Source organism: Apus apus, chromosome 2 (assembly GCF_020740795.1).
Source record: "Apus apus isolate bApuApu2 chromosome 2, bApuApu2.pri.cur, whole genome shotgun sequence".
NCBI lineage: Eukaryota > Metazoa > Chordata > Aves > Apodiformes > Apodidae > Apus > Apus apus.
Window position 1 is genome coordinate 59091843 of NC_067283.1, and position 144179 is coordinate 59236021.

Below are 144179 nucleotides of genomic sequence, written 5' to 3' on the forward strand. Positions count from 1 at the left end.
GAACAACTGGAGAAAACACAGCGTAGCTGCAAGTTGTTTAGTTATGTTTCTTGTAGCTGCTAATCCAGTACCTCTGCTTCCAGAATACCACTGTTCCTGGGTTATTGTCACAATATTCTTTATTATAATGTTCTAATTAAAAAACTTAACTCTTCTGTTTCTTGAAAAATCATGGTATTATTGATGCTGGGAAGCTGAAGAAGATTGCTATTTGTTAATAAAAGGTCCATACTTTATTTTGAATGCAATGTCCTCAAAACAATGTTCCATGTAGCAAATTACTTTCCTTGCAAGTAAAACATTTACACCACCACTCAAAGAATGTGAGAAAAGTAGCTCAGGTTTTTGAGACTGAGGACTAATTTATGTTAACTAGCTCGTTAAGAAGATACTGATTCATCAGTTGGTGAATAACTACCATGGCAATTCAAGGATCATAACTGAGTTCTCAAAATGTTAATGATCAGCTTTACTCATTATTAAGACTAGGAAAATAAATCATAGAATCATAGCATCATGCTGGTTGGAAGGGACCTTGAAGATCATCAAGTCCAACCATAACCTAAATCCCCCTACCATAACCTAATTTACCCATTCAGTGCTTAAATCATGTCACTTAGCACTATATCTGTATTTCTTTTAAATGCTTCCAGGGATAGTGACTCCACCACCTCCCTGGGCAGCCTGTTCCACTGTCCAACCACTCTTTTGGTAAAGAAATTCTTTCTAGTATCTAGTCTAAACCTCCCCTGGTGCAACTTCAGCCCATTTCCTCTCATCCTGTCATTACTCACTTGGGAGAAGAGGCCAGCTCCCACCTCCCTACAACCTCCTTTCAGGTAGTTGTAGAGAGAAATGAGGTCTCCCCTCAGCCTTCTCTTCTTCAAACTAAATAATCCCAGTTCCCTCAGCCTTTCCTAATAGGACTTATTCTCCAGACCTTTCACCAGCTTGGTAGCTCTCCTCTGGACATGCTCCAGCAACTCGACATCCTTCTTGTAGTGAGGGGCCCAGAACTGGACATAGCACTTGAGGTGTGGCCTCACCAATGCTGAGGGGCACAATCACCTCTCTACTCCTGCTGGCCACACTATTCCTGATGCAGGCCAGGATGCCTTTTGCCTTCTTGGCCACCTGGGCACACTGTTGGCCGTCAACCAGCACCCCTAGGTCCTTCTCCACTTTCCAACCACTCATCCCCAAGTCTATAGCTTTGCACGGGGTTGTTGTGACCAAAGTGCAAGACCTGGCACTTGGCCTTGTTAAACCTCATACAACTGCCCTCAGCCCATCAATCCAGTCTGTCCAGGTCTCTCTGCAGAGCCTTCCTACCCTCTAGGAAATTGACACTTCCTCCCAGCTTAGTGTCATCTGCAAACTTACTTAGGAAGCATGCAATCCCTTCATCTAGATAATTGATGAAGATATTGAACAAGACTGGAACCAAAACTGAGCCCTGGGGGACACCACTGGTGACTGGCCACCAGCTGGATCCAACCCCCATTCAATACGTCTCTCTGGGCTTGGCCAACCAGCCAGCCAGTTTTTTTACCCAGCAGAGAGTGTACATCTCTATGCCATGAGCCACAAACTTCTCTAGGAAAATGGCGAAGAAGAAATAGATTCTGCTCAGAGGTGGTCATTCAGTGAGTATTTTCATGTGATTTATACATTCTTTAGCAATTTGCTTAACAACTGAACTGTAAAATAACTGCTGGTAACAAAGTTTATCTGCAAATACCATTTATTGCTACAATCCAGGAATTGATGTAGTAACACATTTATTGATCACTTTATTAACTAAAGATACAATTTTATACAGTTAGTCAACAGCAGTAGCATACTTTATGAGAAGCTATACTTTAAAATTGGTTTTTACAATATGGATTTTACTACAACTTTTCAAGCCAAGCTTTTACAGTGCTAATCAAACAACTGCTGTACTTGAACATTTTTCTTAAAGCATCAATAATAATGTTGGAGACAAAGTAGCTTTTCTATTGTTAATGTGGGTTTAGATTTTAACAAGACAACTTTGAAAGGTTTAAAGCATCCATAACAATATAATTACTTTAACATTCACATTGATAAAGTGATACATTTAATACTTTCTAGCATTAATAAACAGTGTAAAAATATATTGCATATATATATATATATATAAATTTGTTTCCTTTTCCTGAAAAAACCTAGTACAAACTAGTAGTATATGATCCCCCTTCAAGTTTCTTTTACTTATTTTAAAGATTGAATAGTAGTAGTTTTAAATTAACAGAAATGAATACATGGAAATAGGGAATCACTGTTGTGCTTCCCCATAACTTCTTGTCATGGTCACTAAGCATATTAACCTCTTGGTAATGGTGGTTCCATTTTTGCTAATACCAGTTAGGATTTTGGCACTGACTGCAGAGGGGATAAGATTTTGACCAGTGTGCTTTGCACTGGATTGTGCCTGGCCCCATTAATCAAGTGGTTAAAAATCTTTACTTAGGATATATTTATTAATTATAGTTAAGAGTACAAAATGCTATACTCAAGTTGTTAATTTCCTCAATGAAAAAAAAAAAGGTTCAGTGTTAAATCAGTGGGGGAAAAGTAAACTTGTAAGGTTAAATAATCATGTACAATTTTTATTGTGTTGAAAATTTCACAGTGAACTCAGGCTAGTATAGCTGAATGTTAATGTTTGCAACGTCTACAATTATAAATATTGCAAGTAATTATTAGCAGACAGCAGCTTCATGGTTTTTTGGACCAAGATTAAAGACAAATTTTAAAAAAGAACAAGAAACAGTAAGATTTACTGAAGATTTTTAAAAATCTGTACTGTGCTATATCAAGACTGTATCAAGACCTATCTCGATATTACAACTACTTAATAATTAAATTTTTAGTAGTGCTCAAGGTAATCAAAGACAAAATAGTTTTTCCTCTTCACTTTATGATCTGATCCTGACAACATGTGCATCCAGATTTGTGCAAATAAGGATTCAAAAAATGAAAACCAAATTAGAAATAGATGTTGGTACAACATGGACAGAAAAACAAGCCAGCAAACAAGCCAGCATAATGTGTATAAATAAATGGTTCATGACTGAAGGAAACCAACCTCAAACATGTATTTCTCCTGTAATATTTAAATATGTGAAACACAAAACGTTGCTAAGAATGAACTTCAATATACTTACCCAACATTGACCATTTCTCTGTTTTACAGACCGTAAAGGCAAATTAGATTGTATTATAACTGTTATACAAAACATTTTCCTTGCTGCAATAATTTGCCACAACTGATTTATTCTGAACCCAGCACAAAGATAAACACAAAGCCACTTTTGTTGCATCCTGTAACTTGTTTTTGTCCTTGTTTTTGACCTTGCATTTCATAACACTACAGTGTTAAAAGAAGTAGTTTGCCAACAGGATTTCATATGAGACATAAGTTTGTAGGTTCACTGACTCCACACAAAGCCTTTGTAAAGAGTTATTTAACATTAATATTACAGACATACAGCATTTCAGCTACATTAATACAACCCTATTTAAAAGAGCTTAGGCTTTGTTACTTCATATTATTTAATTACTTCAATTACATTATTTAATTACTTTGCTTAAAAATCACATTTGAACAAATGCAAGTGTACAGAAACGCATCTGATGTAAACTGGAGCTCAGCATAATTCAACACTGTGAGGATACAGATTGCCATCTATTTTCTTATTTTGTTGATAATCCGTAATATAGCTCCTGATAAAAAATGTAAAGATGGATGAGTACCAGTGTATTTTTAGGGTTATATCTTTAATTATCTTGAATGTTACTTTATTCACATTTGTGATTGGTTATGAAAAATGTGCAAAGTAAAAGAAAAATCTTGAATAAAGAAAACTGAAGGTAAGGGTAAATTATGGTGAGTGTTATCTTTAAGATCTTTACAAATGTTTATAGGAAAACTCACTTCGTACAGTGCCATAAGCTTTACAGTAACTCACAAAAAAAGATGCTGTATAATTATATTTGAAAATTAATTCATTGGCTGTTTACCTACAAAATAATATGGTAGGTGCTTAACACTTTTCTGAATTGTGTCAGTCAGCTGGGCAATCAATGTCAACTTCCAAATGTAAGGGTTTTAAAAAAAAGCCCCTTCTGTAGTCTTGCCACTCATGTGGCATATATATATGTGTGTGTGTGTGTGTGTGTGTATATACATATATTCAAAAGTAGCGCATGTGTGAATGCATGTATGTATTATGAAAGCAATTTATTTTTTTTTAAAGTCATGTCAGACAACCAGTTTTGCAAATGTCTGTCAGCTAATATGCTGAGGTGTTTTTTTTTCCCTTTTGTCAGGCTTGGTCTTGCCAAAGTCTGCCTAGAGTGGATGATCAATTAGTTTGAATGAAATTAGCCAATTCAAACATTTTCTGACAACAAAGTAAAGAGTTATATCTTAAACTTGTTTTGAAATCCACCTTTTCCATATTGATTTTGAAGTACTATAGCTAAGGTAATATACTCAAAAACATGAACAAATATATTACAGTTATTTCACCCCGCAAAAACAAATTACTTGGACAATTAAAATGTGGAAGTTTTACATGCAATTTCTTTAGCTTCCTGAAGCACCAATCTTAGCTGGGATATCTTTCAAACCATTGTTTTTGAGTTTAATAAACAAGTATGAATGCAATTAAAGGTCTCTCACTAGTTTTAGCATTCTGAGGACTTAAAAAGAACATCCCAGTCCATCATTTCCAGCTTATATTAGGTAAGCCAAACAGATACTTGCATGCACAAAATGTGTAACTGTATGTCTAGATGTTATTTTATGGGCAAACGCTTCAAATGCAGGAGGCACATATGTATCACGTTGAGGCACTCCAGACTGTGAGAATTTCGCACAGGTTTGAGATCTGTCATTATGCTTCAGGTACTTAATTTTATAAAGGTCTACAGAAGACTTAAGTCCATAGGCATTGTACAATAGTCTTCTTCCCTGTTCCCACCTGAATATACCACAACTTTGTATTTACAAACTGATGATCAGCTGTGTGTATACACAGTGAGCGTAAGATTGCTTCACAAAGTTGGAGCAAAGGAAGACATAAGGTCCTTGCAGGGCATAATTTTAAATAGTCTCGTGAGAGCACTCAAGAGGAAATCTTGCTCTCACACTGACTCTCTCCTTACTGCCTCACTATGGAGAAACTCTTCTTGTCACATCAAGTCTACTTAGAATCATTTGAAAAGTGATTTTCCCCAGAAATTGGAACAGGGTGTAAAAACATCAAAGCCTCCTTACATGACTTACTTTCACAGTAAGGAGGGACAATGGCAGTGTCACCAGCTGGTCTGGACAGCACTGGCCGCAGAACTAGAGTTTTGGCCCTAATAAGAATTAAGGTTTGGATCAACATTTATGCGGTTTAATTACTTAGCTGGATCCAAAAAGTATGTGTATGCACACACAAATCTGTACAAGTATTGTGTATTACATTACACATTACCAAGAAATAGACAAGTCAAGAACATAATATTGTACAAACAATGTACAAAAAGCTCTAGTAATTTTGGCACACACTCAATGATAACTGTCAGTTAAGAGGATATGTACTAATGCAGCACATTAGCATTTGCTCTGTCTTGAAGGAAAAGGGTTTGATTCTTGGCCAGTGCAAACAGAGAATTCTCATTCATGCATGACAAACACAATCTCCCAGAATACATGCACCACTGAAAGGCAGGGCTGTGTTTTGAGTGTCATACATGCAAGCACAAATAATTAAAATGTATTTTAAAACTATGACAAGCCTTAGGGAAAAAACCTATCCATTACAAATTTAAAGTTTTGGGTTTGGAGAAAGATACACAAGGGTTTTCTCTGTCTGTGGTTATAGATGGCTGGGATACCTATCACTCGCAAGCTAAACCCATAGCAGTAATTTGCCTTTTAGGTCTGGCTAATTCCAGCTACCATAAAAATATCGAGCCAATAGATGCAAAATATGAGTGACTGAGATACTAATTCATGAACAAAGCTTTCTATAATGCCAAAAAGTTGTCAGGGGATATTTTAATTTAGGTACGGTCAATAAAGTACACATAAAATATCATACTCGGATCCAAAATATCCTTGAAAGACCATCTCTATGCTGATGAAAAAAGTTGTGATATGTGAGTAGTTTTGAAAACTCCCTTTCCCTTCCTTAAAGTGAAAAAGAGATAAGAAATATTGTAGGTTTAAAAAAAAAAAATAAATGTGGCCACTGTCCAAAGTTCAATATTTCTTTTGGGACAGATAAGTTTGTGTTCTGCTGTAATATTTAAGGGTTTAATTTTAAATGAACAGTGTGATTTGAGTTTGTTCTTTATGGCAGTTATTGCTAAAAAGCTACTTGAACTTTCTGATTGCATTTCTTTTGGTAGAATGTTCAGTGGTAACGAAAGCAGAGATAATTAGGACCAATGGGGTTTTACAGATGCCACATAGAAGCATGCTGCATAGTGCTGAAAATCAGACTGGAAAGTTAGATGAAATTAGTTCAGATGCCTCCAAAAAAGGAAACGAGTGTAAGCCTTATTAGGTACCCACATCCTTACTTCAGACATGACATTTACTTGAAGTCTGGAGTATGGTCCAGAGGAAGAGCATATGCTCTACAACACTTTAAGGGTTGAAAGAAAGCACCCCCTGCAAGTCCTGAGCTATCCCTTTCCCTCATCTTTGAGGCACCAGATGTACTTATGTCCTGAGAGTTGAGGGAATGGTGGATGAACAAGAAGAGGGACTTTGCTTCACTCCCAAGCAGTCCTGGAACTTCTAGCTTGCATTCAAGCTAGTACTTAGGCTTTTAATTTCCTCCAGATATTAGTGAAAAAGTAATAGCTTAAGTAGTTGGCTGAAACCCTAATACACAGCTGCATATGCTGCTTTTATTCATAGCTCTTATCTTCCTAATAAAGGGAAAAGTACTATGTTGCTAGCCACAACTTCCCTTTGTCACTGTCATATCAGATTGACTTATTTTCATGCATCAGTTTGATTGAGCTTTGACACCATCCAACTGTAGAAACAAAGAATAAAAACAAAGTGTCTTCCTCAAAATAAAATACTGCTATCTGAAGCATATACTCAGGTCCTGATCTATAGCTTACTACACCATTGAAAGTATGTCTAAAAACTTTGCATGAGTTCCATACAAAGTGCTCTGGTTCATGGCAGGGATTTTATACTGGACAAGTAATGCAAGATAAACTCTGGCAGAACCCCATCTAGTTCCATCAGCCTCTTCCAAGCAGAGTAGCTCAATTTTGAGTAGTGTCAGCTTCAATCTGTCCACATTCTCAATTCCTTTGCATGCTGGTCTCTCTCACACTGTGAGCTAGCAACATAAAATCTAATCATACCATAAAACATTTCTAACCAATCACTGCTCCTGTGTAGCAACAATCTGGAATTACTGACACTTAGTATTTGGGTACCTCAGAAAGCCTGTCACTTTTGCACCACAGGTTAATTATCACCTGATGTACCAGACAAGACAGCTAGCTAGCAGCAAAAAGCCAGATCACAATATGCTGAAAAGGCTCTGCAGTAAACTGGACTTCACCCTTCATTGGGCTGTGTCCAGTTCTTTTCAGTTATCAGTGAGTTATAAATCAATTCTTAAAGCAGGGATAATGGTTTTGCATGTAACTTAGCTGAAGGATTTACCAAGAGTTAGAGGCTTCTTCCCTCTTCAGGTGCACAGGCATCAGTGATGTAGAAGAAGGTTCTCTACATTTAGACAGTTCACTACCATGCTGGAATAATGAAGCCATTGTTTGTATAATAGTATGCTATTTTCTGCCTCTGGGTGTGACAGGTCACCAGTGCAAGGCAGGAATGGATAATCCTTCATTCTGTGCAGAGTTTTTTGTCAAGAAAAATGGGTAACTCTTGAAAAGACTTCACAAAGCTGCATGCTTCTCATTCTGAGAATCCTTACATAAATCAAAAATACTCCCAGGTAACCAAGAGCCAACCATAGAAAAAGCAATTTAAATCTTTACAAGAACAAGTGCTAAGTTTTGGCAAACTTCCTCCCTCCTCAAAACAAAACCACCAAAAAATTATAAACAAATAAAAAATCTCCAAGTCCACAAGGAAGTCCTTGCCCTTGTTTGCTACTGTTGCTTTGGTTTCAGGCCATGTATGGGCTCAGAGTCATTGGCTGCAAAGTTACAAGGCAGGTTAACATTCAATGTCAAAGAAAAAAAACATTAACAGTTTAAGGGCTGAAATCAAGTGCTCTGTTTCTGAACATTGGCCAAATACAGACTGTTGACCTGCATGGCACAGGACAGTACACACTGCCTACTATATTTTATGTTTTCTGAGTGGCATGCTGATATGGGTTAGGGGAATTAACCCTTATTCAGAGATGAAAATGAAAATCGGCGGATGAGGTCTTTTTGAAAGAAGCAGAACTGCTAACTGTGATTTTTGAATACTGAAAATTCTATCTTTCATAAATTTACAGAAGCAGAGTGATACATTAGGGTATTTGTTCAGCTCTTGCAGAAAATTGGACCAAGCCTTCTATGTCCTTCTTTAACCAATATAAAACATTAGTTATTTTTATTCCTATTAAGTTGTTTTGGCATTTTGGGCCCAAGGGAGGTCACATCAAGTTGCCTGTACCTTAAGCCTGTGGAATTGGTTCTTCTTTTATAGCAGTGGAAAGCCATTCCCATCAATACTATTACTCCCAAGTTAGGCAGCAACAGTGAACAAAGAATCAAATCCCTTAGCTTCAAACAAATCTTACATAAAAAGTAGCCCAGTTATAATAGTATATTTTTTGTGGGCAAATTGCACCAAATTACATTGATGTAAATGGTAAATGCCCTTATTCCAAGGGGCTATAAACTTTCCTTACATATGTTACAGCTTAAAGGGAATATGTGCCCATGTATGAGCATAATAACATTCACTTAATAGCAATCCAATTGGCAGTGTTTAGTCATATTCAATATTTTAAAGTATTATTAGCTTAATGCCCCCTTCACTTCAAATGTGAAGCAGTGTAAACTTGAAAATACACTGCAAAAAGCTCGAGTACACTTTCTCAGTAAGTTCTTGTGCCTCACCTCTCAGGTTAGTACAATAACTCCATCCAAATCCAGCCAGTCAGAACCATGCTACAGTACATAGTAACAAGCATGAAGTATAGACAGGAGGAAAGTAAGGGCTGGTATTTTCCACCTCGCTGTTGACATAAAATACTTTAGAACCTATATTGTCTTTTTTAAAAAAGAAAAATTAAATCTGTTTTTCATGAGTGGTGTATGACATTTACAGACTAGCACCTTGTATATTACAACCACTTACTCCCCAGTAGTATATTGTTGAGTGTTTTAAATAAAGTGTCAGATCCCATATAAGACATCTAAAAAAACTCCAACAAAACAGTAGTCAAATCAAACTGCATAAATAATGGTATATTCTTCAGAAAGATGGCTATGAAAGATCCTCTTTTCAAGAGGTTCTAGTTGACATCCTCAGGGCAACCTGATATTTAGGAATGTTTGAGATGTCTTCCTTGAATTAATGAAGTGTATATCTCTGCTCTTGACTTTCTGGGTTCTGGTTGTTTTTTTTTTATTTGTTTGTTGTTTTTTTAAAATCTAAAGCTCAGCAAAATTATGTATTTTTTTTGTACTGATATATTTATTGTTGCCAATATACACATGAGGAATGTAATGAAGTGGTGTTATGCTGCAAGTAGCTCAGCAGATGTTGAAATCAGTTCCAGTTCCAGTCTTAGCACTCACAATAACCAAAACATGTGGGATTCATCTACCTCATTCTTACAAATATGTTCTCTTTCCCCTCTCTTGCTCCCTCTGTGTTGTAAGCTCTCGGCCTTACTTGCTTCCTTGTACTTTATGATCATATGTGCCTGCATGCTTATAGCCGGATACATATCCTGAAGCATCCACCAGATCTTCTCGGCCAGCTTTGCCTTTTCCTTTCCCACTGGGATCAAATCTCTCTTTGTGAGAACCTGTGAATTTTGATGTATCTGTAAGACGTGATACTGTTGGAGATGAAATGGCTTTCTATTGGAAAAAAAGAAAAGAAAAAAAATCAGAAATAAATTATTCTTAATACAGGCATTTGGTACATGCTACCAATATTTAAATCTTTGCTAGAGACTACATAACTATCTACTCAGTTCCAGCAAAAGGATACAAAAAATGTTTGTTTCTTGGCATTACATACAATGACAGTAATCATATAGCCAAGAATAAAATGTCTGCAAGTTATGAAAAGAACTTTTGGAAGAGATTTTCAATATGTAGTACTTCTGATTAAAAATCAAGTTCTACACACTAAAAATATTAAGAAGTCATAGGGAACAGTTGTGGTCAAAATCCATTACATCAACATCCAAGCATAAAAGCCTGGCTACACCAATACAGAAAAAGTAAACCAATAAAACTAGAATTCATTGCTTCGAGACACAAGTATATTCTAAACTCTAGGATTCATAAGAGAAGCAACAAACTAGAATGACCGAAAGTTATTTTCAATGTTAGCAAATTAGCAGTCTATGAAATAGCACTGAGCAAAGACTCTCCTCTCCATTGCTTCCACTGAGTCATATCAGGCTACTTAAAAATTAAAATATTGTTATTGAGACACAGAAAATTTGACTAGACAAATGGAAAGAAAAATATTTCACAGACCAATACAGGAGCATGTTAACCTGCGTGCTTGGACTGGAAGCAGTTGCTTTTATCCTTAAGTTTACATTTTAAAATCAAGAGACAGGGCACTGAAGGAAAAGGGGAAACACAAAATGTGTTTGCATAGTAGTGGAAGTGGAGATAAGATAAACAAAGACTTGATTGATAACATTTGGGCATCTTTCTTATGTGTGTCACCCTGTTAGGGTGCATTTTAGAGACAAAAGTGACATGGCCTTCATTTTAGTGAAGAATCTTACCTTTCATCAGATACGTCATTCCTCCTCTACCCATCCTCAGCCCAAATAAAAGCTCATTAATGAGACTTAATAACAGGTTTTCAAAGTAACACACAGTTCTTCCATAGGATGACTTATGTCAAATACCTTTTAATGCTGAAATTGAAACATGAGGCTTGGAAAAGATGCTTCAATCTCTACCAAAAAGAACATGATACATGGTTTCAGTTAGACTGGGAATGAATGCTGTAGCTTATACGCCATGGAAGCCACATGTCCTCCACACCATTAAAATAAAAGCTGTTTTGAGGGAATTTCTCTGCATCCATAACTACCTCATGAGAATGTCAGGTTGTAAAATTCTGCTTTTATCCCTTCAACCACACTCAACATGTGACATGCACACAATACGGCACTGCTCTGCAGTGATACTTTCACCTACAGCCCTGAGGTGAAGGGTGTCGTGGAGGTGTGAGTTCTGTCACTGTCTAAAAGAAAACTACTGCTGGAGTATCCGTTTATCAAAAGAGCATTGCTGAATGACCTTTAGGGACTTTGGCCTTGCAGTCATAGAGTATTATTTGCAGAAGTGGTTATTTTTCTATATCAAAAATCAGACATTAAGACCATGCTTAAGAAGAAGTAATGTGTCTTAATTCACAGATTTCTTGTCCACATTTGGCTGCTAGCACCCTATAACCAGAAAACCTGTGTTCACAGTAGAGCTAGTTAAAAAATACACCCAGTGATCAGTAATAGTGTTAGCAGCTGAGCCAGATAAAATGAAAATGCAATAAAAATGTATAAGCTAAAATATCAAAAGCATGTTTGTAATGTAAAAACTCCTGGCCCAGATGAGAATTTATCCCTTCTGTTCCTCAGGGTATTAGTAAATCAAGAAGGTTATACACAGAGTCACACAACAGAACCAAAGGATTGTCTGGCCACTGGAAATGACTCTCACAGCTTGAGGAAAACCGACACACACTTCTGTAAGAGTGCACAACCTGTTAGCTTCATCCTGGGCACAGGAATTCTGTGTTATTTTAAGTCTTACTTGTGAATTGCTATTTTGCTTGGTAAGTGAAAGGAAACATGGGGGCTTGTGCCTTGAACAAAAATTCTGGCGCAAACCCATCAGAATAAGCATATATGATGTAGTATTCCCTATTATGCATATATGGTGTAGTGTTTCCTGTTATGCAGTATTCATGAGTAAGTACCTAGCCACCACTTGAAGACAAACTGTCACACTGCATGACTAATCAATCTTCACCAACCACCATTTTGAACCATGAAGCATTTATAGTAATGGGTAATAGAGGTGTCTTATCTAATTCTTATAAATATATGGGCTCCACATCTAGGTAGCATTTTAAAACCCCCATAGGTCATAACAGCTGCAGGAGCATACTAATAAAGGCTAACCATAGGTCAGAAGTTTCTTGTGCTTGCCTAAGTTATTACTAGATCATTCTTCTCTGAAAGAACATATCATGCCTCTTACTAAAGGCAATTTTTTAATTAGCACACTTCTTGTGTGTTTTTAACAGACTTATTAAGAAAATGAAGATCCTATCTGTGACTCTCCCCATTTAAGTCAGCAAGGAAAAAGCTACAGCACAATACTAGCCAAAATATCTTTCATTGTCCCTAACACCAGAAGCTGCAAGAATTATTATTGTATGATTATATGACTGAACTTTGCTCTACGTGTACTTACACAACACTTGCTAAAAGCCACAGGATGTTACTAGTGACAAAAGTTGTTTCTACTGTAAACATGGAAATACTACAAATGCAAGACAGGGGCAATATTAAGCATAAAGTTCATTAAACTTAACACATATTTACCTTCCTTGTATTTCAATACCACTACTTTATGGAAAATCAGTTTTCTCTAAAGATGCATACACTCTGCATTCTCATATGCAAAGAGAAGTTGCAGAAAACCTAGTTGACTACCTTTTCCTTTACCAAATTAATTCTCAGGACTGACTGCTATTCTGAGAATTTGTAATGGCAAGTTTAATCACTATTTGGAAAAAGGACTAGAGCTTCTGCTCCTCTGTTTCAAAGCTGTGCCATGATCAGTATGAGATTTGCCTCAATATCCAAATTACAATAAAAATATTTGTAATTGTAACTGAGATTTGTATGAGTGCAATATGAAAGGAAATGTATGTATATTATAATATGCAAAACAAAACAATAAAGCAAGGATTAAAATAATAGCCTGTGTTAATAATGAAGAATGTTCCCAGGAAATTACTCCCAGGACATAATTCCTAGTAGTAAACTTGAGGAATACGTTGTGTACATAGTACACAAAGTGTACTATGATAAAATCACAACATGGCTGACTTATCAGAAAAAAAAAAGCATCCTAAGAACAAGATGACAGTAATAAGATTTCTGCATACCACATGAACCTTTGTTTTTCCCATTAGTTACTGTGTAAACAGTGACACATTTCAAACCAACACAGAGAACAGAGGATGAGCAACAGCTTGGCCTACAATTTACAGAAGATGAACTAAGATCCTGAAGTAACAAGTTTATAGCAACTATTGACCCTTAAAGGTCATGAAACATTTATCCAAAAACTAGTTAGTTGTCATTCAAAAAGGACCTAGGAGACACAGTGATGTGAGCATCCTGTGTCACCCACACAGAAGGAATGCAATGCATATGCCAAAATATGGCCAATTTGGCACACATATCTTTGTGCTTGACTGTGAGATTGGGTGTGAATAAAATTTATTAGAAAATAGGTACATGTGAATAAGAACTAGCTTACTAGAAATGTTATAAATAGATTTTACCTTGTGTAGGATTTTGCACTGAGTGGGGTTTTTAGGATTTGTTTCTTTTCCTCCACAAATTTATCTTGGTACTTTCTCAATTTGGAATTTACCAGTCACTTGTCTACAGATTTCACATCCACTGCTTCCTCCTGGTGTCTCTTTCATAACACTGTTACCTCCTCTGGTGAAGATTTATGAAGGATTAACATGAAAACATTCTTTTATAACTCATTCTTCATTTGCTAGAGCCAAGTGTGTTCCCAGTGCAACAGCAATACTGCAAACGGTTGAAATTTAAAAAAAAAAAAATAGTTCTGTGGTTTAGCAGCCTTTTGACATAGCTCAGAAATTGAAAAATCACACTTATTTAACAGACAACTTGGGACAATGGTTCAGATTTTTGGCTTTCATATGTATTAATTGAAAGTTGGTATGTGTATGTGCAGGGAGAAAGTAGCATCAGCTTTCCGAGGAAAGTTAAATTAATATCACAGAATAAAAGCTGCAAGGCAAATATTCTTTTTCCAAATTGTTTTTAACTGAGTAAGAACAGCAGTCTTTTCCTATGTTGTATGTGAAGTCACTGGTGCAGCTCTTCCTCATGTGACAGAATATTACAACTGAAAGGTGGGAATGCCTGCTAGTTTCCTGTTGGCATAATTTCTGTGAAATGGGAGGTTCACTTTGTTTCCAACTGTACAAAATCCACGCAATTTTAATTCCTTGTGCAATATTCTGTCACTCCATTAACAGATCCATCCATACAAAAGATCAGACATCATGAGATGCCACACTATAAGGCTATGCAGAACACCCAGAATTTCTCTTTTTTCTTCTCCTTTTATGTTTCTTACAATGAGTGTGAAATAGTTAAGAAATAAAATACATTAAGGTCATGTGAACCTTACAGAGAAGGGCCAAGTGCAATCAAAGCATCCTGCTAAGGTGCTTTCTCTCAAAAAAGCCTTTGTAAATACAGAGTAGCCTACTCAAGGATTTCACATCTGTCTTGGATTTCTCAACCAGAAGCAGCTAGCTGTACTATGTATCATAGAATCAGAGTGGTTGAGGTTGGAAAAGTTCTCTAGAGGGCATCTGCTCCAATCCCTATCCTCTCACCTAAAGCCAGGATCATTTCTAGATGACTTTTGAATGTCTCCAAGGATGGAGACACAACCACCTCCCTGGGCAACCTATGACAGTGCTTGGTCACCCTCACAGTGAAAAAGTGTTTCCTGATACACAGAACCTCCCATATTTCAGTTTGTGTCTTTTTGTCCTAACACTGGGTGCTACTAAAAAGAGCCTGACTCCATCTTCTTTGTATCCCCCCTTCAGGTACTTATATACATGGATCAGATTGCCCTTAAGCCATCTGTTCTCGAGGCTAAACAGTCACAGAAACACAGAATCACTCTCAGCCTTTCCTCATAGGACAGATGCTCCAGTCCCTTCATCACCTTCAAGGCTCCTCAGTGGCGTCTCTCCAGTAGCTCCATACCAATCTTCTACTAGAACCATACCAATCTTCTGCTAGGGAGCCCAGAGGTGAATACAGCACTCCAGATGTGACCTTACCAGTGCTGAGCAGAAGTGAAGGAGCACTTCCCTTGGTCTGGCCAGCAGTAGTTCACTTAATGCAGCCCAGGATACCAGTAGCCTTCCATGTGGCAAGGGCACACTGTTGGCTCAAGTTGAACTTGGTTCCTACCAGGACCCCCAGGTCCTTTTCATGTTCCTTTACAGTTGTGTGGCCCCAGCATATCCTGGTGCATGGGATTGTTTCTCACCAGGTGCTGGACTTTCCACTTTTCCTTGCTGAACTTCCTATGGTTCCTGTCAGCCCATTTCTCCAGGCTGTTGACTGACATCCTTTTGATGGCAGCATCTGGATAACCTATCAGCCACTCCTCCCAACTTTGTGCCAGAAAACTTGCTGAGTGTACACTCCATTGCACCATACAGATCACTAATGAAGATGTTAAATAGGACGGAACCAAGTATGCCCCCTCCAAGGTACACTGCTAGTTACTGACCTACAACTAGATTCTGTGCAGCTCATCATCATCTGCAGGGCCCAGCCATTCAGCCAGTTTACAATCCACCTCACTGTCTGCTTATCCAGTCTCTACAGAAACAGCATGAGGGGCTATGAGACTCTTATGGGAGACCATGTCAAAGGCCTTGCTGAAGTCCAGGTAGACATAAGCCTCTTCCCTTATCTACTGGGCCAGTCATTTCTTTGTAGAAATATCCGGTTGGTCAACCATGACTTCCCCTTGATGAAGCCAGGATACAGAAGTCCTAAGGTGACAAGTTTATTCATGAAGATTCCTATATGAAGAGATTACATATTTTTAGTGAACTGCCTTTATGAACTGAATGTGCACCCAACCTCTTTTCATCAAAAGGCTCTTTTTATTTATGAATAACAAAACCAACTACAGAAACTAAACAGGCAATTGAACAAAGAGCAAAAACAACTAAAAGGCTAGTTGGGAGCTCATTCTTCTGTGCATCCCAGATGTTTATTAGATGAATCACACATGGGCTTCAGAGACAAGTTTAAAAGAGAGGGATTGGGGGAAGCTGACCATCCCTCATGAGTGAAGAAAAATGTAGGAAGAAATACAGTGAACAGCACAAAGGGCTGGATGTGGATAACTTTCATCTTAGCAAGTCAACACTCTCCCTACTTTTTCACACTGAATCACAGAGAAATTATCCTGTGTAGTCATATAGCACTTCCACTTGAAATCTTTACTTTCTAGAGTAAGTTATATAATCTGCCTAGTTAAATTTTTCTAAAGGCAATAAATTATTTGGAGCCAACATCCTTCGTTCCTTTCTGGGACCCCAAGGAAGCCTCCATTTTCCTTGTCTTATTTGCACTTACATTTAACCATAAAGTTTTCTGTATCACAAAATATGAAATAATGATAATAATGATAATGATGATGATGATAACAATAACAATAATAATAATAATAATAATAATAATAATAATAATAATAATAATAATAATAATAATAATATATTATTATTAATTTCATGGTTTGGGCCTAGCATGATAACACAGAATGAGCCACATGGCTGTTCACTCAACTTCCCCCACCCTCCCCATGCTGTGGGATGGGGAGGACAAAGGCCAAATAGAAGCTTGTGGGTCAAGACAAAGGACAAGGAGGGTTATTCACTGATTAAGGTCATGGGCAAAACAGATTGAATTTGGGGAAAAAATAATAATTTCATTTCACACTAATCAAACACACATAGGACACAGACAACACAAAGAGCAGCGCTTACCTATGTTACACCCACTGCTCCCTTCTTCCCAGGCCCAAATTTGTTCCCAATTTCTACACCTCCTTCCCCCCAGCGGCACAAGGGATGGGGTTTAGAGTCAGATCACAGTTTGGTCATTCCTGATGCTCCATCCTCCTCAGGAAGAAGGATTCCCTAAAGTCCTCCCCTGCTCCCCCATGGGGTCCCTCCCATGCAAAAGAGTCCTCCAGAAGCATCTCACAGAATCACAGAATCTTAGGGGTTGGAAGGGACCTCGAAAGATCATCTAATCCAACTCCCCTGACAGAGAAGGATCACCTAGAGTACATCACACAGGAACGTGTCCAGGTGGGTTTTGAATGTCTCCAGCAACGGAGACTCTACATCTCTGGGCAGCCTGTTCCAGTGCCCTGTCACTCTCACAGTAAAGAAGTTTTTTCTGATGTTTACATGGAACCTCCTATGTTCCAGTTTGCACCCATTGCCCCTTGTCCTATCACTAGATATCTCTCCTTCATGAGTCCTTCCCACCAGGTCCGGAGCAGGCTGCTCTAGTGTGGACTTCCTACAGAGTCACAGGCTGCTTCGGGAACAGTCACCCCTACTGGCACCAGAGTCTATCACAGCTGCATAATCCACTGGCAGCAAAATCCAAGTCCACCAGCCAAATTCACCCCTCCTGGTGCCCCCAGGGAATGCTCCACCATGTTCCTCCATGAGTGCAGGGGGACAGCCTGCCATCTCACCATAGGTTGCAGGGAAACTTCTGCTTGGGCACCTTCTTCCTCTTCTTCCTCACAAACCACCAGGATCTCTACCCCAGCACTGCCTTTCTCCTCTTCAGCACAGCTCTTCTTTCTCTCCAAGTGCTTGATCTGCTCAGGTCTTCTCTCACTTCTTTTGTATGTTAATCACAGAGGTGCATCTATTGTCTCTCTAATACCTCCTTGGTTGGTTTTGGAGCAGGGGAATCTTCTCAGCTTCTTACAGGAGCCAGCCCTGGGGCCCTTCCCCCACTACCAAAAAAATCCTGCCAAATCAAAGGCTGAACCACAAACCAGAAGGTGGAATTGCTCCCTATTATTCCCCCCTCCACGCTCCTCAGGGAAGACAGAAGGAAAATAAGGAAGGGAGACTTAAGGGTTGGAAATGGAAACAGGAACAAATTTACACACGGGGGAAAGAACAGATATTATACACTTACATACAAATATATACAAAACCGATCTCGCTGATCACAGGAGGAGGGGAGTGAGAGACCCTTGCAGCAAGGCCACTTCAGGAGAGGGGTCCATGGCTCCTTGCAGCACCAGATGGAGTTGGATTCTGGAGAGCATGTGCCAAACCGAAGAATCTCCAGGCAGCAATCACAAGGAAGGAGGTGGAGGAAGGAAAAAGGGCTGAGCTTCCGGTTCTCCTGGCTTTATAGAGTATGACAGGGAGTGGGGGGGAATATTGACCCCTCCCTGTTCTGACCCTCTTGAGTCTTTCAAAGTCTTAAGAACTCTCTCTTTAGTTGCTCTTATAGGTGTTCAACACCATGCCAGGGTCCCTCAAATCATAACATTTATTAAAAAACCTCTTTAAAATAAAAGTTTTACTTAGCACAATAGAATCAAACACAATCAATGTATAAATTCATTTCAGTACTGTGAGGAACCAACCCTCAGGACCCATACTTGCTGGAATTGGTGTTGAAACCCCATTGTAAACCCTAAACAAAGTCTTGTTTGCATCCCAAAAGGCCTGTCTGAGAGGATGTAGACAACGATGGTGGCATGGATATGGCCTTCAGCCTGCATGTACAGTGACTGAGATAAGGTTTGAGGGGTGAAGGTCCACTCCAGCTGCTCAGTCTTATGACTCAAACACACTTGCTCATTCTTACAAAACAAGGAAAGTAGCCCTGTTTAGCAGGGGGCTGCAATGGTGGGCTTTAGGAGCCTCACTGACACCTGCTCTCCCCCACTGGCTGGTCCAACACTGGATCCAGGACTGGTGATTTTCTGTTATCTCTCTAAACTTCTCCTACTCTCTCTCTTCCTTCTTAAAATCATTAAGTAACACAAGGCCTAGCCATGATTTTTTCTCAGGCTGTGCAGCTTAAACATATATGTACTCCACTCTTGTGATCTAATTCTCAGCCTTTTTGATCGCGCAGCCTAAAATAATAATTGAAGTATTCATGTTCCTTTTATAGTTTTAATTAAACCTAATTCAAATATAGACCTTGAGTGTCATTTCACCTTAATCTGATAAAGGGGTATCGGACATTTCCTGTTGAGCATAAACTCAGACCATGACATTTTAATCACTCTCCCTGGAAGGGCCAGGTCTGAGACAAAGGTTGGATCCAGCTGCTCCTTCTCGGAGGCTCCTCTCCGAGAAGGAGTTTAGAAAGCAAGGGGGTCCAATCTGAATCTTCCTGGATTGCCCTACCAGGGTCGTGACAAGTACACCAAAAGAAGTCAACCAAATGTACTTCACGAAAAATACCAAGACTTCTATTCTCCAAGACTGATGATTCTTGCCTTCACTAAATTATTTCCATCAACACAAGCTAGCAGGTATAATTTCAGCATCTTTGCCTCTATCAAAAGAAGAGATCACTAACAGAAGACCTGCTCATTCACCAAGCTTGTATTTTTACTGATACTTTGCTGCAGTTTTGTTCTCTCCCTAATCTTAAAAAATACTTTTAGAAAAGGCTGTTGCCCTTTCACTGTCAGTTTCTAACCGAAGATGTGGTCACATGACCTCCAAATTAATAGAAACCTTTCAGATGAGTCAGGAAAGATACATATGCCTCCTGCCTCTTCCAACTGAAACTCCTCTCACACCAAAACCTCAGAGAGATGATCAGAACAGCCACAGTCTCAGAAGCAGGTATGGGAAATAAAAAGAATTGTTAGTTAGACCAGTACATTTGAAAATGCATTTTTGTTAGAAATTCAGTATTTTTCTCTGGTTTGTGTCAGTGTTTACAGAGAACTGCTATGACAGCAAGGACTTTGAGGGGTGTGGCATACAAGGAGAAGATGACAGAAGAGTGTTTATTCAGACTTGAGAAATTCCAACCAGACACAGGAAAAAATTCTTCACCACTGTAGTTGGTCAAGCACAGACAGTTTACGTAGAGAGACAGGGGATCTGTATCATTGGTGATTATCAAAAATTAAAAACCTGAAGTCACATAACAATTTAGGTTGGAAGGAACTTTTGCCTATTATTCCTTATCAAGCATAAACACCTGCTCCCAGCAAAGTTAAAATAAGATTGCACAGAAGCTTTTCCAGTCAAGTTCTGAACGCCTCCAAAGATGGAGGTTCCACAGCATCACCAAAAAACTTGTTCCAGTCTTTCACCACAGCCAAGGTTAAAAAAGCAACAACAACAAAAATGCATTCTCTCATTCAAATTACAAATGACCTATGTTCCAACTTTGGTCTGTCTGAAACAGCCTTCATACCAAAGACAGAAAGTGAAAGCTGTAGTCTTTTTAAATCCTGTCATCCTTAACAACAGTGCAACGTGCCTGCCTCCTCACTTCTTATTACAGACACCTCTGCAAACTTGGGCAGATTTTGCCTTCTACCTCAAGATAACAGATAAACCAAAGAACAGTTTACAGAGCAAGTGGAACATTCCATTGCACAATACAACAGGTTGGACAACCAGTCAGCGCAGCACCACACAGCTCTAGCTGCACCAGATCCATTCCTGCAGCTAGCACAGTCCATGGCAAGCTCTCATTAGCTGTGTGCCATGTAGCTTTGCACAGAACATGGCAACATTCCCAAAAAGGATCTCCAGAACCAATTACTGGGAAGTAAACACAGAAAGAAAAGCTACTGAGCTTTAGGAATATCATACATTCAAAATAGACATGAAGTGCAATTGTTTTTACAATGAACTCCTGTCTCCACTAAAACAACTCGCCTGGAGGTATTTTCCACTGCTTGCCGTCACTGATAAGGACTCAGGTTGGACCTAAAGCTGTTCCACAGCTTAAGCAGAAACTTATTGGCTTGATGTAAAACACTGCAGAAAGGTTTTCTGGGCTTCTTTTTTTTCCAGATTACAAGTGTCCAGATAGTACAGCAACATTCCCTTCCTGCCTCTAGTACTGTGCCTGTAGAGTAAGCAGTGAAGAAAAAGTACTGAAGGCAGACATTACCTAACAAAATGGCAGACTGCGAGCATTTTCCCCCCACAGCCTTTTCTGTTCTTCCTTTTTTGTTTGTTTGGGTTTTTTTTCTCAAATCACATGCTACATGAAATCAACAGTATTAACATTCTGATGGGAGAGCTGCAAAACTTGGTGCTGGCTACTCAGAATAGAATGCTGCTCTTCAAAATAACCAGTAACTCAGTTACAGTACGACTGCATAGAAAAGCAGCAGAGTGCTGGGAGTTCTTGCACTCCCAAAAATGCTAGTGATGGGCAGGAAGCAAAGTGCTAGTATTACTCCTTACCATAAGGGTAAGGAGTAATTTTTAGCCATGGTCCTCCTGGCAACGCATGCAAAGAGCTTGTACCATGGTGGTTTCCCAAGCAACCCTAGTCGTTGGCAACACTAAGGGACCTTGGTGTGCAAACCCTAAGAGAAATGACATGGAAAGTGGAATGGAATGCAGACACCGTGGCCACACTCTCTGGCAACAATGGGTTATAATTGAAGGTACATAATAATCATAAAATTTATAAGCTGCAAATTCGATGTCAACTTTTGATGAAATGCTGTCCTCAAAGCGAACTTTGCTCATTATAATCTCACTATAATACCAAAATACACCTCCATCCCCAAAAGTTACCCACCTCCCAAGACGCGACCACCCCTCACTGAGCTTGCGCACTGAATTTTCTCTAGTCTGTATCTTTAAAAATTAAGCGAGAGAATTTTGCACCAGTCACAATAAAGGTGTGTATGACTCGAGTCACTCGAGCTCCACCTGTAAGGTAAAATACTATAAATAGTCTGAGAGAGGGGGCAGATGTCAGGGAAGATACCATCTCAGGGATGACCCCACTCACCTGACCACTGGGACCAGTCGATGGGCTGAGCCTCTCTTCCCCCCCATAGGGATGTGAATTACAGACTTAAGGGTTAAATTTGGTAAGCCTACATGATGCTGTAGAATTGAATCTGTTAATGTTTCTCAAGGTATTGTGTTGAACTAGGACATGTCTCACCCGAGAGCACAAGAAGCAAGATTCAGCTGGATACATCAGCCAACTCGCAAGAATAAGGACATGCCCCAGCACAGCGAAGACTACAAGCCCTCCTCCAAGAGACCCCTGCCCACGACCACCAAGAGGCAGTGCGCATGCGGGAATGGGCATAGCTTTATGTTAATGATTTTGGGGAAATTATTACAATATTTTAATGAATTCAGGGAAGTAATCTGTATAATCCTGCCTACCTTTTTAAAAAGTAAGGTATATGTATGCTGTAAGTGAATAAATATGTATTGTTTATGTATGCTTATGTGCGTGTTAGGAGGAGCAATCCCCCATGCACCCAGCACTGCAATACAGAATACCTGCTTTATACCTTCTTGGGGCTATGGAGTTATTTCCTCCTGTCAGATGCCTTTGGGTAAGATTTCAACGCTGCATCCAGGTGGGTTTTGAACTTCTCCAGAGACTCCACAACCTCCCTGGGCTGCCTGTTCCAGTGCTCTGTCACCCTCATAGTAAAGAAGTTTTTCCTATTGTTTCAATGGAACTTCCTCTGTTCCAGCTTGTGCCCATTGCTCCTCATCCTGACACACTTTTAGTCTGCTGACTCAGACTCTACAGGGACATCTATGAACCCCCCATAGGAGGCTGAATCAGACAGCAAAACTGACCAGAGATATTCCATTCCATATATCTACGTAAGCTCAAAGGTCAGAGATCACAGAAGACGACTTCCTTCTTGGTTTTTTGTCCTTTTTCTTCCGTCCATGGCCAGCGTCCAGGGAGGACTCCATCCATCCATCACCATGGACCCCCAGGCTCAAGCTCTCCTGACCCTCATCACTCTCTGCTTTTTCCAGCAGCAGTATCGGATTCTTCGGGGCTGTTTGCAGCTAAGGGGAGTGCTGTGGAATTTGCTTGGGGTGGGGGGAGGCAATAGAGGTTTTCACACTACCTGAACATATTTGTATATAATTGTATATATTTTCTTTTATAATTGGTGTTTAATTAAAGCTGTGCAGTTTAGTTTTCAATCCAGAGCGTCTCTCTCCTAATTCTCTCTCTCCTTCCCTACCTGGGTGGGAGGGGGAGGGGATCGAGAGCATTGTTCTCGAACCTGAGTCAAACAGTGACACCGACTCAGGAACAGAGATCACAGAATCACAGAAGTGTCAGAGGTGGCATGGACCTCTAGAGATAATCTAGATCCTGCTAATGCAGGATCGCCTAGAGCACATTACACAGGACTGCATCCATGTGGGTTTTGAACATCTCCAGAGAAGGGGACTCCACAACCTCCTTGGGCCGCCTGTTCCAGTGCTCTGTCACCCTCATAGTAAAGAAGTTTTTCCTCATATTTCAATGGAACTTCCTCTGTTCCAGCTTGGGCCTCTCGTCCTGTCTCTGGGAAATACTGAAAAGAGTCTGGCTCCATCCTACTTGGACACACTCTTTAGTCTAATAAGGTCTCCGCTCTACTTTCTCTTCTTCAGGCTAAAGAGTCCCAGGTCCCTCAGCCCTTCCTCAGAAGAGAAATGTTCCAATCCCTCAATCATCTTTGTTACCCTCCACTGGACTCTCTAGTCTCTCTTGGGAATTCCCTGTTTCTTTTGAACTGGGGAGGCCAGAACTGGACACACTATTCCAGATGTGGCCTCACCAGGGAAGAGTAGAGGGGGAGAATGACCTTTCTCAACCTACTGGCCACACTCTTCCTTATGCACCGCAGGACTCCATTGGCCTTCTTGGCAACAAAGGCACATGGCTGACTCATGGATAATTATTATCTACCAGGACTACCAGATCCTTCTCCTCAGAAATCCAGCAGGTTTATAGAATCATAGAATCATAGAATATGCTGAGTTAGAAGGGACCCATCAGAATCATTGAGTCCAACTTCTGTCCCTGTGTAGGGCACCTCAAGAATCACACCATGTGCCTAAGAGCATCATCCAAATGCTTCTCGAAGTCAGGCAGTCTTGGTGCTGTGACCACTTCCCTGGGGAGCTTGTCAAGGGCAAAAAGAAAAGCTGTGACCTGTACTCCTGAGACCAGATCTGTGGGGAGCTTTTCCTGATATCTAACCTAAACCTCCCCTGCTTCAGCTTCCTGCCATTTCCTGTCATTGGTCACAGGAGTACCTGCCCCATCTCTTCCCCTCATGAGGAAGCCACAGACTGCAATGAGGTCACCCCTCAGCCTCCTCTTCTCCAAGCTGAATAATCCAAGTGACCCCAGCCGCTCCTCATAAATCGTCCCTTCCAGACTCTTCACCATCCTCCTGGCTTTCCTTTGAATGCTCTCCAATAGATTGATGTCGTTTTTATATTGTGTACCCAAAACTGCACGCAGTACTCAAGGTGAGGCCACACCAGAGCAGAGTAGAGCAGGACAACCACCTCCCTCAACCAGCTGGCAATGCTCTGCTTGATGCACCCCAGGACACGGTTGGCCCTCCTGGCTGCCAGGGCACCCTGCTGGCTCATATTCAGTTTGCCATCAACTAGCACCCCTGTGTCCCTCTCTGCCACACTGCTCTCCAGCCACTTGTTCCCTAGTCTGTACTTCTCACCAGGGTTGTCCCATCCCAGGTGCAGAATCTGGCACTTGTCCTTCTTAAACTTCATGTGGTTGCTGACTGCCCATCTCTCTAACTTGTCAAGGTTTCTCTGTAAGGCCTGCCCACCCTCGAGGGAGTCGACAGATAGTCCCAGCTTTGCAACATCAGCAAACTTACTTAGAATTCCTTCAAGTCCTGCGTCCAAGTCACTGATGAAGACGTTGAAGAGGCCTGGGCCTAGGACAGAGTCCTGCAGGACCCCACTGGTGACTGGTTGCCAGCCTGATTTTACCCCATTCACTGTCACTCTTCATGCTTGACCTGTGAGCCAGCTGTTCACCCATCGTATGGTACGCTTGTCCAGCTGTATGCTGGACATTTTGTCCAGGAGGATACTGTGAGAGACAGTATCAAAATCCTTGCTGAAGTCCAGAAATATTGCATCCACTGGCTTCCCTTGATCAACTAGATGGGTTACCTTGTCATAAAAAGAAATTAAGTTTGACAAGCAGGACTTTCCCTTTGTGAAGCCATGCTGGCTGTGACCAATGACTGCATTGTCCTCCAGGTGTTTTCCAATACCTCCCAGAATAATCTTTTCCATAATTTTACCAGGCACCGAAGTTAGACTGACTGGCCTGTAGTTTCCAGGGTCCTCTTTCTTGCCCTTCTTCAATATTGCGACAACATTAGCCAGTTTCCAGTCAATTGGGATCTCTCCAGATGCCCAGGGCCTCCCAAAAATCATCGCAGGAGGCCAGGCAATTACATTAGCCAGCTTTTTTGAGGATTCTCAAATGGATCCCATCAGGCCCCATGGACTTGTATAGATCTAAGTGTAGCAACAGATCCCACAGAGGTTCAGGGTCAGCTAAGGGTTGATCCTTCTTGCATTCATGGTCCTCCAGTTCTGTGCACTGAGGCCCAGACAGAGGCAAGAATGCATTAAATACCGCTGCTTTGCCTATATCCTGGTTGATGAGGCGACCGTCCTTATCCTGTAAAGGATCCATATTGTTTTTACACTGCATTTTGCCATTAATGTATTTGAAAAAAACTCCGTTTATTGTCGCCTACAGTTCTGGCCACTTTCAGCTCCAGTTGAGCTTTGGCCTCTCCAATTTTTTCCCTACAGTGTTTAGCAGCATCTCGGTATGCTTCCCACATCACTTGGCCTAGCTTCTACTGGGCATACACCTTCCTTTTTTGCCTAATCTGCAAGAGCAGATCCCTTTCCAGCAAAGCTGGTCTTCCGCCTCATCTGCTTCTGACATTTTGGGATTGTGTGCCTTTAGTAGGCGAGGTTTAAAGAGTGACCAGCACTCATGAGCCCCAGCTCCTGCAAATACATTTTCCCAGGGTACTCGACTCAGAAGCTCCCTGAGCAACCTAAAGTCTGCTCTCCTCATGTCCAGTGTTGGAAGTATTGCTGGCAGCTTTCCTCTTGTCAACATAGGTTTTAAACTCAATCGTCTCATGGTCACTGTGGCCAAGACAACCTCCAATCTCCACTTCACTCAAGAGATTCCCTCTGTTGACAAACAGCAGATCAAGGAGGGCATTCTTCCAAATTGGCTCCCTTATGACCTGTTCCATAAAGCTGTCATCCACATGGCTTGGAAATGTTCTGGCCTGGGTTGTGCTAGCTATATGTTGCTCCCAGTTGATTTCTTGCGAGTTGAAGTCCCCCATAAGGACAAGGTTGATTGACCTGGAATCATCAACCGATTTACCAGCGCCTTAGTTCCTCAAAGAACAGGTCATCCACATCCTCATCCTGACCACAATGATAACTGCATTATTTGTTTGTTCGTTTGATTCTCACCCAAAGACTCTCAACTGTGCCACTACCAATTGTGAGGTCCATACACTCTAGCCTTTCCATTACATACAAAGCCACTCCCCAGCCTCTTCCGCCCTGCCTGTCTCTGCTGAAGAGTCTATACCCATCCAACAGGGTGGTTCAATCACAGGACTCATCCCACCACGTTTCACTTATACCAATAATGTCAAATCTCTGGGACTGGGCCAAGGCTTCAAGCTCATCTTGCTTAGTCCTCATGCTGTGCACATTAGTGTAGAAACACTTCACGTGTGGTACATTGCAGCCACCACCTTGCAAAGCAGAATGAGGGATCCCATTAGTGCTTGGTTCCTCAAATTTTGCCACACCATCCCATTGCTCACAATTGGCAACCTTGGTTTTGTCCTGTACCTCCTTCCAAGCAAGTTTACAGATATATCAACAAGCTCTGCTAGCTCCTACACTAGAACTCTTTGTCCTCTCTAAGAAAGGTGCATACCATCCAATTTCAGCATCCCAGGTGTTGAGCAGGTCATCCTGTGATCAAAGAATCCAACATTTTTCTGCTTACAATACTCTCGGAACCATGCATTGACCAGATGCATTTGTCTGCTCTTAGTAATGTCATCCCTTGTTAATGGGAGGATCAAGGAGGTCACAACCTGAGCTCCAAATCCTTCAGACAAACATCCCAAGGTCTTAAAATCTCTTTTAATTGCCCTTGGACTTCTCTTTGTTATTTCATCATTACCTCCTTGAACAACAAGTAACAGGTGGTAATCTGAGGGCCTTATTTTAGAAGTCAAACTATATTCATACATAGCCACATGCTTTGTTCCTATAATATTTTCGCTTTAACTTCAGAACAGCAAGTTAACTTCTATTGTCTACACTGGAACATAAAGAAAGTTTTTTTTTCCTGCCACCATCATCATATACAGTAACGAGCCCCCACTATCTTGGTGGGCCTGCACTCAAAAAAAGTATATTTCTGGGACCTGAAAGGGTACAGGCGAGCCTTTGGTGTAACAGCTGTAGAGACTGAGGACACTGAAAAGCTGCATACCTTGCCTGGCCATTCAGATGACCCTTCTCTATTGGGGTTGCTGAAGGTTGAAGACCAACAAGTGCCAACTACCACGTCAACGGTGCATAGATGACAATATTGCACCAGCAGAGACTCTGTGATCCCCATTCATAAGTTGATCTGGCAACTGGAGAGCCAAGGAGTGATCAGTAGGACTCACTCACACTCCAACAATCCTATTTGGCCAGTGCGGAAGCCTGATGGAGTGGAGGCTGACAGTGGACTATCATGGCCTAAATGATGTTCCACCACCACTCAGTGCTGATGTGCTGGACATGCTAGAACTTCAGTATGAGCAGGAGTCAAAAGCAGCCAGGTGGTATGCCACTACTGACATTACTCATACCTTTTTCTCTATTCCTCTAGCACCAGAGGACAGGCCACACTTTGCTTACACCTGCAGGGAGTGCAGTACACCTGGAATTGACTGCCCCAGGGGTGGAAACACAGCTCAACCATTTGCCATGGATTGATCTGTGCTGCTCTGGAGAAGGGTGGAGCTCCAGAACACCTGCAGTACATCAACGACATCATTGTGTGGGGTGACAAACCAGTAGAAGTCTTTGAGAAAGGTAAAAAGATCATACAAATTCTTCTGGATGCTGGTTTTGCTGTAAAAAGAAGCAAGATCAAGAGACCTACACGAGAGATCCAGTGGCAGGGGGCGTGTCTGAGAGCCGCAGCAAAATTTAAAAGCAGCCATCTGGACAGCTCCCTCAAATCCCACAGCAGTGCAGAGCAGAGAGTGACAGCAGCTATTGCACAGAGCTGCACGAGCCAGGTTAGAGTGGGTCAGCGTGAGGGAATGCAAGAAGCAGCAAACAGCGGTTGCTTTCTTTTAGCTAGACAGACATGGTAACAACATAGCCAAAAGCTGCACCAAGAAAGAATGTGGGAACTCAGACTGAGCTTCTGTGCAGACATGGGGCCGTGCAGATCTCCGGCTGCAGTGAATGCCTGAGCCTGGTACTTGTAATGGAGGGAGCCAGTGACACTGCTTGTGTGCAGTGTAAGCAAATAAATTATCTACTCAGGCAGGTGGTTGAACTGAGGGAGGAGGTAGAAAGGCTGAGAACCATCAGAGAATGCAAAAGCAAAATAGATTGATTAGGCCACACCCTGAGGCATGGGCAGAAGGAAGAGGCTCTGGAAGAAGTCATGGACCCCCACCCCTCCTGTCATCAGACAGGAGGGGACCCATGGAACTGGGAGGAATGGAGAGAGGTCCCTCCTTGGGAAAGCAAGCAAAAGCTGTCATGGTCCCCCCCACCCTCCCAGTTGCCCTTGAAAGATAGGTATGAGGCTTTGGTACTTCAGGGCCACGCAAATGAAGATTGAGAGGAAGATTCATCAAGTGAGTCATCTAGGGCTTATCACTCACCCCCACGCCTTAGGACTTCTTCAACCAAGAAAAGGAGAGTAATTGTAGTGGGTGACTCTCTTCTGAGGGGGACAGAAGGGCCCATTTGTTGACAGGGAAGTCTGCTGCCTCCCTGGGGCTCAGATTAGAGATGTTAAAAGGAAATTCTGATCTGGTGCAGCCCTCCGATTACTATCCATTGCTGGTTTTTACAGCTTGTCAATGATGAAACTGTTACAAGGAGTCCAAGGGCAATGAAGAGAGACTTCAGGGCCCTGGGACAGCTGGTTAGGGGGTCTGGAACACAAGTAGTGTTTTCCTCCATCCCTGTTGCAAGAAAGGATGAAGAGATAAACAGGAAGAGTCTGCAGATCAATGCATGGCTACGTGACTGGTGCCATAGGCAGGGCTTCGGGATTTTTGATCATGGGCTGCTATACGAGACACCTGGCCTGCTGGTGGCAGGTGGGATGCACCAGTCCCAGATGGGGAAAGCGCTTTTGGGGCAGGAGTCAGCAGGGCTCACTGACAGGGCTTTAAACTAGATATGAAGGGGGAAGGGGAGACAACTGGGCCTGTTATGAACAAGCCCAAGAGAAGCATGCCAGGGCTTGAAGGATAGTGGACTAGGGAGGATTCTCACTCATTTCGTTTGAGATAAAGGATAGATGTTTAGAAATATGGAAGCACCTGAGAAGAGTCTGGTAGGGAATGGGACCCACAGTCAAAAAAAGGCATTGGAATCATTAGTTCATCTGAAGTGCATCTATACCAATGCATGCAGTATGAGCAACAAACGGGGAGCTTGAAGCCGTGATACACCAGGAAAACTATAACATAGTGGCTAACACAGAAATGTGATGGGATGCATCACATTACTGGAGTGCCACAATTGATGGCTACAAGCTCTTCAGGAGGCATAGAAAGGGAAGGACAGGGGGTGGAGTGGCCCTGTATGTTAGAGAATGCTGAGAGCTTGGAAATCGAGTATAATCATGATGAGGTTGAGAGTGTTTGGATTAGATTAAAGGCCAATAAAACTGTTATCACTGTGGGAGTCTGCTATAGACCTTCCAACCAAAGCAATGAGGTGGATGAAGCTTTCTATAAGCAGTTGGGAGTAATGTCCCAGTCACTTGTCATTGTTCTTGTGGGGGACTTTAACATCCCAGACACCTACTGGGAATAAAACACATCAGAGAGGGAACATTCCAAGAGGTTCCTAGAATGTGTGGAGGACAACTTCCTCACACAGCTGAGCCAACCAGGGAAGGTGCCCTCCTGGACCTGCTTCTTGTGAACAGGAAGATCCTGTGGGGGAAGTTTGGAGGCCCTCTAGGGCACAGTGATCATGAGATAATTGAGTTTTTGATCCTTGGAGAAACAAGGTGAGGGGTTAGTGAAACTGCCACCTTAGACTTCTGGAGGGCAAACTTTGACCTGTTCAGAAGACTGATTGACAAAGTCACTTGAGAGGCTGCCTTGAGGGATATAGGAGTCCAGGAAGTCTTAAAGGCACAGGAGCCGGCTGTCCCTGTGTGCTGAAAAACTAGTAAGAGGGATAGGAGACCAGCCTGGCTAAATAGGGACCTTTGGCTGGACCTTAAGAACAAAAAGAGAGTCTATGACCTTTGAAGAGGGGACAGGTCACTCATGAAGTCTATAAAGATGAAGTGAACCTATGCAGGGTGAAAAGTAGGGGAGCCAAAGCACAGCTAGAACTCTAACTAGCTACAGCTGTTAGGAATAATACAAAATGCTTCTATAAGTTCATTAACAACAAAAGGAGGATTAGGGAAAATCTCCACCCTTTATTGGATGCAGAGGGAATCTTAGTAACAAAGGATGAGGAAAAAGCTGAGGTGCTCAACACCTACTTTGCCTCAGTCTTTAGCAGTGGAACTAGCTGTTCATGGATACCCAGCCACATGAGCTAGGAGACAGGGAGGGGGTGCAGAATGAGGTCATCACAATTAAGGAGGAAGTGGTCAGAGACCTACTATACCACTCAGACACACACAAGTCTATGGGACTGGATGGGTTACATCCAAGAGTTGGAAGAAGTGATCACCAAGCCACTTTCCATTATTTACCTGAAGTCCTGGCTAACTGGGGAGGTCCCAATGGACTGAACGGTAGCAAATGTAACACCAATCTATAAGAAAGGAAGAAAGGAGGATCTGGGAAACTATAGACCTGTGAGTCTTACCTTGGTAGCAGGAAAGGTCATGGAGCAGATCATCTTGAGTGTCATTAGAAGCCATATAGTGGACAATCCAGTCAGCATGGGTTTATGAAAGGCAGGTCCTACCTGAAGAACCTGATCTCCTCTATGACCTGATGACCCAACTATTGGACAAGGGAAAGGCTGTGGATATTGTCTATCTGGACCTCCAGAGAGCATTTGACACTGTTCCCCATAGAACTCTCATAAAAAAACTGGCTGCTCATGGCCTCGATAAGCATAGAATCTGTTTGATCCAGCATTGGCTGTATGGTTGGGCCCAAAGAGTGGTGGTCAAAGGAGTCAAATCCAGCTGGTGGCCAGTCACAAGTGGTGTTCCTCAGGTCTCAGTGTTGGGACTGTTTCTGTTTAACATCTTTTTCAACAATCTTGATAAGGACATAGAGTGTATTATCAGTAAGTTCACAGAAGACATCGAGTTAGGCGGAGTGTTGATCTGCATGAGGATAGTGAGGCTCTAGAGAGAGACTTGGATACACTGGATTGTTGGGCTAATGTTATGGGCTTCAACAAGGCCAAGTGCTGGGTCCTGCACTTGGGCCACAACAACCCCATGCAACGCTACAGGCTTGGGGAAGTGTGGCTGGAAAGCTGTCTGGCAGAAAAGGACCTAGGGGTTCTAATTGACAAATGGCTAAATATGAGCCAGCAGTGTGCCCAGGTGGCCAAGCAGAGAGGTGATTGTCCCCCTGTACTCAGCACTGGTGAGGCCACACCTGGAGTATTGCGTCCAGTCTTGGGCACCTCAATTCAAGAGAGATATCGAGGTGCCAGAGTGAGTACAGAGGAGGGCAATGAGGCTGGTGAAGGGCCTAGAGAATAAATCTTATGAAAAACGCTTGAAGCAGCTGGGAATGTTTACTTTGGGGAAGAGGAGGCTGAGGGGAGACCTCATCAGCCTCTAAAACTACCTGAAGGTACGTTGTAGAGAGGTTGGTGCTGGCCTCTTCTTACAGGTAATTAGCAATAGGACAAGAGGGAACGGCTTCAAGCTGCAACAGGGGAGGTTTAGATCGGACATTAGGAAAAAAAAAAATCACAGAAAGAGTGGTCAGACACTAGAATAGGCAGCCCAGGGAGGTGGTTGAGTCACCATCCCTGGATGTGTTTAAGAGTCGTTTGGATGTGGTGCTGGTGAATATGGTTTAGGGGAGAACTTTGTAGAGTAGGAATGATGGTTGGACTCAGAGATCCCAAGGGTCTTTTCCAATCTGAATGGTTCTATGATTCTATAGTTCTATTCCTTGGAATTAGATGGAAAGATCCCAATGGACCTGATTAATAACAGCTATGGCCCCACCATCTACAAAAAAGGACACTGTCATGGTTTAGGCCCAACATGACAACAAAGAAACAGCCACATAGACTAGACAGACATCAAAACTCACTGAAGTATTCCATTCCATATGTAAGCTCCGTGTAAGATCAGAGATCACCAAAGTCAACTTCCTTCCTTCTTCTTTCCTTCTCTTCCATTCATGGCCAGGGCCTGGGGAAGACCCCATCTATCCATCACCATTGATCCCTTGTCTTGTGCATTCCTGACCATCATAATTCTCCCCTCAAGTCCTGTCTGCTCTGCTGCTCTCTCCAACAGCAGTCTGGGACATTTTGGGACTGCTCACAGCTCAGGAGATGCCATGGGAGTTGCTGGGGTTGGAGGGAGGCAATAGGGTTTTGCACATTCCTGAACACATTTGTATCTAATTCTACATATATTTTCTTCTTATTAGCATTTAATTAAACCTGTCTAGTTTAGTGTTCAATCCAGATAGTCTCTCTCCTTCATTATCTCTCTCTTTTCCCTACCTGGGGGAGAGGAAGGGGATCAAGAGCATTATTGTTGCTGGTTCAATTGCTGATCCTGAGTCAAACTGTGACACCTGGTTGCTGCAGCCAAGGATATCTAATCCTTTACCTTCATCAACTTCTACTTCAATCCATGGAAAACAAGGAGCAAAGTCTACACTGATGTTTAACAGTCTAGAAAATACTTGGGTTTTAATCAGTTTCAGTAACCTTCTATACCCAGTTTATTTCTCCTCGGTAGATTTGAAAGCCTAGTTTGCAAAGACATTCTTGCTCCACTTAAGATTTATTCCATCTCATTTCTCTGATCACAAAAGGCAAAGCCCTGTCTGCAACAGACGCCATACAAGTAGGCATAGTCTATTTCTACGCAAGCTTTCCTCTTCCCTGTAAGGATTGGGAAGGCAAGACTTCCATGTCCTTCACTCTCACCCCCAGACTTCTGTAATCTCTCTTGATATGCTCCAGGTTATCTCTGTAGTAGTATTGTTGGTATCCACAAGGAAAAAGAGAAAGAAGGTCCATGTTAGAAGGCTGGACATCTCCTGGCGGTACATCTGCAACAATTCCAGGTCCTCACACCTACCAAATAACAAAACTCCTGAGACATCATCCTTAATCATGCATTAATCATCCACAAGAGGAACTTCCAGTAACTGTCTGTGACTGGTATCCACTGGCCGTGAGACCTCGTACAGCCTGGTTGTCAGTGTATGGTGACAGCCATTATGGAACAGTGAAGCACAAAAGCATATGAGATATTCTGGATGCCAAAACCCATGGTCCCTCAGTTGTCAGGTATGCCTCCTGTGACTGTTCACTCAACACTTGCTCAGATTTTGGCTAACACACAGCTCATGCTGAGGCCTGATGTATGCTGGAAGCAGCATCTTTAAGTCAAAGCAAGGGCAACACATAGGAAGCACACAATGGACAGGAAGATATAAAAATAATTATGCAAGCACTATCCCCTGCAGCTTGCTGTCTCCTAAAGCCAAAATTCTTGCATAGTGATTGTCTGGCAGTCTCTTCAGAATTCACTAACTTATGGAAATTTTATAGACCAAACCCCTAGACTGAGAGGTATAAAAACATCAGCTTATCCAAAAGGTTTTTTAAGCTGTTCCAACAGCAGACAGACTGCTAAGGTTTTTGTGCTTTTTAGTGTGATACAAGGGACTCTCCCAACGTGATGTAAGAGGAAAGAGGGAGGCGACCTCACTGTAGGCTAGAGCACCATGACACCTCCTCCTTCCTCTGAGGACTGAGTGACTCATGTACTTTATTATGAAGTCAGAGTCCAGATTATGATTATTCTATTGTACACTGATTATTAAAAATTTGTTCTGATCTACAGAAGGTCCAAGTGACTGAAAAGTTTAGGTAACTGCAATTTTAGGTAAGAAGAAATCTATCCTAATGGCTAGAAATTTTGTGTAACAATAAGCAATGCTGATCATTATAATCACTGTATAATAATAAATATCTAAGTATAACTACAAACACATGGCCAGTTCTCATTCTACCAAGGATCCTTAAAAGAACTTGCCTATCTCCATGGTGTCAGGTAGTGTTGGGTGACGCTATTGCTCACTTTTTCCCTTTTGTGTGGACGTTAAGTTTTAGCTTACCTGACTCTGCTAGGTTTTGTTGATCCTCACCAATGCTCAGAATACTATACTTATTCTGAAACTGGAGATCTGTAGTTGGAACAGGTCTATGACATCTTGTTTCCAGAAGTAACAAGCTTCCAGCCTTCACCATCTTGAGTCTCTGTCTACTTCATCTCTAGTTGTTGCTCCTTCCTCACCTCATGTAGCTTGGGTTTTTCACAAAACATGTCAGCCTCTTAATCTTCATCTTTAATATGGAACCTTAGGGCCTTGCACACCTTCCACAAGAGAAGCCACCACTGCCTTGATCTCCAGGGAGAGGCAGAAGCACTCTGCAGCACAGGACCTGGATAGAGGGCTCCTCCCTCTGGAGCCAAGGACTCTGATGTGCTAATGGTAGTCCTGTAGACTACCACTACATCATAAGGGATGTCCATGTGCTGAACAATATGTCCTGCAGCACATTGAGACTCCGTTGTGCAGACTTCAAGCAGACCCACATAGTCTTGAGTGGAATTTCTGAGCCTCTTTGCACTCCTGCCACAACAACTGCTATGTCTCACTTGCTGTGCTCTGTGGGTTGCACTCTAGCTTCGTTGCTCTTTCCCTATCAGGTCCTTTCCATGAGAACACAATCCTGCCAACATCACCCTCACCCTGAGCACCCACCCCCTAGCTTTTAAAGTGCTATCATTGCTGTATTGCCCTGCCACCCACACAACAGCAAATTCGACTGGACTGGGCTCTAAACAACCTGATCTAGCTTTGAAGTTAGCCCTCCTGTGAGCAGCAGGTTGAATAAGATCATCCTGGGTCCCTTACAATTTCTATTCTACATTTCTGTGTCAGGGACCCTGCTGAATACACACTGATGTTCAACTGGTTTATCTTTAAGAGCCAGCAATGACCAAAGTAAATATCTGTTCCACAGGAGGTGTAGAAATGTATTCAACATACTTGCAGGACAAAGCTTTTAGTACAGGAAAAGAAAGAACCTCAGTTTCACTCTTGTAGCTTTTCTGTAGGAGTGAGAGCAACTAAAACATTGTTTACATGTCTGATTGTAAACTGTCAAAGACATATTGACCTGCACAGTATATTCTATTGCCAGATCACTATCAAATGAGCTCATAAAGCTATGGCTTAATTAACCCCTATCACTTGCCTGTTGTTTTTCTTCCTGTGTGATCAAGCCAACCATACACCTTCCGTTGCAGATTAGAAAGTGGCCCAAAATTTCACTCAGTTTCAATCTTCTCAATCACATCAACCACAAGCAGGAATTTTTGTAATTCTACAACATTCTAAAGGAGAAGAAAACATAAGCAGAAAACGAAAACATCTTCTACAACAACATAAAATAAAATCCTCATTGTCTGACATGTAAGTAAATTTTCCAGCCATTCTGTTGAAGCAGTGGTTTCCTTAGGCTGCCATTCAGTACATGCATAATGTTCTGCTCATCCCTCCTACCAAACAGAGAGCAGAAAACATAAGAAGTTAAGATACAAAAATCTGCAAATGCTGCTGAAGTATACTCAACCAGAAGTCTCACATAATCATGCTTTCAACTCCCTCCCTAGTATGTTTTGATTAATGCGTCAAAGTCACACTACAGTTTTCTGACTGAAATCTGACCCAAATCTACATGACCTACATCAGAGCTGGACAAACACACATGACATCACTAAGTTATCCTAGAATAATACAAGAAAAGGTTCATATAACTATGTCTAACCATATAGAAAGCAATCCAACTTAAAATATCCAGAACATAGACTTCCCAAAGAAAACAAAGCATTAGAATGCTTGTATATCGATTTCATATCTGCATTCCCAGGCTGCTGCTGGAAGAGTGGCTATGTATTTAGTTATTTTAATGCCTTTAATATCCAAGTGTTTGAGTAATTTTTACCACCTGGGAACTAAACTAGCATTATAAAACAAACATAAAATTTGATTTTTTTTCTGCCCATACTCCTATCCTGCAATCTATCTCCCTTTAAGCTCTGCTTCCTGCTCCTTACTTTGTCAGCAAACATGAGAGAATATTGTGATCTCCCTGCTCTCCCATTATGTCTTCACTTCTTTTCCAACTCTGCCCAGGACTGCACATACAAGAGGAGTACAGGCAAGGCTCACAATGCTGGCTTATACTCCCCTCTATTCGTCTCCTGCTGCTGCTGGCACATTTATATACCTCTGCCGCACCTATATGATAACTTCTAAAATAGAATAATATCTGACTGTTGAAATACCAAAAATGGAATCAGGAGTGAGGCCTAGAAGAATATGCACAATTCAAAGGGAGAATCCCTGGGTAAATGAATATGTTATTCAAACTCACTAAAATGAGTGAAGGACAAAAAGTATCCAGACTACCACTTGTTTCAAATAAGACTACAAGAGCACTAAAATAGAATCTTGTAAAAATCATGACAAATTACACAACTCAAAAGAGATCTCTCCACTTGACATTTCCACTGTTCATTTGTATAGAACCAGCTTCTGGAAAGATTATTTACAATTAGATTTTTCATTCACAGCTCTACAGCCAATTCAGGAGGATCACAAATTTTATGCAGATGAACTAAATAGACAGGACTACTGAAGATGGTGGTAAACACTTCAGTATCTCCTACACTACAGGGTAAAATCTTGCCTAACCTGAGCTTTTAAAAGAACAACCAAACTTCCATACACTAGGCTTTATAACTGCATTTTCGTAAATTAAGCTTAATGCCAACATTTTAAAAAGGAAAAAAAAACAACCCAAATATTATCATTCTGACAGAGTCAGAACAAACAAAAAACAAAGATGCCACATGACAGTTGTTTCCACATTTCCAGTGTTCTGGGATTAATGTGGTGTATTATATGTATTTTAAGATGTCTGTGCTTTAGTCTTTTTGGTATTCCACACATCTTAGAACTGTTTAATAATGTTCTAAATTTAATTCCCTTCTACTCTTTTTTATTTGGATACACCATTCTTCATGAATGTTGCTATGTTCTAACCACACACAAGAGCTCTCTTTGAATTTTACTGACCATGCTGTTAGGTGGTATTACAATCCCTAGCAGAAGCAATGACAACAGTGCCACACATTACACAGCAGTTCAAGACTCAGCTGTTGTATAAGCTTTGCTCACACTCGGCTCAGCACAGGCCCAAAGAGGCACACTGTTTGGGTTTGTGGATTGTAAAGAGAATCAGGTGAATATAACAAAACTTCAGTGGAATGATAGAATCATAGAATGAATAGGGTTGGAAGGGACCTTAAAGACCATCTAGTTCCAACCCCCCTGCATGGGCAGGGACACCTTCCACTAGATCAAGTTGCTCAAGGCCCCATCCAACCTGGCCTTGAAGACCTCCAGGGAGGGGGCATCCACAACCTCCTTGGGCAACCTGTTCCAGCATCTTACCACCCTCACAGGAAATAACTTTTCCTAATGTCTAACCTGAATCTCCCCCCTTTAAGCTTCAAACCATTGACCCTTGTCCTCTCACTATACACCCATGTAAAAAGCCCTACCCCAGCTTTCCTGTAGGCCCTCTTCTGATATTGATATGTTGTTATAAGGTCACCACAGAGCCTTCTCTTCTCTAGGCTGAACAACCCCAACTCTCTCAGCCTATTTTCATAGGGGAGATGCTCCAGCCCTCTGATCATCTTTGTGGCTCTCCTCTGGACATGCTCAAGGAATTCTATGTCCTTCTTATGTTGGGAACTCCCAAACTGGACACAGTACTCCAGGTGGGGTCTCACCAGCACAGAGTAGAGGGGTTAGAACTAAGGACAGCTAGAACAATGCATTCATTAGATCAGGACCATACCGTTACTCCAGATATAATTGGGGCTTTTCCTTCAATTAGTTTATATATTTCTTGAACTGCTTCCTCATCACTCTTGTCTTTAAATCGCTTCTTGGAGAGTTCTTGAAGAGCTTCCTTAAACTGCTCAAAAGTGATAGTTCTGGAAGACTTTCCCCTGTTGAAACACAGAAATTGAAAGAAATTACAAGAGAGCACAACAATCATTCCAAGAGTAGCAGAATGGTTTCAATTTACTGCAGTGAACAACAGAAAGCTGCAACAGAACAGGAAGACCCGTGCAGCCTATTTATGGTGTCAAAAAAACATATCCCAGGAACAACAATTTTTATTTACATCAGTAGGATGGCACTGTGGAAACTTCCTTTAATGAGTGTTAAGAAAGGAAGGAAAAAAAAAAAAAAAAAAAAAAAAAAGAAGAAAAAAGAGGAAAGAAAAAAAGGAAGGGGAAGAAAAAAAGGAGGGGAGAGGGGAGAGAGGGGGGGCAGGGGAGCCTGTTTAGTTTTCAATCAGGAAAGTTTCTCTCCTTCATTCTCTCCTTCTCTAACTGGGTGGGAGGGTGAGGGGATCAAAAGCATTATTGTGGTGGGTTCAATTCCTGATCCTGAATCAAACCGTGACAGTTACTCAAATGTATCATCTTTCAGTGGAGGAAATAGCATATTCATGGGTACACTCCTAAAAGTTGCTTGTATCTATGCCTATCTGTGGGAACAGACTGAACATACTTAGAAGAATTTTAGGAAGCTTCCTATCACTTGCCCTTCCTTGTTGAGTCTCTCCACATGTAACCAGTATAAATGGGGAGATTCAGAACTAAAGCTTGATTACCTCAGTTTGTGCTTGGAAGCCCAAGTTAACACATGTAAAAGCATCAGTGCTGAGACTAGACATCAGCACAGTGAACATAAAGTGTAAAAGATCAAATATTGGCCCAAAGTAGACTGAAACAGTAAGTGATGCAGTTTTAATTGGCAAATATTTCTAATTTTATGTTTAATGATGCAATTTCTGATGTGCCAGTACTCCTCCCACATACATGAAGGTAACTGGCAGCCAAATAATAAGAAACACTCCTGAATTATTAGAATTAAACTTTTAAATTATTCAAATTCATCACATAAAGGTGTCATGATAACACTGAAAACAGACCGTAAGTCAGACTTTTTATCCCAAATTCTAACAAAGGCATATTTCCTAATGACATCCGGACCAGACTTTAAACTTGAGCTGTTTCTACTTTATCTTAACAAATTTTTTAAAAGCAAAACTGGAAGTATTTCATCTAGAGTGTTAGAACATGTTTTAATTTTATTTTTTTTTAATTAAGAGACAGAATAGATGGATATTGCTCAACTTATCCAGAATTTTTGCTTTTTTCCAAGAGCGATCTGCCATACTAAAACCTCATTACAGCTGAAATTCCCTGATTTCCTACCAGTATATTTTTCTACTTTGCCACTTCACATCAGCAACTTTATGATTATTACTGTGCTATTTCCCAAAGTATTCACTCTTATTTATGGTTTGATTTACAAGACACCAGGCCTGCTGGCAATGGATGGGAAAACCCTGTCTCACAGGAGGAAAAGGGTATTAGGGCAAGACTTAGCAGGTTCACAGACAGGGCTTTAAACTAGACTCAAAGGGATAAAATCAAGCCCATCAGAGATAAGCCTAGGGGTGAACTGCCAAGGATGCAGGTGAAATCTACAGTCCAACTTAAGTGCATCTAAACTCATACACGTAGCATGGGCAACAAACAGGATGATCTGGAAGCTATTGTGCAGCAGGATAGCTATGATGTAGTTGCCATCAAGAAAACACTGTGGGATGGCTGTCATGACTGGAATGCTGCAATGAATGCATATAAGCTCTTCAGAAGCAATAGACAAGGAAGGAGAGGCAGTGGCATGGCTCTGTACATTAGGGAGTGTTTTGATTGTATAGAACCTGATAATAGCGATGATAAAGTTGAGTGTTTATGGGCAATCACCAGCCCTTGCACTGGTGAGGGACTTCAACCTACTGGACATCTGCTGGAAATATAACACAGCATAGAAGAAACAGTCTAGGAGATTCCTCAAGTGTATGGAAAATAACTTCCTGACACAGCTGGTAAGTGAGCCTACCAGGGGAGGTGCCTTGCTAGACCTCCTTTTCACAGAGAAGGACTAGTGGGAGATGTGGTGGTTGGAGGCCATCTTGGGCATAGTTATCACAAAGGCTCACAAGCAGGCTGTTACAATGTGCTGCAAGATCAAAGGGCACGGGAGACAGCCGGCCTCGTTGAACAGGAAGATTTTTTTTGGGATTTAGGAAAAAAAGGAGGGTTCACCACCTTTGAAAGAAGGGACAGGCAACTCAAGAGGAGTACAGAGATCTTTTTAAGTCACATATAGAGAAAATTAGACCAGCTACCCCAAGGGTGTTCAGCGTCCTAGCTGGAAGATAAGGATGGAGAGCAGAACAACCCCCCTATTATCCAGGAAGAAGTAGTTAACTATCTGCTTCTGCACCTAGACACACAAATCTACAGGGCCTGATGGAATCTGGTCCAGAATACTGAGGGAGCTGGTGGGGGAGCTCGCCAAGCCTCTCTATAATTTATCAACAATCCTGGTCAACAGGGGAGGTCCCAGATGACTGCAGGCTGGCCGGTGTGATGCTCACCTACAAGAAGGGCTGGAAGGAGGATCCAGGGAACTACATGCCTGTCACTCTGACCTCGATATCAGGGAAGGATCATGGAAAGGCTCATTTTGAGTGAGCTCACATGGCAAGTGCAGGGCAGCCAGGGGATCAGGGACAGCCAGCATGGGTTTATGAAAGGGAAGCTTTGCTTGACCAGCCTCATCTCTTTCTGTGACTGCCTTTTGGATGAGGGGAAGGCTGTGGATGTTGTCTACCTAGACTTTGGTAAGGCCTTTGACAACATCTCCCACAGCATTCCCCTGGAAAAGCTAGCAAATCATGGCATAGACAAGTGTTACTCTTCACTAGATAAAAAACTGGCTGGATGGCCATGCCCAGAGAGTTGTGGTAAACAGAGTCAAATCTAGTTGGTGGCCAGTCACCAGTGGTGACCCTCAGGGCTCACTGAGGTGCCAGTATTGTTCAAAATCTTTATCAATGACCTAGATGAGTGGATTGAGTGCACCCTCACTAAGTTTGCAGATGACATCAAATCGGTTGGGAGTGTTGACCCGCTTGAGGGTAGGAAGGCTCTACAGAGGGACCTGGACAGGCTGGATTGATGGGCTGAGGGCAATTGTATGAGACTCAACAAGGCCAAGTTCTGGGTACAGCATTTCAGTCACAAAAACCCCATGCCATTTTACAGGCTTGGGGAAGAGTGGCTGGAAAGGAGCTGGGGTGCTGGTTGACAGCTGGATGAATATGAGCCAGCAGTGTGCCCAGGTGGCTGAGAAGGCCAATAGCATCCCGGCCTGCATGAGGAATATTGTGGCCAGCAGGAGTAGGGAAGTGGTTTTGCCCCTGTACTCAGCACTGGTGACGCTGTACCTCAAGCACTCTGTTCAGTTCTGGGCCACTCACTACAGCAACGACATTGAGGTGCTGGAGAGTGTCCAGAGGTGAGCTACTAAGCTGGTGAAGGGTGTAGAGAACAAGTCATATGAGGAGACGCAATGGGAACTGGGGTTGTTTCTTCTGAAGAAAAGGAGGCTGAGGGGAGACCTCAATACTCTCCTACAGCTATCTGAAAGGAGGTTATAGGGAGGTGGGTCTTGGCCTCTTCTCCCAAGTAAATAATGATAGGACCAGAGGAAATGGCCGGAAGTTGTGGTAGAAGAGGTTTAGATCGGATATTAGGAAGAACTTCTATACTGAAGGAGTGGTCAGGCACTGGAACAGCCTGCTCAGGGAGGTGGTTGAGTCACCATCCTTGGAGGTATTTGAGAAACAACTAGATGTGGCAGTTCAGGGCATGGTGGGGTATATGTTTGCGTGTTGTGGTTGGGGGGGGGGGGTTGTGTTGATGGTTGAACTCAGTGATCTCAGAAGTCCTTTCCAACCATGATGATTCTGTGATTCTATTTAGTAGAACTGACATTTTTTCTTTTCTTGCTACTTGTAATAATATACCAAGTCTTCTCAATGTAGTCTATAAGCATAATGTACATCAATAGTAATGGTTAGTAGTATTTGTATTGTACATGTTGACAGTAAAACCACCAATTCCTTGAAGAAAAAAAGTTTTGTATCTGTCTCTGCAAAATACATCACTAATCTAACAATGTATTCTGTTTCCCATTAATGAATGCTGTGATGTTACCAGCACAAAGCCCAAGGCTAGTCTGTTTAACCATGAAGAAGATTATGCCACAGGGATGGCAGTTCATTTTTCTCCTTGTGATTTAAAATTTAAACTTTCTGCTCTCTTTAAACTACACAGCTCAGCATTTTTCCTGGTCATCAGTTCCACAATTAACAGCCAAAAAAAATCCCAAAGTGAAGCCAGGTCTCAGGGTAGGGTAACCAGGTTGCTGAAACCTTGCAATGTAATGGAGTATCTTACATATCCTGTGATGTATTTCCTGCTATGTATCAGTCAAAAACAAAATTCCAAAATTTAGACACACAATGCAAAAAAAATTACAAATGAAAATGAGAACAGTTTCTTGGATAAATCTGAACAGTGTATGACTAAGCCAAACTAGACTTATGGAAAAATTTGACAAATACAGCTGATGGGAGAAGGGAGCAGGACAAAGAAAAACCCTCTAATACAATTCTATAGTGTTCTTTGTGTTGCACTACCTAATACTTGTAAAGAATGGTGGTTGTAAAAGAACCACTTAAGAAAACAAACTTGAGATATCCCTTTGCATTGGAGAGTTCTGCCCAGTTAATGGGTAGGACTGGGATACTGAACTTTACTGATTCCCTTGAGGGAAAGATTAGGACTGGCATAGAAGACATCCTTGATGTCCTTCACAATTACTCTATGAATATAACTTCTAGCATCTTGGCCAAGTCAGAAATAAGGAGTTGGACTGAATAGTTTCATACACCCACAACCACAAGGCAATGCCATCATCAGTTTTCTCATCATTCCAGGAGAGGAAAGCAACAAGAGAGGCACTATACAAAATGCAATGCAAAAAGCTCTACCACAGTATCTCAGTTTAGTGGTCATAGTGAACGTTTATACAGAATTGCTCTGGGTTACTCCCCTCCACCCTCCCAGGGGAAGATAAAAGGGAAATAAGGAAGAGAGAGTTGAAGGTTGGAAGTTAAAACTAGAACAGGTTTACTGGAACAGGGTAGGGACACTAACATGAGGAGCAAATGTATACAAAACCCAATCTCGATGATCACAGATATAAGTGTCCAAAGTTCCCTTGCAGAAGGGCCAAGGCAGGAAAGGGTCCACAGCTCCTCCCAGCACTCGATGGATTCAGATCCTGCAGAGCACGTGGCAAATTGATGTCAAAAAAGGAGCCTCTGTCCAAAACATCGAGCACAGCAAAGGAGCAAGGAAGAAGAAGCACGAAAGGGAAAGACTTCAAGTCCTCCAGACTTTAAAGGGTATGGCAGGAAATGGGATGGAATGCTGACCCCTCTCCTGTTCTGCCCCTCAGATTTCTCAGCATCCTAAACACCCTCTATGTTCTCCTATTGGTACCACAAAATTAGCCTGGGCACCCTCAAAACAGAACAGACAGCAATAGTCCTAACTTGCAGAAATCTCTCTGGAGTCAGGGAGTGAGCAGAAAGGGCAGCAGACCATGTGTCATCCACTCAGGAACTGAACCTGGAAGTGCCAGTTTCCTTCCAGGTGCTTTTTGTCTCAATATTGATCACGTGTAATGCAGAGTACGCCTGGCTCATTTTAAGTATCAGAAACTGTGACAGTTTGTGAATTGCCATGCTTTGAAAATCTGAATCAAGAGTACTTCAGCAACTCGTTAAACTAGCAGTCAATATCTTTATGAGGCTTTATTTTAACCTAAACATTTTAGGCTTCTCTCATGAAAACCTTTTTCTCCTATATTTGAAGTTAAACTTTATTTCCTCTTGGCTTTATTTTTGTATAATTTCCTTCTTGTCTGCTTCACTCACAATGAAAATGAGTTTCTATTAAAATCTGAAGTTAAAAAAAAAGGGGGGGGCAAACTCCAAAGTTAAGAGCTTATCAGATTAAATTATATTGAGAAGAGAATAAAGAGGGGGACTAGAGAAAAAAAATAACTTAGCAAAAGCATATAGTAGGTAAATGCTTCTAAAGGAAAGCAAACTCCAGAATGAGTTAAAGGAGTTACAGAGATTAATGGGATTTAAGGAAGATGAGGAATAGAATAAGTGCAGACAGCAAGCAGGTGTGATGGTTATATAGAGCTTAGAAGAAGAGATGAAATAAGTATAAAAGATTAGCAGGATCCACTTGTTTGAGGTTTGTTTGGGATTTTTTTTTGTTTTTTTCAGTTTCAGAGAAGAAAAATAATGTTATATTAGCTACTGATAAAAAGCTTGAAAGGAAGTATTTGGAAAACTCTGAAGCTTAAAGAAAGCACATGCCCCAACTTTAATTGAGGGAGTTTGCAAATGTATTTCTGCTGGCAGTCATAAACCTGAGTCTGAAAAAAGATAGAAACCTGCACTACAAAGTAGTCTGGGGGGACTTCAAATTTTCCTTGTTAACCAATATCATATGAAGAAGAGAGATGTTCTAGCGGTTAATCCCCTGGACTCTACATAAATAACATAATAACGGTAGACACACAATGGACAAAAGATTAATTTTATCACAAGTATATTGTTGTGTTTTTTTCCCTTAGAATGCTGTCTACTTCTGTGAAATAATTCAATAAATGACATGCAACTTAAGAAGCACGTTCAGTAACATAGAAATCTATCTTCTGGGTGCATGAAGGACTGGCACTGTCAGCACAACACAGGTAGAAGTTAGACATTAAAGGACATGACCGATGTGAGTGACAGCAGCAGGGAAGTTAGTTGCAGACAGGTCTAAGACCCAAACAATAGAGGACAAGCTAGTGTTGAAGCAGGAAGAGGATGCCTCAAGAATCTGGCTTCTCCAAAGATGTTGGTTTCTTTTCCAGACAGCTTAATTTATCACAGAATCTTTCTGGTTGGAAAAGACCTTTAAGATCATAGAGTTCAACTATAACATAACTCTACCAACCATTAACCTAACTCTACCAAGTCCATGTTCCCAAGCACCACATTCACATATGATGAACAGAGGGGGCAAAGAGGGAGTAGCTCGTCAGAAAGGCATGGCACAGTATTTTACACAGCAGTCTGCACGGGCAGAATGAACAGGCAGACAAGCTCAGCTGGAAATCCTCACCCTCCTAGGAAAAAATTCCAGTGATGGTCTCAACTCCATCCAAAGCCACAGTCTAAAGAATTGCAGCTACCCTGACCAACCTTCCTCAAAAACATGCAGCCTTCCAGGTGTCAGGCTGTGTGGAATGTCTGAGCCTGTCACTCTTGCTGGAGGACAGCAAAGACAACACCTGTGTGAGCTGTAACCAGGTAAATGATCTGCTCAGCCTGGTGGTAGAGCTAAGGAGGAAGTGGATAGATTAAGGACTATCTGGGAATGTGAAAGGGAAATAGACAGATGGAGCCACACCCTGCCATCCTTAGGGAAAAGGCAGCTGGTAGAGACTCCATGAGAGGTAAAGGATCCCCTGCCCTCTTTTCATCAGGCAGAAGGAGGGAACCTAATAGACGATGGAGGGAAAACAGAAGCTGGTCTCTACTCAGGGCAGCAGGCAAGTCCCCTCCAGATCTCCCATACCTTCAAAGGTGCCCCTACAGAACAGATATGGGGCTCTGGAGATAGAAGATGTTGATATAGCCCTATCCAGGGAATTGCAAGGCCCACAAGATGCAACAGAACCAGCAGCACACAGCAGATACCGCAAAAAGAAACTACGTGTGCTTGTGGTGGGAGAGTCCCTATTAAAGGACACTGAAGACCATCTGCAAACCCAATGGGGAATCGTGAGGTTTGCTGCCTTCTCAGAGCTAAGGTCTATAGTGTTGCTGAGGTGGTGTCACAAGTCATCAAGACCAAAGACTACTGTCCCCTATTACTCTTTCATGTGGGCCTGAACAACACTGTAAGACCAAACTTGGGCAGTGTGGGAAACTGTTATTTTCTTCCCCACATAAGTCTAAACAAAATGCCTTTTAAGCCAGCGAAGGCCTCTCCTGATTATCCCCAGCTAACGGACTAAAACAGACTTGCTTCTCAAGGACAACAGAACCCAAAACAACAGCTGTGGTCCGGGACAGAAAGGATGGGCAACAAGCCATCCTGTGCCCCTGGCAGTCGCCGCCCTAACGTGGGGCTCATGGACGCTCATTGGCTCTGGACAGTGACGCTGACTGGACAGGTGGGTCAGGGGGTATCAAAGGTGGTGAGGGCAGCAGGTGGGCCCTTCCCTCCTCCCTGAGGCCCGTTCGGACGCTTTCTGCGTGGGACACCCCCCTGCTGCGGACACTGGTGCTGGGACCCTGCCTGCCTGCCTGCCCCGGGTCCAGCCTGAGCCTCAGCGCCGAGCGTGCCAGGGTCCCAAGCCCTGGGGTCGGGGCCGGAGCCCCCTCCCCGTGTTGCTGCCGCTTGAGGGGAAACCAGCGGCCGCTGCACCCGCTGCCGAGAGGCTGCCCCTCCGACACCATGGACCTGCCTTCCCTCCTCCCCTCCTCCCTTTGGTCCTTAATCCTCTCCCTTAAAAGCACCTTTGCATTGCCTCCCTAAAGGACACTTTCTCACCACATACATATTTATATCCCTGGTAGCCATCCACACCTGCATTGTCCCTAAATATCATCCTTCGGTTTGTGTTAACCCTTAATAAACCAATTAGTTCGTGGAGCAAACCTTGGCTTTAGAGGCAATTTCTGAGCGTGGTGGGGTGGGGGTGCTTTCTAACTACCACCCTGAAACATGGTCCCGCGGTGGCCGTTCCTCCGTGAGAGGCAGCGCCGCGTGTGACCCTCAGTCTTATTCACAAACCCCTCCACATCGGGAGGGGGAGTCGCAAAAGTATCCTGACCGCCGGTAGCCCCCCGGTACCAGCTCACGACAGGCAGAATCAAGAAAGGCTTTAAGGCCCTGGGGGAGAAAGTCAAGAGTTATGGTGCCCAAGTTACCTTTTCTTCAATATTACCAATTCAAGGATTGGGAGCAGTCAGGAAGAGACACATAACAGAGGGCAACTTCTGGTTACAAGGCTGGTGTTGCTGAGAGAGTTTTGGCTTTTATGATAACAGGACCTTCTACGAGGACTACAACCCACTGGGAAGGGATGGAATCCACCTCTCTAAGAGAGGCAGCGAAATCTTTGGCAACAGGCTGGCCAACTTGGTGAGGTGGGCTTTAAACTGAAGGACCTGGGGGGAGGGATCCAAAATGGCAACTCTCTGCAACCTCACCACCACAACCGATTGGGGAATAAATCAGGTCAACCAGGGTAGTCTAAAATGTGCCTCAGCTGTCTCCTTAAATGAGAACCAAAAGATCAGCCTCCTGAAGTTTATGTCTACAAACACATGCAGTCTGGGAAATAAAACGGAGGAACTGGAGCTCAGTGCCAGGTCAGATAATTATGATATCATAGGAATAACTGAAACATGGTGGGACGATTCACATGACTAGAGGGTTGTGATAGATGGTTACAGGCTGTTTCATAAAGACAGGCAGCGGAGAAGAGGTGGAGGAGTCATGCTCTATGTTAACAAAAACCTTGAATGTATAAAAGTAAACTATGGTAATTGCAGTAGCCCTGTTGAATGCCTCTGGGTCAAAATCAGAGAGGTTGTCTCCAAGGGTGACCTTATAGTAGGCATCTGTTACCTGCCCCCAAATAACGATGATAGGACCAATGAAGAGATACTTGGATCACTCAGGCAGGTTTTGGGTCAACAAAACCTGGTCCTTACTGGAGACTTTAACTACCCAGACATATGCTGGAAGAACAACACCAGAGCTCACCTGACATGAGTCAACTTCCTGGGATGTTTAGAAGACACAAATCTCACAAACTGTCCACAAATGTTAGATATGCCAACCAGGAACAGGGCACAGCAGGACTTACTGCTCACTAACCAAGAAAATCTTCTCTGTAATATCTCTGTTAGTGACAGACTTGGCTGCAGTGACCACAATATTGTGGAGTTTGGGATACTGCTGAGCACAATGAAGGTTAATTCCAGGACAAAGGTTTTAGATTTTAGAAGAGCAAACTTCAGCTCGCTCCGGGCTCAGTCGGAAGGGATGCTGGGGGAAGTTTCCATGGAGGGTAAAGGGGTTAGTGAGTGCTGGGAGTTTTTCAAGAACACTCTCATAAATATGCAAAACCGGTTCATCCCCTCTAAAGGCAAGGGAAGTAGGCTGAGCAAGAGACCCCCTTGGCTTAACTGTGAGCTGCTGGGTCTGCTCAGAACCAAAAGGGAAATGTACCAGAGGTGGAAAAGTGGGACATTAGTGGGTGAAAATTACAAGGGCATTGCCAGGGCATGCAGAGTTGCAGTTAGGAAAGTGAAAGCTCAGCTTGAGCTGACATTGGCCAAAGACGTAAAAAAATTCAGGAAAGGGTTCTTCAGATATGTTAACCACAAGCAGAAACCGAGGAATAATATTGGCCCACTATTGAACAGGAGAGGTGAACTAGTCACAAACAATACTGAAAAGGCAGAGGTCCTCAACACCTTCTTCACCTCTGTCTTTACCAGTGCTGTTGCGTCCCAGGCCATAGGAACAGAAATCTAGGTTGATGCAGACCCTGACCCACCCTCAGTGAAGGAAGAGTTGGTGTGTCTAGTATTACAGGAGCTTGACCCATACAAATCGATGGGTTCAGATGCCATCAACCCTAGGCTGTTCAGAGAGCTGGCTAATGTCATTGCAAAGCAACTCTCCATAATCTTTGAGAAGTTGTGGAGATCAGGAGACGTCCCTGAAGACTGGAGCAAGGCTAATGTCATCCACATATATAAGAACAGTTCAATGGAGGGCCCAGGTAATTACAGAACCATTAGCTTCACTTCAGTCCCTGGAAAGGTCATGGAGCAAATCCTCCTGAGGACAGTCACAAGTCAAGTGAAACATGTGATTGGGAAAAGCCAACATGGATTTACCAGGGGCAAATCATGCTTGACAAACCTGATTGCTTTCTATGACAAAGTAACCCACTTGGTTGACGCAAGGCAACCAGTGGACATAGTCTACCTGGACTTGTCCAAGGCTTTTGATAAGGCCCCCCACAGCCTCCTCCTGGAGAAACTAACTCGTTGCAGCCTTGACAAGTGGTCTGTGCAGTGGGTGGGGAGCTGGCTGACAGACCATACCGAAAGGGTTCCTCCTCAATCTGGCAACCAGTCACAAGTGAGGTCCCCCAGGGATAAATATTGGGCCCAATGCTGTGTAACATCTTCATAAGTGACCTGGATGTTAGAATCAAGAGTACCATGATGAAGTTTGCTGATGACACCAAGACGAGTGGAGAGGTTGACACTCCAGAAGGGAGAACCACCCTCCAGGATGCCTTAGACAGTCTGGAGGAGAGGGCGAACTTATGAAGTTCAACAGTGAGAAGTGTAAGACCTTGCACCTGGGAACACATAACCCAGGAGTGTCATTCAGACTGGGATCCAACTGGGTGGAGAGCAGCCTTGTGGAAAGGGACCTGGGGGTCTTGGTGGATAACAGGCTCAACATGAGCGAACAGTGTGCTGCCATGGCAAAGAAAGCCAAGAGGATGCTGGGCTGCATCAACAAGGGCATCACCAGCAGAGATAAAGAAGTCATCGTCACGCTCTACTCAGCACTTGTCAGACCACACCTGGAATATTGCATTCAGTTTTGGTCCCCACTCTACAAAAAGGATGCAGACAGACTGGAGAGTGTCCAGGGAAGGGTCACAGGGATGATCAGAGGACTGGAAAGCCTGCCATATGAGGAGAGGCTGAGAAAACTGTTTTTTTTCAGACTTGAGAAGAGAAGGCTTCGGGGAGACCTTATTACAATGTTCCAGTACTTGAGGGAGGCTACCAAGAAGATGGAGACTCCCTGTTTACCAGGAGTCACATGGAAAAGACAAAGGGTAATGGGCACAGGTTGCTCCTGGGGAGATTCCAGTTGGACACAAGAGATAAATTGTTCACTATGAGGACAATGAAACATTGGCATAGTCTCCCAAGGTAAGTGGTAGATTCCCCCACATTGGACAGTCCTCTGGGCAGCTTTCCCACCACTCTTCCCCAAGCCTGTAGAGGTGCATGGGGTTGTTGTGACCCAAGTACATGGACCGTTGGCCTTGTTGAAGCCCATACAATTAGCCTCAGCCCATCAATACAGCCTGTCCCGGTCCCTCTCTAGAGCCTTCCTACCCTCAAGCAGATCAACACTCCCTCCCAACTAAGTATCATCAGCAAATTTACTGAGCGTGCACTCAACTCCCTCATCCAGATCACTGATGAAGATATAAGACTGGCACCAACACTGAGCCCTGGGGAACACCACTCGTGACCAGCTGCCAGCTGGATTTAATTCCATTCACCACAACTCTTTGGGCCTGACCTTCCCAAAAGTTTTTTACCCAGCAAATATTACACCAGACTAAGCCATATGTAGTCAGTTTCTCCAGGAGAATGCTGTGGGAAACAGTGTTGAATGCTTTACTAAGGTCCAGGCAAATGACATCCACAGGCCTTCCCTCATTCACCAAGCGGGTCACCTTGTTGAAGAAGGAGATCAAGTTAGACTCACAGAATCATAGAATCATTAAGGTTGGAAAAGACCTTCAAGATCATCAAGTTCAACCATCAGCCCTACACCCCCATGAAAAAAATCTATCTCCTGAAGCATCATGTCTACCCATTTTTTTAACACCTCTAGAGACAGTGCCTCCTTGGGTAGGCTGGTGCAATGCCTCACAACTCTTCCAGTGAAAAAAAAAAATCCTAAAAAAATTTTCCTAATATTTTTCCCTAAAAAATATTTTTCATCAAGCAAGACCTGACTTTCATGAACCCATGCTGACTGGGCCTGATCTGGTTGTCCTGCATGTGCTGCATAATGGCACTCAAGATAATCTGCTCCATAACCTTCCCTGACACTGAGGTCAGGCTGACAAGTCTGTAGCTCCTTGGATCCTCCTTCCAGTCCTTTCTGTAGATGAGGTCACATTTGTCAATCTCCAGTCAACTAGGACCACCCCAGTTAGCCAGGACTGCTGATAATTGACAGGAAGTGGATTAATGAGCACTTCTGTCAGGAGTTTGCTTTGGTAGATGAGGATTGGGTTAGGGATCAGTTGAGCAATCCGGACATCCATAAATCAATGGGTCCAGATCAAATGCACCCACGCGTGCTGAGGGAGCTGGCGGAGGTCATTGCTAGGCCACTCTCCATCATCTTCGGTAAGTCATGGGCAACAGGAGAGGTGCCTGAGGACTGGAGGAAAGCAAATGTCACTCCAGTCTACAAGAAGGGCACGAAGGAGGACCCGGGTAACTATAGACTGGTCCGCCTCACCTCCATCCCTGGAAAGGTGATGGAACAACTTGTTCTTGGCACTATCTCTAGGCATATCAAGGATGAGGGGGTCATTAAGAGCAGTCAACATGGTTTTACCAAGGGGAAGTCATGTTTGACCAACCTTATAGCCTTCTGTGAGGAAGTAACTAGGTGGATAGATGATGGTAGAGCTGTAGATGCGTTTTATCTCAATTTCAGTAAAGCATTTGACACTGTCTCCCTTAGCATCCTCGTAGCTAAACTGAGGAAGTGTGGTCTTGATGGTCAGGTAGTGAGGTGGATTGTGAACTGGTTGAAAGGAAGAAGTCAGAGAGTTGTAGTCAATGGGGCAGAATCTAGTTGGAGGTCTGTGACTAGTGGAGTCCCTCAGGGGTCAGTACTGGGACTGGTACTGTTCAATATCTTCATCAACGACCTGGATAAAGGAACAGAGTGTACCCTAAGCAAGTTTGCTGGTGACACTAAACTGGGAGGAGTGGCTGACACGCCAGAAGGCTGTACTGCCATTCAGCAAGACCTAGATAGGCTGGAGTTGGTTGGGGAGAAACTCGATGAAATTCAACAAGGGCAAGTGTAGAGTCTTGCATCTGGGGAAGAACAACCCCAGCACAGGCTGGGGGCTGACCTGCTGGAGAGCAGTGTAGGAGAAAGGGAACTGGGGGTCCTGGTGGACAGGAAGATGGCCATAAGCCAGCAATGTGCCCTTATAGCCAAGAAGGCCAATGGCATCCTGAGGTGTGTTAGAAAGGGTGTGGTTAGTAGGTCAACAGATGTTCTCTTCCCCCTCTATTCTGCCTTGGTGAGGCCACATCTGGAATATTGTGTCCAGTTCTGGGCCCCTCAGTTCAAGAAGGACAGGGAACTGCTTGAAAGAATCCAGTGCAGAGCCACAAAGATGATTAAGGGAATGGATCATCTCCCTTATGAGGAAAGGCTGAGGGAGCTGGGTCTCTTTAGCTTGGAGAAGAGGAGACTGAGGGGCAACCTCATCAATGTTTACAAATGTGTTAAGGGTGAGTGTCTGGAGGACGGAGCCAGGCTTTTTTCAGTGATGAGTGATGTCTAGTTATAGGACAAGGGGCAGCGGTGCAAACTGGAACACAGGAGGTTCTGTGTAAACATCAGAAAAAACTTCTTTACTGTGAGAGTGACAGGGCACTGGAACAGACAACCAAGAGAGGTTGTGGAGTATCCTTCGCTGGAGACATTCAAAACCCGCCTAGACAAGTTCCTGTGTGATGTGCTCTGGGTGATCCTGCTCTGGCAGGGGGGTTGGACTAGATGATCTTTCAAGTTCCCTTCCAACCCCTAAGATTCTGTGATTCTGTGATTCCCTCAGTACTCTTGGGTGGATGTCATCCAGCCCCATAGACTCGTGTATGTCTAAGTGCTGCAGCAGGTCACTAACTATCTCTGGGATTGTAGGGTCATGATTCTGCTCCCTGTCCCTGTCTTCCAGCACAGGGGACTGGGTACTCAGCAAACAACTGGACCTACTGCTGAAGACTGAGGCAAAAGGCATTAAGTACCTCAACCTTCTCATCATCCCTGGTCACTGTGTTTCCTGCTGCATCCAATAAGGGACAGAGGTTCTTCTTAGTCCTCCGTTTGTTGTTAATATATTTATAGAAGTATTTTTTGTTGTCTTTGACAACTGCAGCCCCATTGATATCAAGTTGGGCTTTGGCCCTTCTGATTCTCTCCCCGATCAGCCTCACAACATCCTTGTAGTCCTCCTGAGTGACCTGGCCCTTTTTCCGAAGGCCATAAATTCTTCCTTCTTCCCTGAGTAGCAGCCAGATATCTTTATTCAGCCAGGCTGGTCTTCTTCCTTGCCAGCTTGTCTTGCAGCACAGGGGGATAACCTACTCCTGCACCTTTCAAGACTTCCTTCTTGAATAATGTCCAGCCTTCCTGCACTCCTTTGTCCTTCAGGATGGCCTCCAAAGGGGCTCTGTTGACTAGTCTCCGAAACAAGTGCCCATCAGAAGTCCAAGGTGGCAGTTCTGCTGACCCTTACCTCATAGCAGCCTTCCAGTCCCTGAAGGGGACATGCAAGAAAGCTGGGGAGGGACTTTTTACAAAGGCTTGTAGTTAGAAAGCAAGGGTTAACAGATTAAAACTTGAAGAGGGGAGATTTAGATTTGACATTAGGGGGAAATTATTTACTATGATGGTGGTGAGACACTGGAATAGGTTGCCCAGGGAAGCTGTGGAAGCCCCATCCCTGGAAGTATTCAAAGGCAGGTTGGATGGGGCTCTGAGCAACCTGATCAGATCTAGATGATCTTTAAGGTCCCCTCCAACCCAAACAATTCTATGATTCTATGATTCTATGAATGTCAACACAGTCAAAACATACACTGCATATGAAGAGGAAGCAGTGAGGAAGGCTATCAAAAGCCTGAGGGGAGAGGGTCCTAACATGATTATGATCCTTGGATTATGTCTCATTTCCTATTTCTGATTGTCATATATTTATACAAATTCAGGTTAATAGTGAAACAGAGCATCAACCAAACCCTGACTTCAAATCATTAACTGCTTGTAGGGTGTAAATCTCTCATCTGGGCCTACTGCTAGTGAGTTGTAAAAGCCTTTTGTGTGAGCTTATCTGTTGTTTTAGAGAAGAAATACAAGGGTCCTTGAAGAAGAAAGAGAAGAAAGAAGCCTGCTGTAACCAATTCTACTGTGGAGTCAGCAGAGATAAATGGGAGAAGAGGCAGAACTCAACCAAAGGTTCCTGCGAGGAAGACTCAAGGATGAAGTAAATGACCCTAATGGACTTAACACACGTGCGATAATGGGCAGACACTTATGTAAATGATTTATCAGGAAACTAATGAATATGTAAACTGTTTCTTATAAATATTACACATAATTAAGTATCAGCTGTATATATATCTCTCGTCTTACCCTGTAAGGTGCACACATTTTTGGAGGAGCTATCCCTGTGTGTCCGGCACCGTGAATAAAGAATACCAACTTAACAGTACTTAAGACTGTTGGGTGAACTTTCTTTGTTTCAATAGCTTAACAGAAGTCCTGAAAAATAGCTAGTAATTGGAAAGCTGTCCTTGAGAATCCTTCTAATTTCATACTTGTGAACAATTTTGTACAGTTTCTATGGATTAACTGCTTGGGATCAAATGCATTTACTTTTACTCAGAGTATGTTTGGTCATGCAGCACTAGCCTTACCCACAGTCACAGCTTATGATGGTATTCTAATTTTCTTTCAACAATGTTTGTGTTGGACATTGTTTTATTACATGTAGACTGGTCTTCTTTTTAACCAAATATTTTCACACTGCTGGGAAATGAATCAAAATAGACTCAGTGGCCTTTTTTTTTTTTTTTTTTGGAACATGAGTAAGATGTATCAGCTCATAGGGCTGGTGAGCTCTGGAAGGATGTCTTATCTGTGTTTCCTACTTTTCTTTCCCTGGGTTGTCAAGCAATGAGTTCATATGCACCACATTAAACAGCAAAGGAACTACAGGTGATATTAGTTCTTTGCCGTGTCCTCTCAGCTGTAATGCCTTTGCATTTTAGCAGCAGAAAGAGCTTTTGAAACTAGCAGTTCCTGCAGTTTTGATGGACCCCTTGTTCTCTCACTACAAGCCTTTGTAAAAACTCCCTCCCCAGCTTTCTTGTAGGCCCCCTTCAGATACTGGAAGGCTGCTACGACGTCTCCCAGAGCCTTCCTCTTGTCCAGGGTGAACAACCCCAACTCCTTCAGCCTGTCTTCATAGCAAAGGTGCTCCAGCCCTCTGGTCATCTTTATGGCCCTCCTCTGGACTCTCTCCAGGAGCTCCCTGTGCTCCTTATGTTGGGGGCTCCAGAACTGGACACAATAGTCCAGGTGGGGTCTCACAAGAGCTGAGTAAAGAGGGAGAATCACCTCCATTGACCAAATTTCTGTTGATTAAGCCCAGGACACAGATGGCTTTCTGGGCTGCAAGCACACATTGCCGGCCCACAAATAGCTTCTTGTCCACCACCATCACCCCCAAGTCCTTCTCCCCTGGACTGTTTTCAACCCATTCTCCACCCAAACTGTAGTTGTGCTAGGGATTGCCCCAATCCAGGTGCAGAACCTTGCACTTGGCCTTGTTGAGCTTCATGCAGTTTGCACAAGCCCTGTTCAGAAGCCTGTCAAGGTCCCTCTGGATGGCATCCCTTCGTGGATGGCAGCCCTCCTTTCCAGCACAACACTGAGGGAAAACAAGTTACTTCTTCTGATAAGACTGGTTAACCAAGGGCAGGACATGGCATTTCATAGAGGAAAGAAAAATGATCTCCACAACAGAAATCAAACAGTGACATAAGAAAGTGCTATATTTTATTAATGAGACTCAGAACAGAAAAGCTCAGTATCTCACTAGATATCGCATGATTATTTGAGACGACATCTTACTCGATTCAGACAAAATTCAAACAGAATTACAAAAGGTCAAAGAAAAATGGCATTATTAAATAGGACGTCACATAGTAGCGTCTTAGCTCATCAAGTCTCAAAATATTAGATCTTAAATTATTATTTTAATTAAGAACTTAATTAGACACTGAAAGTAAACCATGACACACAGAACAGAATAATCACAGAATCATAGAATGACTAGGGTTGGAAGGGACCTTAAATATCATCTAGTTCCAATGCCCTTGCATGGGCAGGGACACCTCCCACTAGATTAGGTTGCTCAGAGCCCCATCCAATCTGGCCTTGAACACTTTCAGGAAGGGGGCATCCACAACTTCCTGGGCAACCTGGGCCAGTGTCTCACCACCCTCACACTACAGAATTTCCTCCCTGTGTCTAACCTAAATCTCCCCTCGTCCAGTTTAAAGTCATTACCCCATGTCCTGTTGCTACATGCCCTTATAAAAAGTCCTTCCCCAGCTTTCTTGTAGGCCCCAACTCATTATTATGCAACAACAGTGAAAATCCAAGCTTCTTTCTAGCAACATACAATAAAAAAGTTTTTCTCCTCTCAATTTTGCCTTAAAATTATGTTAGAAGAAGCCCAACTTCTATGTGCTACTAACTATCCTAGAATTTTTCTTGTTTCCTCCTGGGATTTTGTGATACTTCAGCAAAAAGCCTAGCTCCACATCTTTACAATGTCTAATATTATGAGAGTTTTTAATTTCTAGACAGGATCTTCATAGCTATCAAAATGACCATTGTTGGGCCAATCCATATCATAGTGGCATGAAAAGAGCAATGCAAGATGGTGACAAGGTGAAGGGTATATATTGCAGGGACGTGTTTTTAAATTACTATTAAGCTCAAGTAAAATGAAAAGTGCAATTTGAACATTGTATTGCTTGCTCTTACAGGCAAAGAAGTCTGGAACACTCTGTTCCAGTGAGGCCTCTGAGAAAACTTCCATCCAAATTCAGAAGTTACATGATTCACTATAAACAAAAAGGCACTGACTGAAGACAAGAATAATGAAGGGAAAGAGAAGGAAAAACAACCTTTAATTCACATGCAGCATGTTCACTCTATTCAGGCACTGCGGCTGTTTGTTAATGACCATACTGTCAAGACACAGCAAGTTTTATTTATGTTTCATGGCCAAGAAATTTAGAAAGCACTAGCTGATACCTGAGGTACCCACCTCCTCTCCATCTCCAGTACTTTTCCTCTTACCTTCCAAGAATATATTTTCAGTTACAGACTGGTTTGGGGTTTTTTTGAGAGAAACATATAATAACATTTTGTATTGTACATGTATGTATCTTTGATAGCTACCTCTGAAACATAGTTTAAACATTAAACAACATGGCTTGATGTATTTGGAGACTATGATGGCTCATTGCTTCCAAAAATGCTACTATGGAAGCCAGATTATCAGCCTCACCTAATCCAAGGCGGGACTTTTCTTCACAGATTAATTATAGAATATTGAAAAATCACATTATTTTTATCATACTTTCCCAATAAGAAACTATTAATGTCAGATGTTTTTACAAGAGCGACATTCTAGATTTTCACAGGATTTCACAGGGTTGGAATTTCTTCCCCTGTCAAATAATCTATAAGCATGAAAGCATTGTCTGAACCTAGTGACAGCTCAATGATAGTGTACTGTCCTGACAGGTCAGATATATTTAGATAAGTAGAAAAGTGTATCTATGCCGGAGGGGGTGTTTTAGTGATCCTGAAGACAAGGAGAAACCATGGATGCATGTGTATCTGCTAACATTTTCTGGCAGGATGAGAAGGTGGCAGCATTAAAACTAGACAGCTGGCATTAACTGAGAACGCAAGCTCAGTCTATGGTAATTATTAACCATGAATGAAGATAGAAAGGTGTGAAATCAACAATGACACACCAAGTGAAAAAAAGAAAAGCTAACTAAAATGGCAGTCCATATCCAGAGATCACATGCAGAGAAACCCACAAGACATCAATTTATTGTAACCAACATCGAAGGACCAAATCACAAGCTTAAGAAAGGAGACTGCAGACTGCAAGTACACACACAGCAGAAATATCACAACTTCTCTCTCAAACCAAAAAAAGACATAACCTAAATAGTGAAGGAACATGCCTTCCCCACTTTGGAAGATTGCTTTCTGACATTAAAGGGAAAATTGGATGGTCACAGTGAAGCTCTAAATATGCAGACTGTCTCAAATCTTCCCATTCTATGTGTGTTTCTTGTATGGGAGATTTAAATGTGTTTAAACTAAAATATTCACAACAGTGTCCTGTCCCCTACATCTCTTTTATCTTCATGTATTCTGAAACACAAGAGACTTAAAATTACTAATGCAATTGTCTGCATTGACAGCATTCATTCACATTTTACAAAGCAAAAAGCAAGACAGAAAAAAAGGCAAACTATGGTGAAAACAGTTCTCAAGCTGTTTATGATGAGAGTAGGAGAATATTTTAAGAGATATCCTCCTGAACTGTACTATTTAAAAAAGGAAAATAGTTTTTTTACGTGCTAAGTGTTCCTCCTAATGTTTGCACACAAGTGAAAAAAGCACAAACAAAGCCGGGGGGGGGGGGCGGGGAGGAGGGGGCCAACAACACATATGTATATATACATATACATTGTATACAATTGATAGTTCAAACTGTAGAAGCATGAAGTTGCTTAAACCAGGAGCAAAGCTAATTAGTTTGCTTGAAAACTGAATGCACACCAAAATTGTGAAAAATGTATCTTCCTATCATTCAGGAAAAAATGGGAGGAAAACTCAGGAGACAGTAAATAAAGCAGAAAAACTGTAAGTCTAATCTAAATCATGCAGATACAAAAAATTAATAAGTAAGCTGCACTTAAACAGGTATTGTATGATTGATTTCTATTTTTTTTTAATGTCCAGTTGTGAATTTTAAAAATCTTCTTCACATGAAAAAACAAGCTAAAAGCCAAAGGTACTCCAGATACCAAATCCAAGTTTTCAGAAATATCTCTGTATTTGCTCATTCTTATTTGGTAGACATCATGATTTCTAGTTCAGATTATATATGCGTCATCTAGAACACTATAAACAGAAATGAAGGGTTTTAAGCAACAAAGAGTTTTAATTGGTGAACACATACATATGCAAACTGTAACCCACTCAGAAACCATTTTGAAAATTAATTCACTACAGTGGGGTTTTTGAGAGAATATCAGACAACAAATTCTGTGTCAAAAGCCATTTTGCTCAGTTCACCTTTTGCAATAATTCTGACATGTCCTTAACATAGTGAATGAATAGGGAAACACCAAACATATTTCATTCTTATCATGGCACACAATAAAACACTTGCAAATTAGCATGAAACTGAAGCATAGCAAAAACAGTTCTACAAAACCAAACAAGTTAACATTTTTCAGAGAGCTGATGCTGCAATCAGGTGACAAGAAACCAAAAAACCCAGCAAACCAAAAACATAAATCAAAGCTGCTTCCATGCAGACCAAAGAATGAATGTAAGACAATCGTCATGTCAATGCGATCCTTATTTAAGCACAGTGCTTCAATTTTTTTGTATGGATACAAAGAAGCTAATTTGGCTCTGAATAGTCTGACTTCATACATATCCTACATTCTTGGAAAAAACTGTTGCAACATTACAATAAAGAAATCATGTACAGGAGTTGCTTTCTCTCTGCTCACTCAAGCACCTATGTAATTTCCAGAAAAATCTTATTGTTTTTTGCAGAATAGGCACTGAAATAACCTCCATAAAAAACATACAGAGTTAGGAGCAGTTTCCAGTTCCTGGAAAGGGCAAGACTTTTCATGTAGAAGCTGAAAACTCTCATGTTCTGCTAATATTTACAGCTAGACTCAAAACATTATTTATTGGCCTAGAGATATACATAAATTGAGAGGTAAATACTTGCTTTTCTGTTATCCAAGCCTTCTAGTCCAATACCAGTTATGGATTTTTTCCCTCCTTACTAATTTCTCTGATAGCAAATTTCTCTTTCCTACAGAAACTTAACTGGGGCTAGGGGTAGCTGTCAGTGCAGATGGGAACTATATAGCAGTAAAAGCAGTATAACAATTACATATGAGAAAAGTGACACCTCATTTCTTCTACAGATCCACAAGTCTAAAGACAATTCCATATGCATGCTATTGCCAATGCAGACAATATTCAATATTAATGAATAACTTCCTCTGCTATGCCTCTATCATTTCTCCGTACCATATCTTGTGGAGCTACGGACAGATTCAGGGGGAAAAAAAATAGCATAGCTAACACATCTGCTTGTTTACTTATTTTGTCTACCTCAAGAGTCATCTCTATAAACTTCCCATTCCAACACAAAGTTGCAGTAATTGACACGGTAATTCACAATCTGAATGAAGATTCCCCTATTGCTCATAATAAAGAACATCTACAGAAAGTGTCATATACCTCAAAAGTAGTAAGTGCAGGCCTTTGGGCTCTGAGAGTTCAACAATTCAATACAGGCAAGGCAGAGATTGAATTTAAAAAAAAAAAAAAATTCATGGTTTGCAAATCACAGAGTTCTGTCAATTTCCTGATAAAAATCCTACGCTACAGTTAAAAATCCTAGGGTAACTCTACCAAAGAAAGTCTGCCAAACTAGTAATTACAATAAAGCTACACCCAGCTTCAGAAATAAGCTGGTTTGAGTCCTCTTTGGTGTGAGAGAGATCAGTCCTCTCTTTGTGTCCAAAGAGGGAAACAAGTTCTACTAACGGAAGTCTTAGTTGTACCACAGAGTCTGCAGAATGCTCCATGTCAATGATATCTTGGCATTTGTGAAAAGCTATAAACAGACAGTGACCAAACTCTCTACGGGAATCTATCTCCTCCCCTGGATTAAAGGTTTGTTTATTAGTCTTTACAGCGCTGACACCTATGTATCTGAAACCAATCCAAAAGAAATGCAGAAAGTTATGTCAGTTAACGCCAATGCAGATATTCTTTCATTTACTTCACATTTCTCTGAATTCAAAGCACTAGCTTTTAAAAGAACCAAAAGTTTACAATAAATGGAGGCTTATCGGTAGTTTTCCATCTTGCAGACATCATAATCACAAATTAAAATGACAAGCAACAATCAGGAGGCCTCCACGATACGGAATAAATTGTGAAAGCAGGGAGGCAACTGTGAAAGAACAAATGCACATTCTTTCGGAAATCTGAGTTACTTAGATGAACAGCTACTGAAGGAAGGTATCAAGCCAGCATTTGGAAAGACTCCGACAATTATGGAAATGTTGAACATAACTTCAGTGACTGAATTAAGGAAGCAGCTAGATTTACTGAACTATCAGGGGAAATATCTGCCAAATTTAGCCTGTCTCTTCCATCTGCTGCAAAAATCTGTCAGGGCACAGAACCACTCTGCATGCCAGGATGAAATTGAAGCTGTCCTTAGATGAGTTCAGTTGAATAATGTTGCTGTGATCAGATACCACTGAGCTGTTAATAGCATTTATTAAGCTCAAAATACCTCAGAAGCTATCCTTAAAAAAGAAAAAAAAAAAAAAAAAGCAGCCACCAAAACCCTCACAACATAAACAAATCATACTAAACATCAGAAACCTTGAAGATTAATACAAATTCCCTTTTGATGCATCACTTTTTCATTGTCAGGTCATGACTTACCAGCTTTTGAATACAAGCTGCTAAATAGGTGCTGCTCTCTTGACTTTTGATTTGTACAGAGTACACTTTATGTTTCATTTCCAAACAGAAATTATTACATTCTTATATTAGCTATATGTGGCAGCTCTTAGTTACTTAAATTCAGAAAATAAGGTTTTCTGCATTTTTTTCCTGAAAATTCTTCAATTCTGAAGCTGACATTTTCTTCAAAGCCACCTGAAGCATTTTACCACCTGAAGCAAGACAGTCAAGCATTGTTCCAAACTGTCATTTGCTGACAATGTGGTATTTTCGTGCAAGAAGGATATTCAACACAGTAATATCCATTCTTACAATGTTTGGCACGAGAGAGTAAGTTTTCTAAATTGTGGCCAGTTTTTAATGGTGCAATTAATATTAGAACTCTGTGCTCTTGTGCCAGTGCCTACATCAGAAGACTGTCTTATCTACCAGATTCTTATATACCCATTTATTTGTGATATGAAATCTTCTGAATGAGGACTGCTGATTAAGTTCCATGGGAGCTAATTCAACATCCGGTCTCTCATACTTCAGTAGCACTGCCTGTAAGGTAGATGGCTGGTCATAACCAAGTCAAGTGTATTGTCATACCCATAGAGTAAAACTGCAAATTGACCCTTACAGGAAAACAGGATGACATAAAAACAATAGATTAAGACAAATCCATGTTACATATACACTGCTAAACTCCATGTATTGAATACTACTCACTCTTCATTTTAAACCAGTACTAGGACTACTGGGAGCAAAAAATCTGATTAGATTATAGTCTTTACTCTCCGATTTGCATTCATATGACCCATGATCTTTAATTGGTAACAGAAAAATGTCCAAAATTTAAATAATAGACAGTTTACTACCATTTTCATCTGAAACCTATTGCCAATATAAAGCTTGAAAGTATAAAAATCTTTATTTTTTTATATACACAAAAAGACCACCTGAAAAAGTGGCTATTGACTACTATGTGGCTTATGCATTCTCTTTTATCATAGCTACCTTTCAGCTACCTTTCAATATTCTCCTATTGTTTTCTGATATTTGAAACCCATCTGTCAACTTACAAAGCACTTTAGATAAAAAACTGGAAGACTCTATAAATGCCCTTCAGGCTCTCTTAAGAATACCAACTCACCTGCTCATTTTTTTTGCTAAATAAAAAATCTCCCTTAAAAATTTCTCCTTAGACACTATCTTGTAGAGCTGTATGCATTAGTAATAGAATCATAGAATCACAGGGGTTGGAAGGGGCCTCTGAAAATCTCCAAGTCCAACCTCCCTGCTGCAACAGGAACACCTAGGGCAGATCACACAGGAATGCCTCCAGACAGGTCTTGAAAGTCTACGGAGAAGGGGACTAAACAACCTCTCTGGGCAGCCTGTTTCAGTGCTCCATCACCCTCACAGTAAAGAAGTTCTTCCTCATGTGGAGGTGGAACTTCCTGTGTTCTAGTTTGCACCACTTCCCCTCATCCTACCACAAGGCACTACTGAAAAGAGACTGGCCCATTCTTGACACCCACCCTTCAGATATTTATAGACATTAATAAGGTCCCCTCTTAGTCTTCTCTTCTCAAGACTAAACAGCCTCAGGTCTCTTAGCCTTTCCTCACATGATAGATGTTTCAGTCCCTTAATCATCCTTGTAGCCCTCCACTGGGATCTTTCCAGCATACCCCTAACCCTCTTGAACTGAGGAGCCCAGAATTAGACACAATACTCCAGATGTAGTCTTACCAGGGCAGAGTAGAGGAGGAGGAGGAGAACTTCCCTTGACCTGATGGCCATGCTGTTTTTAATGCATGCCAAGATACTATTGGCTCTCTTGGCCACAAGGGCACATTGCTGTCCCATGAATAACTTGTTGTCCACTAGGACGCCAAGGTCCTTCTCCATGGGACCACCTTTTAGCAGGTCAACCCCTAATCTATATCGGTGCGTGGTGATTTTTCTCCCCAGGTGCAGTACTCTACACTTATTCTTGTTGAAACTCATGAGGTTCATCTTTGCCCAGCTCTCCAGTCTGTCTAGATCTTGCTGAATGGCTGCACAGCCTTCAGGTGTATCAGTCAATCATCCCAGCTTCGTATAATCAGCAATCTTGCTGAGGATACACTCTATCCCCTCATCCAGGTCACTGATGAAGACGTTTAATAAGTCTGGGCCCAGTATTGACCCCTGGGGACACCACTAGTCACAGGTCTTCAACTGGACTCTGCACCATTGATCACAGCCCTCTGGGCTCTATTGTTTAGCCAGTTCTCAATCCATCTCACTGTCCACTCCTCTAACACACGCTTCCTGAGCTTATCCACAAGGATGTTTTGGGACACAGTGTCAAAGCCAGAAGTCAAGGAAGACATCAACTGTTCTCCCTGCATTTATCTTATCTATTCACACATACTACTCACAAACCTGCAAAACCTTCCTGTGATACCACATCAAATGAGAACAATACAACACATACTGTTTTACCCACAAAAGCACACTGATTTTCACTTGAATTAAAAGCGCCACAGACATCTGTTTCCCTACAGCATCCATCACAGGAAGAAAATGTAAATAGCTTGAATTTGGAATAAAGGTTACTACTTGTTTCAATTTGAGACACAGGAATACTGAGCATAAGGAATATCAAAATACAGTTCATTACATATTATGGTTTCAAGGAACACAAGCTAATTATATGGTATCAATATGAGGACCTAGACAGAGGGTGTTTAGGACCCTGAAGGATCCAGGAGGCAGAACAGGGATAGGTCAGGATTCCCTGCTATACTCTATAAAAAAACCAGGAGGATGGGAAGCCCCCCCCTTCCTGCTCCCTTCCTCGTTGCTGATTTGCTGAACTCACTCTGAGGTCTCGGAGAGAGGCTCCTGCTTTGTCATCAGTTCGTCACATGCTCTGCAGGATGTGAATCCATTGGGTGCCTTGGGCCCTTTTCTGAAGTTTGACTCTGCTGTGAGGGACTTTCAAACCCATATATCAGTGATCACTGAAATCGGGTTTTGTATATATTTGTATATTTGTTCCTCCTCCCACATGTTAGTGTCCCTTCCTTCTTCTGTTAAACCTGTTCTAGTATTAACTTCCAACCTTTAAGTCTCTCTTCCTTATTCCCCTTTTATCTTCTTGTGTGAGGGCAGAGGGGAGTAACAGAGAGCAATTCTGTTCTCTGATTTTGGTTTGCCTTGACCACTAAACAGAGAAACGATGCTTCCCATAGTACCATGAAATAGCTCGGTATGCAGCTGTAGTAGCGGTGTAGTCACCATTTTTCATCTGTTCCACACCACAGAGCTTCATTTTTGCAGAAGTTAACACACAACACCTTTTTGTGAAATACAGACTGCACATGATGATGAGTAAGAGCTGCCTACCCTCTCCTCTATGATCCGCTCGTCAGTAGCCTATTGTATCGCTCCAACGCTGCTCTGGATCAGATGAAATCTCCATTCTCAACACTGTCAGTTCCATTCAGAAGATTAACAAACACCACCTCACACTGAGTAACAATCAGCTCAGAAATCATGAAGCAGATAATTCCAAGGTTAATTGGTATTGCACTGGGGATTATAATTAATATAGTTGCAGACCGTGTACAACTGAGTTAGAAGCCAAACAATAAACACAGACCTACCTTGTTCTCTCATACTGATTTTTCAGTTGTGTATTGAACTATAATCCTGTTACAATATCACTGTATATGTTTTGTTAGATGAGAGAAAAAAGTTATCCTTGTACACAATTTTATGATGATATAAAAGATATCAGTTGCATTTTTTACATAGCATAAAAGAATACAGCCACTGACAGCAAAACAACAACTCCTCTCATTATCTAATTTAAAAAAAAAAAACAAAAAAAAACCAAAAAAACCCCACAATACTTACAACTGAAGAACATAAATAAATAAAATAAGGACCCAAGACATCTGGGCAATGAAGGAAGTGCTGTCATGTGTCATGAGAGTCACAGCCTGGTGCCAAAGATCACCACTATTCTGCAGCTGCTGGCTCCCAAAAGCACTAAGTGGTACAATGCTGTGCTGTATCACCAGCGACAAAGGGATGAATAGGTCTACAGCACTACTTTTTCTCACCAGATGATGGTGGCTTTTCTTCACAACCTTATACTTTTCTGTCCCCTGAGGGAGCACTCCAGAAACCTTTTGCTTTTCGAAGCATCCCATGTAGCATGAGCCACAATCATGAATATAGGGAAACACCATAAGATTAAAAGATTCCCTACATTTTCATAACTCTCCCTTCCAGAAAAAAGTTGAGGCAAAGAAAAAGGAAGGAAAATGAGTGCTGCTAAAGTCATGTTCTTCATTTTCTGTCAGCAATCAGTACCATCCTTTTATGAAGCATGGTGTTTAAAACACCAAGCTATGCCAAGAAAGCTAGAGCATTCATATTGTTCAGTGCAACAGGCTGGACAACCAGTCAGCGCAGCACCACACAGCTCTAGCTGCACCAGATCCATTCCTGCAGCTAGCACAGTCCATGGCAAGCTCTCATTAGCTGTGTGCCATGTAGCTTTGCACAGAACATGGCAACATTCCCAAAAAGGATCTCCAGAACCAATTACTGGGAAGTAAACACAGAAAGAAAAGCTACTGAGCTTTAGGAATATCATACATTCAAAATAGACATGAAGTGCAATTGTTTTTACAATGAACTCCTGTCTCCACTAAAACAACTCGCCTGGAGGTATTTTCCACTGCTTGCCGTCACTGATAAGGACTCAGGTTGGACCTAAAGCTGTTCCACAGCTTAAGCAGAAACTTATTGGCTTGATGTAAAACACTGCAGAAAGGTTTTCTGGGCTTCTTTTTTTTCCAAATTACAAGTGTCCAGATAGTACAGCAACATTCCCTTCCTGCCTCTAGTACTGTGCCTGTAGAGTAAGCAGTGAAGAAAAAGTACTGAAGGCAGACATTACCTAACAAAATGGCAGACTGCGAGCATTTTCCCCCCACAGCCTTTTCTGTTCTTCCTTTTTTGTTTGTTTGGGTTTTTTTTCTCAAATCACATGCTACATGAAATCAACAGTATTAACATTCTGATGGGAGAGCTGCAAAACTTGGTGCTGGCTACTCAGAATAGAATGCTGCTCTTCAAAATAACCAGTAACTCAGTTACAGTACGACTGCATAGAAAAGCAGCAGAGTGCTGGGAGTTCTTGCACTCCCAAAAATGCTAGTGATGGGCAGGAAGCAAAGTGCTAGTATTACTCCTTACCATAAGGGTAAGGAGTAATTTTTAGCCATGGTCCTCCTGGCAACGCATGCAAAGAGCTTGTACCATGGTGGTTTCCCAAGCAACCCTAGTCGTTGGCAACACTAAGGGACCTTGGTGTGCAAACCCTAAGAGAAATGACATGGAAAGTGGAATGGAATGCAGACACCGTGGCCACACTCTCTGGCAACAATGGGTTATAATTGAAGGTACATAATAATCATAAAATTTATAAGCTGCAAATTCGATGTCAACTTTTGATGAAATGCTGTCCTCAAAGCGAACTTTGCTCATTATAATCTCACTATAATACCAAAATACACCTCCATCCCCAAAAGTTACCCACCTCCCAAGACGCGACCACCCCTCACTGAGCTTGCGCACTGAATTTTCTCTAGTCTGTATCTTTAAAAATTAAGTGAGAGAATTTTGCACCAGTCACAATAAAGGTGTGTATGACTCGAGTCACTCGAGCTCCACCTGTAAGGTAAAATACTATAAATAGTCTGAGAGAGGGGGCAGATGTCAGGGAAGATACCATCTCAGGGATGACCCCACTCACCTGACCACTGGGACCAGTCGATGGGCTGAGCCTCTCTTCCCCCCCATAGGGATGTGAATTACAGACTTAAGGGTTAAATTTGGTAAGCCTACATGATGCTGTAGAATTGAATCTGTTAATGTTTCTCAAGGTATTGTGTTGAACTAGGACATGTCTCACCCGAGAGCACAAGAAGCAAGATTCAGCTGGATACATCAGCCAACTCGCAAGAATAAGGACATGCCCCAGCACAGCGAAGACTACAAGCCCTCCTCCAAGAGACCCCTGCCCACGACCACCAAGAGGCAGTGCGCATGCGGGAATGGGCATAGCTTTATGTTAATGATTTTGGGGAAATTATTACAATATTTTAATGAATTCAGGGAAGTAATCTGTATAATCCTGCCTACCTTTTTAAAAAGTAAGGTATATGTATGCTGTAAGTGAATAAATATGTATTGTTTATGTATGCTTATGTGCGTGTTAGGAGGAGCAATCCCCCATGCACCCAGCACTGCAATACAGAATACCTGCTTTATACCTTCTTGGGGCTATGGAGTTATTTCCTCCTGTCAGATGCCTTTGGGTAAGATTTCAACACTCAGGTATTCCAAGTTCATCCCTGGGAAACTCAGGAATCTCTATAGAGTCGATTTATTACCCCATACGTGTCTTACTTGGCCCTATTAATCAATTTGCACATGCTTTACAAACAGTGAATTTATTGACAGCAATCTAAAAGAATTTGTGCATCTGTTGCTTTAATAATAAATGACACTGTTCATTAAGCTGTCTGTGAGAGTTCTTGAACGTGACCAAATTCCTGAGTGTGGCTGTAAGAGTTCACAGGATGCCGCCGGACAGACAGTGTAGTGCTAGCAGTGCATCCAAAATCATGAAAGTCCAATACAGGTAATGGGCACGACCGGACTATTAATGTCAAACTGGGCATCAATCAGAATCCAAGTCCAGCCACCCCCAGCTCCTGTACTATCTGAGGATAAGCTGGAATGCAAGGGGGTTTATTTTCTGCCAAATTACTTTGCCCCTTAATGCAACAACTCACTGAAACTGAATGGTTTCCTGTATTTGCTCCTTCAATCATAAAACTTCAGAAACTAACAGCATTTCTTCCTAGAAATGGTTTCAATAGAGCTTTATGTAATTTAAATGTTCTGGGAGCCTTCAAAATCACAGCACCAACATTAGCAATATTAGCAAGGTTTTAAAAAATATTTATTTGCTAGTAACATACAGAATGTACAGAATGTACAGAATGAGAACCGAACACTGAACACAAAATGGGGGGAAAAAAAAATCTCAAAGGGAGAGTTTTTCCTTTTGCAGGGATTACAACAGGACTCCATAACAATTTTTATTTTTTAAATTCATGGGAATACAAACACATGCTTTTAAAGAAAACCTGCAGATTCAGGAACAGAGATCACAGAATCACAGAATTGTCAGAGGTGGAAGGGACGTTAAGAGATCATCTAGTCCAAGTATCCTGCTAAAGCAGGATCATCTAGAGCACATTACACAGGACTGCATCCAGGTGGGTTTTGAACGTCTCCAGAGACTCCACAACCTCCCTGGGCTGCCTGTTCCAGTGCTCTGTAACCCTCATAGTAAAGAAGTTTTTCCTATTGTTTCAATGGAACTTCCTCTGTTCCAGCTTGTGCCCATTGCCCCTCATCCTGTCACTAGGAACTACTTGAAAAGAGTCTGGCTGCATCCTCCTTTAACACCCCATTTAAATATTTAAAATCATAGAATATGCTGAGTTGGAAGGGACCCATCAGAATTGTGAAGTCCATCTCCCGTCCCTGTGTAGGGCACCTCAAGAATCACACCATGTGCCTAACAGTATCATCCAAATGCTTCTTGGACCCAGGCAGGCTTGGTGCTGTGACCACTTCCCTGGGGAGCTTGTTCCAGTGCTCAGCCACCCTCTGGGTGAAAAACTTTTTCCTGATATCCAACCTAAACCTCCCCTGATTCAGCGTCCTGCCATTTCCCCAAATCCTGTCATTGGTCACAGGAGTGAAGAGATCAGTACCTGCCCCATCACTTCCCCTCGAGAGGATGCCACAGACTGCAATGAGGTCACCGCTCAGCCTCCTCTTCTCCAAGCTGAATAATCCAAGTGACCTCAGCCGCTCCTTTCCAGACCCTTCACCATCCTCGTGGCTCTCCTTTGGACACTCTCCAATAGATTGATGTCTTTTTTATATTGTGGTGTCCAAAACTGCACACATTACTAAAGGTGAGGCCACACCAGAGCAGAGTAGAGCAGGACAACCACCTCCCTTGATCCGTTGTCAATGCTGTGCTTGATGCACCCCTGGATACAGTTGGCCCTCCTGGCTGCCAGGGCACCCTGCTGGCTCATATTCAGTTTGCCATCAACCAGATCCCCCAGGTCTCTCTCTGCCACACTGCTCTCCAGCCACTTGTTCCCTAGTCTGTACTTCTCACCAGGATTGTCCCATCCTAGGTGCAGAATCCAGCACTTGTCCTTCTTAAATTTCATGTGGTTGCTGACTGCCCATCTCTCTAACTTGTCAAGACCTCTGTGCAGGCACTGCCTGCCCTCAACAGAGTCGACAGCTCCTCCCAGCTTTGCATCATCAGCAAACTTAGAATTCCTTCAAGTCCTGCATCCAAGTCATTGATGAAGATGTTGAAGAGGCCTGGGCCTAGGATGGAGCCCTGCAGGACCCCACTAGTGACCGGTCACCATCCTGATGTTACCCCCTTCACTGTCACCCTTCATGCTCAACCTGTGAGCCAGTTGCTCACCATCATATAGCACAGTTGTCCATGCTGGACACTTGCTCGACGTTTTTTCCAGGAGGATACTGTGAGAAACAGTATCAAAAGCCTTGCTGAAGTCCAGAAATATTACATCCACTAGCCTTCCTTGATCAACTTGATGAGTTACCTTGTCATAAAAAGAAATTAAGTTTGACAAGCAGGATTTTCACTATGTGAAGCCATGCTGTCTGTGACCGATGACTGTGTTGTCCTCCAAACGTTGTTCAATAACTGCACCGAAGTTCAACTGACTGGGCTGTAGTTTCCAGGGTCCTCCTTCTTGCACTTCTTAAATATTGGAATAACATTAGCCAGTTTCCAGTCAACTAGGCCAAGGCTTCAAGCTCATCTTGCTTAGTCCTCATGCTGTGTGCATTAGTGTAGAAACACTTCATGTGTGGTACATTGCGGCCACCACCTTGCAAAGCAGAATGAGGGATCCCACTAGTGTTTGGTTCCTCAAATTTTGCCACACCATCCCACCGCTCACCATTGGCAACCTTGGTTTTGTCCCCTACCTCTTTCCAAGCTAGTTTAAAGCTCTATCAACAAGCTCCGCTAGCTCCTGTGCTATTTTTCCCTATCTAAGAAAAGTGCATATTATCCCATTTTACCATCCCAGGTGTTGAGTAGATCATCCCATGATAAAAGAATCCAATTTTTTTCTGCTTACACGACTCTCAGAGCCATACATTGACCAGTTGCATTTTGACCAGATGCATTTGTCTACTCTTATTAGTATCATTCCTTGTTAACAGGAGGATCAAGATCACAACCTGAGCTCCCAGTCCTTCAACCAAACATCCCAATGCCCTTAAATGTCTTTTAATTGCCCTCAGATTTATCTTTATTATTTTATCACTGTCTGTTTGAACAACAAGTAATGGGTAGCAATCTGAGGGCCTTACTACAGTAGAGAGTTTAGTTGTAATGTCCCTTACCTGAGCCCCCGGGAGACAATAGACTTTCCTGTGAGTTGGGTCCGGTCTGCATACTGGGCCCACCATTCTCTTCAGAAGGGAGTATCCTATTAAAACTACCCTTCCTTTCCACTTAGCAGAGATGGTCACAATGTGGGCTGCAGTTGGTTTAGTTTTGGGAGGCACTTCTATCTCAGAAGGAACCTCTCCCTCCTTATCAGTAGTCTATCCTTCTAGTTCCAGGACCTCATACCTGTTATAGGAGTTGCCAGACCTGCTTGTTGGATTTTCAGAGGCAGGAGAAACCTTCCTCCTGGTATGTTTAGTGACCCACTTCCAGCCCTTGTCATCAGCAGACTCTTGACTGCTTGGTTCTGGGTCCACCTGCTTCTCCATTGGAGTGGAGGTTTGAGATTCCTGAGAGTCTTGAGACTGAAACATCTCTGAAAATATCCTGTCAGTCTCTTGCTCATCTGCTCAAATACTATACAGGCTATTCATTTCCTCCTCTAGGTTCTTCACCTGGCAACATAGCTCTTCAACAACTGCACACCTTTTACAAAAGGACTGATTGTCAGCCCAAGCCTCACGGAGAGGCACCAGAAACTCCTGGCAACTGGTAACCTCAACAGCTATATCTACCATCTTCAGGTCAGTCTGGCTGGAGGTGTCCACAGTAGATGGACCAGTAACCCCAGCAAGCTACAGGGGATTGAGCTCTTCAGTGTGTAAATACCATAACTTCCAGAAGCTTACGCAAGTACACTAGTAGTGTTTGTTGCCGCTATCAGCTGTGCCCCACTGGTCAGGAAGGAGCCCTGCTGCTTGAACTGCCTCAGGCAAACTGCTGTGCCTTGCCCCTGTTTGCCCACTTCTGTTCTTCCTCCCCAGGTGCAGGACCCTACACTTCCCCCTGTTGAACCTCATTAGGTTCTTCTTTGCCCAGCTCTCTACCCTGTCCACATCAGACTAGATGGCAGCACAGCCCTCTGGAGTGCCAGCAACCCCTCCCAGTTTTGCATCATCAGCAAACTTACTGAGGATATGCTCAGCTCCCTCGTCCAGGTCACTGATGAAGATGTTGAAAAAGACCAGACCAAATATTGACCCCTGAGGGACACCACTAGTTACAGGCCTCCAACTCAACCCTTCTCCACACAGCCAGCTCTCAATCCACCTCACCAACCACTCATCTGGCCCACACTACCTGTTTCCTAATGAGGGTGTTGTGGGAGACAGTGTCAAAAGCCTTGCTGAAGTCAAGGTAGATAACATCCACTGCTCTCCTCTCATCTAGCCAGTCAGTTACGACATAGAGGGCAATCAGATTGGTCAAGCGTGATTTATTTCCCTTTGGAGAATCCATGCTGACTTCTCCCAGTGACACCCTTTGCTTTCACATATTTTGAGATGACATCCAGAACGACTTGGTCCAACACATTAATGGGAACAGAGGGGAAACTGGCTGGTAGTTCCCTGGGTCCTCCTTCTTGCCCTTTTTGAAGACTGGAGTGACACAGGCCATCCTCCCGTCCTCAGGCACTTCTCCTGTTCTCCATGACCTTTCAAACATGGTGAAGAGTGGCCTAGCAATAGCATCTGCCAGCTCTCTTAGAACTCACGGATGCATCCCATCAGGGCCCATGCATTTACGGATGTCCAGTTTGGCTAAGTAGCCTCTAACCTGGTACTACTCTACTGAGGGAAAGCCTTCATCTCTCCAGACCTTATCTCTTACCTCCAAGGTCCAGGATTCAAGAGGGTCAAGCTTCAAAAAAAAATCTGGATTTTGTTCATGTTTCTTCAGTTGGCTCAAGTGATCCTTAACTCTGTCTTCTTTTACTGCGGGTACTGCTTCACACCCACAGGCTCTGCTAGCAGACTCAGGGAACTGGGAACCCTGAGGACAAGCCCTACCAGCTGAAATGCAAGATAAAAAAAGGCACTGAGTATCTCTGCCTTCTATATAACCCTTCTCACTAGGTCCCCAGCCACACCGAGCAGTTGGCACACACTTCTGCTACCACTGCACTTACAGAAGCCTCTCATGTTGCCCTTCACCCCCTTGCTAGTCTCAACTCCAGCTGTACTTTGACTTCCCTCACTCTGTTCCTTCACCCATGGACTATACTTCTCCCACAAAGCCTCTCCCCCTTCCACTTCCTGTGTGCTTCCTTTTCATGTTTGACCTCAGTCAGAATCTCCATGTTCATCCATGGTGGCTTGTTGCCAGGCTTGCTTGACTTCATGCACAGCGGAATGGTCTGCTCCTGTGCTCCAAGGAAGCTGTCTTGAAGATCAACCAGCTCTTCTAGGCCCCTCTGCCCTCCAGGGCAGCTTCCTGTGGAAAACTGAATGAGCCAAGATCTGCACTTCTGAAGTCCCGGGCTGTAATTCTGTTGCTCATCTTGTTCACTCCTCTCAGGATCTTAAATGTCACAGTCGCCTGGTTGCTGCAGCCTCACGCTTTACAAATAAATCAACTTCTACTTCAATCCAAACAAGAAGCAAAGTCTACATTGATGTTTAACAGTCTAGAAAATACTTTTTTGTTATTTGGTAAAAAGAGGTAATTCTGTAACAGAGACTTTACACAGCTGCTTTTATAAATGAAAAATGGGTGATTTTAAATGATGGTGCAATATAATGAAATTAGGCTGACTTGCAAAAACAACAACAAAACCAACAACAAAAAAAACCCTCAAAACAACTACAATCAAAAACTCCACCAACAGACCCTCTTAAAACACAAGATCTCCTATCAGAGCCCTGTTTCTGCTTTAAACCAGTAGATGTCCTTGTAGTCCACAAGCGATGTGCCAATACCAAGTAAGCTACTATACTGTGTAACCATGCGACATTCCATTTCAGCTGAGAAACAGATCATCCACCACTGTACCTATAGGTTTTCATGTGATATCTACTTACACAAAAGGCTGTTTTTAAAATCATAATCAGCATACATAATTAGGAGTTCAGAGCTTAACATTTTACATGCACAAAACAAGGCTGCATAACAGCAAGTGGATCAAAAAGCATCTTCCTTTAAGTGATCACTTAAAATTTTTGCTTCCTGGCAGAAGGGAGAGAAGAGTTGCTTTATTTTTTTTTAATAAAAAGCCTTTATAGAATAAAGTGAAAAAGACAACATTACATTTGGCTTCTTGGACAAGAAAGAAAATTGGATCTTAATTTCATTTAAAATATAGTCCTAAAGAACACTTTCTGTTGTAACTTACCTACATTTCTATCTATAACTGTACTACTCCAGTTTGCCTGCCTCCACAGTTTTATTAGCACTGATTATGCTCTGCGTACCATTCCACATCCACTTAAAACTTATTTCTTGATACAGACATATTAAAGTACACAAGTTTACTTGTAATGCCTACTTCATGCATAAAATGGGTTTACACAAGTGAGATTCTATGTCACTATTAAAAAAATCACTCCAGTAAGGAAGTAAAACTTAGAACTATTACGTGTTTCATTTATATATAAAGACCACTTAATAGCTATTTACATATTTAAAATATTTAAGAGAGGCTTCAGTAAAATCTCTGTTAAATACAAAGTACTACAGAGAAATCCCAAAGAAAGATATTTGTTTTGAATGAGTGCAGGTGTCAAACTACTACTATTTCTAAATATATTAAGAAAACAAGAAGTATTATAATTGTTCACTACAAAGAAAATACAACAATTTTATTATAGTCAACAAATGGGGAAAACATGTACTCATTCTTGCCAAGAGTTATCTTGCTGGCTGCTTAGAACAAACATTACCCATTTTAATTCTTACACAGTCTTAGAGCAATGGTGAATCACTACTGCTGGTCTCAGGTGGAAGCTCTCATTGTAGAGACCTGACTGATTCAGAGTGTGGGAACTAGGTAGGCTAAACAGCTGTGAAAGATGTACTAAGCATAGATTATGGGTGGGACTGTGCAAAAGTCAGGGCACAATTAAGTGTGTTGTGAAGATTCTCCAAGGAAACAAAACCTTCCTTTCTCAAAAAGATGAAGGAGAGTTTTCTGGCCTTTAGAACACATGGCTTCCTCAGCAACAAGAAAACATGTTGATGTAACATACAAAACTATCAATGGAATCTGAAGGGACTTAATCTTTTACCCAAAAATATTTTAGAGGCTGGGAAGTAAGGTATATTTACAAAGCTTCTGTAGATTAACTAGTCTTCGATATCAATCCAGTATAGAACCACAACAATTTGCTTAAAACTTAACACATAGTAACATCAAAACAAACAAATGTTTCTATGGAGACAAGTATCTAAATAAATGCTTACAATGGATCCAAGATGTGACGTCATCCAGGCCTGCCTGCAACCATAGTAACATACAAGTGTAAACAGAAATATTTTTATTTTTCTATCTAATAATGTTACAGAATTAGCAGTTTTATGGCAGTGCTTAAACCATACTTTTGCAATGTTGAGTAGTAACACTTCTAAAGTAAGAGCAGAGATATTTATATCAGGGCTATTACTATTACCATATTAACTGCATACAAGTGGAGTATGTGTATGGCATAGCTAACATATCAAATTTCCCAGAGCAGTTGTTGACCCCATAAACAAAGAAAGTTCTTAAGGCAACATGCCATAATGCTAGTCAAAGATCAGTAATATCTATTTTTCTTGAGTATTTGCTTTCTTTAATACAAAAAGAGCTCTTAGATTATTGTGTCACAATGTCTTGTTGGATTAAGAAGAATGCAGCCATGCATTGTTTTTCATACCAAATGCAGAACACTTATGTTCCCTTTTCCTGTGTCAGCAATGATTTTAATCTCTCCAAAACAATATTCACTAAACCCCTATTTGCACTCTGCAAGCACAATACAAGACACAGAGCCTACAAACTCTGCAAAAGTAAAAAAATGAAACAGTCAGTTAATAAGGAAAATTTCCAAGAAGGAAGAAATTGTTTCAATTATTGAAAAGATAACCACAGAATTCTCATTCACATTAAAACTATCAATTACATCGATGCTATTACATGTCTGCCAGTTGTATGTCTCTAAATTCAGTAGGCCCACATTGCATTATCACTTACTTTGCAAAATATAAAATAAGGGTGTCTATATATGTTTCAAAAAGCATATGAGAAATTAATGCCTGGCATAATATTACTAAGATATTTATACTAAAACCCTACATTTCAGCAGAAGCCTGAGGTACAGGTAGATTGAAGTTATTGAACACTATTTTTAGTCCTGTCATGAAAATTTCACATACAGTAATTTATGAAAACTTCCCTTCTCATAAAATATGATTGTGACTTATACTTGTCTTCAAGTATGGATATTAATTTAGAGACCAGTTACCACAGTTACATTTACTGTTGTGTACACTTCTGTTGGTTTTGGTACAATTTTCATAGATTTCATCCCATAAGATACTGTAAAACTTGGTAATTCACTCTTTACAATTTTTTTTGCTTTTTCGCGTGCAGCATGCATAGAAAGTCTTTATTTTATGGTTTTATAACCTAAAAAACCCCCAAACATTTCCTTTTCTACTTATTCTAGAAACGGCAGTCTATCCCAACTTCATTAATGCAATACAAATACTTGGCATAAATGTAGGTGGTTTTCCTCTGATCTGTAGGGATGCAACTTATAAATTCATACACATTGCTATTCTCACAAGGAGGGTTTGGCTTTTCATTTCAACTACCAAGATACACCAAACCCATCTCACTGAACCACTATGGTTGACCATAAAAATGTCAGGCTAAGGTCCATCTTGAAGACACAGTCTAGCTGCAGGACCTCAAAACAACAGTGAAGGACAGAGCCTTCTGATACCCAGAATAAATTGTCTATCATAGATGAAGACAGAAACCAACAAACATAAAGACTAAACAACCCTTTCAGATAAGCTAGTTCACTGATTGTATACCTAGCTGGCAACACAACTTTCAAAAGATACGAGGGACTCAAAGACAAAGTGGACTGATAAAAAGAGCAAGAGGGTTGGAGTGTGCATGTATGGTGGTTTTAATTGCCTAGATAAGATCCCTGAGGAGAAAAGAAACAAAAGAAATCAAACAAGTAATGTCATTCTAACTGTCCGTGTTGCACTGGACAACCTTTCAAGATTAAAGGCCTTTTCTTCTCTGCCTTTCTATGCTTTGATGCACTCTAAAGGATCAGTGCTTATAGCAAGTTTTCTCAATAACCCTTGAAAGCAATTCAGTTTGCATGTCCCCCCCAGCATTACATCACAGTAGGTGAAAGTACAAGTGAAATAAATTTTCCTGTAAGCTACAAGTACAATTAAAGGACCTTCCTTAAAGCAAGTCCCTCAACACAACAAGGTATGAGACAATTTAAACAGTTAATGTGGTAATAAAAAGCAGAAAAGACAAGGTTATCAGATCAGATACAGGGGAAAGAGGAAGGTAAAAACGTTCCAGTTTTACACATAAAGAAAAAAAAAAAAAAAATTGAGAGTCTTCCCTTGGATTTGACAAATTTCTGGATCAAGCCTGTCTACGTTTTCAATCCAGGCAGAGAGTCACTAAAGCTCCAGTCTGCTCACAAGATTAAGTTAGGACCATTGAGATAATCCTAACCAATTAATCACAGCCATGGTTCCGCATCACAAATTCACCATCAATTTAGCATGGCCCTACACTTTAAACCTAAGTAGATATTGTGCTGGACATCACAACTGTTGTTAGGAACACTGGCTTTTAGTACGTATCCCACATTAGTCCTCTGTGGCTGAGTTTTGGCAAGATAGAAAACTACATCCTGATTTCACATCGTTTACTGCAATTAAAAACATTTATGTGTTGAAATAGCCCAGATTTGTCCTGATCTCTTTGCACATTAAGACCTGTGACACTGAACCTGTATTTTCAGACATAGCAACACAGTTTCATAAAGGAACACGAAATAGATTACATTCCATTAATAGACTGTGACAAAGACATACAGTGTCTCACAATATCTGTAAACTGCAGAAAATAAATTTAGATGATAGCTGTAAAACATGTTGGGGAGACAAAACCAATGGCAGAAAGGAACTTACTTGATTTTACTGAAGACAATGTCAACATCTGTGATTGTCACGTTCTTTCCATCTATCACATGACAGTCTTTACACAGCTTTGACCAGTTCTTCCCATGCATCTCTTTTCCTGTGGCTCTTGTATCACCATGGATGGCAAATTTTCTAAAGGCCTCTTCCAGAGCACTTATTTCTCCTGCCATAGCTCCCTCATGGGAGCTGTTTGATTCACAGGATAATCGTTTTGCTGCTCGATCTTTTGCTGGATCTGAAGGAGATTTTGGAGGAGTCTTATTCACCGGTTTGGTTGACTTCACTTTGTTTTCAGCCATTGTGCTACGAAGAAGAGAAGGGTAAACTCGTTACAATTAAATTGCAGTAGTTTACTTTCTGTTAAGCTACAGGCTACAGTCCACGTCACAGCGCATGAAGAATAAGTGGTCTATAAAGCTAGCAAGAACTCAGTGCCCTCCTTCATCAAACAGTTTATATATAGAACTACGTAACTCTGCCCACCTAGACAAAAATTCTATCATATTTAAAAAAAAAAAAAAGTCAGGGAAAGAACATTCCAAAATAGGGCACAAACCTCATTTCACCATCATTATATCAGCCAACAGTAGCACATTCAATTGATAATCTATTTTTTTCTTTCATTTTTAATGGCAATCACCAGAGTCACTCTACTGGTTTGGATAAAAGTATGCCCTTTATATTGTAGGCATTACTACCTGCTTTTATTTCTAAAGGAAAAATAAACACATTTTCTGGACTGTGGCTTCTTAATCATTGTTATGGAAAAATGAAGTAATTTGAAAGTGCAGCAAAAATATTAATTCTATAGCCCTTATATTACATTATGTAAGGGCTAACAAGTAAGGAAGCCCCAGAAATGCTTAGAAGAGTCTCTTTTGTTAACACAACCATTCATTTCTCAAGTTTATGCCCAAAGAACTGTAAATGTGAAATTCATGTGGAATTAACGTGTTCACAATGAAGGAGCACTGAGAAGGGATATCAGTACTGCAGAGAACAACTTCAGATTACCCTTTATTCTTGTAGGATAGGTTTGCCTCTTAAAAGAAGCCTTAAACTGAGCAGCAGAACACTAGAGTTATTTTCACTCATGTCTTCACAAAAACAAAACAAAAAAAAACAAAAAAAACCAAACAAAAATAAAACACCATACCCTAACATGCCAGAAGCATGGCACAGAACTCTGCCTTCTGCCCATCCATTCTTAGCTTAGCAGAAGTAAGAGGCACTGAAAAGCCTAGGCCTCTCTCAACATGCAGACTGTTGCCCAGACTCAAATCTGTGGTGCTGCTTGATTTCAGTAAAGCATTTGACATCGTCTCGGACAGCATCCTCACAGCTAAACTGAGGAAGTGCGGTCTGGATGATAAGGTAGTGAGGTAGATTCTGAACTGGTTGAAGGAAAGAAGTCAGAGAGTTGTGGTCAGTGGGACAGAGTTTAAGATAGAGGCCTGTGTCTACTGGAGTCCCTCAGGGGTTGGTACTGGGACAAGTACTATTGAATATATCCATCAACGACCTGGATAAAGGAACAGAGTGTACCCTAAGCAAGTTTGCTGGTGACACTAAACTGGGAGGAGTGGCTGACACACCAGAAGGCTGTACTGCCATTCAGCAAGACCTAGATAGGCTGAAGAGCTGGGCAGGGAGAAATTTAATAAAATACATCAAGGGCAAGTGTAGAGTCTTGCATCTGGGAAACAACAACCCCATGTATCAGTACAGGTTGGGGGCTGACCTGCTGGAGAGCAGTGTAGGTGAAAGGGACCTGGGGGTCCTGGTGGACAGGAGGATGACCATGAGCCAGCAATGTGTCCTTATAGCCAAGAAGGCCAATGGCATCCTGGGGTGCATTAGAAAGGGTGTGGTTAGTAGGTCAACAGATGTTCTCCTCCCCCTCTATTCTGCCTTGGTGAGGCCACATCTGGAATATTGTGTCCAGTTCTGGGCCCCTCAGTTCAAGAAGGACAGGGAACTGCTTGAAAGAGTCCAGTGCAGAGCCACAAAGATGATTAAGGGAGTGGAACATCTCCCTTATGAGGAAAGGCTGAGGGAACTGGGTCTCTTTAGCTTGGAGGAGACTGAGGAGCAACCTCATTAATGTTTTCTAATATGTAAAGGTGAGTGTCAGTAGGATGGAGACAGGCTCTTCTCAGTGATGCCCAATGATAGGACAAGAGGCAACAGTTGCAAGCTGAAGCATAGGAGGTTCTGTGTAAACATAAGGAAAAACATGTTCACTGTTGAGGGTAACAGAGCACTGGAACAGGCTGCTCAGAGAGGGTGTGGAGTCTCCTTCTCTCCAGACGTTTCAAAACCTGCCTGGACACATTCCTATGTGACCTACTCTCAGTGATTCTGTTCTGGCAGGGGCGGTTGGACTAGATGATCTTCCCTTCCAAACCCTAGCATTCTGTCATTCTGTGCAACAAATTTTAACCCAGAAAGAAGAGATGCTTCAGGTATGGTAAGTTTGACCATTAATGGATAGGGGCCAGAAAGTCCACCATACCTACCTTGTACAATCCTCTAAAGTCACAGCTGGACATGGTATGTGACTAACATATGCAAAGATTGATATTTATTTCTAGTTAAGGTTTTATTTTATTTTTATTAAGGTTTTATTTCTGCATCAGATACAAAGTTCTTCTGGGTTATATACAGACTCCCTCAGCAATGGAAACAATTCTAAAATTTTACCTCTTCTGATATTTCTTCATTTCTGTCACCTGAACAACCAAGACATATCCTTTCCTTCATGCTGCAACAGAACTAACCATAACTACCAGTAGGCAGCAGTTAGAAATAACCATTTAATAAAAACTATACTAAAGGACATTTGTCATTTACAATTGAGCAAATACAACATGCCCAAAGCACTACTGTCTGTTTTGAAAACAACCAAGTAAATGCTTAAAAACCTTGTTATTCTTAAGCCTTGGGATTCTTCTGTTTTGTTTACACTGTCAGCACAAGTTTTGGCCACAAACCCAAATGCTACATTAAAATTAATGACAGGTATTTACTAAATGCAGCCTGAGTGTTATATATGCACCTAAACAATAAAAATAAAAGCACAGAGAGGGGAAAAAAGAGTTGGACATTTTAAAAATAATTAAAAAATTAAAAAATAACTAATTCACATTTCAATTTCCTTTGTGCCCTGCATGTTCTCCAAAGAACAGCAATTTTACCTCAAACTTTTCTGAAAGTCACACAACACTGAAACTCCAAAACAAGAAGCACCCACAGTAAATTGTAAGCTACTACAAGTAGTACAAAGGCATACATTTTTGTCTAGATCAGTCTAAACTGAGATGATCAGACTGCACACATTATTTTGCTACAAAAACAGCGGTGAGAGAATGTAAGAAGAGGGGAGGGGAGGGAGGAAGGATAGCATCAGCGAAAGAAGTCTGTATTTTAATGTCTATATAGGATATTAAAAAACAAACTTAGCTCCAAAAACAAGTAACAGGACAGAAGAAAGTAAAGCTCTGCTATGGTAAGTACAGCTCATCTAATTTAACCTAAAATGTGTTTTAAAAACCAACTAGTGTTTTCAAATGACAAGCTAAAAAACCCACACTTGAAAGAGTTTTGATTTTCTAAATCATGTGATCTTTCAAATAACTGCATTACTTTTTGTCTGTAATACTGTCTCATACTGTCTTCAATATGATAGTTGTATTTAAAATATTTCTTACTTTCAGTTGGTAATAAATTAAAACATTATAAACTTCTTCTAGGAAAAATGCTTAAATATATTTGGCCTTGAGAATAATAGTTCATTTCTAGACTTAGTTCTCTCCGACATGAAAAAAATGAACTTTGTATTGGGGTGTTCTGAGCAGTTCTGGGCCAGGGGAACAGCGGACACTCTATAGGAAAGAATACAGTTTTGAATGGTGAAATCTGGTATGAAAAGCAGACTCATTTCAAAAAAATTCTCCCCATCTTAAGCAGAAGGTCAAGCACAGATTAAAACTAGAGCTCTGCTGTGGTTGCCAAAAATTCTCATGGATACTCCTTTTCTTGATGAACCATGATTATAATTTACTTGTTAAAATCCAATGCAATAGCATAACATTTACTAAAATGAAGTTACATGGTTTATGAAAGTACTACCTAGCCTCAATTTAAAATTTTGTTTCTTAACACTACAAACAACACACTCTGAGGATATTCATTAATACACCACATTAGAAGGTAAAGAATTGCACAACACAGGATACAAAATCAGCTTTTTAATGGGGTCAGCTCCTTTAATTTTTTTTGTGTGTGTGATTAGAGTTGAAGGAGATCATGCCATGTTGAAAAAATTATTTTAAAAAAAAGACAGAATAACGTGTTTGCCAAAAATTCAAGATCAAATGCAGTTTTGAGTCTTCCTTAGCCTTTTTTTTTCCTGGACAAAGGGATCAGAAGGTGCTTTCTGTGCAGCGAGGGTTATAGGTGGAAGTGACAAACGAAACTGACTACTCTAAAATACTATTTCTACAATTCAGTAAAACAAAATTAACCCACTCTGAAAAAGCATGAGCTGTGTAGATGCCAACTATAACAACTACAGCTATCCAAATAAATGCTTTTCATCATCTAATATGCACCCAGTTGGATAATACTACATTTCCAGAAACAGAAGAGGGAAGGAGGAAGGGACTAGCCACTGATCCCATCCTCTGCAAATAGCACTGGCTCCAATAGAGCAGGTCCACATAACCAAAAGCAGCAACATAAGACATTAAGAGAGAGGCCGCCTAAGCGGATGTTAAGTGTTCAGAAGGCTTTGTGGAAGAACTGTCCCAAAAAAACTGGGGTTCCAGAAATCCACAGAATATTTAGACAACTAGGTGTTGTGTTATGAACTGCTATAGTCTGTGTCATGCAATACTCCCTTAATATCATGAAACAACAGTTCTTGCCCCTACTCTCACTTTCCAATAGGTAAATACAGCACATTATACAGATAGAGGTAGCTATACAGACAGAGATTAAGCTAGGGATCAAACTGACTGAGGTCATGACTAACTCACACTAAAATAGACTGAAAGTGCAGATCTGTGTTCCCAGCACATGCCTAAGCCATTAGAAGAAGTTTTCTCATATTATCACACTTCCCTTCAGCCAGAGACATACTCATCTGCAGACAGAGACGTGGGAGAACTCCACTAGATAAAGTCACATATTCATCTGGATTCTTCAAAAAATTGACTATTGTTTCTGTGAATTCTGCTTGCCAATTCTCTATTGCTGCATGAATACCGCCTACATATAAATAAGCCCAAAGTCTCAGTGCTGACCAACTGCCAGCTCTACTTAAAGACTTACATTATTTATACTCTCACTTATCTACATTCCCTCCAGGTGTCAACATATCACAGGAATTCTGATAAAGCTTTTATTTAGACTTGGGTGAATTGCTCTTAGAAATATCTCATCTCTCAGCACCAACAAAGAAGACCTGAAGACTTACTAAAATGTATTTTTTCCAACAATTTCAGCAGCTTATGCAGCTCTATGGAATATGCATGTATCCTACTTGTTCTGAATTCACTGCAGAAAGGGAGGAAAACAGATTAATCTGAAAAGTCGCCTATACATCTACTTAGTTGGCCAAGAAAAATAGGTTTCTATGTTCAGTCAGATAGCATCTCTCATGCATGTGATCACATCAGACATTTGAACAAATGCTCACGAAAACAGTAGCCAGGAATCTACCAATGTTATTGAGAACTAGAAACAGAGAAAGGGGAAAGCAGAGAGATGCTGGACCCCTTGTAACGCAGTTCACACAGTCAGCAAGGTGAGATAAGTCTGGTATTATATAAAGATTTGAAGAACCATACGTTGTTAATATTAACAATTTTACTTCTGTTTTAACCTCACAATAATATTCCTATTTCTGTGCAATTCTCTATAAAGCATCAGCCTCAATCTCTCCATACCTATATTCTCAGCTCCTCAGCCTAGGCACACTGACAACCTTCCTAAAGATATTTCTTTGATGGTCTTAAACCTGAAAGGTCAGTTAGAAAATACTCATACTACACAGAATTCTGTCCAAAGAAACATAATCTAGTGGGTTTATGTTAATTGTTAGCTGATTTTACTTTCCATTTTCCTGCTAATCCTTCCTGCCCATCAAGTGTTGGTAAGCATGCAAGTGCTTAAGGTATAATTTTAATCAGGATCTGTTTCTGCACTGTTGGTAAAACTTACCCACGGCACCACAAATAGTGTCCAAAATGTCTCAAAACTTACCAGTCATTCCAAGCAAAAAAGAAAGCAACTTTTCAAAAAAAAAGCATGAGGTACTATGAGTGACTTGGATTTGTAACATTATCAAACTGTGCAAGACATTTTAACTTGTCAGACTGCATCTCTTTTATTTTAGTACTTGATTGATCTTCCACACATTTCAAAAATATTACAGAATTGCTATCAAAGGAAACTCTCATTTATTTTCTGTCTGTAATTATTTATGCCAAATAAAAACAGCAGAAACAAAGTACAGCAGATGGAATCTTTTTTCCCACATTTTTGCATAAACATTCAAGCTGAGGGAAGGGATAAACAGCTGGAGAAATGCAACAACCTCCTAATAGCAATGCTTTAGACAATACTCCTAAAGCATCTCTTAAGCTTCCTTCACAACTATCAGTAGAAACCAGAGTTAAGGCCTTCCTTTTCCAAGTTCTGCTCGGAGAATATTTTTCCACATCTGATGCTTAAGTGAATGAGAGCAATCCATTTTCCCTAGCATATAACACAGAAAGAAAACGAGCAGAGAATACTGCAGACCAAGCAAAGCTAACACAATTCTATCTACCTTTAAACCCATCTTTACTTAGAGAAAATTAAATCCTTTCACAGGCTCTATGAGGAACTGCATGGCTGAACCTAGAGTTCTCTTAACAATATATCTGGATCTAGCACTACTGACAAGGACAAGCCTGGCTAGATCATACAGCTACATTAAGACCTTTAGCAGGATACACAAAGTAACAAAAAAGATGGTTACTCAAGTTGTCCAACCTTTCTCCTTAGCAAAACAGTATTTCAGACTGTGATGAAGACACGCCATTAAAGGAACAACCTGAGACAACACATTATCAAGTATAGATTATTTGACCGCTGACAAATAACTGTTACTGTTCTATTTATAAAAAACTATTCCTATCTACCTACATAGTTACTGCTACAATAACTTGTATACAAAATTAAGTTCAGTTCTTAGTACATTACATTCCTCCATTCGAAACAACCAATTCATGAAATATAGTATTTTTATATACTCATAAATGAAGCACATATGCACAGACACACAACCCTTTACCAGCTATAGTTCTATTTGACACTTTTTCTTTAAAAAACAAACTAACAACACATGTTCACCTGAAAAACCTTAAAACTACACAAAAGCTCTTTAAATAAATAACTCTTAACTAGCTCTAAAATATACTGTAATACCACCATGTCATTTACACAAGGTTTCAACTGTAAAGGCAAAAGCATAAATACAGGTATCCACTATACATTCATATACCAGTGAACTCTTACCATGCATTTTTTCCATTATGCTACTAACCCATTTGAGGATTTCACTTACTAAGTATTTGTTCTGAGTTCTGCTGGGCTGCTATCATCAGTAGATGAAGAAATAGTCTGGACACAAATATACTGCAATTCCACACACAGACAAGGATACAAGCCAGCATCTAAAACAGCCTTCACAAAAGAAAGTGCACAAAACACTTTTTAAAAGAGAGAAAAAAAATATTCACACTGATTAAAGCACAACAGAAGAAAACCAACTCCAAGAGGAGCTATTTTATCATGGTGTATCAAAAAAATACTTAGGAATCACAGATCCAAAAAGACTGGAAGACAAGAGCTGCTCTCTGCTGTAGATAGATGTAATTAACTTACAGATCCAAATAACACACTGGGCCTATCATCACTTAGGATTAGTTGAGTACAGGTTCCCTGAATTCTAACATTACAATTGTAGAGTTTGCTTAGCCTCATTTCGTCTTACACTATATGTTATCTCCTCCTGCCACCCCCATCCAGAGCAAAGTCCTACTTTGAAGCCTTTGAAAATATTTCTGTAAAAGCTATGAGTAATCAAGATCCACTCCATGAAAGGAGATAAGGAGATTGTACAACAAGGAGATCACTTCAAACACCAGTGAGACAGGGGTACTCTGTGTACTATTTCTAGGCAAAAGTATCAAGAAAACCAAGTTGATGCTATTGACAGGGATAGAATTAGAGTTAAAAAAAAAAAAAAAAAAAATAAGGCCTAACAAAGACTTACAGGCCTTGAAAGCACTGTAAGATTTAATAGTCACAAAGCACCACCTCTGATCAAAGAGCTAGAGATGGTATAGAGGTATAAAATAATGAGACAAGATGAGATGAGACTTAAAGAATCTCACCAATGTAATTTGTCATGTGACTGAAGTCACTTGAATGAAGTATCCAAATATCTTTGTAGAAAAACTGCATCACATACTTAATGGCTCTTTTCTGTCAAAGATACCAAAAAACTCAACAGCTGAAAATTCAGGCTATGCCTTCCTTAGGGAGGGACAATCAGGCACTGGAAATACTACAGGTAACTTCCAAGAACAGCTGCAAATACCTCATCCTCATGTCTACATATTAGACTTCATTTAATACAGGAGATACACTTAGTCAAGCAAGTGTGAAAGACTTTTATCAAATGTATGTTATTTGACTTAGATAATTAGCTGAAAATAACTAATACATGAGTAAGACTAGAATGTCTTAATATTCCATAAGTTCTTTAAGTCCAGTGCTTCAATTTTGTCTGAATTTTAAAAAATAAACTAACCTTAAAATACAGATTTTTTTTCAAATATCCACAACAAGAGAGTAATACTTCCCTTGCTATACTATCAATAAGTTATTTCACATCTATAATCAGCTCATCTTACTAGAGCCTGAGTATTGATTCTTCCAATAGTGAAATCAGATGAGATAGGCAGACACAGATTTGTTTTTACTTTAAAAATAAGCAGAGGCATCAACAAAATTATGCTTTTATGAGCAAGACCTTCCATTACCAGAATTGTCTTAGCACTGAACCAATAGAACACCATTCTTCAACTATGCATTTAAGAACTTGTTTGAACTAGGACTGCATCCCTCAGAGGTAAAAAAATGGACCTGAATGCTATTTCTGAGATTAGCCAAACTGAGCAAGAACTAACTTCATAAGATTATTTGAGGCAATCATGCTGCAGATTGATGTTTGTCTTTTCATCTGCCACCTAATGTATTGAAGCTTTGGTCTGTATACTCTAGGTTTCTAGCTCTTGGTTTTCCATCAAGGACAAGCTAAGCTCCTAACACACACTCAGGACACTTTGTTGCAGGGGAAAAATGAAAAGAGAAAGAAGAGGGAACCTTAACACAACTGACAAGAGTAATAAACTAGACTTCTCCATGTCTGCCTAAAGAGTACCGACACAGTCAAGATTCCCTCTTAACAGGCACAAACTTAATTGTCTATCCACTACACATAACAGTTAACAATAAAGAAAAACTTGCCATTTGATGATGGACAAACCACTGAGAGCCAAGAAAAACAACAAGCACAAAATCAGTCTGCTCTGCTCTGTCAGCACTTGAGATAAACACCCAGTCAGAATAATGGTCCTGAAACCTTAACAGGCTATGCGTACTCATCCTGTACCCACACATACAGGCCTTGTGTACTTAAAGACCATATTTATATTGGGGTATTTTACCAGTAACATCCTCTCAATGTACACTTACTTTCACTACTATTTCAAAGGATTCCAAAAACCACACTACACTGCAATGAGAAATTCTTGCAGTACTTCTATGTACGGGTGAATTGGGATGGGCTGGAGTGATGCAATCACTAAGGGATTTCTTGCTGCTGTTACTAAGTATTTTTTGTGGACTTGGGCACCTGAGGGAGACAGACAACTCTCTACAACTATCTGAAAGGAGGTTGTAGTGAGGTGGGTGTTGGCCTCTTCTCCCTAGTGATGAAAAGAGGAAATGGAGTCAGGTTGTGCCAGGGGAAGTTCAGACTGGATATTAGAAAAAACTTTTTCACTGAAAGAGTGGTGAGGCATTGGAACAGGTTGCTCAGGAATGTGTAGAGGCACTGTCCCTAGAGGTGTTAAAAAGCAGGTATACTTGGTGCTTTGGGAGATGATTTAGTGGTCATGGCAGTGTAGGGGCTGATGGTTGGACTTGACTATCTTGAAGGTCTTTTCCAAACTTAATGATCCTATGAAACAAGAGAGAGCTAAAATAGCTTATAAAAAGCACTAGGAAAAAGGCAAAGCAATATTTTTTTTTTCCTGTACAATGCTTTGATTTTTTTTAATTAAAATTTTGTTTCAAAATTTAAAAAAATTACCTTAAACTTAAAGAACGGTAAAAATTTAGTAGCCTGAAGATAAAATGTTTCATATTGGGTTGATGTAGATTTTTCTTATTTTATTTCAACTTTCAGCATTTAGTCAAGTTAAATACATTTTTAAATTCCCTCAAAATCAAGCTGTTATTTACATGTCCCAAGAGTGGCCTTTGATGTCAGAACTTCCCTCAGAGAACTGTGTGAGTCTTACATTAAGTTCTACAATTTCCTTTGCTCTCCCCTATGAGAAAGAGAAAATACATAGCTAAATAATACACACACATATATATATATATTCTTTTTAACAGCTGCATTCCCTTTTTCATATCACTTACAGTGCCTTGCTTTGTACTTTGGATAATATTTTGGGGGCCAGGCCCAAGGTTTTGTTCCATGGCTATACTGCATCTAACACATCAGTTAAGGGCCCTGATTACAGGTCCCAGACACTATGGCAACACAAACAGTAAGCAAAATATTTCTTTTCAACTAACTGGCAGAGGCACCTAAAAGCACTTAGTTCCATAGTAGTCATGCCAGTATGGCAAAGAAACACTAGAGGTGAAGATTATATAGATGCATTTAATTTCAAATACACAAGGCACAAGCATGTTTTTTGGAGGGAGGAAAACCTCCCAGTGTGTTGCTTGCTGAAGAGTCTATTTAATTTATGCAAGGGCTGCAAGCAATATGTATGCGCAAATAGAAATGACATTAAATCAGTGAGTGACTACACCACAGGAAATATGGTTCTTACAAGCTTTTCTTCATACAGTGATACAGGCTTGTGAACATGGTCACGTCCTCACACTGAAGACTTACATAATCAAAGTATGAAAAGAAAAAAAAAAAAAAAATTATTTTAATTTGCATCTTAGCCTACCATCTGAGAGCGAATTATCAAGTTCAAACATTGTATAGTTCTTTCTCAAAAGCATTTTAAACATAAATTGATGTAACTGCTGGCCTCCCTTCTTAAAAGAGCCTCTTTTTTTTCCAAATTATGCTTAAGGTACAAGAAGTAAGGTACAAGTTATTTTTTTTTTTCCATTTATAAAGAACTTTCCTTAAATTTATATGAGTCAAGTGCAAACACTGCAGGAGATTCCTATGTGAATTTGATGTACAATTTGATCCTTGCATTGCATGCTGTCTAAACACTACTGGACACTAAAGTGGACATACACTTCAGCAGTTACAAATTATGAGCTATTTAAAAAGATATGACTGTGATCCAGAGAGGTACAAAAGCACTCAAAACCAGCATTTTGTTTAGGGAGGGATGAATTGGGGTAGGGCCTGTAGAAATCATAAATTGAAAAATAAGTGGCTCATCACTAAAGGATTAAAAAAATGGCCACTGCCATTTTAAAAATAAATGAACTGTATACATTCTATAAACAGTCATGCTATTTTAAGCCTGAGATTATGAAAGTATATAGGTATCTCTCCATTTTACCCCCAAATTTTCACAGCACTACAGGAAAAAAAAAAAACAAAACACCAAAACAAACAAAGCATGCTACTTCATTATACCAGTTAATAAAACAGTGTGAAAGCTCAGCAAAAGTCAGTGAGAAGAACCCCATATCATGTGCTTCTCTTCAGGCTGGGGGTTGGTTTTGCCTCTCCCCTTCTTTTCTTTTTAAATAAAAATAAGCAGTTACCCAATCCTCTGGAAAAGCTAAAATCATTTCTCCCCCTAAACCTGCTCATGTTAGACCCTGCAAAACATAATTAGGGAAACTGCTTGCCAACAGCATCTACTGGAAGATTCAAAGCTGTCAACGTTTAAAATACACGTGACAAGTGTAGCACGCTCAGCTTCCCCAGGAAGAATTTCACCCAGGTACAAGAGCTTTTACCGAGAACTGAATAAATACTTGCAACCGCTGCTGATTTTGAGGGATGGGGAGAGTGTATTTGGGCGTATTTGCTTTCAAACCAGCTACCCGGTGTCGCAGATTAATTCACAGGACTTTGTCTCGTCCTGTTTTTCACTCTAGATCACTTACATGGCTTTTAAACCTGAGTGTTTAAAACTGCAGTTCGTCAATAATTTCCCACAACTGATACTGGTTTTCACAGAGGACGCCATATAGGAACGGTTGTCGAAGACAAACCCCCTTCAGCTAACTTTTGGACGTTATTTTAAAAAAAGGCAAATCGTCTTTACCTATCAACCTCCATAAAAGGGGACCGCTTGCCCTGCACAGGAACGCGAAGAAGCAGCTGCAGCGGCTGAGGGTTTGTTACTGTATCTAGTTAACAGCAGAACACACGGTGTGTACGCAAGGTGGATTTCTCCTAGATCTTGCGGAAGACGCTCGCAGGCAGAGCCGGGCTTGCCAGCCGCCCACAGCCAGCCACCAGCATCGCCCATCCATCACTGCCGCTGCAGTGCCGCCAGCAGGCGAGAAACAGCCCCCTCGCCCCGCACAAGTTGCGGCGACGCATCCTCTCCCCGATGGCGGGGGAGTTGCGGCTGCCGTGGCCTATCCGGATGGACAGACAAAGAAGAGTAGCTCTGCACCAAGCCCCTCTCCCTGCCTGTCCCCTCCCCGGGTCTCTCGCTGGAGCACAAGAGGGACGCAAAATGGAGAAGACACCAAGGGATTAACCCTGAGGAGGGAAGTCGCTGCTGCTGCCGCCTCGCCCGCAGCCTCCCGCAGACGTTACATAACTGGCAGCGCGCACCGCGGCACCAGAGGACGCCCGCCCTATCCCCTTGCGTCTTCGTTAACTGAATAGTAATCAATTAGCCAGCGCTAAAAAAGGGGGAGAAGGCAAGAAACACACACCCCACCCTCCAAAAAAGAGGGGATTGTCTCGCCCGCCCCGCAAGAGATGCCCACTCACCGCCGGTTCTCGAGGGGCGGCAGTTCCCACCAGCCCAACCTGACAGTCGCCTGCGCTCCACAGCTATCGGGAAACCCGTGTCAAGCCGGCTCGGCGGCTCCGGCAGGCACCGCCCACACTGCCCTGGCATTGGCGAACACCCGGCACCGCCTACCTGCTCCTCCGTCGCTCGCCTCCATAGGCCGGGCGGGCTGTCAGGCGGGCGGCCGCTCCCGCCCCCCGCGGAGCCTGAGCTAATGAATTACCGCAGGGGCAGCTGCTGCCTTCGCTGCCTTAAATGGGTGGTTACGGCCGGTAGTGCCTGTGCCCGCTCTCCTCTGTCTGCTGCTTGGCAGCAGGTGAGCTGGGGCAGGTGGAGGGGAGGCCGCGCACTCTGATTCTTATCAGGAGTTGGGAACGACGCGGTGCGACGCGGGGCGAGCCAGTGGTTCCCCAGCCCTGGCTGGTGGGGCAGTCGAGGCCAGGTGCAGCAGCCTCTGCCATCCTCAGGCATCACCTCTTTCCGACAAAGAAGCAGAAATGAAGGGGTGCGACAGTCCTCTGTGTTCTGGCAGGTTTGGGTCTGGATTGCTGCTTGACTGTGCTTTAAGTGGTGGTTGTTGGTATAAAGTAAATAAAAATAAAGTAAAAGACTGGGCTGTGCAATGCAGTAGGTGTTCCACGAAATCTCAAGTTCCCTCAGCTTGCCACTTGCCTAGGAGCAGAGGAGAGCAGCAGTCACTAACCTAATCTGAAGTAATTGCATCCAAAATCTTAGAGCACAGACACAGCTCAGGAGTCAGTGGAAATCTCATGAGCTGTTGTGCATCCTTGTTCACGAATTTATAATGACTCCAGTGACCTGGCTGAGCTTAGTGGACCGTAACTTGATATAGATGCTGTACTGGAATCTGCTGGCAGAGGTGAGGGAGAAAAGGAAAAAGATCTAGTTAATGTGCAGCAGAGACTCAGTTTTTCAAATGCAAGACAGGCATTAGAAGGACAGCCAACTTGCAAAATAGTAATTTACTTATGCTTGTCTTAAGATGCACAATAGTAGTTTCTAAACTATGATAAAACTAGTTTATAAACTCTTATTTCGGTACCTTAAGGCAAGTATTTAAATGACACAGAATGTCATAATGACAGAATGTCATAAAACCCCTTCATATTAGGGTTGAGTTTACACTACAGATGAAGCTTTTGTGGTAGAGTATGGCACATGCATTTATAATCACTTGTGAGAGCACAAACCAAAATCATATGGTACTTTTTTTCCAAGTTTTCTCCTTTACCATTCAGATACAAGAAGTCTAAAGGATGCTTGAGCTGGCTGAAGGGTTGAGAAGAGTACCTACCATACAGCTGAGAAACAGATTAAGACATGTACAGCTTTAAATCAGAGCCTAGTTTTGAAGGCAAAAATTAGTGAAACATAGATTAACATGAAACAAGGTATGGTAAATAGCCCAGTGGAAACTGTTCTCCTAATGTTTAATATGGGACTGGTTCTACATTATTTCAATTATTGCCAGCATGCTAAACAGTTTAAAATATAATTTTCTGTTTCTCTAATAGACCTTCTGACACAAACCACACAATCAATATTGGAAAACATGCAAAATCAGAATTACCTAAGTTTGATTCTGTGATAGAATTCAGACAAATTTCACAATTTATTTGTACCTTTTTTTTTTTTTTTAAGAAAAAAGGAAGAAGCAGACTTCATAGAATCATAGAATGGTTTGGATTGACATTTCAAGGTCCTCTAGTCTGACACCTCCCTCCCCTTCAGCGAGCGGGGCATTGCTCAGAACCCCATCTAATCTGATCTTGAATATTTCCAGGGATGGGGCCTCCACCATTATTCTGGGCAACCTGTTCCAGTGTTTCACCACCCTCATTGTAAAACATTTCTTCCATATATCTGTTCTAAATCTACCCTCTTTTAGTTTAAAACCATTACTCTTTGTACTGTCTCAATAGGCCTTACTAAAAAGTCTGTTGCTGTCTTTCTTATAAGACCTCTGAGTATTGAAAGGTCCAATAATGTCTCCCTGGAGCCTTCTCTCCTCCAGGCTGAACAAACCCAACTCTCTCAGCCTTTTCTTAAAGGAGACATGTTCTATCCCTCTGATCATGTTGTGGCTCTCCTCTGGACCTGCTCCAACAGGACTATGTCTGTCCTGTGCTGAAGACTCCAGAGTCGAATGCAGAACTCCAGGTGGAGTCTCATCAGAGCTGACTAGAGGGGCAGATTCAGCTACCTCAACCTTCTGGCTTTTTGTGCAGCTCAGGATATGGCTGATTTTCTGGGCTGTGAGTGCACATTACCAGCTTATGTCACGTTTTCATACATCAGTATCCCCAAGTACTTTTCTGCAGGGCTACTCCCTTCATCCCCCAGCCTGTACTGGTAATAAAGGAGAAAGGATCCACACTGCAGTGGCTGGCTCTTGTTTTCACTCACTCCAGTCTCTCCAGTTGATGACACTGCTGATATGCAGGTCCCATTATCCATGGTCTGGCTCCAGTTGCTGATACTTAGACCTCCATATGATCAAATCCACACAGAAGACAGAATCCTTTCATGCATGAAAATAGTTAAAAATGGAATTAAAGAAAGCAGGACAGCTGGTGATAAGCATGTGCAGGGCATGGCTGAGCAAGCATACTGACCAACAACCTGTTTATATGAGTGACCCCTTTTGTCTTCTTAGCCCTCTATTTATCCACACTTGTTCTCTGAGCCACCATTCAACTTCCCAGGTGTCTGCTGGAAATGCAACACAGCAGAGAGGGAACAATTCCAGAGGTTCCTGGAGTGTGTGTAAGACAACTTCCTGACACAGCTGGTGAAGGAGCCAACTAGGGAAAGTGCCCTGGTGGACCTGCTGCTTGTTAACAGGGAAGGCCTTGTGGGGGACGTTAAGGTTGGAAGTTGTCTGGGGCAGCGTGATCATGAAATGATAGAGTTCTCAATTCTTGGAGAAGCAAGAGAGGGAGCCAGCAGAACTGCCACCTTAGAATTCTGAAGGGCAGACTTTGGCCTGTTTCAGAGCATGGTTGACAGTGTCCCTTGGGAAACAGACTTGAAGGACAAAGGAGCCCAGGAATGCTTCAAGGAGGAACTCTTAAAGGCACAGGAGCAGGCCATCCCCAGGACCCAAAAGATGAGCTCACGGGGAAGAAGACCAGCCTGGCTTAAATAGAGAGCTTTGGCTGGACCTCAGGAACAAAAGGCACCTTTATGGCCTTTGGAAAAAGGGGTTGGCAATCTATGAGGAATATCAAGAGGTAGTGAAGCTATGCAGGGGGAAAATTAGAAGGGCCAAGGCTCAAGCAGAACTCAGCTTAGCCACTGCAGTTAAAGATAACAAGAAGAGGATTTTTCAGAATATCAATAGAAAAAGAAAGACTATGTAGGCCTGCTGATGAATGAGGTGGGCACCCTAGTGATGGAAGACACATAGAAGACAAAAGTTACTGAATGCCTTCTTTGCTTTGATCTTTACTGCTAAAGCTGTCCCTGGTGAATCCCAGACCCTGGAGGCAAGGGGAAAGGTCTAGACAGAGGAAGACTTTCTTTCAGTAGAGGAGGACTGGGTTAAAGACCGCTTGGCCAGACTGGACATCTGTAAGTCCATCAGTCCTGATGGGATGCACCTGTGAGTCCTTATAGAGCTGGCAGATGTTATTGCTGGGCCACTCTCCATCATCTTTGAGTGGTTCTGGACAACAGGAGTGGTGCCTGAGGGCTGGAGGAAGGCAAATATCACTCCAGTCTTCAAAAAGGGCAAGAAGAAGGACCCAAGGAACTACAGGCTGGTTAGTTTCACCTCGGTCGCTGGGAAGGTGAGGGAGTGACTCCTTCTGGATGTCATGTCTAAATATGTTGAAGAACAGGAAGTTATTAGGAGTGGTCAACACGGATTTGCCAAGGGGAAATCATGCTTGACCAACCTGATTGCCTTCTGTGATGACATAACTGATTGGCTGGATGAAGGGAGAGCAGCAAGTGTCATCTACCATGACTTCAGAAGACTTTTGACACTGTCTCCCATACCATCCTCATTAGGAAACTGAGGTAGTGTGGGCTAGATGAGTGGACAGTGAGGTGGATTGAGAGCTGGCTGTGTGACAGAAAATTCAATTTAACTAAATTTATTAAGCAGTGCTGCATCTCATCCCCCTCAGTCTGAGAACTAATGTTAACCATAATGTTTTCCAACTCTAGTGGGACTGGCTTAGTGTAGCACCATGGAGGAGCAGATATCCACCTGCAGCCCGTGGAGTATCCCACAGTGGAGCAAGTGGATCTGCCCCAAAGGAGGCTGACATGACTTGTGACTCCACGGGGGGACCCACACTAGAGCCATCTATTCCTGAAGGACTGCACTCCATGGAAAAGACCCATACTGGAGCAGTTCTTGAAGAGCTGCAGCCCATGTGAAGGACTCACAATCGAGAAGTCTGTAAAGGACAGCCTTCCATGGGAGGGACCCCATGCTGGAGCAGGGGAAGAGTGTGAGGAGGAAGGAGTGGCAGAGGCAAAGCGTTATAAACTGACTGCAACCCCTGTTCCCTGTCCCCCTAAAGTGCGCAGGGGGAGGAGATAGAGAAGTTTGGAGTGAATTTGAGCCCAGGAAGAAGGGGTGAGTAGAGGGAAGGTGTTTAGATTGATTCTTATTTCTCACTACCCTACTGTGTTTAATTGGTAATAAATCAGTTTCCCCAAGTTAAATCTGTTTTGCCTGTGACAGTAATTGCTGAGTGATGACCCTGTACTTGTCTCGACCCCTGAGCCTTTTGTCATATATCCTGTTGAGAAGGGGGATGTTAGAGTGACTTGGTGGACACCTGGCAGTGAGCCAAGTTCAACCCAGCATATTACCATACTGCCTTAATAATGTAATGTAACTTTGGATTCATCTTAATCCTGTGTGCAAATTAACCCCTTTCATATTTTAAAGTGGGAGATTGGAAGCTGTTCTTTGTCTCCATCTATTTTAATTTCTGACTTAAGAACACTATTATGTGCTTGGACACTTATTAAAAAATAAAATAATGTGAATGCCAACATACATGTGTGTCATGGATTTCTGCAGCACTCAATACACTTACTTTACATGATAGCAGTACACTGGTAGAATAAATTCCCCAGAGCTCCCAGAAGCTTTCTCTCATCCCAGCACAAAGAATGATTTTCCTCAGTCCAGAAAACAATCTCTTCAGTTTTACATTGATAAGACTGTAGTCCCCTGCCATAGAAAAGGATCTCACAGCAAATCCACACAACGGGGCGCAGCAAATCCTGACAGTAAACAAACACTTACTTTGCTCAGTCTCTTCTAGAAGTCTACCTATTCTCTCACAAAAAACAAGGATCTGTGCCCATCCTTTCTGTCCCGGACCACAGCTGTTGTTTTGGGTTCAGTTGTCCTTGAGAAGCAAGTCTGTTTTAGTTCGTTAGCTGGGGATAATCAGGATAGGCCTTCACTGGCTTAAAAGGCATTTTATTTAGACTTATGTGGGGAAGAAAAGAACAGTTTCCCACAGCAGTGGACTCTGATTTTCTGCCAGTGGACTCTGATTATGCAGCTTTGGAAGACCCCAGCACCAAGGGAGTTGCAGCCCATGACTCTGTGGGAAGCCCAGGCTGGAGCAGCTCTGCACCTCATGGGAAGGACTCATGAAGGAGAGGTTGGTGGAGGACTCTCTCCCGTGGGAAGGACCCCGTGGGGAAGCAGGGCAGGACTGTAAGGAATCCTTCTTCCTGAGGAGGAAGGAGCAGCAGGAACCACCAGCCTGTGAAGTGACTCTAAACCCCATCCCCATCCCCCTGTGCCGCTGGGGGGAAGGAGGGCGAGAAACCGGGAACAAAGGGATTTGGGTCCGGGAAGAAGAGAGAAGTGGGGTAACATATGCAAGCCCTGCTCCGTGTGTTGTCTGTGTCCTGTGTGTGTGTGATTAGTGTGAAATTATTTAATTTTCTTTATTCCCCAAGTTGAGTCTATTTTGCCCAGGATCTTAATTGGTGAAGAACCCTCCTTGTTTCAACCAATGAGCTTTGTCCTCATCCCACAGTGGGGAGGGGGGCAGGGAGTTGAGTGAGTAGCCGTTTGGCTGTTTCTTTGTTGTTGTGTTGGGCCCAAACCACCTTCACCTTCTATTCTATTCTTAGCAGACAAAATGAGATATATCCTTACAATCCTGATAATCTGCTAAGCAAGTGCCTGTTTTCAATGTGTCTAGAACAGACCTGTTAGTGCAGTTCCCTTCAGTGCAACTTGTTCTTCCTTGTGTAAACCACTATGAGCAAGATTCTCAAAAGCTTTTGGTCATTTTGCTATTATACATGAGAATTTCACATGTATATCCTAAATGTCTCTGGCCATCCAGAGACATGCTAAACATTACAGAATAAAAACAGACACTGATACAAAATGTTCATGGGCTACTGAAAAATTCTCAGATTTAGTTCAGTCATTTCTGAGCATACAGAACTGCAATACTGTATACACTCTACAGGAATTTCACTGCTTGGAAGTAACTGATACATTTACCCTCTTTCTAGCTGTGTATGGTTATCTGCAAATTATTTAGCAGAGTACTAAAAAATAAAACTGGTACACAGCTTTGCATGTGTATGCCTATGTTCTTCATCTAGTTCTTTTAATTAGTTATTACAGGCTCAGTTAAATTAGTCCCATTTTCCAGAAGACTAAACGCTAAAATTGTAGAAAGTTGAGTTGGATCAAAGAGTGTGCTTTTGCACAAAGATATTTCAGTTAAGACAACTTGAGGGCTTCAGAAGCTTGTATATGATCTATTCAGTTCTTTATATAGCATCAGTGGACATAGATAATTAAGTAGTTCTTGCAGAAGTCTGCATGCTCTCCCCAACCAGTCCTAGAAGGATGACCACGAATGGAAAAATCCTTTAAAGAAAAGCTGCAGGTGGGGGAGAAAAGAAAATTAATTTCTGTTTCAGGATTGTCAGATTTCCATCCGAAGAAGACAACAAAATAATGTGATATGCTCATTTTTCAACACAGTACAAACTGTAACCTTATTTAGTTAAATAAATGTTGATGTGAAGTAAGTCCCACTTCTTCCTCTTAAAATACAGATAGCTAAAGCTTTGGACATAATTTTAAGAAAGATGTCTTGCTTTTTTGCATGTTTTTTTAGAGCTGTGAGTTTTTTCTAAGATAAAGTACAGCAGCTCTGCTTTATCATTTTCTTGCTAGAAGTTAGGAAAAACATCAGGACAACCTTCATCTAAGAGGGGTTGCATAGTCCTAGAACAAGTTGCCAGAAACATTTGACATCTCCTGCCCTGAAAATTTTCAGCTCAGCTAGGCAAAGCTGCAGCTGACCAAGGCGATCAGACTATAAAATCTCCAGTGGTCAAGTATTTCTGTGATCCTTTTCTAAACAGACAAATGTTACAAACAGCAATGAAACAAGGAAGAAAAAAAAAGCATTACAGGCATGAGAAGAGAAAATCTAACTGAAAAGAAATCAACAGGGAATTTAACACAACTCTCATGTTGGTACCTAGAAGTTCCAGGAATGGATTTAGATTTTCTCACATCTAGGGTTTAGCTAGTTTGACAAACAAATTACTGACAAGACTAAGAATTAGTAACAACAGGTATTTTTGGCCACATCTGTTCAGATAAGAGGTACTTTGGAGTTGAACTTGGTAGTGTAACACCTCTGTTACCACATGATTCGACACAGGACTGCTCATAAGCAATTGGACTATTTTAAGGCTAGAGATTTTAAGGAAACCATGGGAATGTAAATCTTCAGAACCCTTCTTGCAGAACTGCTTGTTTCTCATGGTGGTCCTTCCAATGTCTACTTTTTCATAAAATTTAAAAAAAAATAATAAATTTTTTTAGAGTCTTTATGGAACATTAGAAGTGGCTAGGGAATCTTTCTGGTAGAATACTCATCCTTGATACTCTTTGATTCCTGTCAAAACAGATAATGATTCTCCTGGACTAATATTCTGCCTCCTTAGCACTGGTCATTTACACTTAAAATTTACCTTCATATTGCAGTATTGTAAAGACAAGTGAATATTTGAAGCCATATACAGACATTTTATGTTTATTTAAAACAGGAAGCTGATAAGTTACAGATAGCAGTAGAAGTTGGACCATGTACTCGTCCGTTAAAGACCTTTCCTTTCAAGTCCCTACATGAGGACTATGCTGGTTAGTCACTCAAATACAGGTCACATTAGGACTCAAGCCTAGTAATTCTGTAATTCTGCTTTTCAAATAGAAAAGTTGCCTAAGCAAATGAAATAGATTAATAAGGATCAGTGGCCCTCTGAAATGTGCTCAGTATGACAGACACGTAACTACAAACTTTGTTAATAGTTTTATGCAAACTGCCCTTCATACCAACCATACAGAGCAGCTTAGCTACATTACCTCAAGTGAAGAAAGTAATTTCCTGAGAGTAGGGCATGTGACCAGTTGCATCTTTATTTTTTATTCATGTCTTTGTGCTTGTACATAAACAGAGGAAGAGAAAGCATTGCCAAGGATGTATAACAATAAAATTATTCCTAGCAACCATTTCCAGAACACTTACTACTTATATAAAAACAAGAATAACCCTGAGATTGCTTTATTACAAAGCAGGATTTTGGGGCCAATATGCAATATGGGGCCCAGAAGGGAAGAGGCACGGCAATGTAACCAAAAGGTGCTGGTTATAATCTCTTTTTAAGACAGTATACTCTTTCAAAGAAGGCTACTTGATTGATGAAAATTCTTTATCTTAATGCCAGTGCACTAATGCAATGAAAAAATGGAGAAACACATAAAAACATTTTTAATCTGAATATCCTATCTAGCTTATTTTTAAAAGGCTTATTTCATGTATATTTCTCAGCTTTATAAAACCCACAGACTTGGCACTGTACTGTGCAGGTCACTACACTGCATGATTTTAACAAGCAAATGGACTTAGAGCCCAGACTAAGAGCAGCTAGATTTCTTTGGGAGTTTGAAGACCTCTGAGCTGTTCTGGTCCTGACTATTGATAGAAAAAGAAGAGCATGTCAAATTCAACTAAGCAGCCACATAGCTTAGAATAACCTCTGCTTTCTTTTTGTCCACTCACAGATGTTAGTGTGGCTATTGCATTTGTTGTTTTGGTTTAGTTTTGTTTCAAGCACAGAGCATAGGGATTTTTAATGAAGAAATTCTTGCTTGCTTTCTTTATGCAGCTCCTAGGGCACACTTTGTCACTGGCTAATGAGTACCAAGGAGATGTTTGAGTTAACTGAGAAGGGGCAGTCTTGTACAATCTACAGCACAGTTGAGGGCAGTGAGATATATGATCTTGCTGCCATTTTAAGTTAGCTCCCAAAACACAGATGAGGAAAATACATCTTGGAAGGAGACATTGTTTATTTCAGGTTTGTGCAAAGCTGGGTCCTTGGTGGACTCCCACAAACTCCTTGTGATTGTAGAAGTCCCCTTTTCTTCCAAATGGCTCCATGTGCATGTAGCACTCCAAATGCATATTTAGAGTCAACCAAATATTCGGTCTTTCCTTCAGCCAGCTCCAATGCCCAGATTAAGGCAATAAATTATGTTTTTTGGGCTGACGTTGTTGTCAATTATTAGTTGAAATAAGTAATATTTTGGGGGAAAAAAATCACATTTTGGGAAATCAGACAAAAGAGAAAATAAGGAACACACAGAATAAAAACAAGGCATTGATAATGGTGAAACAGTCTAAATTGGACAAAAACAGATTCCAATTAGAGAAAAACACTCCCCAGGTAGTCAACAGCCTGGCCTTAAGACAGACACCTGCAAGACAGATGGAAGGGATGGAAAGGAGCACTCCCCACACCTTATCTTGGTTACAGCAGCATTGAGCACTGGGGCAAAACACACTGAGTAAATGAAATCACACCCATAGGCTAGAGGGACCCCTACTAACAACAAGCCCCTTACTCTTTGAGCATGTGTAGTAAAATTCCTGAGCACTACCACTTTAAATGGAAGAGAGGAATTAGTTGACCAATTGTGTATGTCAGTGATAGAATAATGTTAGAGATGAAGTTCTTTCTCACATTTTGGGGTATGAAAGTAGCACTTGTGCTTTGGTAAACTAAGCTTGCTTTGCACAATACCCCTCTGCTCCCGTTTCTGCTCAGAACTGGATATTAAAGGGAATATCTCGACTCTGTGCATGGATTGGGTTCTTGCACACCGAGTAATGGACTCCACTTTTGGGACAACAAAGTGTTTGTCTGAAGAGGCTTAGCTTTCATCTCTGAGTCTACAATGGTATATCCTGCTTTTCAGTGTGCTTCTGGCATAAAGCTGTTGCCATCTACAAACAGCTCCATCTCGGCCCTTTCCAGGGGTGTATCCGGCAGATCTGGCTGACTGGAATATACCTGCTGGATGGTTTGCAAACCGTCATGAGTTAACTTTCAATTCAATATCTTCCTGTTCTATAAGGGCAGCTTGATGCTGTATTTTTCTACTGGGTCACAGCCAGTGATGTCCTTTTTTTTCCAGCACAGCAGCTACTGCATGCGGCACATGCACAGATACATGTTGGCCCAAAGTTAGTTTTCTTGCTGCTTGTATTAGCAGCACTGTTGCTGCCACTACTGGCAAGCAAGCAGGCCATCCCTTACTCCATCTTTTTGCTCACTTCCTAATCTTCTTTCTCCCTTTGTACTTTCAAACCTGGTTGCACAGCCTTTGCTCTCTCTGGTATAACAGTGGTTCATAAACAAGGGGGTTAACATCATTAATCATATATTTCGGGATAGGTTTCTGGTTCTCCTTTTGTTCCTGATTTAGTAAAATACTTGCGCCTCCAAGGCTTTTTCTTTAGGAATGCAAACACATATCTTTCCTTTATGGAAGGTCATCTGAGCCCTTAATTTCGTCACTAGGTTCCTCCCTAAAGGAGGCAATGGCAGCCAGCTATGTATAAAAAGTCATGAATCAAGGTCCTTTTTCAGTTTTTGCACTTTGAACTTATTAGTTTCCCAGAATACATCCTAATGGTGAACATTCAGTAATGCCATCTCCTGAGGACAGATTACTCACTTTCGTAATGATACATCACAGGATATTCATTAGTAAATTCAATAGAAATATAGCCTAATAAAAGTTTACTAAAATAATGAATTTGCTATACTAAGAGGGTTGCTTTTAAAACATGGTGCTTTGTGAAACTATCAGTCAGCTCTGTCAAGCATCCTGTAGGTTGTGATAACATCAAGTCTTCTAAGACCCTGTGACGCCTACAGACAACACTCATGTTGATTCTGACCCACCCGGGCAACCTACCAGCGGGAGACTGGAGACAGGACCAGGACTGGAGACAGGACCAGGACGAGAGACCAGGACAAAGATGACAAAGGACTAGAATCAACAAAGACACCCACAAGAGACCTTTGAGCATGCATAATTACAAAGATAGCCAATTGCAGGAAATAAAATGACTATGTAAAAGAATTCTGGGGACTCATTGCCATGGAACTGAATATGCATGGTTTTGGTGTGTATTAGTCAGGGTGTTTCACTGACTTGTCAGAGCACTCATGGTGGAGATATCCCCAGTGCTGCCCAGTGCTGCAATAAAGAATGCCTGCTCAATAACAGCTTCTTTGTTGTTATTGGGTCTTGATCTCGGAATCCTTACCCAGCCGCACCTAGCCTCCCACTTCTGTGAGGAGTGTTAGAAAGCAAGGGGCTTTGGAAGCTCTGAAATTTTTGTTTCAGTAACACAAATGAACAAGTGAAACAAAACCAGACACAAATTAAACAAGGAGACTTTACTTTTAACAGTAACAGGCACAAGTAAAACAGTGAGACTTTTGTAACCATTCCTAAATTACCAAAGCTACTAAGAGAAGTGCTCTCAACCAGACTCCCCTTACTGCAGTCGACACTGTGCTAGTGTATGAGACTTCCAAAATCCCTCCTACATGTACCAAAGAACAATTATTATTTACTAAGGGGAAACAAGCCAAACTAACCAAATTAACTGATCACGGTGTCTTTGAGGGTCTTGGTCCACTACTTGCCCCCCGGTGGGGAGATCACAGAAGGAGTCCCTGGAAAAATCCTGTGGCACATGCTGCAGTACAGGCAGTGAGCGCTCCCTGCTCGGTGGTCGGTCCCAATCAGGGGTCCCATCTGGGTTGCCAGCAAACTGTTACCGTTTCATGACAGCTCCCGAAATGCAGACAAGAAGGCCACGTTTAGGAAGGAGACGTTGTTTACTGCAGGTTTGGGCAAAACGGGATGCTTGGAGGATTCCCACAAACCAAGCTCACCCTTCTCGTAATACAGGGTTTCTTTTATACATCAAAAAATGCAAATTAATCTTATCCCTCAAGTCACATATATTATCTCAACATACTTGTCTGGCGAGCTCTTTTGTAAGAAGGGGGTTCTTCCCCATAAGTTTGATTACTCATTGTTCTCTGCTACAGGTTATACCTATCCCCTGTGGCTACAGACATTCACACTAAGATAAACCCAGCAAGCACCCTGTTCCCTTAGTAATGCTGGGCCCTTTCTTCCACGATCAATCTGGTTGTCCAGGGACTACATGGTCAAATGGCTGTTTTTTGTAACTGAAGGAGGAAGCCAGCAGCCAGCCTAGTTTTGAAATGTAAAATTTTCTTTTTACTGCAAAGACATCGTGCCTACAGTAGCAACTTATCACATTAAGGGACACGTTTCCCTACATTTTAGTCAATAAAATGAATGCAAGCAAAGCAGGTTTTCATGTCCACCTGAAACAAATATTCAGAACTTCCAAAGCCCCTTGCTTTCTAACACTCCTCACAGAAGTAGGAGGCTAGGTGTGGCTGGGTAAAGATTCTGAGATAAAGACCCAGTATTAATAAATAAGCTGTTATTAAGCAGACATTTTTTATTGCAGTGCTGGGCAGCAATGGGGATATCTCCAACATAAGTGCGCTGACGAGTTAGCAAAACACCCCAACTTATCTCTTGGAATTGACTATCTTCTTAATTATGCATGCTCGAGGGTCTCCTCTGGGGGTCTTTTTTGATTCTAGTCTTTTGTCTTCTTTGTCCTGTCTCTTGTCCAGATCCTGTCTCCCCCACGTAGATTGCCCAGGTGGGTTAGAATCAACATGAGTGTTGTCTGTAGGCATCACAGGTCTTAGAAGACTTGATGGTATCACAACCTGCAGAATGCTTTGCTTAATTGACTGACAGTTTCACAAAGCACATTGTTTTAAAAGTAACCCATTCAGCTAACTTAATAGAGCAAATTCATTATTTTAGTAAATTTTTATTAGGCTATATTTCTATTGAATCTACTAACAAGTATCCTATGACTTATCACACCTCTTCAATGAGTCATTCACAGGTTTAACAGTTTGTTAATGAAATCCAGTGTCCTGATGGTTACATAAGACAGATAAGAATTTTTGTTCCCTTAGTATTAATTTTCTGAGACAGTTCTAATTAGATAAGTGATAAGAGTATAGTCTTTAACCTCGTTGTCAAGAAAAGCAAAGATATGCAAACAGTAACCATGGGACAAGGTTATCCTCTGTGATATCAAGCACCCTAGCAACAGGGATCTACAAACACCAGCTGCAAAACACATTTTCCTTATTATTTGACTGAATTATTGTTTTTACACTGAACCTACTGCATTCATTTCCAGGGATTTTTTTTTTTTTCTCCTTCAATCCCCCATGTAAACAAGTCTCATTACAAAGCTCAAAAGACAAATATTTCAAATACAGATGAATAATTTGGACTTGGAGAGCTGCCCTGGTAACGATTCAACAGTACACAAGGCCTTATCTCTGTTGAATAAGGAATGATGTCAACAGTAGCTATGTTAACAAAGAGGTCAATAATGACTAGTAAACATAACCCAAACAATTGAGTAAGTGAAGGGTAAACCACCAGGAGTTGGTGCATGAGAGAGGCTAACACTTTTACAAGGCCTTTAAAACAAATCTTCATTGCTTTATATTGGGAACACACAAAGAAGGATCAAACTGTTAGTGGGACTCTTCTATTTAATCATCATAGAGATATTGTAATTCTGTATATATATTCCACATAAATCCACTTCCTGGGCATGGCTAACCCAAATCACTCAGCAGAACAGATGGTCAGACATCCTGGATATAAAAACTTCCTCAGTGGTATTTTGTGAGAGACAGTATGTGTGTGCTCAAGAGAAAGTTAGTATTTCTACTGAGCCAGCAAAGAAGAGCAGCTCTGCAGAAACATGTAATGATCTTAATAGGCCACAATACAGTGCAACAGTAAATAGCTCAGTAAAAAAACCAAAAACACAACCCACAACAACAACAAAAACAAAACCACAACTTTTTCATTATTCTCTGATCTCAGACAATTCTTAACAAGCTTTGTCACCACACAAAGATGTTATGACATCCATGTGGTACATATCTTCAAACTCCCGAGCACACCTTCATTGAGCTAATCAAATTCTCCCCTAACTTCTCCAAAATCTAAATTTCGGTGCCTTCACATGTTGTTGTTTTTTTTTTTAATTCTGCTATAACCTTGTTTGCAGGCATTATTTCTGAAGGGCTTCTTTGCTTTTTACTTGGTGGAAAGTGTGTCCTATCAGCTAATAAACAGATGATTCGATGATGTATTTACTTCAGATACTGCCAGAATTCCACACCTTGTACTAACAAAACTGATTCAGGGCACACCATACTTGGAGGGGAAAAAATAATAATAAATAAAATCAAACAACAAAAGAAAATGCACCAAAAAGCCTCACCAAACAAGTTTCATCTAAATCCAACGTTGTAAAGAAAGACATTAGGAATTTCTATAAAAGTAATTAAAGGTAAACGATATTAGGAAACAAAGAAAGTTACACTGATTTGTTCTGGGGTTTGTTGTTGTTTTTATTTTGGTTTTTGTTTGTTTGGGTGTTTTTTTTTTAGAGAGGTCTTTCCAAAGTAAACTGTGTCCATCTCAGTAGATACTAAATGAAGTGCCACAGCTGCCCAATTTTCGTAGGTGTTGTAACAAATACAAATACTTACATAATTAAACGAGCATGGACAGCAGTTTTCAATTCAATGGATATTCCAGCCACTTAGACCTTGGCAGAAAGCTCTGTCAAAACAGATACAAAGAATAGTAGCTTTAGACTCTTAAGGTTATCTCATGACAAATAATTGTGTAAATATCTAAATAGACATCTAAGTATGAAGACTTTAGGTTCCCGACCCCTAGCCCATCATCAAAGCGGCTTGAACTGAGAATGCACAAAGAAGCTTTTTACTGTCTGTAACCCGATGACAAATTCTTTGCATTTCAACAGCGGACAAAATGTGCAAGGGACTCCTGCACTATTTGCTCCTCAAAATAGCATATAACTAGGGTTAGTCAGGACTTGCATCACCTTGAAGATTTTACCAGCTTTAGAAATGCAGCTGAGCATCAAGGAATGAAATGTAAAGGAAAGACCCTGCCGACTAACCTGTCACTACTTTATTGTTAATTGGGTATCTCCAGATCTTTCTCACTGAAATCATCACCTTGCTCCACCCCATTCCACTGAGCCAGCAGTTTTTGTCCAGGTCTGTGGCAAAATGTGACTGATGGCAGGTAAAGTGCTGCAGAACCCACTAAAAAGTTTAGTGTTACGAGCTCATTTCAAGCAAACAGTTGGACAGTCAAAGTGTTAAACAGGACTCAGAATGGCTGTGCTTAAGGTGATAATTGCTGGACTGATTGATTGGCCGGCCCCAGGACAGGACGCATCGTTAACCATACAGATAACAACAGGAACTGGAATGCTCCGAGTCAGATAAGCCATTGCTCGAGTAAATCTTGAAATCAAACCCCTAAGACAAAACACCCCTTGTCATGGACAATGTACGTTCATGTGTAAATATTCTCTGTGCTGTTACTATGGTGTGCTAGTTTCACGGCATTGGCTTGCTAGCATCCGATCCTGCAACAAGATTGTAACGAACTTGGTATCTCATCTCTGTGTGTGGACTGGACTTTGCACACTCGGAAAAGAATCAATTTTTGGGACGACAAACAGAAGACAGTGGTCACTAGTAACTGATGATATTTTAGGGACATTAAGACAGCAAACTCAGCTGGTCACTTGCTGACAGTGTGGCTGCAGACTGAAACAAAGAAATTGAACTCAACAGCAAACAAGTCTCCGTTAAGTAGGTATTCTTCATTGACTGCGCCAGGGCAGCACTGTGGATATCTCCACCATAAGTGCTCCAATGAGTTAGCAGAACACCCCAACTAATCTACAGCAAAAACATGCATATTCAGTTTTATGCCAGTGAGTTCCCAGAATTACTTTACATAGTCATCTTTGTAATTATGCATACTCGAGGGTCTCCTGTGGGGGTCTTTGTTGATTCTAGTCTTTTGTCTTCTTTGTCCCGTCTCCTGTCCTGGTCCTGTCTCCCCCAGGTAGATTGCCCAGGTGGGTCCAGAATCAACATGAATGTTATCGGTTGGCACCACAGGTCTTAGAAGACTTGATGTTATCAAAGCCTGCAGAATGCTTGGCATAACTGGCTGACAGTTTCACAAAGCACATTGTTTTAAAAGTAACCCATTCAGCTAACTTGGTAAAACAAAGTCATCATTTTAGCAAATTCCTACAACTATCAAGACTTTGATACTGTGGGGGACTGAGGTGCAAATCCATTCCCTCATTCCCACAGCAGTTATTTCCCAAGTTAAAGATGCTGGAATGGATCACACATAGGTCCCTGTTAAAAGCAAGCAAACAAAAAACATCAACCTCCAGTCTCACCAACTTTTCACCAGCTTGGCAAGAAGGCCTGAAAGAGACTGAAATGGCTCTTCAGGTACTTAAAGTCAAGAAATCCAGTTTGCATTCTCATTACAGAAAATGTATCTCCTTGGTTCCATCACCATACCTATGTGGAGTAGAAAAAGTAGCAGAAAAAAAGTCAGACAACTACAGGATCCTCTCAAAGGCACCTGATGTCTCTGGAAGAATTTTGTATTTGCAAGTTTTCAGTACTTGAACAAACACTTTTCTAAAGCAGTTTACACTTATTCTGATTAAACTCTTAATTTATGCTCAAGACTGTGACCAGATGATCAGCAAAATTTCTGGTTCTTGTTCGTCAGCAGAAGAAGGAAGTATCAGCCAGACTTAAGGAAGTGGACTAGTTGCTCCCTAGCCAGTTAGGCCTCCCTACTATTCAAATTGTTAATTAATGAAATGCGTTGATTTTGTTGTGTATTTGTACCTGCTCAAATCTCTTACCTATTAGGGATATTAGTGATTGAAGCTTACTTTCATCTTAGCACAGTCTAACATTCGTTTTTGGTGTGTGTGCACAAACACATACCCACTGTGTATTACAATACCCTCCAGCCAAAAATGAAGAAGGATAAGACAGTTCTTATCTTTTGCAGCAACACAAGTTGCAGAAACAAGTTTGGCCACTTCTTTTCATAGGCATCTGTAATCTGCCAGAGGATCAATGTCTGCCTCCCCACAAGCTACCTGGAATTTCCAGGTGAACAAAAAAAATGATGAACCAGAATGAAGGCTATAAAAGGAAGGTATGACTACCTTTCCTCTCAGAATTTTGTTAGCACTCCAGGAAACACCTGTGCAAACACTCACTCCATCTTCAAAGTTAAGTAATATATCTTGAATGGAAGAGCATTTACAAAATGTTACGTTTGCAGTTTCCAGAATTAATATTTTTTCCTACATCAAGATTTTAATCTGCAATCAAAGATCTGAAGATGAGTAAGTCCACCTGCTGCTTCAAAGCCATTTGTAAGAAGGACGTGCAGGATCCGTTCTAATTCCGCAGACTGGGGGAAAAAAAAAAAAAAAAAAAAAAAAAAAAGTATTTTTAAATACTAGCAAAAAACTACGGAGCTCAGCATCTGACATCTTCGTGTAGAGGGTGACAGCCCCTCCTATTCTCCCCGACCTGTTCTTCCTAAAGAGCTTTTACCCATCCATTTCCCATGCTCCAGTCATAGAGTCACCCCACCGTATCCCAGTGATGCCAGTAACATCATGCACGCGTCTGTAACTCCTCACGTTTGTTCCCCATGACGTGTGCATTTGTGTAGAGGCATTTAAGTTCAAAACAGTTAAAGCCACCTGAAAAGGAAAACACCACTTTTCATTAAATTGCCAGTCTTGGAGGGAAAAAAATAATCACAAGCTTTTTGCTTTTGTTTTGTTTTGTTGGGTTTTGTTTGGTTTGTTGGTTTTGGTTTGGTGGGGCTTTTTTGTTCGTTTGTTTTGGTTGGTTGGGGGTTTGTTGGTTGGTTGGTTTGGTTTTTAACCCTCTACCAGCGATAGTTCAAGTGAAAATCTGCTGGTAGTTGTGAAAAACAAGATTGCACATAGATTTACTTTTATTTGAAAAAGAAAAAAAATCATATCTTAAGGGCTTTAATTGCTTTTCTGAAGCAGCACAAAAGAGTAAAAGAACAAGGAAATTCTAGGTGTAACGCGGGATAGCTGGGGAAAACCATATTATAAGCTGAACAAATTTTTACGGAAATAAACATTTTCTGTTATGTTTACATCTCGTATTCCTTCTAGTTTACAAGAATTTGTGAAGGACACTGGAAATTACAGCAAGAAAATAGTAGATGATCTTCTGGACCATATCACTAGTGGAGATCATTCCAAAACTACTTATCAGCTAAAGCAGGTGTGTACTTGATGTACATAAATGTCCCAAGTTCATCAAATCAAGAATCGACCTGTTTGTTTTTCAGTGTTGGATGAGATACTTTGTTTTCCACTGTCAGTTTAGACAGTGCAGGCTTAGCATGTAACCATGCGGTGAACCAAATTAAAACCTGAATTAATCAGCGGACAAGTAATATTTTTCTTTTCTCCAGATACATCAGTTCTCCAAAGGGGTTTACTGTGTGACTGCAGAAAGGAGGAGGCAGGTGCAACATAGCAAGGGGAGGAAGGGACCAACCAACAACTGAAGGATGATTGGGCAGCCCTGTCACTCAGTGTCATGACTTATGCATCTGCTGAGTTATATTGCAGAACAGAGAGAACTGGAGAAAAGATTAATATTGCTGTACAGGTATCTATTACCCAACAGTGGTAATTTTTAAATTCACATAGTATGTCTGAAGGAAAAACTTGTAACTTCCTTCCAAAAGCAGTTTACCTAGGAAATATCGTACTAAGACTGGAGAAGATATTTTTCTCAAAAGTTTGTATAATTCTAGTGGGAATATTTGCATTCTCAAGAAAAAACATACTACCAGGAACTGCTATTTTTTTTTTTTTTTTTCATGGTATCTTCACTCTGAAAACCACTCTCAGTTTGAAATAATTGTCTGCTGTTTAAAATAGTGGCATTCTGAATGGTTCAAGAATAAAAACGGGTGGAGGGGGAAGAGGGTAGGAGAAATGAGGTTATGCTAAATCTCTGCAGACTTGTAAGTAGAATAGGATGAGTAATGTTTTGGGAAAAGGAGACAATAGAATGAAAAATACGGGGGATCCTTCAGAATTTTCTGGATACTTATTTTCCAGTCCGTACTGGAAAAAAAATAATGTATTAAAAAGGAAGAAATATAAAAGATTACTTACAAAAAATCTTGAAAGTTCAAAACCAGTATTTTGAGTATTATTCTACATCTAGAAATGTGTGTACAACACACAGAGCTTAGCTTTAAAATTAACATGTGCCTTTCCCTTTTTGCTACCTTGGACTATGAGTATTGTTCCAAATGAGAATTTTTGAATACCTTTCAAATGGTCAGTGTCTAGTTGCACCTAGAAATGCTGTGCAGTTGTTACATGTGGATATCAACAGATTTTGTGCTATAAAATGTTGTTTCATTGATGATGTGCTATGGTGTTTTCTGTATGAGTATTTTGTGCTGCTACATTTGAGTAAGAATTAATATATATGAAAGTGCAACCTTAAATTATTTGGAATCAGAAGTTACTAAAGTAATGACCAAGATGCTACGCTTGAATAGAAAGTCTGTGGACAGAAGAAATAGTTGAAGGGAACTTAAAGATGAGCTAAAATGCATAATACTAAAAAAATTCAAATCGGTAGCTGTTACATTGTAATTTCATTTACAGGTACATGAAAAAGCTGTCTCTAGCTTCATTTTGTGTGCAAAATTCAAGTCTACTTGAAATTGTACAAGAGAGAGGTCTTTCTCTTATGTCGAATAAAAGTAATTGTTAGTATTCTTTCTTTCCAGAGGCGAAACATCCCAGTAAAAATGCTGGATGAAGTTAAAGTAAGTTATGCTCGTACTCAGCCTGTTGTTTGTTTTTTTACTGGAAAAAGTGTTTTGGCATTTAAAGTAGAGAAAGCTCTATTCTCTGGGCTTCCAATTTCCTGATTTTAGGTTGTCCTGGTTAGTTCTATGTTATTTTCGTGAATGGTCACCCATTAGAGAAGAGCTAGTCTTAATTTTTTATGAAGGATCTATGCAAACATCATGAAACGTAATAGCATTCTGTGGTGGCCTAAGATCTAGTCACGGTAACCCAGTAAAATACACAAACTGAGATTATTATTATCGTCGCAGATGATACTAAGTGGGGCAGGAGTGTTGATCTGCTTGAGGGAAGGAAGGCTAAGCAGCAGGATCTGAACAGGCTGGACTAAGGGGCCAAGGCCAGTTGTATGCCAGGTTTTGCACTTCGGTCACGACAACCACATGCAGTGCTACAGGCTTGGGGGAGAATTGCTGGAAAGCTGCCTGGTAGAACAAGACTTGGAGGTGCTGGCTGACAGCCAGCTTAACGTGAGCCAGCAGCATGTCCAGGTGGCCAAAAAGGCCAACAGCATCCTGGCTTGTATCAGAAATAGTGTGGGCAGCAAAGTGATTGTCCCCCTCTACTCAGCACTAGTGAGGCTGCAGCTTGAGTACTGTGTTCAGTTTTGGGTCTCTCGCTACAAGAAGGAATTTGAGGTGCTGGAGCATGTCCAAAGGACAACAAATCTGGTGAAGGGTTTAGAACACAAGTCTTACAAGGAACAGCTGAGGGAGCTGGGGTTGTTCAGTCTGAAGAAAAGGAGGCTGAGGGGAGACTTTATCGCTCTCTATAACTACCTGAAAGGAGGTTGTGGTGAGGCCGGTTGGTCTCTCAAGTAATCTGCAATCGGACAAGAGGATATGGCCTCAGGTTGCGCCAGGGGAGGTTTAGATTGGGTACTAGGAAAAACGTCTTTACTGAGAGAGTGGTCAAGCACTGGAACACGCTGCCCAGGGAAGTGGTGGAGTCACCTTCCCTGGAGGTGATCAAGATATGGGTAGATGTGTCGCTTCAGGACATGGTTTAGTTTGCGTGGTGGTGTTGGGTTGATGGTTGGACTCAATGATCTTAGAGGTCTTTTCCAACCTTTACGATTCTGTGATTCTATGATTATTCTTAGGGAACATAAGCTGCAAAATGCTAAAATCTAAAATATGGTTTGGTTCTTTAGGTTGTGCCAGTTGTCATAAAAGAAGAACACAAGTTGCATAATACCTGTCTGGATTCTTCCAAACAGACTATGGTAAAAAGATTTGTTTGTAAGAAAAAAAAAAAAAAAGACTGTTGAGACATTCATTTTGTTTCAGTAGATGGATATGCATGCTCTGAGGCAGATGGTTAAAATTACAGCATCTAGAATAAGCTTTCAGTACTTAAAATGGCATCTCTGTCACAGTCTGTTTTGGTTAGTGACTGTTTGTCCTGTTGTTCTGTATTCTATAGTTTAAGTCAGCGTGCTTAACTAAATCTCAGAGGCAGAAAGACCACTGTCTTTCTGATGATGTCTGTTAGAAAGTAGGGGTAAATAATGCATATCTTTTGCTTTCACAGCTGCTAATCAAATCTTTAGGTGGTACAGGTTTTATCTTGCAAAGTATTTGTGACAACAGAAGATAATGCACTGTATTCCATTGCATTTTATGTAAAAATTGTATTAATTACATTATAGCAACTAATAAGGGATATTTAGAAAAGCATACGTTTTATGTTTTGTGGAAAGGTTTGTATTTCTCTAGAAGGTGACTGGTTAATGCGTGATAGTGATACGTTTCATTTTCATATTTCTGGAAGATAATATCTGCTTGCTTATTTATCTGCATGTCTTACTCTTGCTGAAATAGGCAACAAAAGAGAACTCTGATAGAATGTTTTTTGAAGGTAAATGAGTTTTACTTTGATCTCTTACTTTTTGCCATTACATAGCAGTATTGCAAGAGGTATGAAAACAATGAAATTGTTGTAGTGCAGGCTGTATTTCATTATCTATACGTATAGAAAAATACTTGAGAGACCAGCTCCATCTGATACTGTATATGGGGAGGCCCACCCTACTGGTTTTATTAGTCACATACTAAAAATTTTAATAAATCCAGTGTTGCATTGAGGAGGTGAGGGAAAAGGTGATCTGGGAGTGCTTTGTTATGGAGGATACTGATGATGCTTCGCCATCTGCCACAGTTCTGCCATGGGGCAGGGATGGGTTGAGCATGTAATTGAGTTGCAGAGGGTTTGGTAATGTTGGTTTCAACAGTCTGGGATGATGAGAAGCAAGATACTTAGACTACCCTGCAAATCCCTTGCCATTCATATGACTGGACTGTCCTGGAACCGTGTTTGAGCTACGTGTGAGTTGCGCGTTAGCCAAGATAGTTATGGATGCTCCAGTCTTAAGTGCTGTGGTGCGCACTTTCAAGAGTATGGATTCATGCATTTACCTTAAACATTAAAAAGTTCCTATGACAAGCTTGTCACTATTGCTAGTCTTTGTTTCTTGTGTTTTAATAGGTTGGAGAATCTGCTGGAGACAGTAGCACTTCTGATTTGGACTTTCTCTCTATGAAACCATATTCAGATGTATCTCTTGATATTTCTATGTTAACTTCGCTAGGTGAGTAATTAAATATACAAGCCATCAATTACTGTTTATTTGTACCATTTAGGCAAATAAAAGCTGGATTTGCTAAGAATAAAAAAGTTTTCAAAAAGTAGTAATAAATCTAGATTTGATGTAGGTAAAAGTCTAGGGCTGGTAGAAGATAAATGAAACATTGCTCTGTTTTTCCTTTGAGACATCCATGTGCTAGCCAAGCTAACTTTTCTTGTACCACTGAAGAAACTAAAGTATTTGTACCTCACAATTTTGATAGCCTTCCTTTTTTTTCATGTGGTCACAGTAACACAGGTTTTAAGAATCAGCATGGAGCTTTGGCTCAGAAATATTATTGCTTCATATGTTGTCTTTTGAAATAACTTGGGAGGTAGGTAAGTATGTGAAGCTAAATCATTTTGGGACCGCTTGGCTTGTCCCAAAAAAATCAGAAGAAACTTCAGGTGTTGCAAAGAATTTTTAGAGTCAAATAAGGCAATTCTATAAAGGTATCAGGGTGTTGTTTCAAGTACACATCTTTGATAAGTATCCTTCTTTATATACTACAAGAAGTAACGTTCCCATTTCTGCAGGCTGCTCAAATGTCAAATGTATCAAAAATATCATCACCAAAAAAACCACAAAATACTGCTTTGTGATTTAATTCAGAATGTGAAAGGTGCCAAACAATCTGTTATAAAACATAACCTAGGTAAATGAAAGCTTAAAGAAAAAAAAAATTTCTACAGATTTGTCCTACAGATGTACTATTCTTTGAAAGCCTTCAGAGGAAAGAACAGCGAATGTTGGCACATACTTCCTGTTCTTTCCAGTTTTGCAGTTTTATGTGGCTTACTATAAAATCAGTGTAGCTGGAGAAGATAACTGTTAGGGATTTCTTCACCTCCGTAAATTACATATTCTGTTTGAACTGTGTTTTAAGTTAGATATTTAAGTAATCCTTCTACTGGATTCCTCTCCTTTTGCTGCAAAATAAATGCATTATTTCATGTCTGAAGTTTAACAGATGAGGAAGACAATTTAAGTTCAGATCTGCAGCTATTGCCTTTCAGAAGTGCAAAGGAAAATGCAAGGTTGAGGTCTTTTGTGTAGTAGACAGCACGTGTGTGAATTTATTTTAGAATTTTTTTATAGTGGCTTGATAATTCATTAATCAATCTGCTAATTGCTAAGTATGGGGTTTGGTTGCTAACTGGTGGCCCTTAGGGAAAGTGAAGAAGGAGCTTGATCATGATGATAACGATTTACATCTGGATGAAACAACTAAGCTGCTGCAGGACCTTCATGAAGCTCAGGCTGACAGAGTGGGATCCCGGCCATCATCCAATCTGAGTTCCCTCTCCAATACCTCTGAAAGAGACCAACATCATCTTGGTAAAGTTACCTGTGTCGCTGAAGTTGCAGTACGGCTGCTCTAATTGAAAATAGTTAAAACTTAGTTTTTAATTTACATAAATCTTTGTGTGAAACTGCTCTTATAAAACAGTGTACTGACTACAGGATCATGATTTAATTTTCAAACATGCATAGGAAAGGTAACTAAGATGATACACTTTTGGCCTGTGGGATTATGGACACTAATTGTAGATACTTTTTTATTAGACGTAATTGTGAAGTAAATCGACACTGACTGGCACTGACTATATGCACTCACATTTTATGCCCTTAGAAATACTAGGGAGCACACAATGTTTATTTTACTTTGCCATAGTTGTATGCAGCAAGTAGCAGGTGGGATTCTACAACAGCCTTCCATTGTCAACTGTGAAATTCAGTGATAAGACAGGATGATAGGTTACCATAACACTTAGCAGTTTGGTGCCATGTCTGAGAAGGTAGGAGATGCTGGTTGGGTGATACTCAATTACAGTTTATACAACTTTTCAACTCAGAGTAACAGAATAATGAGTTGCTTTTTCAAAAAGGATCTAAATTAGTGAAGAATCTTGTAATTTCTTTTTTTACATATCCTGGTTAAATAGCTTGTAAATGTCTGTATTGCTTTAAAAGTCTGATACATAGGTATCTCTCTATTATTTTGCTATGCTTTTAAAGGCTTTGATTTTTATTTTTTTTTTCTATATTCTACAGGAAGCCCTTCTCATCTAAGTGTTGGAGAACAACAAGACATGGCTCACGATCCCTATGAATTTCTTCAGTCTCCAGAAACCTCAAATGCCACTACTAACTAATCTGTATATATTTTGTATTTAAATTGTAATATGTTTTTCTAAAGTTTTTGTCCATGGCAGAAACCTAAGTTTTTCCCCCTTTTCTGTGAGGTTGCCTATCTATTATTATCATATATGCTGGATTAAACAAAAGAAAAATACCTAGTTAGTACATCATTTTGTTAGCCATGTACCAAAACCTGCTCCTGATTTGTTTATTGAAGGAGGTTGCTGTATACTCGTCTGTAAATCTTGAGTGAAAAGCAACAAATTATGTGTTAAAAACCCCTGTTATTTTATAGAAACTAAACCTGATAATTTTCCCGGTGTCATGGCAGCAGTCATGAAATGTTTCTAGTAAAATTATCTACCAAACATCTTCATGGAGGAATATTTCATTTCAGCACTGACAGAATTGCATGAATTGTCATCATTATTATGTTTCTCATCTCCTAACCCTAATTATCTGTAGGAGTTCAGTCCTAAATCCATATTGTTAAATCTTTTTTTTAATCACTCTAGAGAATACTTACTTTGAGAGTAACGGTATTCTGTACTTGCATTGAAGTGCTCATTGCAAGAATTCTACCCTGGATCTAAAAAAGATTAATGTTTTTGTGATCCCTTGTGTCATGAAACACGAACAAAATACGATTCTTAATATTTTAAATTTGGCATATATATTTACTTGGGTGGGAAAAATACTGGATAAGGTGTGCTTTTCAGTAATTTTATAGTAAAACTTCTATAATTTAGTACTGATGTAACGGAGGGGTTTTATACCATTGGTATGTGCAAGCTGGACAAATGTCATGAATTTACAGTATTTTGTAAATACTAATAAAAATACAAAAGCACTTTTGATGTTTGCAAATGTCTTGTTCTTGCTTCCTCATGGACACTCATTTCAGACACAAAGTCTGAAATACTAGATTTTTTTTGTCTGAATTTTTGTGTTGCTTCAAAAGATAAACTTCATCATGCCATATGTAGCTGTAAACAAATTTCTAGGAAGCGACACAGAAGTCTGTCAGATAACTGCTATCAGAGTCTTAATAAAATCTAAATAGAGTGATCTGTTTGCACAAACTAGGTATTTGTGGTCTGGGCTGTTTCCTCTGCCTTCCCCCTCTGAGATGCCTGTTCCTGGCCCCTCTGATGTATCACAGAATGGTAGAGGTTGGAAGGGACCTCTGGAGATGATCTAGTCCAAGCCAGTCCCCGCTAAAGCAGGTTCACTTAGAGCAGGTAGCACTTAGAGCAGGATCGTGTCCAAGCGAGTTTTGAACGTCTCCAGAGAAGGAGACTTCACAGTCTCCCTGGGCAGCTTGTTCCTGTGCTTTGTCACCCTCAGTAAAGAAGTTTTTCTTCATGTTTAGATTGAACACTTCCTGTGTTCCAGTTTGTGCCCATTGTTCCTTGTCCTGTCACTGGGCATCACTGGAAAAGTCTGGCCCCATCCTTCTGACCCTTGCCCTGTAGATAATTATAAGTACTAATTGCAGAATCACACAGAATCACAGAATCGAACAATCATCATAGTTGGAAAATACCTCTAAGATCACCAAATCCAATCATCCAGGCATGGGAAAGAAAAAAAAAACCCAAACAACGAAACACCCCACAAAGCCAACAACGTAAGATTCCTTCTGTCTTCTGCATGCTAAACAGGCCCAGCCTTTCCTTACAAGAGAGATGCTCCGGTCCCCTTGTTTTCTTTGTAGCCCTCCGTTGGACTCTTTCCAGTAGTTCCTAGTCTTTCTTGAACTGAGGAGACCAGAGCCGGACACAGTACTTGAGATGTGACCTCCCCAGAGCTGAGCAGAGGGGGAGGATAACCTCCCTTGACCTGCTGGCCACCCTCTTAATGCACCCCAGGATGCCATTGGCTTTCTTGGCACACTGCTGGCCTGTAGTCATCCTGTTGTCCACCAGGACTCCCAGGTCCTTCTCCCACAGAGCTGCTTTCCAGCAGGAGAACCTCTAACCTGTACTGGTGCCTGGGGTTATTCCTACCCAGGTGCGGGACCCTACACTTGCCCTTGATGAACTTCATTAGGTTCCTCTCTGCCCAGCACTCTGGATGGCAGCACAGGCTTCTGGTATATCAACCACTCCTCCCAGTTGGGTATCACCAGCAAACCTGCTGAGGGTACACTCTCATCCTTCATCCAGGTCACTGATTAGTATGTTGAACAGGATAGGACCCAGTACTGACTCCTGGGTGACACCACTAGTTAAAGGCCTCCAAATAGACTCCGTGCCACAGATCGCAACTGTCTGAGCTCTGCCTTCCAGCCAGTCCTCAGTCCACCTATCTAACCCATGCTTCTTAAGTTTCCCTATGAGGATTCTGTGGGAGACTGTGTCAAAAGCCATGCTGAAGTCAACGTAGACAACATCCACTGCTCTCCCCTCATCTACACAGCTACTCATGCCATCATAGAAGGCTAGCAGATTGGCCAAGCGTAATTTCCCCTTGGTGAATCCATGCTGACTACTCCTCATAATCTTCTTTTCCTCTACGTGTTTGGAGATGACGCCCAGAACTAGTCGTTCCATGACTCTACCAGGGATGGAGATGAGGCTCGCTGCCTATCGTTTCCTGGGTCTTCCTTCTTACCCTTTTTGAAGACTGGGGTGACACTGGCTTTCCTCCAGTCTTCAGGCACCTCATCTGATCTCCAGGACCTTTCAAAGATGATGGAGAGTGGCCCAGCAATGACTTCTGCCAGCTCCTTCAGCACTTGCAGGTGTATCCCATCCAGATCCATGGACTTGCCAATATTCAGTTTACTTAACTGATCTCTAACTTGATCCTTCTCAGTCAAGGGAAAGTCTTGCTTCGTATAGACCTTCTCTGCTACCTCCAAAGTCTGCGACTCCTGAGGGCTGGCCTGAATGGTAAAGACTGAAGCACAGAAGGCATTCAGTAACTCCACCTTCTCTGCATCCTATGTCACCAGGGCACCTGCCTCATTCGACAGCACACCCTGCACAACATATGGACGATATGGATTTCACCACTTGTTGGGTACCAAACTGTCTCAGTGGTTACACTCAAAAGAGTTGTGTTCAACAGCTCGATGTCCAGATGGAGACCAGTGATAGATCATGAGACCTACGCTTCTCCACCCCCAAAAAAACCCAAAAAGAAACTCTGCAGCATGACCTTCACACTGCCAGTATATCATTCTTGTTTCTTGCCTAAATACAGAACCGAGTGAGTATCTTAGCTACATCAGCTGCCTTTGGTGTGTCTTGTTTTTGCTGCTCAGGTGAAAAGTTTTGGTCACGCAGAAAAATTTCTGGCTAATAGTGCTAATTATCTGTGACAACATTTAAAATGTTGGAGTGAATTTTTAATCCTGCAAGCTCTTTGATTATCTAGTTTTTCAGGGTGCATACGTTGTATTGGTCCAGAAAAGCTAGGATGGTCCAGCCAGAATGGGCAGGATGAGAACAGGCTGAGGTCATAGCAGAGCCAAGATACTCATTGCTTGAATTATTGAGAGATTATTGTTATTTTTGAGTATATAGCAAACATATTCCAAAGCGCAAATGTGTAATTTTGTGTAATTTTTTGAACCTGGACCAGGTATTCCATGTAAAACAACTTCAGGGAAAATTTTGGAGGGTCAAATTAAATGTAAGTACTATGATATCATTGTTTTTTGTGTAGTAATAGAGGCTCAGGTTTAAAATTAACATTCAGGTTACCATTCAGATACCAGTCCCATCCTAAAGAAATGCCCAACCTTCACCGTTATGTTACTAGAAGTAACCTGTGCCTGCCTTAAAGTAACGTATTGATTCTAGGCTTGGTTTGTGAAAAAATGTTACAGCAACACATGAATCAAGGGAGAGATGAACTCCACAAACAGCATCTTTTGAAACCAAGAGGACTGTGTTTTACAAGCAGATGAATTTGATCACATCTTCATGTTTCTATTTGGTATTTTAAAATTAATTCTTGGTTTGCAATAACCCCAGAGGAAAATATGTTAAGTAAAATAAACCCATTTATTCTGATATACATAATAAAAGCACTGTCAAGTGTGTAAACATACCCCGTCACTTCAGCCTCTGGATAGCTGAATATATCTAATCAAGTATTACAGTTTTGTTAGATTTTTCATACAAAATAAGAAAGTGTTTCAACTTTTTATTAGAAACCGTCTTGAGGACAATTCTTATTAAGTCTGATGATTAATAGGCTTACATAGACTCTCGTTTTTACCAATTCTACACAGTTTGTATAAGAGATTAAAATTAATTTCTGTTTTCTTGTATAGGGTTTCTTTTACCTGTGAAAAAGAGCACTGCAGGAGTTTCCAAAGCCAGAGAAACAATTCCTGCAGACAAAAGCAGTATCTGAACTGGGTAACTGGGTTCAGTGTTTTCTGTATAAGCCCAAATGCTTTCTATGACAGCACAATGTGAACTGAGCATAGCTTGAATGGACAGCTTAAAGGACAGGATCCTGATCTGTTGCATGACCAGCACTAAAATATTTGGTGTAATAGCAGCATCACTACTTATTTTTAAAAAGCAATTACTGAACGGACCTGCAGTCCACGAAGGGTGCTAGTGTATCTCTCTGCAGAGCTCCATTCTAGCCTGTGGGCTTCCAGTGCAGATCAAGACTTTGCATTTCCCCTTGTTGAACTTCACGTGGTTCCACTCTGCCCAGTTATCCAGTCTGTCAAGGTCACTCTGAATGGCAGCACGTCCATCTGGTCTATCACTTACTCCTCACAGTTTTGTAACATTGGTCTCCGGCTTTCCTAACCCCATCCCTGCATGATCAGCCAGCATCTCTATGCTCCTCCTGGGTCATCTGCCCCTACTTCCGCCTCCTGTACATTTCTGTTTTTTCTGAATACTTTCAGGAACTCCTTGCTCAGCTATGCAGGCCTTCTGCTACCTTTACTTGATGTTGTACTTGTCGGGATGGGCCATTCTTGACTTTGGAGGAGGTGATCGTTGAATATCAGCCAGCTCTCCTGGATCTCCCTCCTCCCTTTTCTCTAGGGATTCTTTCAAGGTGATCTCTGAAGAGGCCTGTTCTCCTGAAATCCAGGCCTGTTGGTCCTGCTTTTTGCCCTGCTACCTCCTCTCAGTGTCTTGAACTCCACCATCTCATGCTCACAGCAGCCAAACTAACAGGTCCAGCAGAGCACCTTTGCTTGATAGCCTCTTCAACACCTGTGTTAGGAAGCTGTTGTCAGTGCAGTGCAGGAATCTCCTAGGTTGCTTGTGCCCTGCTCTGTTGTTCTTCTAGTGCACTGTAAGTGATGAAAATAAACTGTAGTATCTTTCAGATAATTTGCAATGTTTTAATTTTCAGATTAAAAACTATTCCTTCTCATCACAAAGCATACTGAAAGATACCCTTTGAACATACAAACGCATTACTATTTTGCTGTTCAGCTACCATAAATAATACCTTCGCAATAAGTGTGATACACAAGAATGTATTAAACAAGTGCATCCCTCCTGCAGTACTTGCTACTCCATCTCCTATTGCCTAGTCCAAAGATGTAACTGTGACAGCTTCTTCTTTTGAGACTGCAATAAAAAACTTGTACTGAAAGTTAAATTCCAAAGAAAATAATGTTACGCACACTAAGGACTCATGTCAACATAGATATTCAAGCTTGGTAACGTTCTTAATGAAGTGAGTAAAAATGGTGGCTCTGAGGACTGAAAGGTCTTCCTTCAGCAGAAAGCCACCAGACAGGTTCATCTTGTTTCTTTGGCAGTGAAACTGCCATGTAACTTTTTGTCTGGTTTACTGGTCAGGGTGAACCAAAGACCAGAGAACAGAACTGCTGTCGGCTACTCCCCTCCAGCCTCCCACGGGAAGATATAGGGGGAATAACAGAGACTGAAAGGTTGGAAGTTAAAACTAGAACAGGTTTAACTGGAACAGGGAAGGGACACTAACATGTGGGATGAGTGCCGGCGGCGAGGGAAGCAAGCAGTCCAAAATCAATGTGATTGATAAAGCAAGCTTCGATTTATTGAATACACAGTGTTACTTTTATACCCTTTTCCAAAACTACTTGTAGTGAATTCATTGGATAGTAACTACTTGTAGTGATTTCATTGGATAATAACTACTTGTAGCGATTTCACTGGATGGTAACTACTTGCAGTGATTTTACTGGATAGTAACATACACACTGAGTTCCAGGGTTCTTCCTTGTTTTCTATTATTCTACTTCTCTACCTTGTCCTTGAGTTAGTTTAAGCTAACAGAGAGATTGTTTATACTTGTGTTAGGCTAAAAAAAGAGATTGCTTGTACAGCTGCTATTTGTGTTAAACTCTCAAGGCCTCTCGAGGAGATAGCAAGGACCCATGGCCTTGCTGCTCAAGCCATTCTGCAACAATGAGAAACAAATACATACAAATATATACAAAACCTGATCTCAATGATCAGTGTCTGAAGTGTCTGAAGGTCCCTTGCAGCAGGGCTGACTCTGCAAAGGGGTCCATGGCTCTTCCCAGCACCTGATGGTTTCAGATCCTTCAGAGATCTGATTAAAAATAGAAGCAGGGGCCTCTCTCCAAGACCTCCAAGTGCTGCAAAGCAGCAAGGAAGAAAGGAGCAGGAAGGCAGAGACTTCCTGTCCTCCTAGATTTATAGGGTGTGGCAGAAGATGGGAGGGAATCCTGACCCCTCCCTGTTCTGCCCCCGGATCCCTCAGGGTCCTAAACACCCTCTCTCTAGGTCCTCATATTGGTACCCTAAAGTTAGGCTGCCCCCCCCTCAAACCAGAACATTCCACTCCTTATTCCATACCGTTTTTTGTCATATTCATTCACCAGGTTATGAACAATTTCTTGAGTCCAGGCTGCAAATCACGGCTTATTTTCACTTGTACTCCAGTTTTCCCTTACGTATTCCTAATGTAGAAAAAAATCCCTATAAATTTTTCACCCACCAGGCAAAAGATTTGCATAGATGTTTGTGTATGGTGGTTCTTCCTCTTCATACATACACTTACTTGTAAATCATAGAATCATAGAATGGCTAGGGTTGGAAGGGACCTTAAAGATCATCTAGTTCCAATACTCCTGCATGGGCAGGGACACTTTCTGCTAGACCATGTTTCTCAAAGCCCCATCCAACCTGCCCTTGAACGCTTGCAGGGAGGGGGCATCCATAACTTCTCTGTGCAACCTGTTCCCACTCTCACACTGAAGAATTTCTGCCTAATATCTAATCTAAATCTACCCTCTTTCAGCTTAAAACTGTTCACCCTCATCCTGTCACTCCATGGCCTTGTAAAAAATTGCTCCCCAGCTTTCCTCTAGGCCCCCTTCAAGGTACTGGAAGGCCTCTGTAACATCTCTCCAGAGCCTTCTCCGCTCCAGGCTGAACAACCTCAACACTCTCAGCCTATCTTCAAGGAGAGGTGCTCCAGCCTCTGATCATCTTTGTGGCCCTCCTCTGAACTTGCCTTACTGAACTTCATGAAGTTGGCATGGGCTCGCCTCTCAAGCCTGTCAAGGTCCCTCTGGACATCATCCCTTCCTTCCAGTGTGTCAACCACACCACACAGCTTGGTGTCGTCAGCAAACTTGCTGGGGGTGCACTCAATTCCACTGCCCACGTTGCTGACAAACATGTTAAACAGCACCGATCCCAGTACACCCTTTGTCACTCACTGGTCTCCATTTGGACATCAAGCCATTGACCACAATTCTTGGAATGCAATTGTTCAGCCAATTCGCAATCCACCAAGTGGTCCATCCATCAAATCCATATCTCTCCAATTTAGAGACAAGGGTGTGGTGAAGGACAGCATTAAGTGCTTTGCACAAGTCCAGGTAGATGACATCAGTTGCTCTTCCCTTATCCACCAACACTGCAACCCTCTCATAGAAGGCCACCAACTTTGAGGGGCACTATTTGCCGTTGGTGAAGCCATGTTGGTTGTCACCACTCACCTCCTTATTTTCCATGTGCCTTAGCAGAGCCTTCAAGAGGATGCGCTCCATGAGTTTGCCCTGCACAGAAGTCAGACTGACTGGCTGGTAGTTCCCCAGGTCTTCCTTTTTTTCCCTCTTTGTGAATGGGGGTTGTGCTTTCAGTGGGAACTTCACCCAGACTGCCACAGCTTCTCAAATATGATGGACAGTGGCTTTGCAACTTCATCTACCAGTTTCCTCAGGACCTGTGGATGCATCTCATCAGCTCCCATGGTGTTGGGAGAGTTGGGCATTGATAACAACTTGCCTTGTGTCACAAAGCGACTCAGTTCTTTATGGAAGCAGATGAGTGGAGGGAGAGGAGGCAGGTTTTAAATAAAATGGCAACTAGAAACAATTGCTGTTGAAATAAACCCCTTAAGAGAGTTCTTTGGATAAGAAACACCCAGGCACTTTCAGACTTGTACTTGTTCTCACTAGAACACAAGAATTAACTGGCACAAATTGCAACAACAGAATTTCTGACACTTTTCCTGATAAGGAAAAAATTCTTCACCATGAGAGTGGTCAAGCATAAAAACAGGGTGCCCAGGGAGGTCATGGAATCTCTGTCCTTACAGATTTTAAGCATGCAACTGAGCAAGCTTGGAAACTAACTTTGACTGCAGCAGGAGGTTGGACCCCCAGAGGCCTCTTTCAGCCTAGCTTTTTTCCTAAGATTCTGTGATTTACCTCTTATAACCATGAGATCATCCTCCTGAAAGAACCTGATATTATAGCCTTCTGAAATAGCTTTCTATGAGAAATTACAAAAAATCTCTTGGAAATGCACGGAGAAAGTAGCTACGCTATCTTCAGTTATTTTTATTACATTGAGAAAGCAAGAACTCCAGTTACGAGTAGGACAGACTAAACGGATAAATCTGGTCTAAGCAATAATTGTGCTGAGAACGTGTCTATTAACTGGTAAATGCTGTTGAGAAATATTTAATATTAAAAATTAAATTAAAGATTATATAAAGTAAGATTAGAGATTTCTCTTTAAATTTAAGCTGATTCTGTATGGTGCGCTTTTGGTAGGATGACTTCAATCAAGCACAGCTTTTCATACTCTACCTAGTTGAGTCCAGGGAAAGAGGACTGGTTCCACTGGAATTTTATTTAAACCTTCATCTAGCCTGCTAGATTGTTTTCAGATATGGATGAGAATAACTCTAACACTACTAGAAATTGTCATTATCATGGAAGACTTGAATTTTCCAGAAATACTTCTTTTTTTTTTTTTTCCCCCACTGAAGAATTGCTGAGCCAACTCAACTCTACAGATCGCTCTTTTAGGCTTGATCATGATGCATGATAGAAAAGTCTTATTCAGGAAAATTTTGGGTTGAAGAAGCATGCCTTGATTTAGCTTGAGTTGATACAGCAAGCCTTTCACAAGAGAGTTCTGTTCCCCAGGAGAATGGGAAGCAAATGTATCACATTTAACTATAATCCATCTACAATCAGACTGGGAAATTTACTGCTCTGTTTTGCAGGAAGACAGGATTTAAAATTATGAGCAAATGGAGCTTGTGGGTTGAGCTGAGTTTTGAAACATACATGTGCAGCTCAGCTGGAACCAAGAGAACAAGTCATACAATTAGCAGCTGAGGGAACTAGGGATGTTTAGTTTGGAGAAGAGGAGGCTGAGGGGACACATCATTGCCCTCTACAGCTACCTGGAAGGAGATTGTAGAGAGGCGGGCGATGGCCTCTTCTCCCAAGTGAATAGTGACAGAACCAGAGGAAATGGTCTGAAGTTGCAGCAGGGGAGGTTTAAATTGGATATTAGGAGGAATTTCTTTACTGAAAGAGTGATCAGGCACTGAAACAGCCTGCCCAGGGAGGTGGTTGAGTCACCATCCTTGGATGTATTCAAGAAATGTGTAGATGAGAAACTTCAGGGCATGCTCTAGTGGCTGAGATTGTAGGCTGGGTGTTTGTGGGGTTTTCTGGGTGTTTGGGTTTTGGTTTTTTGTTTGGTTGGTTTTTTATAGTTGAACTCCGTGATCTCAGAGGTCCTTTCCAACCATGAATATTCTGTGATCCTGCCACAACTTTGATGCCAAAGGCAGACGAAAAGCCAAGAGAACGCCCTACTCGCTTTCGTGTGCATCAGCCTGTGCTACTTAAAATGCCTCAAATTGGAACTGAAGCAACGGTACTAGCAGCTCCAAAACACCTTTATGCTTGGGAAGCAAAAGAAACTCCACTGAATCAGTACTAGATGAGTAGTAACTGCTTTTTAATCTAAGACCAGCCGGTTGCATGACAACTGAGCATCTCTCTTCGTTTTATGTGCTCACAGATATTCCAGAAGCCTGAAAATTGCACCTGAGATCAAGGACTCACCTGTGCTGATCTTGAGTGCCTCTAGGAATATTGATTTTCTTGTGTTTCGTTTTCTTCTTTTTTATACATTCGACAAAATTTTAGTTAGTAGCATAACTTGTGTGTGTTTTGCTGGATAAGAATGTTTTACAGTAATAATGAATAATCAATTGCATATAGAAAATTCAACATGGCAAGAGTAGAATCTCTAGCTAATTGGGCACAAACAGCTATTGAAGCTACAAACCTTCAGCTGCAGTCAACTTCACAGGGGACTCTGCAAAACCAATCTGCTTTGGGCGTTGTATCGCTGAAGGAGAACTATATTTATGGGTGGCTGAACGTTACATACCCTCATGAAACCTGCTGTGTGTCAATTCCAAATGTGTCTTCTTACCCTACAAGAAGCCATGGATGGAATGCCAAGAATTGCTGATGAGACCTGAGAACTTTGCGAGAAGTTGAAGCCCAGACACATTGGATGGATTTCAAAGATCTTTGATTCATTTGGACTAAATACTAGTGGATGGCTTCAGAATCTAATCCAGTATGCATTAATGTTTGCTGTTATGTTTGTTGTTGTTATTATTGGGTTGTCATGTGTGAAATCTATGATAACTAGAGCCCTAGCCATGCAGCTTAAAATGCTTCAGGTTTGTGATACTGAAGGCATCCCTTTAATGCCATCCCCCATCGATGAAAGGAAGGAGGAGGAAGATGGACCCCTCGACCCGCCTAAACCCAAAGTATATGATGTTCTTGATGAGTTGTGACTGAGGTGACGGGGTCGATATTGTAGGACAACAGGACAATTGTTAAATTTAACAAAACAAATGCTGTCCTGCCAGTCTGCATAATCCCTCAGCCTTCCCCAACCCCCAAGAGGGACTGTCTTGCAAAAGGCAGCAGGCTAAATCACTGTGATAAGGAGTTGGGGGCAGAAGGAATAGACCATTGTGTCAGCCAACGTATTGGCCAAGATAAAACTCTGGCACCAGGCATGGGCAACACCTTGGCTGCAAACTTGATGACTGGCAATTAGCATGACTTCTAGAGCAGGATGAAGATTCTATAGCCTGGGGTGGTAGCAATAAGCCAAAACAATGGAAATTATGACACCTGAGAAATTTGTATCAAGAGCGACACTGGTCCTTTTCCCCTGCCCTCTCTTAATTGTGTAATATCAGCCTGCAAAGGTACCAGTCAGAAAACTAGGTGGGACCTACTCCCATCTCGTCAGTTAGTATAAATTAGTCTTAGAATCCTCTCTTTCTCTGGAGGAAGAGATCAACAGCTATCTGGAAAGGCCAATGGGCCCAAATCCTCCCTTCTCCTCCAAAAGGGGATGCCTTTTGGTAAGACTTGCACCTCTGACTCTGTTAGATGTTCTTATTTTGTCTTTACTATCTTCACCTAAAATCTACACAGCTAGTGAATTTGCCAACGGCCAAGCTGTCTCAGTTCTCTCTGGGACTCTGAGACGGGGAAAGGTTGCCTTTTTATGTGACACACCCTTGGGAGTTAGTCCTAAAGGGCAAAGGAGTCCAGAAAGGCTGTAAATTCTTCAAGAAGGGAATCTTAAAGATGTGGCAGCAGGTCTTCCCCATGTGCTGAGAAACAAGCCAGTGGGAAATAAAACCATCCTGGCTGAACAGAGATCTTTGGCTGAAACTCAGGGGAAAAGAGAGTTTATGGCCTTTGGAAGAAAGGGCAGGCAACTCAGAAGGACTACACAATTTGCAAAGCCCAAAGCAGCTGGGTCTCCAGTGATACCTGAAGTAGACCGACAAGACTGAGTGATCTATCATTAGATACTACTGGGTGGAAAAAGGTCAGACACCAATCAACTTTTGTTGTGTTTGTAGTATTCCCATTCCTGCCTCCACTTTATAAAAGGGTAAGAGCAGTCAACCCAGTCAGTGCTAAAGCCTGACTACAGAAGTACCAACACTGAGAGGAAAAAAGAAAAAGAGCTTCCCTTCAAGCATTGTATTAGTAACAACTCTAGCTTACTTACAGTTCTATCATACCCATAACATTGTACTGCTGGCTTCCTGTCAGAATGATCCTAGCAACTGTTTAGTAGAAAACTGCAATCCACCACACTACTCACAAAAAAAAAAAAAAAAAAGAAAAAAAAAAAGTTGCTGAATATCTGGCAGAACTATATATTGCAAATGAGATAAATCTGTGTTACCATAGTATTTTTTTCCACATCTGCTGCAGTTTTTACAATTTGTGCAGTTTTTTTAGGGCAATAACTGTTTGAGTGCATAACAGTGCAAAGCTATCTAGCTGTCTTAAGTTACTCTAGATGATGTTTAATTTTTAAAGGCGATTCACAGCAAATACTTCAAGAAAACATGACTCAAGCTTATCAAGGTACTGCTAACTACATCTTAGTAGAAGTGGTTTTTAAGAAAAATGAAAAAACCCTCCCGGGTTTTTATTAGAAAATAAAATGTTTCTCTGGTGACTCTGTAAACCTTTACAAGAAAGTATGGCTATATTTTGCCATTAATGGAAATCATAAACATATCTAGTTTATTAAAAAAAAACACCACAAAACACAAAGATGAGAAGCAAAAGAACAACTTAATACAAATACGTTGCAATCATTCTCCATTTTTATTCTTCTGAAGTACACAGATGCATTACAAGTACTGACAATAAGATCCAAATCCCTAAACACCTCTGTAGGGTTTCAGGTAACAGCACAACTCCATAGTGTTCTGTTAATTTAGGCTGCTAGAAAATTAGGTCTGCAGCACTATAATTTGGTACGAATACCAACAAGCACTTCTGTGTTCATCACAGCCACAGTGTTATAACTTTACCAATCCAGTTCATTCTGAAATCAAGTTGCAAGAACATCCTGAATTACTGAAGAACATCGTAAGTCACTGTAAGCCAGTTTGTTTAATAGTAAACTTCAACAGTGTTCTAGTCCCTGTACACCAGAATGGGCTAGAAGAGTGTTTGTTTGGAAGTCTTTCCTAGCATTTCTGGCAACAAAGTAACATGTAAGACCAGAATGCTAGAGGTAGCCACTGAGATAACATAGGAGGTAGAGTTATTGCTCAAGTCAGTTAACAATTCAAAGGCCAGTACATACATTTGCATTTTAATATTGCCCAAGTCCAAAGGCAAGGGAAACACCTTAAAACACAGGGCCTAGAGGTGCAAATGATTTGAAAGAGAAGCTACACATTACTGGTTAAGAAAGCCTGTGCACACTAGTTAGACTGTTGATTTATTAATTGTCATGATCCAGAGGTCATGTTTTGAAAGAAGCAATGAAATGTTAATCCTCAAAAAAATATGCACAAATATAATTAAACCAGAACAATGTTTCCAAGCTTTCTGTATGTCTTGTGTCAGAAGCAGGTTAACCCGTATTATGTTAATTAAATAGGACAGGTTTCATGCCATGATTCTTCTGGTCACTCAATTAGAATGTAAGAAAACCAAACCCTTGGAACTCTGGCTCCAGAGGTGGCAGAAAAGTAACACCAAAGTGGAAGAAAACAACAAAATGAAACTTCCAAAAATGTGAAAAGCTTCAGATTGTTCTCAAAGCACGAAAGAACAACCTTTGTTAGTTCTAAATTTGGTATATAATGATATTAAAATCACAGAATCACAGAATCATCATGGTTGCAAAAGACCTCCGAGATCACCGAGTCCAACCTTCAACACAAAAAAACCCAAACCAAAACAAACACAAACAACCACACACACTCCACCAAAAAACACCCACAAAAAAGCCTACAACCTCAGCCACTAGAGCAGGCCCTAAAGTGCCACATCTACACGTTTCTTGCATACCTCCAAGGACGATGACTCAACCACTTCCCTGGGCAGGCTCTTCCAGTGCCTGACCACTCTTTCAGTATAGAAATTCTTACCAATATCCAATCTAAACCTCCCCTGCCACAACTTTAGGCCATTTCTTCTGGTCCTATCATTATTTACTTGGGAGAAGAGGCCAACACCCACCTCCCTATAACCTCTTTTCAGGTAGCTGTAGAGGGAGATGAGGTCTCCCCTCAGCCTCTTTTTCTCCAGACTAAACAACCCCAGTTCCCTTAGCCTCTCCTCATATGGCTTGTTCTCTACACCCTTCACCAGCTTGGTTGCTCATCTCTGCACACAGTCCAGCACTTCAGTGTCCTTCTTATAGTGGGGGTACCAGAACTGAACACAGTACTCAAGGTGTGGCCTCACCAATGCTGAGTACAGGGGCACAATCACTTCCCTACTCCTGCTGGCCACACTATTCCTGATGCAGGCCAGGATGCTATTGGCCTTCTTGCCCACCTGGACACACTGCTGGCTCATGTTAAGCCAGCTGTCAACCAGCACCCCCAGGTCCTTTTCTGCTGGTCAGCTTTCCAGCCACCCTTCCTCTAGCCTGTAGAATGGCATGGGGCTGTTGTGACCCGGCACTTGACTTAGTTGAACCTCATACAATTGGCTTCAGCTCATTGATCCAGCCCATCCAGGTCCCTCTGCAGAGCCTTCCTACCTTCAAGCAGATCAACACTCCCACGCGATTCGGTGTTGTCTACAAACTTACTGAGGGTGCACTCGATCCCCTCATCCAGATCATTGTTAAAGATGTTGAACAAGACCGGCCACAAAACTGAGCCCTCAGGGACACCACTTGTGACCGACCACCAACTAGATATGACTCTGTTTACCACAACTCTCTGGGCACGGCCATCCAGCCAGTTTTTTTACCCAGTGAAGAGTAACACTTGTCTATGCCATGATTCACCAGCTTCTCCAGGAGAATGCTGTGGGAGACAGTGTCAAAGGCTTTAATAAAGTCCAGGTGTCCGCAGCCTTCTCCTCATCCAAAAGGCGGGTCATGTGGTGGCAGAAAGAGATCAAGTTGGTCAAGCAAGACCTCCCTTTCATAAACCCATGCTGGCAGTCCCTGATCCCCTGACTGTCCTGCACTTGCCATGTGAGATCACTCAAGATGAGCCTCTCCATGATCCTTCCCTGGTATCGAGGTCAGACTGACAGGCCTGTAGTTCCCTGGATCCTTCTTCTGGCCCTTCCTGTAGGTGGGCATCACATTAGCCAGCCTGCAGTCATATGGGACCTGCCCCATCGACTAGGATTGTTGATAAATTTTGGAAAGAGGTTTGGTGGGCTCTCCTGACAGCTCCATCAGTACTCTAGAGGGGAATCCATCTTGTGCATGTCTAAGTACAGAAGCAGATCGTTAACACTTCCTCCTGGATAAAAGGGGGGCTGTTCTGCTCTCCACCCTTATCTTCCAGCTCAGAAGGCTGAACACCCTTGGGGTAGCTGGTCTGACTAGTAAAGACAGAGGTGAAGAAGGCACTAAGTATCTCAGCGTTTTCTTCCTTCTTGGTTGCAATTTTCACCCCCACATCCAGTAAATTGTGAAGATTCTCCCTGCCTCCTTCTTTATCGGGGATGTATTTGTGAAACCTTTTTTTGTTGTCCCTTATGTCAGTGGCCAAGTTGAGCTATAGTTGGGTTTTTGCAGTTCTAATTTTCTATATATATGACTTAAAAAAGATCTCTGTACTCTTCTTGAGTTGCCTGTCTTGTCTTCCAAAGGTGGTGAACCCTCGTTTTTTTCCTTAGTCTCAGCAAAAGTCCCTGTTTAGCCAGGCAGGCTGTCTTCCCTGCCAGTTCATTTTTATGACACATGCAGAGACAGCCTGCTTCTGGGCATTTAAGATTTCCTTCTTGAAGAAGGTCCAGACTTTCTGGACCCCTTTTGCCCTCTGGGACTGTCTCCCAAAGGACTTTTCAACAGGATATCCACCTTATTCACCTCTCCCTTCATCCTTACTCATAAACACTCAACTTTATCATCAGTCTATACATCCAAGCTCTATACATCCAAGAAAGTCCCTAACATGTAGAGCCACTCCACCACCTCTCCTTCCTTTCCTATCCCTTCTGAAGAGATTATATCCATGTATTGCGATCCTGGGTTCTTTCTTCAGCAGCATTTTCCTCATTCATGATAGGAGCTAAAGAATCTTCATTGGGGTTGCTGGACCTGCCCAGCACCGTGTCAACAGATGCTTCTGCCAGCCCCACATCCCATTCTTCTGCTGAGTTTTCAATCTCTTGTGTATTCACAAGTCTTTTCTGGTTTCACAGGAACAGAATCACAGGCCAGCCATTAGTAGCCTTGGGTCAGCTGGGAGCTTACGTAAGGGCAGCTGACTAAAATTGACTAGTGTGTATATCCCAACACACTTTTGTGATGCTCATAAAAGGGGGAAGTCTGCTGGGAGTGGTGAGTTCCATTTTCTGGGGCTTCTCTCTTTTGGCTTGTTGCCCTTTCTAAGGGGATAGGCTGAGTATAAGCTTGTATACTTTAAGGTGCTGTTGACATTAAGTTTTGTTATTTCATTAAATCTGTTCTCATTTTCACCAATGGGGCTCCTTTCTTGTTCCAGTTTCCCCTTCTTGTCTGGGGAGCGGCCATCAGATACTTGGAATTCCTGCCCCAGCTTCCAAAAAACAGAACTTGCTTGTGGCTGAAAAACGGTGTAGTGGTTGTTGTTGAGAGATTTCAAAACGCAACCCTATTCATTTGAAAATATATATTTATTTCTTTGTAGATGTTGCACTAGATCAGTTTTATCATCTAAGGAACCCTTATGCAGAAGGAATAGCTGTTTAGGGGGGCATTGCACACTCTTTGCCTGTATGCTGATGTCTCCATTAGGTTATGAAGATCACCCCTCTTGCTCCTCCATCCACATGATACATGGGAAAAAACTAATGTTAGGAACAGTTGTTTAGCAAGGAGAGTCAAAGTCTCTCTGCTGTGCATACATTTTCCCACCAGTTGCAGCAATGCTGAAGAGAGGACACAGCTCAGCTTTTCCGACTGGTAGTTGGTAGAAAGGTGTGTAAGGCAATGTGTTGGAGTTCCTTTGTTGCTCATACATTCTGAGTTATCATGACTTGTGAGTTCTGGGAGAAGTAATACCTATGTTCTGCTGCACTGTGACAATGCTGATAGTTCAAAAGTGTTTTCAGAGGCACACAGCTTTGTTTTGGTCTGCACCTCCTAAAAGAACTTTAATTGAAAACTAACTTAAAAAGTAACGTGGCTTTGGTCTCTAGTACAGTAGGTCTGATTTCTCATACTTAATATGTATGGTAAATATAAATTGATTTCTGTAATACACTCCAACTGTTAGTGGTGAGAAAATGTTTATTGAAACACTTACTGTTGAATTGCCTACCTTAGCTCTTTCATAAAATTCCACAGAAGAGTGCTTAAAATACTCTTCTAGAGGAATGTGCTGGTTTGTTTTGGTTTCTGCTTAAACTTCTGTGTATGCTACTGAAAACTGAAATAACTTGTAGTGTCTTACTTGAGATCTTCATCTTGAGTTTCAGGCAGAACACAATCAAAGTTTCTGAAAGTCCGTAAATCAGTTTTATAGGCTCCATGGGTTAGAGGTATAAAAGGCTGTATATTCTTTGAATCATTGCCATTCTTTGTGCATGGGGAAGGTTTGCTTATATATTCAGCCTATCTGACCCTTAAGCAACATTGGTTATGCACAGCAACCTCTAACTGCAGCCCTGAGGGTACCAGACAATCCTTTTAATAAGCCTACTGCCTACATTCTCCAGGGAAAAAAAATGCTTTCAAGACAAAGCTTCTTCCAAGAAGCAAATATAAAAGAAAAATATATAAATCTACAATATCTCAAGGAAGTTTGAGGAACTGCCATTTTACTTCCAAGTGTCAAAATGGAGGGATCTTTTAATTAAGTTTTAGCTCAGCCATGGCAGAAAGGGGATATTAACCACTCACTGCTATTTTATCAGATTATTTATTTTTCTTCTTCTCTCTTTCCCTCCTTAACATTATCAATCACTTTCCACTGCCTTACTGACCTACAGAACTCATTGTTTATTTTTTTTAGTTTAATACTTTAAATAATGTCCAACGTGCAGAGTTTTATTACTTTAGGCAACTGCTGCTCTCCTTAGATGGAGGCCAGGCAGCAAGAAAAAAATGTTATCTGGTTGCTCACAAGAAAAATTAGTCCTTCTTAATGTGACGACCAAGGCCCACTGTGCCCCATTTTCCGCTATTGCAGACTCCTAGTACATCTTGTCCTCCTCTCTCTTAGATAAGTTCAAATTCTTTTGACCTGCTTCCTCTTAGTGTTCATACTTTTGCAACAGATAGGACAAAAAAGAGAATTCTAGATATCTGCTGTAAATTTTGTGTCCACTTACGCCAAATAACCTTCACTGTGGTCAGGATTTTGTCCACTGTGTTAGCAGAAAAAAAGATCAAGCAACACAGAATACTTAATATGCCATTTTCAACTGTTTTGCAATTCATACAAATCTTGGCAGACTCTTTATTGAACTAACATTCTTCAGTTGAGTGAAAAAACAAACTCAGATCTTCAAGAAAATATTTGGATAATAGATATAATAGATATTTCATTAGGCTTAACAATTTGAAGAATGAGCCGAATGCATATACATTTTTAGATCTGATATCATGCACACTAACAGAATTGAATTTAGAGTATTTTCCATTTTTTCTTTATGTAAACCAAATATATACATGCAATGACAAGCAGTTGGTTTTAGCTTTGCTATATTACATCCATTCAACACTCAGCTTACCTACACTTAGAAGTTCAAACTTCCAGAGCAAGTCCAGAGAAGGGCCACAAAGATGATCCGAGGGCTGGAGCACCTCTACTACAAAGATGGGTTGAAAGAGTTGGGGTTGCTCAGCCTAGAGAAGAGAAGGCTCCAGGGAGACCTCATAGAGGCCTTTCAGTACCTGAACTGGGCCTACAGGAAAGCTGGGAAGAGTCATAGCACAAGGGGTAATGGTTTTAAACTGAAAGAGGGGAGATTTAGGTTAGACATCAGGAGGAAATTCTTCATCATGAGGGTAGCCAAGTGCTGCAATAGATTGCCTAGGGAGGTTGTTGATGCCCTCTCCCAGCAGGTGTTTAAGGCCACATTGGATTAGGCAGCCTGGTCTTGTATGAGGCAGCCTGATCTAGCATGAGGTGTCCCTGTTCATAGCAGGGAGGCTGGAATCTGGTGATCTATAATGGTGAACCTTAACTATTCTATGATTCTGATTCTGTATTTCTTTTGCAACCATACTAATTATAAGATCTAAAGACATTCCAGAAAATAATACTTCAAGATTTTCGCACCTCCAGGAGTACTATTATTGTTGTTATTTTAATATTTTCATATATATTCCAGAAAATGAGACAGAGCAAGTATTCATGTAGTGTGAAAAAAATGGTCAAGTAGCGAAGGAGGTACATCTCATGCAGTAAGCCCCACTACCCTTCTCACTAGGATATGTGCAGAACTGGAGTAGGACAACTGAACTCCTGGAATGCAAATCCAGCATGGTTTGCTCTAGTCTATGTCTTTTCACATGGTACTGAGTTTTGCTTATCAGGGTAAACAAGCCTATTCCCATTTGCACAACTGGAGGAATCAAGGAAAGGACAAGGCTTTGCATTTGTAGCTTACCGAAGAGAAGCAATTCCATCAGATCCCTTCTCTTGTGCCTCCAAGTCCATACAATTTATGTAGTCCTTGCTTTTCAGAACTATTAATTCCAGAACCTGACATTGAGTTACTCTAAAACAAACAGAAATCAAAGTAATTGGTACTTAACTTTGATATTTACACTTGAACAAGTAAGATAAAATATGGCTAAATTGGAGTAAGTTTCAAGGCAGACAGAAAACATACATTCTTGATATTGCAATGGCCTAATTTGACATGTAAGACAAAGTGTGACAGACTGAAAGTTTATAGGGATCCATAACACACAGTGCTTTAATCAATTTTGTTCCTTGAAGCAGCAAAATTTTAAGAAAAGCACTTCTAAATATTTTAAAGCAGAATAACTTGTCTCTGCTTATGAACCTTAGAATTTTAATAAAGGCATGGAATTTTAAATGTATGATGACAGTATATGTAGGAAAGATAAGCATGTCTTATTGCTATGACCAAGCCACCAAGAAAAAAACAAATCAGAAAAACTCATCCACTCCCCTCTAAAATCCATAACTTACTTGTTTTCTTAATCTAATACCTTACACATCAGCTTTTTATACGAACAAGGGTGACAATTCTTTTCAGTTTTTTTAATACTGACTGAAAACTAAATATTACTCTGCATCCTTCCTCGGATTTTAGATAGCACCAGTCATGTCACAGAATTGTGTGAATTAGAAATCTAATTAATAGAGGAACTAATTAAACCCCCATTGCAATCTTTCTTTCACCTCTTTGAAACCTCCTTCCTTAAATCAGATCCAAATATGACAAGGTCAGTGTGCCTTCCTCAGAACAGGAAATAAATCTGCAGTCTAAGAAGAAACTCAAGCTCCATTTTCTTCCCCAAGTCAGTAGAATTTCATCCTAAGTAAGACAATAATTTGCAATAAAATGTTCTCTAATATCCAGAAGTATATTAATTGCCTTCCTCAGAGTTGAATGTTACAGGATGATCTTTAGAATTCTTACAAGTTTTTATTAGCTGGCACTGAGAAAGCAGAGAAAAAAAGGTTCATTACTATTAAATTGTTATTGCCGAAGCCTCCATTCTTCACAAAGGTGTTCCTTCCCTGCCATCTTATCTCACCTTCCTTCCCACTGTTTTCTTGACTATTTTGCTACAGTAATCAGAGAAACCTTTTTTTCCACAAATTGCAATGTGAGCACCACTTTCCTGTATTAGTTTGGTTTTTTTTCTTCTCGTGCTGGGAATAAAAGGGCTAGGTTGTTTTTTGCCAAGGACCCTTGAATTTCAGTACCTACCCCATCCCAGTTAGTTAGAGATGTTCAGGGCTAATGCAAATAGCTACTAGGAACAAACTGATTGCTTTTCACTGGTTTGCTTGTCATTCCTCTTCCACCTCTAAAAATTAAGCTTCTACCCATCAGCCTACAAGAACTGCAAAAAGCCAAAGAATTCCACAAAAAACCCTCGTACCTGTTCAGAAAAAAAATGATCTGTCAATGTTAGATTGTCCTCATTAAAAGCTGAAGTGTTTTACAGTCAGAAGGGATATCACATGTGCAATGCTGAAAATAGTTGCTATACCATGATTTTGTTTTGTTACCATAACAATTACCAATATTTTGAAGAGAATGACTGCTCATTGACACAGCAAAAGGACAATGGGAAGGTGTGTTTTCTTCATCAGTCCAGGAAGTCCCATTGTGTGCCCAAATTCAATTATTTCCTGTTATGTTTATTCTTTATCAGAAGCACAACAGCAGCTAAACTGGTAAAAAAAAACCCTAATTCAGCAAGGTACACTGCAGAGATACAGCATTTTTTGGACTTTACCTCTTCAAATATCTGTTAGAAGAGGAAAAAAAAGAAGGAAAATAAACAAGAAGCATATAAATATTTCTTGTATTTAAATTCTTTTGTCAGCTAGAACTTAAAAACAGTTTGCCAAATCAGTGACGGTCTTTGTTTAGCCAGTATCCAGGGCTAAACTGCAGCAGTTTGCTCTCTCACCTGATTGTCCCTCACCAGCCAAGAAGGGGAATCAGGAACAAGAGAGAAGCCCTGGGGGCAGAAATGAAAACATTAAATGAAATTACAGAACTAATACAAACACCAACATAAAGTATATAAGCTTATATACTATATACTTACATAAGCTTAGGCTTCAGGAATAGCAGAAGGAACAGCAGGCCAAGAGAGGGAAATCCCAGGAAACACAACTCTCTATTCTCATCATACCTTCCTGTTCTATAGTGAGTAGCACATAAGTGTTTTGGATATTCATGTTAGTCAGCTTGGGTCAGCTGCCCTGACTTAAGGTGCCTGCCCCTACTTAAGGTCCTCCTACCATCAGGGCTACTGATGGTCTGCCTTCCCCTGCTGGCTTATGGTTCTGTTCCTGTGAAACCAGGACACTATTCCACCCCTTATATCATACCATTTACCTTATGCTGAAGTCACTACTCTTCCTGTTTCCTAATATATTTACATATATATACATAGGTATTGATCCTTTAGTCCATGGATCATTTTTCACAAAGTTCACTGAATTAATTTTATTTAAGCTGTAGGTTCCACTTAGTCCTGGGCAATGAGTTCTATCTCATGAGAGTCCTTTGTTAGGACAAGATGGTATGATGCACATCAAAGCTCACATCTGGTATAGCTAATTCAGTCTATATACAATTCATGATCAAGATGCTGATACTGGTGAAGTCACTGGGTGCAGGGTGCTAAGATTCGTTCTTCATTGTTCTGGATGGTTCTTACTGTAATAAATAGCTGAAGAAGCTGTAGCAAGCAGTATCCTATGACAATTAACATTATACAGTTAAATTCCTCCCTATTCTCACCCAAAATCATATCTCCTTGCGTAATGCATCTAACTTTCCCATCCTCCTGCATTACTCACCAAGTGCACCCAGGTCCTTGAAAGAATGGGTTGACCTTGGCTTGAGAAGACCTCTTAATGGACAATTTGATCTGCCATCTCATTCAAGAATTTTTGAGCAAGAAATGCAGCACACTGCTGCGTTTATACTTCTCCATCATCCTTTTCTAGATCTCTCCTGCATTGGAAATACAACTGTACTTGCACTAACATGTATGTTTTACAGTCAAGTCATTCACATTTATCTTCATTTAGATTTTTGACATTTTCAAAATAAACCAGATATTAATATATCATTAATTTAACTTCTTTCACTTGAACTAGCTTAAAGCAAAGGTTATATGATAGATGGTATTGTGACTGTGGCTTCTTTCAAAATTAAAACTAATCAAATAGTTGTGGAACATGACATGGTTAAAGCAAAAGTCATCAACTTATAATACAGAGGATGTACATGACTGAAAAAGTAGGACTTCAGGCATATCAGAGCTTCAGCCAGGCTGTTAATTACCCAGATATAACGACATGGTATTCATCAGCATCCTGTTTTTTCGAGTGTATGTTAAACTTCTCTTTCTTTTTCAAAAGAAAAAAAGGAACACAACAGAATATTTTTTAAAACACATTGCAAAACAACCTTAGATACAAGACCTACACCTGTGCTGACTACTCAACCTCTGTTTCAACAGAATTAGTGCTATCATAAAAATGTCCCATTGATACCCTAGCATTTCCTAGCAACAATCTGTGTTTTGTACTTAAAAAAAAAAAATAAATAAAAAAAAAAAAAAAAGTGGATTAAATACTGCCTATGAGGTTTAATAGCATAATGAGAAAGAAAACACTTTTTTCCTTTTCCGTGTGAAAAGAAAAGACTCCAATCTGGACATAATACAGAACTTCAGACCATGCTCTCTAAAGTACCAAATTACCAAAGAACAAGCAATCTGATTACAAGGTTTCATGTTACTCAAGTTGATCCTTCTAAAAATAAAGTAGGTATTCGTTCCTAAATTCACTACAGAATCACAGATTTTAATCATGCAATGCACAGAGTGCCCCATAAGATTTTCATAGGGCTGCTTCTGAGGGGGTTTTCCCTCAGAAAATAGTATCCAGTATTATTCTAATTTTTGTGAGCCCTTTGAGAGCAAAAGGACTAAGGATAAAGAATGTTCCATGAAGTCTTCTATTTCCAATTAAAAAAATCCCTTGTAACAATGGCAATATAGCTGGATTGTCATACATTACTCCTAAAAAGCAGCACTGAAAGCATTCAAGCACATAACCACAGCCCATGATAAGCTTGTTTATGGTATTACTGTAAGATACCTTGTTGTCTGAGTAGGGAGACCTGGACCATGATGAGTAGTCATGAAGATGCATTGAGTTTTGCTTTGTCTGTTTCCTTTAATTAATATGTGGAGGGGGAACTTGACTCTCCCCTGGCCTCTTGTAGATTCTTGGTAAGCAACACAATGCCTCACCTGCAGTCAAGTGACGGGACAACAGCTTTAGAACTCACTTCTTCCCTGCACCTCTAGCTAGGCAGCAGAAGTGTACATAGTGATGAATGGATAGTGAAGTATGTGCACAGTGGATCCAGGAGTGGTGATTTTCTATTATTTATCTCTCTAAACTTTTCTTCTCCTACTCTCTCTCTCTCTCTTCCTTCTTAACATCATTCAGTAATGCAAGGCCTAACCACGATTTTTTCTCAGGTTGTGCAGCTTAAACGTATATGTATTGTACTCCTGTGATCTAATTGTCAGCCTTTATAATCGTGCAGCTTAAGATAATAAGTGAAGTATCTGTATTCGTTCTACAGTTTTAATTAAACCTAATATTCAAATACAGAACTTGAGTATCATTTCACCTTAATCTGATCAAGGGATATTGGACAGTCGAGCATCTCCTCAGACTGTGACATTTTGATCACTCTCCCTGGAAGGGCCAGATCTGAGACTAAGGTTGGATCCAGCCGCAATTAGGCTCTTCTCTGAGGATATTAGAAAGCAAGAGGGTCCAATCTGAATCTCCCTGAGTTGCCCTACTCAGGTGGTGACATATATGTAGCATTTATAATAAAGCATCTCAAACAGGACTGTAGAAGGTTAGAAAAAAAGATAGAGAAAACAGCATATTTTCATCCATGTGGCACTAACAGCACACAGATTCCAAATCCCATAGTAGCCAAGCAGATAAAAAACAGCAAAGCAACAACCCTGCAAAGGAGTGGCATGATAAAGACCAGCCATTTACTCTGGAATATAGGTGTGGAGAATTCAGCTTTGTTCTTCTGGTCAGTTGTTCGGATCTTGACTATCTTAATTTCATCATAGCAATTTATTTGCCAGAAAGAAAAGAACTATGTTCTTTTAAACGTTCAATTAAAAAATGTCCCTGTGATTTTCCTTTTCTTAATAAAGCACAAAGGAGACACACTAGAAAGATTTTTTTCTTTATTCTTAATACTTTCATGTAAATTCTGTGCCTATGTTTGTGTATCTCAAAACACAGTGAAGGGAAGTTGCTTCACGCTGAATCCCTGTTTACAAAGATGTTCACCGACACGTGTAATATATTTTCAACATTCTCTTTGGTGCCACTGAAGATGGCTGTGCTAAAGCATGATATTGATAATAGGTATTTTTAAAAATATTCAAATTTATTTAGACATTTCTTCATTTTCTCTGACATATTGTTTCTGTCCTGTGGAAGGACAAAACTAAGCCGATTTCTCTTACCATTGCTCCCATCCTTACTTCAACATAATTTTTATACAGCAATAGTTAGAGGAAAAATCAAATAAGTTTTGAGTGTTTCCTTGAAATCCTCTGCAGCATGTAGAACAGATGTATTTAATTTTCTCAATTTGTTATAAAAACTCTGAAGTGTTTTTAAAAACATCTTCAGAAATTCAACTCTACTTCAACAGCAGCATCAGAAACATGAATTCAAATTGATGGTAACTCACAGAATCAGAATCACAGAATATTAGGGGTTGGAAGGGACAATGGAGATCATCAAGTCCACCCTCCCTGCCAGAGCAGGACCACCACAGAATCTAGGGCAGATCAAACAGAAATGCATTCAGAGGAGTCCTGAAAGTCTCCAGAGAAGAAAACTCCACAACCTCACTGGGCAGCTTGTTCCAGTGCTCTGTCTCCCTTACAGGAAAGAGGTTTTTCCTCTTGTTGAGTTGGAACTTCCTGTGTTCCAGTTTGCATCCATTGCCCCATGTCCTACCACAGGGCAGAACAGAAACTCACATAAAGTTTGGTGATATGCGTGACACCTAGCTAAAGGACTTTATGTCACATACTACATTTTTAAATGTTTTGCCATAAACATATAGTCTTTTTCTAAGTGAGCTAAAAATGGAAAGTCTACTAGATACACCAGAAAAGGGTGATTTTCCGAGTTTATCTGGAATTACAGTTAAATGGAAAAGAAAATATATGCTTAAAACTTAATTAGGACTGTGATTTTGTTTTTAATTCTTAATGTTTATATAAGACCGTAAGTTTACAGGCCTTTATTGATTATTTCAAGGCTTTTCAATTAATTTGAACATGAACTTAGAACCTCCATATACAAGAGCAAACAAGAGACAGCTTAGAAATGTTTTTCCCCTTCAAACAGGACAGGCAGAATTGCTTCCTAAAGCTTTTCTTGAAATAGAAACATTTGAAAAATGCAAAAGACAGGCACATATACACTGTCACAAGGAAAAGGAGCAAGAGATTCTCTTTCATCTTGAGAATCACTAAAAATTCACTGCTATAAACAAGCTGACCTAAAAGAAATAATTTCAACCACTTATTTTAAAACTTTAAGCATATATATATATATTTAAAATACATATAAATTTTAAAGAGGCTGCAAACTCTGAGTCCAGTCATTCTATAAAATATAGGAGAATGAGATTTCTCAAATAAAAATGAAAGCTTTTCTTGAGGTATTTCATGTGCCCAGTCATGTGTATCAGTACATCCAGCAAACAGGTTACAAGTTAATGTCTGCCATTTATGGGAAGACACTACACCATGCAAACAAAAATCTTTTATATTTGCTTCTTGGAAGAAGCTTTGTCTTGAAAGCATTTTTTTTCCCTGGAGAATGTAGGCAGTAGGCTTATTAAAAGGATTGTCTGGTACCCTCAGGGCTGCAGTTAGA

The 144179-nt window shown here is 41.2% G+C and overlaps 2 protein-coding genes across 6 annotated transcripts; one reads left to right on the forward strand and one right to left on the reverse strand.

Annotated features, from left to right (window-relative positions):
* Window positions 1–1726: 1726 nt before the first annotated feature.
* On the reverse strand, window positions 1727–92215 carry TPPP (tubulin polymerization promoting protein). 3 transcript variants are annotated; one of them, XM_051609368.1, is made up of 5 exons: window positions 92126–92215; window positions 78823–79137; window positions 38573–38726; window positions 9973–10110; window positions 1727–7908 (listed from the first exon to the last, which is right to left on the reverse strand). In XM_051609368.1, the coding sequence occupies exons 2-5, from the start codon at window positions 79131–79133 to the stop codon at window positions 7873–7875; spliced, it is 639 nt and encodes a 212-aa protein (XP_051465328.1). In that variant the 5' UTR covers window positions 79134–79137; window positions 92126–92215; the 3' UTR covers window positions 1727–7872. The 3 variants fall into 3 exon arrangements, with proteins under 3 accessions (XP_051465328.1, XP_051465327.1, XP_051465329.1); XM_051609367.1 differs by having other exon boundaries at window positions 1727–10110; XM_051609369.1 differs by lacking the exons at window positions 1727–7908; window positions 9973–10110 and adding an exon at window positions 35903–36035.
* A 17869-nt stretch (window positions 92216–110084) lies between these two features.
* On the forward strand, window positions 110085–118098 carry LOC127381522 (bromodomain-containing protein 9-like). Of its 3 annotated transcripts, XM_051611946.1 has the most exons (6): window positions 110085–110861; window positions 112399–112437; window positions 113634–113705; window positions 114968–115070; window positions 116277–116444; window positions 117162–118098. In XM_051611946.1, the coding sequence occupies exons 1-6, from the start codon at window positions 110724–110726 to the stop codon at window positions 117260–117262; spliced, it is 621 nt and encodes a 206-aa protein (XP_051467906.1). In that variant the 5' UTR covers window positions 110085–110723; the 3' UTR covers window positions 117263–118098. The 3 variants fall into 3 exon arrangements, with proteins under 3 accessions (XP_051467906.1, XP_051467907.1, XP_051467908.1); XM_051611947.1 differs by lacking the exon at window positions 113634–113705 and having other exon boundaries at window positions 110086–110861; XM_051611948.1 differs by lacking the exons at window positions 112399–112437; window positions 113634–113705 and having other exon boundaries at window positions 110086–110861.
* Window positions 118099–144179: the final 26081 nt, after the last annotated feature.

Excerpts from the sequence above, each read along its gene's own strand:
- LOC127381522 (XM_051611946.1), top strand. The coding sequence starts at position 110,724 with ATGTTTACATCTCGTATTCCTTCTAGTTTACAAGAATTTGTGAAGGAC. Across the intron at positions 110,862-112,398 it reads CTACTTATCAGCTAAAGCAG|AGGCGAAACATCCCAGTAAA; the intron begins GTGTGTACTTGA and ends CTTTCTTTCCAG. Across the intron at positions 113,706-114,967 it reads ATTCTTCCAAACAGACTATG|GTTGGAGAATCTGCTGGAGA; the intron begins GTAAAAAGATTT and ends GTGTTTTAATAG.
- TPPP (XM_051609367.1), bottom strand. The coding sequence starts at position 79,133 with ATGGCTGAAAACAAAGTGAAGTCAACCAAACCGGTGAATAAGACTCCT. Across the intron at positions 38,727-78,822 it reads ATTGTCTTCAGTAAAATCAA|GGGAAAGTCTTCCAGAACTA; the intron begins GTAAGTTCCTTT and ends GTGTTTCAACAG. Across the intron at positions 10,111-38,572 it reads CAATTATATCTGGAGTAACG|AAAGCCATTTCATCTCCAAC; the intron begins GTATGGTCCTGA and ends TTTTTCCAATAG.